The sequence below is a fragment of the Gallinula chloropus genome (genome assembly GCF_964237585.1).
Source record: "Gallinula chloropus genome assembly, chromosome: 19".
In the NCBI taxonomy this organism is placed as follows: domain Eukaryota; kingdom Metazoa; phylum Chordata; class Aves; order Gruiformes; family Rallidae; genus Gallinula; species Gallinula chloropus.
In genome coordinates, this window is record NC_140104.1 from 9,654,445 (window position 1) to 9,782,078 (window position 127,634).

The 127,634-nt window shown below is 42.1% G+C and overlaps 4 protein-coding genes across 4 annotated transcripts; 1 reads left to right on the forward strand and 3 right to left on the reverse strand.

The window, feature by feature from the left end:
* Window positions 1-3,249: 3,249 nt before the first annotated feature.
* On the reverse strand, window positions 3,250-71,991 carry PITPNM3 (PITPNM family member 3; the record flags this gene model as incomplete). Its single annotated transcript, XM_084272888.1, has 21 exons — window positions 3,250-3,667; window positions 4,063-4,191; window positions 4,585-4,768; window positions 5,622-5,771; window positions 6,223-6,371; window positions 7,217-7,333; window positions 7,994-8,110; window positions 11,041-11,189; window positions 11,934-12,128; window positions 12,589-12,759; window positions 18,730-18,899; window positions 21,182-21,363; window positions 26,211-26,330; window positions 28,407-28,596; window positions 28,917-28,961; window positions 32,470-32,705; window positions 34,854-34,930; window positions 39,971-40,018; window positions 52,104-52,211; window positions 56,346-56,441; window positions 71,745-71,991. 21 exons carry the CDS (start codon window positions 71,989-71,991, stop codon window positions 3,359-3,361), a joined length of 3,189 nt encoding a protein of 1,062 aa, XP_084129014.1. The 3' UTR covers window positions 3,250-3,358.
* A 15,967-nt stretch (window positions 71,992-87,958) lies between these two features.
* Window positions 87,959-104,598, reverse strand: KIAA0753. Its single transcript, XM_084273085.1, has 15 exons — window positions 104,481-104,598; window positions 102,691-103,288; window positions 101,655-101,761; window positions 101,303-101,365; window positions 100,278-100,484; window positions 98,820-99,030; window positions 97,315-97,544; window positions 96,024-96,193; window positions 95,203-95,289; window positions 94,943-95,030; window positions 93,434-93,607; window positions 92,299-92,380; window positions 90,285-90,405; window positions 89,905-90,126; window positions 87,959-88,175 (listed from the first exon to the last, which is right to left on the reverse strand). The coding sequence occupies exons 1-15, from the start codon at window positions 104,568-104,570 to the stop codon at window positions 88,058-88,060; spliced, it is 2,568 nt and encodes an 855-aa protein (XP_084129211.1). The 5' UTR covers window positions 104,571-104,598; the 3' UTR covers window positions 87,959-88,057.
* A 758-nt stretch (window positions 104,599-105,356) lies between these two features.
* Window positions 105,357-107,740, forward strand: TXNDC17 (thioredoxin domain containing 17). Its single transcript, XM_084272832.1, has 4 exons — window positions 105,357-105,554; window positions 106,425-106,506; window positions 106,763-106,838; window positions 107,444-107,740. Exons 1-4 carry the CDS (start codon window positions 105,413-105,415, stop codon window positions 107,510-107,512), a joined length of 369 nt encoding a protein of 122 aa, XP_084128958.1. The 5' UTR covers window positions 105,357-105,412; the 3' UTR covers window positions 107,513-107,740.
* A 1,496-nt stretch (window positions 107,741-109,236) lies between these two features.
* On the reverse strand, window positions 109,237-115,419 carry MED31 (mediator complex subunit 31). The gene is made up of 4 exons (XM_084273018.1): window positions 115,363-115,419; window positions 111,255-111,332; window positions 110,550-110,646; window positions 109,237-109,826 (listed from the first exon to the last, which is right to left on the reverse strand). The coding sequence occupies exons 1-4, from the start codon at window positions 115,370-115,372 to the stop codon at window positions 109,631-109,633; spliced, it is 381 nt and encodes a 126-aa protein (XP_084129144.1). The 5' UTR covers window positions 115,373-115,419; the 3' UTR covers window positions 109,237-109,630.
* Between the last annotated feature and the right edge of the window lie 12,215 nt (window positions 115,420-127,634).

The following is a 127,634-nucleotide window of genomic DNA, read 5'->3' on the forward strand; positions in this document are numbered from 1 at the left end:
TGCCCACGACCACTGCCTGAGGTTTCCTGTGGACAAAGTGTGGAACTACAATTCTGAGCAGCAGGAAATGTTTTGAGAGAGAAGATGATTGAATAATTATGCTATAAAACTAGTGTCTCTTCCTGCAAAGCTCAGGGATCACCTCAAGCAGAGCTGGGGGTGGAAAAAAAAGCCCAAACAACAAGCTGGTGGTTCAACATGAGGTGCCCAGCCACTGCCACAGAACATCCATTCTGCCAGCCTAGTTATGAAACAGCTAAAGTCATATTCAGCTTGTTTATACTCTCAGCTCCAACAGAAGCTGTTTTACCACTTCATTGGCAACTGGCTAGTGCTTTCAAAACAAATGCATCTGGCATCTGATGTTTCAGATCTGCTCCTAATTAACAGGAAGCCCCAACTTCCAAGATAATGTCTGTATCACTGTTTGCCAAAGGGCTCAGCTGGAGGCATGTGATCAGGAGATAAACTGTTCTATCCCTGAGCAAGAAGTAGTGATTGAATTATGCAAAGGCCACATGAGCTCTCTCATATTGTAGGAAATTAGGGTAGGGAAAATAGCTTTAGCTTGATTTCAATACCATGTATAGAAATGTTAGAATGGGTAGTACCCTAAATCACACACACACACACACACACACACACACACATGCATTTGTTTTACTACTGTTAGCTCATAATAGTCTTTAAGAGAAGCCAGCACAGTGACTACTGTAAAGGTGACCTAGTTATTAATAGAAATACACAAAATCAGAGTTCTCATGACGTGGTACCCTGCAAAATGACATTGTGCCTGCAAGAGGAAAAGACAGACCTTAAAACAACCTAGGAGATTTCTCTAACCCTGTGCTCTGATGCTGGTTCCTTTAATACACTTACAGAATTACACACAGATCCCTCTTGGAAGTTGCCTTTCCACTATAGACTTTCCACTATAGCAACTTAAAATGTAAACCAGATTTTTTTGGAGTCTCTTGGATGGCAGAGGTAGATGACTACAGCTTTGACCTGTGTAGCAGGAACAGTGATTTACTGTCAGGAGACACACTACACATCACCACCCCGTGCTTAAAACCAGCTTTGCAATCAATGTTGCTTTTAGTTCCCCTCAACAGATTTAAAACTTGCCTAGTGAGTTCCTACCTCACAAGCCTTGGACTCCCACACGTATTTAGCAAGCAGGAGCATGTTACCAGTGAACTGACTGGGGGCAGATGGGAGTCTGGTGTCCCTGTGTCATCCAGGTGCAAAGGAGAGGAGTAGAAATCACAGAAGCATAGAGTGGTTTGGGTTGAAAGGGATCTTTAAAGGTCATCAGGTCCAATCACCCTGAAAGGTATGAAGTTACTGGGAAAGCATTTGTAAACCTGGAGACTGTTTCAGTGTAGTTTATAGATTCATTTATCTTTTGTAGCTGGCTGACTGTGTAACAGAGCATAAAAACCCAACCTCCTGTAACAGTTACTGGCTGCCAGTTAGTGTGAGTTACCAACTTTTTAACATTTTTCCTAATTCTTCATCAAAGATCATCCCTTCCCTTAAAGGAAGCATTATAAAAAAAACAAATTACTGATGTGCCAGAGATCTTTCAGGAAGCTTGAGACAGGTAACTAACAATCCTGACAAGCAATGCCTAAAAAAATAAAAGAAACTCAAATCTCCATTTATAAGCTACTTTGCTGCCTTTTATAGCAAAAAAAGCCACATTACTATTCCCTTCAAGATGCACACTGAAACTTTTGGGTCAGCAGGGACTGTAGAATTCAGTTTACTTCTGCACTGTCTTTATAGTTTTTCATTGCATTTCTAGTTTGCTTTACATGCCAACCTTTCAAACTATTAACCAACAGACTTGTTGAGAGACTGTTTTCAGGTCTAAGCTGCAGACCAGGACAAACTTAAAAGTACTGAGGGTGAAGGCACAACACCCTCTCCACCTCAACTTCCTGAAATGAAAACCAAACCAACCTGTAAAAGAACCCTCATACTGATACCAAGCTTTCCCAGTGTCAATAGACTGGGTTTAATTTTTGAAGTAAAGGGGGTTTTATGTGCACCTGTAACTTCATTGCAGGTTTTCAATGTGGTTCAGTTCAGTCATGAAAGTTCTATTGGTGAATTTAGTGTAAATATCTGCAGGAAGAATCTGCAGAGTGCTACAATGTTAAACTAACTACAACACTGCAGAAATAGGACCACTTGGGGAAAATTTCACACCTTCACTTTTAGTAAGTTCATTGAGAGATCAGAGATCAATTTCAATCAGTGGGAAAACCTCTATTTGACACCTGCAACAGCCATTTTTTGAAGCTCAAGTGTTGCAACTCTGAATGCTATAGATTGCCTTAACATCACAGCTGCTATAAAGTACAAGAAGGTCAAAACCCTCCCCAGAGGAATTCCATTGCACTAGAGGAGGAAAAAAAAAAGTAAAGATTCTAATTAGAATAATGGAAAAAGTGATTGCTCTGAAATTTGCAGATCCCTTAGTAAAAGGGCTCCCATTTAGCTTACCATCTTAGGATCTGTATCTTGGACTGAGATGGTCAGAGTCATCTCCTTACTCAGATTATTCCACACATTTTGCACAGTCACCAAGTTCCACAAAACAACATGATCTTTGTACACTTGCACATTACTTTGTATACAGTAACACTAACTGCTTCAAACTGTGGCAGACACATTTATTTCTAACATGAAGTTTTAATGATTTGGTTCATAAGTGGAGTTCTCCCCTTTACTTGATGTCCAGCACCTCACACAAACACAAGTGCCCATGTTGGGGTCTGCTGACCAATACTGTGTTAAGCTGAAACGAAACCTTGGGCTTAAGGCACCCAAAAAGCATCATGCTGTGCAAATCCTGACCACCCTCTAACGGAGTGCCCACCTCTGCTTCCCCTGCTGTCACTTTATCTAAAGCCACGAGGAACAGGTACAACTCTATCATGTTTAAAGTGTAAACCCTGTGGGACCTACTGTTTATACTGGTTTGGGTGCAGCTAGTTAGCTGCTTACCACAAGCCTTCTGAGTGAAATCGTCCTCTTACAGCTCACTCTCTTATTGCACATTTTATTGTATCTGTTGTAAAAAACAACCAAATAGTTTCCTGTAGCTCTGCTGTTATAAGCACTTGCAATAGGATGAGATCCATTTAACATTTCCCAATAAACACGTCAAGAGGAACAGACCAGAAATTCCCCAGTTGGTGCAAGAAGGCAGATTCCAGAACAGGGAAGACTCCAAAATACAGGTTCCCTTCTACATCTCTTTAAGTTTGAAGCTGCCTAAACGATATCTCTGAGGCATGCCTACAAGTTTAAGGGGGTGCACCCAAGATCTATTCTCCCAAACTTCCTAGGGGACAGATTCAAATTTGTGAACTCCACCTCGAACCCAAGCAATGGAGGGCAAATGCCTGTCGTGATCTTTGTCTGACTCGGGCTGGCTCTGGGCACGCTCTGGCTTGGGGTTTGAAGAAGGTGGCTCAGGCTGCTGCACAGACATAGTCCTGCGGAGGTGGTTTCTCTTGCGCAAGAACTCGGGCTGGGAGTGGAGCCCAAAGCTGCCTTTCCTCAGGATCATCCGAGAGTTGTTCTTTTTGGGTCGTGAGTGGAGACTGAACTCCAGCGAGGCCAAGTGAGCTGCATAACCTTCACTGAGGAACTGAAAGAGGAAGGAAGGAAAGGGAGTGGCAAATTACTGCTGCCTCAACCTATGAGGCATCATTCCTCTCTGAGGAATCAAGTTCCTATCTTTTGCATCCCACGTTGGGTACCTACAGAGTACAAATACTCCTCAGACTTTTCTTCCCAGCAAACTGTTCCATCTTGTCACTCAGCAACGTGATCCATGCACTTGCAGATACAACCTATGACTGCTTGATTCTCTTTATTAGTCACCCCACCAGAAAATGCCTCATCTGAAATCAAAACTGCCCTTCTCTCTCTGAAACAGTCTCCACTCAATCTTTTTTGTGTGTGTGTTTGAGTATGCATCCACATGCATGCATTTCCTTGTTTCCCCTAGGATTTCGTGACTGAGTAGGAAGACTGACTTACCTGACACTGTGCCTGGTATTTCTTTGTTGATCGTCCAACTATGTAGATCTGGGATGGCGACAGAGCCAGGACATTGTACACAGAAATATCCTTCATGGAACCGTAGGCAGCACAGATTTTGATGTGGCACTGAAACAAATGACTTCCAAAGTGAATGTTCTGTAGAACACCATGCTACAAGATGGGCACTTGTTTTGCAGTGAAGCAGCAGATGAGTTCATTGTTAGCCACCTCATCCCATCAACCACAGAAAGCTACATTTGCCTGCATGCATGCCAGTAAGAACTACAGATATGCACACAGGAAAGAACAGGTAGTTCATTCATTTATCTGACATACAGGGAGACCCATTCAGATGTTTTATCAGCCTTCCTTGCTCTTTAAAAAGTGAGAAAACAGGAATGGCAAAAAGACTTTGTGATGAAAGGTGAGATTTATTGTACGAAGGAAGGGAGATCTCTAACTTCACTCTATGAGATACTCTGGAAATAGGTTTTAAGGTTATAAACATGTTTCTAGTACCTCTTGCATGAGATTCCGGAGAAAAATGGTCTTTTGTCGCAGTGGGTCATGAACAAGTCCATCTGAGAAGAAGATCATGCCTTGTGGGAAGTTGTGTTGAGACAGCCATGAAACCACACGCTGCTTTTGCATATCTGGACGGCCAGTGATGTAAATAATCAGATACCCCAGGTCCTGCCAATGTCTGGAAGGAACAGCAGGTAAATTATGTAGGTGAAGAAAGAGAAACAATATCCACAGGGCAGGTCAGTGTTTCTTTGCTCAGCATAGACCAGTTAGAAGTCGTATGTTATCCTTCACCAAGTGACAAGCCTGACTCACTCCCCACTTCTATTGAGAAATTAAGTAGTAATGTCTACATCTTGAGGGAGACTGAGGGAAGCAAGAGATATTGTTATACAGTATGTTATATAAAATATGAGAGCTATTTAGAAATGTGTTTACACCTTGCTACACATCTTGCCATTTCAGCTGTAAAGGAGTGAAAACCCTCAACACCTGACATCCCTCCATTCCCATGCAAGTTCCAAAATGAGAGCTATTATTTCCCCATCCAGCACAACATTAACAGACTTGCAAGAATGGATTAAAAGACCTTTTCATTTTTTTCCTAAAAAAAGCATCTCTTGATTCATGACACTTGGTATTTTCTGAAGTAGGTCTTTATTTGATGTCACTGAAACACATTCTTTGCTAATCACAGTAGCCCATGGAATTGTTATTATTTCACTGCAGACACTGTAAGGCCACATTCCCTAAAAGCAACTTTTAATCATTAAACTATTTTTAAACAACAAATTTCCAAGTAAACCATGGCATTCTAAGATTCCTCTGCAGATCAGGCAGACCTGATGTCCAAGCAAATATTAGGAATCCATCAGCAAAGAATTCTGACTTTTAAAGATTTGGTGTTAATTCAGTAAAAAAAACCACCACAACCAGCCCCAAACAAAACCCTGGTCTGCCCTCTTCCTTCCTATTGTGTTTCAACAGGAAAGTTGGAGATTTAAGAAGTAATGTGTGCAAACCTCACTTACCTGACAACATCAACAGCTCCAGCTCGGACTTTGGGGTCACTTCCCATAATTGAAACACTTGCTGCAAATGAACCATCAATGCTGAACACAACACATTCCATTCCTCGGGGAAGTACAGTCAGGTAACTGGCAGCACTGCTCTGGTCTCCTCTGGAGGGTCAAAGCAAGAAGTAAATTTAAAAAGCAAAGCGTTGGGATGTATTTTCTGTGTGTTCTAGTTAAGACCTGAAGTCAGATCTGTGTGGATCTACAGCTTCAAAAATTGCTGTCAAACAGGGCTTCTGATTTCAGTCCTATGTGGGGCAATTAAAAGTTACACTTTGAGCTTTACAAAGAGAAAGGTGGAAGCTGATTTCTATTAAAGAAGTCACATGTGTACAAATAACTAAAATGAGAAATGCCTGTTGGCCTGGGCACCTCCAAACTGGCCAGTGAACACGATCACTGCTTCAAATCTAAGCTGACAACACAGTAATGAGACAAGGAAAGACAACTGGATGACCAAAATCTCCCACTGCATCCACTTCAATCGTACACATCTCAGTGTATTCCTGATCACAACAACCCATCACGGCTGTAGCTCCAGCTTAGGGGCTATTACCTGACCACCATTTTGATGGGATACACACCAACTCTCAGTCTCTTCTGTTTGGGTATGCTGTAGGATATCCGGCCACTGCTGTTGGATATCTCAGTGTCAAAGTACACCCACCTACCCGAAGATGGCTCAGTCATTATGAAGATATCAACCTGCAGAACCAACAAAACAGGCTAGTGTGACAGAAGGCAACACACTTCCTACTTGCAAGGCCTGCCAAGTAGATCACACATTAATATCTCCAACTATGGCTTGTACTAAAAGCTTATAAGGAAGTTTGAAAGAACTTCAAAATTCAGGAAAAACTTCCCAGAGAGTCCTCTCAACTGGAAAATGCTTCCTGACACACAAGAGTTCATTGCATTCGTCATCTAACACACTCAGCTTAGTACTGCAGGTGTCAAATGAGAGTGTAGAGCTCAGAGAATTGGCAGCGACCCTAAATTAGAGGGAAGGAAAAAAAAAGGGAAAGAAATAAATTTCTGCTTGCTTGTGCATATTACAGTTTTGCATTCTAAAGATACAAAATGGAAAAGTACACCTGGTTATTAGCAAAATGAAATGTTTCTAAAAATCATAACCTTGCTTATAAATGTAAAACCTAACCACTTCAAATTATCAATTTTTTTTTTCAAAAGGTTTCATCAATATGGTTTCCTTCAACTGAAACATTTCATCAACATTAACACAGGGTGTATGAATCACTTCCACACGACGTAGCACGTGTTAGCTATAAGCACATCAGGACATCTGAGGCAGATACCTGCCAAGCTTTCCTTCTGTACTCAATTTTTCTTGAGCTTTGGCACACGTGGTTTATGTTTAGGGTGGTGAGGCACTGGAACAGGTTGCCCAGAGAGGTGATGGATGCCCCTGGATCTCTGGCAGCGTTCAAGGCCAGGTTAGATGTGGCTTCGGGCTACGTGAGCTACTGCAGGGTGTCCCTGCCCATGGCAGGGGGTTGGAACTAGACAGGTTTTGAGTCATTGGACTTTACCTTTTCCCCTGTTAAAGCCACCATGTCCAGTGGTCCGTACATAAAGCGCCCAACCAGTACTTGAGGACCATCTTCTGCTGCAATGACATCATTAGCTCGGTGATTAGCAGTCACATTCTGAAATAAGAGCAGAAGGTGGGAAGGGTAGTGTTTGCTTTTGAAGTGAGGCTACTGCCTCACTTATGTTATTAAGAACAATGACACTGAAACAGTCTTGGACAGTGTGTCTGACAGACATCACACAAGCACCTTAGGGCACCTAGAAAAACAGACTTCATATTTCACCTGGAGCTATGTTTCCAGTAATGGTGGGTTCCTGAACAGACTTTCTAGTGAGAACACTCAAGATGATCCAGTAAGAGAGAACATTTAAGGGAATGCCAATTATCTTTCACTTCAACTGGTGCCATATCCACAAGATTATGTGTAAGGCACATGCATCTTAACTGTAATTTCTAACTAAAATAGCATCTGAAGAATGAAGAATTTTTTGAGTTCTGAATTCATATAGCAGATAAGAAAGCAGAAGAATGACCTTTCTGCTTAACTGAAACTTAAGGCCCCTCTGTTACCCAAAGAAAGAAATATTTTCTCCCAACATGTAACCACAAACCAAGAAAAAAGAAATGTCCCTACTCACTAAAATGTTTGCCTTTGGACTACATTAGCAGTTGTCAGTTCAATTATGTAAACTGATGCTTTGAGAGATCAAACTTCATCTAAACAGCTGCCAAACCCAAGGTCTGTGGCTGCCACATGGCCCAGATTCACACTTACTCTCAGTTTGACGTGTGTCCTTTTGCGCAGCCATTTTTCTCGTGGATTGGAGGGACTCAGTGTTGCTGGATCCAGGTTGTCATTTTCCTTGAAATTGACATTTTCATACCTCATCAACTGAAATTATAGTAATATTTTAATAAACAGTGCTTGGCCTGGGAAGTCCCTGGTACTTGGCAAGGAAAGGGAAAAGTACATTGATGCCCCAGCTGAATGACACTGCAGAGCCAAAAGGACAAGGAAAGCAGAAAGGGGTACAGGCCACCTGCTCACATTGATTGTGTATCTAAATAAACAGCTTCCACTCTGTTCAACAACAGTTCCCCTCAAGTACTTACCTTTTTGCATTCAGAACAGAGCTTGCACACTGTACCAGAGAAAATGGTGAAAACATTAGGATGGCATCAAGTGACAGTCGTACTGTCTGCTCATGGTCTGTAAAGTCAGTAAAGCAGCTTAAGACTACAAAAGTATTTGTTAATGTCCTTTATGGGGCAGAGATCAAATTCCTGACTGCATCTGTATTGATTTGCTTCACATATACCCAGGCAGAATGGTTCTTACCACCTTTTGCATATTACCACTGCAGTAGGGGACAGGCTCAGGATTTGGCAAGTGGCTAGTACTATCTGGAGGTAAAAGGACTGTATTTTTGAACTTGCAGAACCCTACCATGTCAGGGCAGCTGTATGTTCTTACAATGTAAGGATCACATGCTTCCTGAGAAACTTGCAGGTCCAACTCAGGTTTCAGGACACAACCCAGAGATTTCAGAATCTGTGTGTTATGTCCTGTCACAACTGAAACCATGAATCCTGTCATACTTAAATCTGGTGGTTGCACCCTGGGATCATGGATGGTGTGAGGCTACTTCATTTTGAATGAAAAATAGCTTAGTTTGTCTCTTTCACAAAGCAGCAGAAGGTCAGTTAAGTTAAACAGTTGTTTTTTCTGTACTGATGTTTTCCACCCTGGGTGCCCTATCTGGTAGAGCAGCCAAGAATAATTCTGAGAGATATCTTAGATGAAGTCCCTTGAGTAAAGTCCTGCTGCATTCAGCCTTAACTAATTGGCTTGCACCAAATCACAGTAATGCTGAGAGGTCAGTGTGTTTTTTAACAAAGTGGCACAAATTCTATTCACTGGGGGTGATACACAGGAGACAGATGCACCCTTGTGGCTTTAATGGGCCACTAGGCTTAACCTTAACTCCCAGCTGAGGCAGGATGTTCAGATTATGCTGGAACTAACCAGTCCTTTACACATATTGTGCTACAGGCACACTCCCAATGCTTGCAGGGCTTACTGAATTCTGAACACTGTAATGCACATGCAAGTCTAGGTAAAATGTAACAATGCAACTTGGTATCAATGCACAGAGATAACAAGCAGCAGAAAGAAGGAATGATTACTACCAGACAACTGGGCTCAGGGAGGCATTTGAAAGGAAGGATGGGAGAATGTTCAGATGGATTCAAGGCAAAAAACGTCCTGAGAGAGAAGACGAGATGACAAGAGCTATAAGAGAGCTGCAAAGGAGAGGACAAACACCTATGTACAGTTATCTAGTGCCCTTGAAGACTGAAAATAGGGATTTGCATCCTGTCACTTCCAGTGGAAACCTCTTCTTTACTTCAGGATGTGCATCAATTAAGATTCCTGTTCTGGAGGCTGTTCTCATTCATGGAAAACCTCTTCAGAAACTTTTGCTTTGCCTGGAGTAGGGTGATGCTGGTTATAAACAAAGATTTTTTTAAGTTAGCTTTTAAAATTCTGCATTGCTTAATGATACACTAAGGGATGCTCTGAGAGGACAGCAAGAAACTGAAGGACTCTTACAATTTTATCAATGAAAACCAGCAATCAAAAACTCTGCAAGTGGTCTGGTTACCAGCCAGCCTGTCTGCCACACACTCCACTCACAGCCTGCCATATAAAGGTGGGCTCACTGCACAGTATGACTCAGCAGCAGTTCTGGAGCAGAGGGAACTTGGTCACTGAGCTTCCAATCCCACCAGCTACCAGCTGAGCCTCCAGAGAACTATGATCTTTGACACCAGCACCAGGAGGTGGAGGGAGTTAACACCCAGAGGCCAGCTAAAAGGAGTTGTGAGAGAGACAGGCACACTGCCATCTGCCAAACTGATTTAATGAAACAAAGAAGTTAAAAAGAAGTCACTGTAAAGTTTTTTTTGTATTATCCTCTCTAAATTTGCCTGGCACCAGCTGTTTCATCCTTCACTGGATGCAAAAAAACACAGATTCTTGGGTTAATCCAAATTAAACTGCTGGTGACTGGCTTTTGGGTGAGGGTCGCTTTGGGTTCTTGGAGGGTCTCTTATCCTGCAGGTTTTACTTTAACACCACTTAATTATTTCTTTTCTTTTTGTTTTTACCTCAGGTGAGATTTCTCAGCCTCTCCACCTTCTCTAGAGGTCAGAGTACTGCATTATCCCATAGTCACTGTGAGCTGATGCCTAATTACTGACATAGTAGGAACAACACACCCATCATATGATTCAGAAGTAAATTCTGAGGAGACTGTGCACTCAATCCCTTGCAACAGTGTAGTTACAGGAGGCACCTGATTTTTTTATGGGAGCAGCACTTTAAAAATGCTGGTTTATTATCAAATGTATACTAATAACTTGGTATTTAGCAGGGAAATACATAATTAAGGCTAGTCAGAACCTACTCCTTCAAAAACAGGAGAAAATGAACGTATAATACAGGCTTGTGCTGATCTGGGACACAGGATGGGTGAGTTATGGTATGCATGACAGTGCATTGTTCCCAGTCACACAGCAGTAGAAACACCAGCCAGCAGTACTGATGGTGGGCTCATTGTCCCCTTCACCCCTCCAGCAAATCCCTGTCTGTCATTCCTACATCCAGTTTCATGTGCTGCAACCACAGTTTGCCATCTAACTGAACCCAGGATTAAAAAGTGATAACCCTTGGAAGATGCAATTCACAATCACAAAGGCATCTGCTGCAGAGAGGGTGTGGGGGGGTGGGAAACCAAAAGGAAACAGAAGATCAATGACCTGTCTTAAAATGAAGGCCACAACGTCTGTTGACTCCCAGTAGCTGGCATGGAAGAGGTGCGGCAGGGCCACAGTTGGAAAGGCTGTCAACACATCTGGGCAGTACAAGGCATAATCTATTCGTTTTGTTCCCCACCACTTTGTAGTAACTACAAAAAAACCCCAAACAAAATAGTATCACATTTCCAGAAGGTATCTTCTTAATACATCTCTTGCTGTCTTTATGTTTTAAGTTAGATATCTGAGTCTTTCGGTTTTTTAATCTTGACATTTGGTCTGTTAGTGGTACTGGTCAAACACAAAAGGACTGTTTTCACTGTCTGCATCATCACTTAAATGTCTGCAATCTAACAGTTCTACTGGGTCCAAGTTCAAGGGTGCAGAAATCACCTCAGCATGATTCCCTCAGCTTCCTGGTCCCTGGAAAATACACAGTGAAGGACTAGTACCTTTATGATTATGTTAGAGCAAGAATTGCAAATGCTTCCCAAATAGTGAATGGAATATTGATCTATGACTACAGTCCATAACAGGACAATATAATGATTTATAGCACTTTTAATTAAGGGTAATAAATCTTATCTATCTATATTTCTTCCTGCCTGAAACATGCTTCTAAACCCCTGTTGGTATGAAACCTTTTATGACTATTATTTATGAGCAGCACCTTAATATGAAACTGTTACTTCACTTCTATTACTTTATCTACTTAATTACAAACAGAAGAGGGGGCTAAATTGTGTAATTAGAATTGCATCAGCATAGGCTGTTCTCACTCTCCCCGAATTTCCAAGCAGGTAATTCTTTTCATAATAAACTTTTCCACAGAAAGGATGTGGAGGGGGGAGGGTTGTTGCTGTATCAGACAGTACATGGCACCAGGCTTCACTCACTGTTGGTGAGGTATGCTGATGGCAAGCTTTCTGTTGACCCTGAGTTTTCACTGTTTGTGCTGGCCAAGCTCAACTTTCTTGTTTTTCCTTGTGGTTGATCAGATGCATTTGGAGATCCAGGACTCTCCTGAGAGAAAGGTATGTTCAAAGAACTGTTCTCAAGGAACAGAGCACTGTGGTTGTGGATAGCATCACCTGCAGGTGACAGAAATGAGAACAATAATTTTTTTAAAAATGCAATGAACAACATGGCTTTGAAAAAAAGGCTGTGTGGTTATTTTGATTTTAATACAGAACTAAAGAGTGTTTCCCCAAATAATATCAGATTTAATGGAGCCCTGGGACTGGCTGCCCAGAGAGGCTGTGGAGTCTCCTTCTCTGGAGACATTCAAACCCGCCTGGATGTGTTCCTGTGGGATTTAGTCCAGATGATCCTGCTCTGACAGGGGGGTTGGACTAGATGATCTCTCAAGGTCCCTTCCAACTGCTACTGTTCTGTAATTCTGTGCTAGTATCAGAAAGCTTGTATGTAAGAATCCCAGGTGATTTGTTTTATCATGCAGCATGCTGGGATTTCAAAACCTCTGGAGCTGCACAGGGAGAGACTACTTAAAAGAACAACAATTCAGGAGAGCTACAGAAGCAGGCACTGTACCTAACTGGTGAGACCTTCCATCCCCAAGTGGGTATCTCTGGTACCGAGGGACACTGAATGGAGGCAGGAGGTGGAACCTTTTCTCCAGCAGTGGCTCAAGTCTGCAGGCAGAGGGGTCAGCAGAGTGAAAGAAACTGTACACTTGACTGCAGGCTGGGCGCACCTGGCACACTTGGGTGAGAAAGAGACAGAAAAAGAGACTTCAGCATCGCTGCTTTACAGTTTTCAAGGTGTCTATGCAGAAACATGGCTTGCATGAGCTGCAAACTCCAGGCCACAAGGAATTTAACTGCATTGTTTACTATTTTATATGTAAAGAACTCTTCAGTGCAAAGGAGTTGACAGAGGCATCACAATCTGAGATGCAGGCATGTAGCAGACACAAAGACCAGTCAAAGTAACAGACAGATGTAAGGAAGGGAAAAGAAGCTTAAAAATCATGTAAACACATTATTGGGAATTATAACTGTGATGCTCAACACTTCAAATATTTATCAGTAAAATGGTTTGATAGGCCCATTATGTCCAGAGGACTTAAACTGAGGTGACAGAAAGCACTGCACAGTTTCTGAAGGCACCTTATGGAAGCTAATGTGTAGAAATGAGGTTGATCACACTGCAACAGGAAAACAATGTTGATGATTCTTGTTGAAGGTGTGCAGCTCCTGAGGTTTTTAGACTGCAACTGTAAATGCAAATCTGAGAATCACTCAACTAGTAAGGCATTCCTTTGACTAAACCCACAGCACCAAAGCCTAACAGGAGATCACACGAGCCTGCTCAGGTCTGGAAAGCAGTTGGTGTAGTCACTTCTCACCACACTTCAGTTACTCTGAATCTTGACAGAGTGAGCAAAGTCTGGTCTGTATAGTACTGCATTACATCTTGCTACACCTAGTATATTAACTATAAGGAGTGACTAAATTTTTGTAAAGTATGTTTGAGAATATTATGTCTACTCCCCATGAGCTCCATGCAAGCAATACATGTTTTTCAAACCTGCTGTGATATACAATAAACACTAAATATTCTTTTAATAGAATCACTATTTCTTTTGGTGATAACCAAAACCCAGTAACATGTATGATGTTTTTCCTTAGAAGACATGTTTGGTACAGCATTGTCCCCATGCACAAGCCAAACACACCCTTAACTGGAAGGATATTAGTTTCCATGTAAGGTGTCACTGGAGTCTAATCTTAAGTGACATCTTTCACCAAAGCACCAATCATGGAATTTAAATAAACCAAAAAAACCAACAAACAAAAAAACACCACACACAAACACCCCCCCAAAACAACACAAACAAACAAAGAACAAATGCCCATAAAAAACACAACCATGCAACCACAAAATCACCCCCAAAACACCACCAAAACACTACCACACTACTTGGGTTCTCATTTTTCAGAGCAGCAGTCAAAGTATTTGTACCTATGCAAAACTACAATGAGTGAACTTGACACTGTACACCTTCCTCTGCTGCACTCACTGTCACTAAGAGCCACATCAGGAAGCACTACATTCTTGATGGTTTTACTCAGTGCTTTCCATGTCGCTGAAAGGATGCCAAAAATTCATGTTCTGGTGCTTGCTGCTATAGTTGGATGTGCAGATAAATCCTGATATGTTGATGTCACCAAGTTCTAAGCTTAAAAGATTGATGCTGAGTTGCAATAGCAGCATTGCTATAAACAGCTCAGAGTAATAATTTGTTTTGTTCTGTGGTATATGAATGTTTGTTCTATAAAGGCCACAGCACAGGTACACAATGTTTTCTCTCAAACTAGTAAGACAACCTTTTACTGTTGATAGTAAAAAAGTTCTCAAGATTCTTTCACACTCATGGGGATCAGTTTACTGCACGTGTTCTGTGCTGAACTGTCTAGAAGACCTTTAGCTTTATGTCATGAAGATGTCAATACTCAGAGCCTCTCAAGAAATACTCTGGGACAAATCTTCCAATAAGAATATACCTATGTATGATCCAGTTCTGCCAAACCCTGAACTTTTTCTTCTCTGGACATGCAGTGTGCACTGCACTTTGCACTCACTGTCTCACGCTGAGGATGGTGCAACATCTCGTAATTCTGCAGGACTTTTATCACACAAAGTAAAGAATAGGGGTGTCCTCAGGGGCATTAAGAGAAGCTTTGTGAGGGGATTGGGTTTTTTCTCCTCAAGCTCTCTTTGTAAAACATTTTAGGGTTATCAGTGGCAATTACCAGGTTTCCAGCTGCAGGATAACCAAAACCTACTTCTGATGTCTGTAGTTCGTGGATTTTCCTAGAAAGGATGGCTCTGTGAGTCAATCAGCACACCTAGTAGCAGATGAAAAGAAAGTGGGAGGTAATAAGATGGCTTGTTGAGGACAGTATTGAATCTCTTCCCTTACCCACTGTCAAATAAATAGGAGCTTCATGCCCCTTTTGTCCCTGTCCCACCATTAAGCCAGACACATGCAGAAGCTATGGCCTGTCAGATTCTTCTGTGAAGTACCTTTCCACAGTTCTCAGGTACCACTATCAAGCACCTTTTTTTCTTAACATACTCTCCAATTACAATATAAAACTTGCCCAGTTTACTGTGCTATGAAAACTCAGCCAAATCTTCTATGAATTCCAGTTAATTGCATCACAAGAGAAGAAGGGAAATACCAGCAAGGCTGCAAAGATCCAAACCTACTTTTGATTATTTTCTTCAAGCTCTATTTCGTTCTTAGTATTTCCCAGGAAAAAAAATTGGAACAGGTCACCTGTGTGAGAGCATTTAAGAACAGCAGAGATTAATTCTTTGCAAGCAAAGTAAAATTCTCTTGCAGAGCCCAACTAGTGTGAAATACATTCTGTAAGGTAAAGGATTGCACTGCATTACAATTAAAACTATTTTGGCAAGTCTATCACTTTGATGTAAGTATTTAAGGATCAAGTGCTTACAAAGTAGAGGACTAAACCAGGTATTATTCCACGAAACTAGAGCTTCCTTCCCTAGTTGGTAGTATATTGGTTTACTCTTTCTTGTTGTGCTTTTTATTAACAGTCAGAGCCAAACATAGTGGAAGTGCTTAATGTAATTACATCAGTTGCCTAATTGAAACTTCTAATACGTATTATATACAGAAAAGGTTCCTGTACAACTGTCTTCTGTATCTGCACAGAAAGAAGACCAAGAGAGCCAGGAACACAAACCAAATGGTTATGAAACTTTCCAACAATGGGAAAGCATGTTTTCTGAGTTATCAGCTGTGTTCATACTCCTCTTCCAACCTGGCAAAGGAATGTAACCTATCATGTTCCAAAGGATTTTACTTCCCACTACTGTGGTATGTAGCAGTATTAGTTGCCAACCTGATCATTAAGAACAAGTGCAAAACACTCAACCATTACAACCATCCTAAGGCTGAACAGTGCCACTCTGTGGATGGAACTAAATGCTCATGATATATTCAGAATTCTAAAACAACACTGGCATTTTCATAGGGTAGCAAGGATCTTCCAAGGATAATCAGCACACAGAGTGGAACAATCTGACAGAGACATGAATTATCAGTACTTTAGAAAACAAAAAGTGAGTCCAGACAGTGGGAGGACCACCAAAGTGTGTGCTACAGGGTCACAAGAACTAAGGGAGCGACAGAACATTTGACAGAAGAGAATTGGAAGGTAATTGACAAGGAAACAAAAAATTGGAAGGAAGTTTTGGTTTTAGCCACCCTCTGTTAGCATAAAGACAAGCAAATACTCAGAAAGTACAACATGATAGAATGCATCTGTTCTGCAGACAAAACAGACAAGCCTCTGGATATAATTTTCTTCCCTTTTATTTTAAAACCTGACACTAAAAACCCAAAGAAATAAATCATCCTAAATTTTCTCTCTCAGATTTCCAGGTAGCCTTCTACCTTTCAGTTCAGGAAAAAAGGTCACTTGACTCTTCTCATATAACTTCCAACTGTCCACATGTTAGGTTTGGGGTTTTTTTTTTTCTTCTTTTCTTGCCTTGCAGCCTTGTCCAGCAACACAGATGAGTTTCAAGCTCAAAACAGCATTATGGCCTCATATAAAATAGTCAAAATACGGTAGGTCACTTTGTTGACCTAACACCTTAAACTCCAGTAGTCCAATTTTTACCTTGTTCATGCTTTGGCTGGATTTCAGACAGGGAAAGTTATGATTAATTTGCAGAGCCTGCCCTGTTTCAGTGATCCTACTTCACAATATAAGGTTTCAGGAATCACAGAATCACAAGGTTGGAAAAGACATTGAAGGTCATTGAGTCCAACCATTCCCATCCTAAGCTAAACCAGATCCCTAAGTACCTCATCTTTTAAACACATCCAGGGAAGGTGACTCAACCACCTTTCTGGGCAGCCTCTTCCAGGAAGGCAGGTCTCACCTCTGTGAATCCAGCATTACACTTCTAAAGTGCATGTTTATGTGTCCAACAATGACTTTTAAATCTAATTGTCACACTTTTTAACACATAAATGCTTTCAGGTGCAGCACTGTGTAGCAGGGGAGACTTCCAGATCGCACAGAGAACCACACACAAAAATGGTATCACTTCAGAGCAATCCCTCTTGCAAAAAGCCACAATTCCATTAAATTTTCATGTTTCAATATATGTTCAACATTCCCTTGAAGTGAAATGCAAATTTCATCTGTGCTCATTGGGTCTGAGTGATGGGAAGGCTCACCACACACACACTCAACTGCTAACAGCCACCACTGACTATACAAAAAGGTGTGTCTATGTCTGTCCCTGGGGTACTCTTGTGCCAAACACTGCCAGTATTTTCTACTTACTGTGCAGTAACTGTCATCTGCCAAACAATATTTGTCCTTGAAGACTCTAAAAAGATACCTAATGAAACAGATGCACACTCTATTTCATAGGTCATTCCACAGTAAATGTGTCCATTGTGATGCATTAAATGGAAACCATAACATCTTTCTAGCTCAAAGAATTTGAATCCATACACACAAATTAATACTGACAGATTTTTTCCATGTGAAGTACTACCAAAATACCTTTCAACTCCCCAAACTCCCAAGCAAAAGCCCTACCATCTTCAGAGGGAAGTGTTGCTAATCTTGTAAAGAAATCCCTAAAACAGAAAGCCAAACTGCAGTGCAGTTTTCAAAGCCAGTCATCAACTATGTCATTTTTGTTCATTTCTCTGACAGCTTTTATAGAAGCAAAAAGCCTTTGTGGGAAAATATAGATGAATTCCCATTCACTTTAGTTGAGCTTTGCTTTGTGGGGTTTTTTTGCTTGAACAAAAATGAATACTGCAAATATGAGGAATGAAATGCAAAATGGAAGTTTAATTATGCTCTCTTGTAAGTCCATGAATCTTGCTAATAAAATCCTACCAGATTTCTAAAGGCTCTGAAAGACATTGGCTTGGTAAGGTTTTAATTATGGCAGGTTAAATTATTTTGTTCATATTACATTCCATTTTATTCCTGCAGTTAAATATGACTTTGAAAACTAAATCAAATGGCATTACTCAAAAGTCTGTAAGTTGAGAAGAAAAAAATTTGGAGTCCTGAATTGTCTCTTCTCACTATTGCAACTGATTTTTCTCCCCCACCTGTTTCCTATCAAGATGCTGTACTATCCAAACTTTATAAAATGCAGAGGGCAAAACATACACTGAATTTTGAAAAATAAAGAAAACTCTTTGACCAAAAAACTGGAAAAAAAAAATCAAGATGTATTTAAACCAAACAAAAGTCTTGTATGTGTCTGAACACTAGGGTCTGTTACCAGGGTGGAAAAACAGCTCACAACCAACATATGTGGGGCCAAATTCACCTGTGAAGCCAGATGTGAACAAGATGCAATGCTGAACCAAGCACAGATGTTCTTTTTTGTTTCTTTTGCAAGGACTGATCTTTGGTGAGGTTTGAGTTTCAGATGGTAGGACGTGGAATATATGATTAACAGGAGAACAAAAGACACACTACTGCATATGAGGAGTGACACCCCTGAACAACACTTCAGTACCTACCTAGACCAACACTCCCATATTTTCCAGGAAGAAACTTACCTCACTCCCCAGTCTTTAACCAGGCTCCTTTATCTACCTCCTTTTATATGTCTCTCTTTTTCATTCTAACCCCAGAAAGAGCTTACCATCCAAGCTGGGCAGGACAGTACTCCTCATGGCCAGCACCAAACCAAGTGGAGATCCGAAGAGGAAGAAATCAGACACCTCAAATTCAAATCTGCCCAGGTTTACTTCTGAGACACTGGAACTCACAGGAGGAAAGTCTGCACCATCTTTCAACACACTCGAGTGGATGCTGAGGAAAAAAAGCACATTAATTCAGCAATAATGTAGAGGAAAGTGACTTTTCAACTGTTTATTACAGGTTAGAATTACTGATGCAAAAAGACATTTTTTAATTTTTTAAGTGCTTTGAACAGACTCAGTTACTTTGTATGACACATGTATGAGTTAAATACAGTTCATCTTGCCCTTACTGACAGAGAAAAGACCTGCCACTCATTTAGTTCTTTTGGAGATGGAACATCAAGACTGAGAAGCAGAACAGTAGCATTATACACCTGCTGTCCAGTCAGGAGGCAGAGCAGAACATGCCTCCAGATGTGTAGAGCCTGACAGAGATGCTGACTTAAACCAGAGCTGTAACCAAAGCCCTCATGAGTTATCTGCATACTACACACTATCTGCATGGACCAGAAATCAGAAATCCTGAATCACAGAATGCTTTGGGTTGGAAGGAAACTCATAGATCATGTAGTTCCAAATCCTCTGCTATGCACACTGGTCCCAGATCAGGCAAAGACCACAGGCCTCTCAATCTGAGAGCCAAGTGACATTCTCAGTTTATAACTTTGTTATTAACTGAAACTCCAGGGCCCAAGCTTAAGGCCCCTTTAGGGTAGAAATGAAACAAACCAAAAATTAAACCCATCACTGGCACATTTCACAAATGGGAGTGGCCTCTAAGCCAGGAGCACTGGGACAAAAGGCACAGGCAGACACACTGAACCACAGTCACAGTGCATAGGACAAGGACATTTCTGTGTGAAAGAGCAATCTTTGTAACCTCATTAACCACACTGACACACTGCCTCTGAATTGCAGTAAATGAGCTCATGGGGAAAAAAGTCTTAATGATCTTATACAAGTGTCTCAGACAGAAAAGCAACGGCTTGGAATCTCACTGCATGCACTGGGTGGATCAGAAGATAACATGGTTTCATTTGATTTGTGGGGTTTTTCCTCCCTCTTTACCTTACCAAGGGCTTTTTTCTGCTGTTTTTGGCCTGTGCTTGTCCAACTATTTCTCAATAACTCAGCAACAGCCTGCAGCTTGAGGAGTCCAAAATGTGAATGAAAGAGAACACTTTTCTTACTGCTTAAGTAAAGCTGCATGTAAAGCTTTCTGTTTAAAAACATAGATACACAGACAATGAAAAAAGGCTTGGGAAAAAACATTATCTTTTAATTATCCTATTGTCTCCCAAGTCTGAAGTGGATGTGTTTGAAAAAAGGATAGATGAGATACTTAGGGATCTGGTATAGCACAGGACAGGAACAGTTGGACTCAATGATCTTAAAGGTCTTTTCCAACCTTGTGATTCTGTGACTGACAAAAAAATCTTCATGTTTTCAGACACAGACAAGCAAAACCCAACCATTCTGCATCAGAGAGAAGACAGTTTACAAAATATTGATATCCAGAAAACCCAATGGTTTGAACATAAAAGCAGAACAGTCAACAAAAGCAAAGCAAATTACATTCAGTCAAAGCAATAAAATAAAATTACCTTAAACTGTTAAGAAAATTGCCAGAGAGTTTAAGTAAAACACAGTAGTAAATCTACACTATATTCAACTGTACCAGAACTGAAACTTCAACACAGAGTAAGACTTTTCCCTCTCTATCATTCCCAATAAAATAAAGAAAATAAGATGATGGATAGGAGACAAAAAGCACAAGGAATTAAGACAGGTAAATAACAAAATAGCTTGAAACAGGCAGAAACAATGAGACAAAGGGAATACTTATCTTCTCATGAAATCTGTGTTTTAAAGGTTTCTTAGCATCCAGGAAAGCCTAATAAGTAAACTTTCCTCCCCCAGCCTCCTCATTTAAGCCAAATGTTCATGTAAGTCTGTTGGGTTATTTTTTTTAAAGATGATTGGAGTATCTCATACACCAATGGGAACACAAAAAGAAATTGTCTCACTTCTTACAGAAAAATGGAAAGCTCTTAAGTGAAGTCAGATGGATTAATTAGATAAACATAATGGAAATTTAAAATTATAAAGCATTCATCCACCTTGCTTTGTGTGGGCTGGAAGTACTTGCATTTAATTTTGCATGTTCAAGACTTGCAACTCAATACAGACAGAATAGAAAACTTTCCACATGTGAGTAAGTTCATACCATACCCACTATTTCTATGGTTTGCTTTGAGGGGTACATGGGGACTTTAAGCAACCCTCCAGAAACACACCACAACCAATAAAACGATCCTGCTGCTCTGGTGCTGACAGGCTCCAGTCAATGGCAAGCCTATTTCCTTTACTTAGTCATCAAGCACAAGTTACCTAGACAGGAAAGCATGATGCTGGGCTATAGTATCACAGTCATAGGTGGATGAGTCACTCTGTTTCCTAGGCAACGGCTGCCTTGGCTTCTCATCCTCCATGATTGCAGAGATGTCAATATTGCTTTTGCTCAGGCGTTTGCTGCCACCCAGGCTCGAGTCCTCTGCTAAGAGGGGATTATCCTTCAGAGAATGAACAGAGCAAAAGGAAGGTTTAGACAGTGACCAAAACACGACAGAGCTTATATCAAATGGCTGCATTTACACATTTGACCTCACTTTAGCCAAGAAAGGGTGGAAGAGGTAAGAGTCTCTCTGCAGCAGAAGATAAGGAAAGAGATGAAGAGTAAATTTTCCTCTAACAAATATAGCCTAAAGCTGAAAGGAGAATCAGATTTGGGTTTTTTTGGGGGGGTTTTTTTGGTTGGTTGTTTTTTTTGCAGGGGTGGGAAGGAGAGGAGGAGGACTAACACCAGAGATTTATCCCTCATCACTTCATCATTCTTAGAGGACCATAAGTATCATAAGATAATCAGAAGGGGTCTTACCTGAGTGCACAAAATGCCCATTACAACATTAATGGTCTTGCTCATCATGTTCCATGGAGGCAGGACCTGATATTTTAAGAATGTGAACTTCTGCAGGATGCAAGAGGAGACCAGTGGTACCATATCTTTAAGGTACCCCTTAAAATAGGAAATAGATTTATTTATTGTTCATTTCCTCCATCAATTCTGCACCTTGCACCAGCATCCTCCCTGACCTATCCCTATTACCCCCAGACTTTCATTCCTGCATCCATTTCAGTAGGCAATGCAAAGGCTGCTTTTTAAAACAAATGCCACTGGACTGAACACCCCTGTTCATGCATTACATCTGGGTGCATGAGGTATGCAAGATCTGGTTCTTTCTAACAACTGTAATCCAATTCTGTGTAAATCTTTTTCTATTCACATCAACAAAATAAGACAGTGTGAAAATGCCTGACATCTATTTTTTACAAAACTTCAAGGATACAAACATCAACAAAGCACACTAGGGAAACAGATACAGTTAAACCTCTTCTAACTGCATAATTACTGGTTTTCATCCATATTCTACTAACTCATCCAGTGCAGTACTAGAATTCATGGGATGAGATGACACAATTAGCATCAGCATCTTAATAACTTGCAGAAATTTAATTTAGGACCAGCATGTTCAGAGACAATTATTCCTGTAATGGTACAATGAAAAACTTGAAATGCATACAGGAACCTCTTTCTGCATTTCATAATAATGTTGCAATATTCACATCATGCCAACCTTCATTATTAAAGCTGGGTAAGATTTAGGACCGTGCTTGGCATAATGATAATGTACCTACAGTGTTAAAATGAAGCCTCACTTCTTGTAGCTGTAGTATTATTGACTGCAGAGAACTATTTCACAAGGCCAGTTAGGAGGTGAGAGCTCCTGCTGTGTGTTAGCAGCAGCAGCTGACTGTTCCCACCATTCTGTGTGCTAAAGTGATGCAAAGCCAAAATAAAGTCTCCACCTAAAATACATGCTTCCACTGAGGTCAAGCCACAACCAACTCCTGGCCCTACTACTTCTATTTTTATGTAACCAGCAACTTTTCTTCCCCACTTGATTTGCCCTGCAGTTATCAACCTTACACTGAAGCTCTGTTATAACATCAGTCTTTTTTAGCAACTCTATCTGTTCTCCAGAACACCAGGGACCATTCACAGCCAAAATTCCTACAAAGTGTGTCCAACAGTTTCTTAGAGTAACTTTTTATAGGTGAATTCTCAAGAACAAAAGTGAACATTACTTTATCTGCTAGTGTTATGTCTCACAGTTACCTCAAACTGATTCAGTGAAGGCATTTATTTACCTCTTAACCTTCATGATGAATCCTGATCTCAAGTTTGTTCCCAAGCAACAGTACCACGACAATGCAATATATTTATGATTTTAAATTCTAACTTGCATGCTACAAATACCCTGCAATCTTAGCCTACAATTCAAATTTTATGTTTTTACTATGAATAGTTTCATTAGAGTGCATCAGAATATTCATGGTGGCACACCAGAAGATGAATCCACATGCACTGAACTGAAAGGGAATTTTTAGAGATTGAAACAAAGCCCATGAAAATACACTGACAAATCCATTTATTTAATGGCCTGTAGATCAAGCTCTTCAACATTGTATAATCAGTGGCCTTTGAAGGTTCACACTTGCATCAAAACCCTAAGGCCTTTTTAAAACTCTTTTAATTAAAACCATGTGAGAGAGATGTCCACATCTTGGCCCCTATTTCTTTTCTTAAAATAATTCCTGTCAATGGATTGAGAAAAAGGGGGACACTTCAAGGTGCCAGACAAAGAAAGCAGATGCAGGGAACTCAATATTACTAAATATTTTTGTTTAGGTCTCTTGACTTCCTAGTGGTCTCTGGATGGAGGCTGAATGCTGGAAGGGCAGAGAGTTGACAGTAACCTAACACCAAACACTTCCCTTTTATTAACACAGTATTTGAAAACTAAGTCATGTCACCACAGAACTAGCTAAGACTTTTTAGTATTGGAAGCTAATACCTTCATCCCTGAACGCTGTCTGTTAAACTCCAGGACAACAACCACCACTTAAAGCAAGTTAACAGGACACAGAATTATAGAATCATAGAACAGTTTGGGCTGGAAGGGACCTTAAAGATCTTCCTACTAGCTAATCTAAATCTACTCTCTTTTTCCTTTTAAAGCCATTACCCCTCATCCTATCACTCTTGTAAACAATGCCTCCCCAGCTTTCTCATAGGAGTACCAGAAGGCTGCTCCAAGGTCTACCCAGAGCCTTCTCTTCTCCAGGCTGAACAACTGGCCCTACTCTCTCAGCCTGTCCTCATAGCAGAGGTGCTCCAGCATTGCCCCCTCTGGACTCACTCCAACAGATTCATGCCCTTCTTGTGTGGGGGTCCCCAGAACTGCATGCAGTAGTCCAGGTGTGGTCTTGTGAGAGTGGAGTAGAGGGGCAGGATCCCCTCTCTTGACAAAAAAACCAAAAACAGGCCAGATTTTAAGCTCTTTATTTTGACCATTTAGGTTCACCTTCACAACAGAGTCTCTGTTGTATACTGCAAAAGGGACTGAGCCAACTCAGTGTTTCTCTCTCACAACTGACTGTGGTAACAGGGAATAGAAGAACACAGGAAAGTTGAAATTGTAAGAGCAAGGAAGTCAAAAGAACCTGTATTCCTTAAAGCCTGATCCCCACACTCAGATTTATCACCAGCTCTTGTACTATCAACCCCACTATAGGACTGGGATCCAGAAGGACCATTTCTTCATTTACTTTGTTTGCAATGCACTGTCCTCAAAGGCTGGTTGCTGAGAATCCATAAACTTCTTTTAATGGTGAGTAATTCTCCTTCCCAGAAACATTTAGATGTCTCTCTGCTCGAGAGTATTCCCCCCCATAGCTCTCAACTGAAGAAAGAAGGTATGTATCACTGAGCCTATTTTTGAGGAGAGCGCTAAATAAAACAGTTAAGAGATGAAATAATTTGGCCAGGGTCACAAAAGCATCAAATAATGGAGCATGGGCACCTCAAAGACTGTCAGCTTAATACACTACACACACTGTCCATGTCCACTTGATTTTCAAGTATGTAAGATGAGTTGAACTTTAATTTTCCTTCTGTGCTGAGCACAGTAATAAAGCTTATGTGCCAGCATTACTGTAAAAAAATCACAGAATGACCCAAATGTAAGACCTGGCACTTGGCTTTGCAGAACCTCACACCATTGGCCTTGGCCTGTCAATCCAGCCTGTCCAGATCTCTCTGGAGGGCCTTCCTATCCTCAAGGAGACCAACACTCCCACCTAACTTACTGTTGTCTGCAAACTTACTGAGGCTGCACTTGATCCCCTCGTCCAGGTCATTAATAAAGATATTAAAGAAAAGTGGTCCCAGCACAGAGCCCTAAAGAACACCAGACTGGCTGCCAACTGGACTTAACTCCATTCACCACCACTCCCTGAGTGTGGCCATCCAGCCAGTTTTTTTACCCAGCAAAGAGTACATCTGTCCAAGCCAAGAGTAGCCAGTCTCTCTAGGAGAATGCTGTGGGAAACTGTGTCAAAAGCTTTTCTCAAATCCAGACAGACAACATCCACAGCTTTTCCCTCATCCACTAAGCAGGTCATCTTGTCATAGAAGGAGATCAGGTTGGTGAAGCAGGACCTGCCTTTCATGAACCCATGCTGACTGGGCCTGATCAGTTTTCCTGCACGTGCCTCATAATGACACTTGGGATGATTTGCTCCATAATCTTTACAGGCTCTGAAGTCAGACTGACAGCTCCCTGTGTCCTCTTTCCAGCCCTTCTTGTGGATGGGCATCACATTTGCTAATCTCCAGTCAACTGGACCTCCCCAGTCAGCCAGGATTGCTCATAAATGATGAATTTATACTACCAGAAAAAAAATCTTTCCTAGATCACATTTAGAATTAATCCTCCCTTCTCACCAAATGTAGCACTCACATAGACACTCATGCACCGCGGTCCATTCAGATACTCAGGTGACTGGCATTCCCTAAGGTTATTCTTTCACCAGTAACTAAAATGTATTCCTGAACCCATCAACACTAGACTCTGCTCAGGCAGTAGCCTAAGAAATTCCAGACCACATGCAAAGAAATTAAGAAAAAATTATAAAAGGATAGACTATTTTGGCAAAATCAGTAGCCTAACAGAGATTACTGAGAGGACACATCTGCACCTACAGTTAGGGGTGCATTAAAGGGCACCTGATAAGCCTACTTCAAAGACTCACAGAAAAAGCATTCACTAGTGATTTCTGTATATTCTAAAACTGAAGCTGCAGGCTTAATTTTCAGACAGTGGTTTTTCCATAAAGGAGCAAAATCCCATGCTAACATGGCAATTTACCAAATCCTGAAATTTGTTCATGTTTAGATGGAACTGATTTCCTTCAGGGAATGAATCTACTTTCAGCTGTGTAGAGTTTTTCTCTTCACCTGGATGCTGTTGATGCTTCCTCTCCTGCTACTGTTCCGACTCTCATCGGCTGTATTAGAATTATAGCAGATGGCATCAAAGCCCAAAATTCCTCCAATGCAGTCACCAATGAGACACACCTGGGGAAAAAATTTTTGGAAGATGTAGCAAGTGTTTTAGAAGAAACAATATGCATTACAGGACCGCTGAGGAGTTGCTCTCTCACTTTACACTTTTGTTTCTGGCTTTTTTTACACCTTGGTTCCTACTGCAGCGGAAAATGTGTAGTTACTTTCTCCCATTTCCTTTTATCTCCAGAAATAGAGTCATAGAATCACACCCTGTGCCAAGAATATCTGTCCTGGGGACTATTTTGATCATCTGGGATGTCTGCTAAATGGGCTGGATACTTCCAGCTGCTTGAGATTCCAGCTCAAATAGTCCCTACCACTGGACAACTTCTTTCAACAAAGATTTCAGGCCACTTCACATTTCCTTCAAAATCATACAGTGAATAGGATCTCAACAAATGAAAAACAGATTGGTATGCCTCTGTCAGGACAAGGAAGTGGACCTATTAAATGAGATCCTCAGCAGAGAGACTCACTCTTGCTTCATACTTAATATAAACACACAGATTTGAAGTTACCTTCAAGGACCTGGGAATTAAAAAACAGAGTACTAAATTTGGGAATTCAATAGTTGGGTGTAATGTTATGGCACACTGGAATCTACCTCACAAGCCAATTCCACTGAATACCTCCCCACCCACAGGAGATGATTCTTTCTCCCTGACCCCTGCCTGTGTCTGAGGATGAATAATAGCTGTATTACCTTTCTCCTGGATAACAGGAAAGATACATACAGGGTGGTGGTCAGATTACAAGGTGTATATTTTAGAAGTACAGGACTTATTCAGAGGTAGAGCTGAGATTTCTATCTATGGATTGAAGGAAAGCTGCTGTGTAGGTAGCTCAGAGAACTCACTTCCATTCCAACAATGCTGGCAATCATTGATAGTGAAAATTCTGTGAAGCATACAGAGGTTGTGCAGACTTTTCCACATGAAACATCAATATATTTGGGTTGTAAAACACACCATGGAGTCATCTTCGTAGATTTGTCAAAGAAAAAAACCCCATAACACTCAATTTTCTATTGAGGTAATTATTCTCTCAATTATTTCTGAAACTGGTATAATTCTTCTTTATATACTCTAACTTTCATAACGTTCTGCCACTGCAGCTGGGCTGGTTTTATACTTCAAGCAGGATGAGCTTACTATGGATATTAAAACTGGCTTCATATCAAATTTTAGTATAAATATACTGATACACCACAGCATAATCTTATTGCTGATATAGAAAATAATTTGTGTAATAAGACACATGCTTTCCTTCAAAGATTGCACTGTAATCTATATTAAATGTAATATTTTTTTCATTTTATTTCACAAAATAATTTCAGTAGCTCACACAGTGTAACAGTATCATATTTGTACTACATGAAGCAGGAAAGTACTGGGTTTTGTAGCCTAATATGGAGAAGCAGGAACAGTAACTGATACATGTCAGCCAGAAGAATTCTGGAAGTGGCTTCACCAGGGGGTAGGTCACACCAGAAAAATTACATGACTTCCCTAGAATTATACAGAAAATCTGTAACACTACAGGCCACTGAGTATCTGTCTTCTAAGTTTCTTTATTGTCAGTTGTTTTATTACTACTGTGATGGAGGCAAAAAAGAAATAGTAATAGTTAAAGGTTGGATCCCTTATGCTCTTGGACATGTCCCAACTTTTCCTATCAGCTATAGCATGTGTGTGAGGAACTCAGCAACACAGATTATCATTTGTCTTGTGCTGGTGTGGTTGTTCACTGCTTAGCATACTCCACTTACAACACAACTCTTACACATTACCAGAGCTCACAGGTACACTCCTTAAGAGCTCAGGGGACAAAGTGCTTCTAAGAGAAGGCACAGTATCTTCTAGCAACTAGGTCCATGTTAGATACTGCACAGGATTCCAGAAGTGTCTTTTGTGTGCTGGACACTGAGGAGGCACTGCATACAGGTAATCCCACTGCTAACATTCACCCATCATATTTGCAGTATGGTCCCACACTCATAACTCAAAAACCTCAACCCAATGCCTTAAAAAGAAACAGTCTTGTTCTAAAGGAGTTTTACTTGAGTGTAAGAGAAAACAGTCCTACCTGTCCATTAAATCCAGCCCCATCTGTAGATTTGAGAAATTCATTGTAAACTTGATTGGCTCTACTGATCACCATGGCAACTGCATCCTGGTACTGAGGGGATGAAACGGCCAGCAAGGGCAAGGCAGCCAGTGGGATGTGGTCTTCACTGCTGCTGAGACAGCTCTCATCGTAGCTGTAGGGATTTAGGCTGGAGGACGACACAGTATCATGAGGAAAAATGCAAGAGGCAGCACACAGCATCAGAGAAGGAACAGTTACTTCACAGAAACGGGTTGGGCTATTGCAGTTCACATAGAGAAAATGCAGGAAGGCTCATTTTCTCACATAATTCAACTGCTAAAAAAAATAATCAAGGACTTACTGCTTTATGTGACCAAGATCATGCTAGAAGTTATTTCTGTAGTTAAACATACTTGTTGCAATTTTTCCACACACAAGTAGACATAATTTAGAACAGCAAAGAGATTATTCCATTTCAGATTTTTTTTCCCCCCGTATACAACTTACTACATCAAAGAACAGGATCCAATCATCACAATGGAATATTGTTTCCTAGACCACAAGTGTAACAGATGTGTTGTTCAAAAGCATATAAACCCATTTTCCCCAGTGTCCCATCCTTTCAAAAACAGCAACGAAGTTGCACACATTCTGAAATCATACATTAAGTGTTTGCATGGTAACATTTGGCAAAATAAAAAAAAAAGAGAGGTGATTTAACTGAAAATGTGAGACTAAATTTGATAGGATGGCAGCTTTATTTTAGCTTGCATGTGTATTCTGCAAGTTTCTCAGCAAATCTGCCAATCACATCTTGACTGATTTTTATTGATGAGCGGGGAAAAGAATTTAGAGAGCGCCAAAGATGCAAAGCATAATAATGTGTGCCAGATTCTCCTACAGCAAGTTGACAGTCCTCTGGAGATTAAAATCAGAATTATTTTGGGTAATTCAATTCACACAAAGTTCATCCAAAGCTGCAGGCAAGCACTCGAACACTGTTGTACTCCCTTTCTTTAGGATCTTGGTGGGCTATCAAATATTAAAAAGCAAACTGCCTGAAATTGAATTAATCTATGCCTCTGCTAAAGCCTGCATCCTTGATTCTAATGCCAGGATTATGAAAGAGCAGAAGACTTGCAACTCTCAAGCGTGGAAGCTGGTCTGTGTTCATGTCCTGAACCTCACAGGACATTTCCACACTTGGCTTCTGCTGAAGCACTACAAGGATTCGGTATTTTTCACCCAAAGTAGTGTAACAGTTTCTGTGTCCTGGAGCTCAGCTGCTCTGCCAAGCTGTGTCAATTTACCAATTAACACAGCTTCATTTTGCCCGCTGATTAGATCATCCCAATGCACAGCAGACATACAGTTGTGAATACTAACTCTCAAAAACGAAATATGAGCTTTAAAAACCTACATAAAAAGACTTCATTTGTTATAACAATTGGCAGGTAACACCCCAGAAAGAGAATTGTGAATGTTTGAAATGGAAAAAACACAGACTTGCCTAAGTTTTCATAATAAAATTAAAATATAAGCAATATTCACAAAAGAACTGCAGAAAACAGTCAAAGGAAAAAAAGTTGTTTGCAAATTTTTTTAAAGGCTAAAGGAGTATAGATCAAATTGAAATTGAGCAATATTGTCTAGACAATTAATCACAGTTCACTGCTTTAGAAAGGAGAGTCTGGGGGATTTAATTCCAATTTATTGTAAAGGTTGCAGACACAGAAACCTCCAGTGTTACTGCAGACACAACACAAAAGGAAGAAGGATCCAGCCCACTGAAAGAGGGTACAGAAGCAATGAAGCTGTTTATCATAGGGGGGCATGGGAAGTACCGTGCTGAAGCTGAGACAAACTGAAAACATATCAGCGCTGGAGCTGTGAGGAGAACAAGTCCTGTTACCTTGATGCAATGACAGGACACTGCAGGAGGTCCTTCCAAAGCACCAGCTTGGAAATACTTGCACAAAGGCTGGAGATGGAAATCATGAGGATGCAGATGAAATCACTAAGTGTAAGAGCCTGACAGATAAAGTCACCAGTGTTAGAACTGAACTAACACCTCCCTGATTAAAGGCAGCACATGATTAGGCTGTAAGACCAAAGTGGTGTTGTCTGGTGGATAAAAGTAGACCTGGTTCCCATGGAAAAAGTGATTGTGGCACAGTGGCATCTGTCAGCTGGGAAAACTGACACTGCACCATGGATATGGGGGATGAAAGGTGACACAAATGGGGGGATGACGACATGGAGGAACAAGGGATTGAACACTTATTCCAAATGAAAACAACATCTGGCTAGAGGCAGAGCAAGACAAAACACTGGATCTCCTCAGAACTTCTGCAGGTCAGCAGTCCCTGACCATAGGAGAGGTGAGAAGAGAAAGCAGAGGGGGAAATCAACCACATTGTAACACTTGCTTGGGTAACTATCACACATTTTTTGGAACTTTGTTTTGGATGTCTGCACTCCACGCCAACAGTCCTGGGGACTTACTGTAGCTGCTTCTGAATGCCAGACTATGCACTGACTTCCTTGGCTTTCAGGGTAAAAGAAAAACAAGGAATAAAAAATACTCAAATCTTAATGACTACACTTCCCCATATACTTTTTAGTTACATGATAAAAGTACTTGATTAGAAAAACGCAACACCAAGAGCTTACATTGCAAGACCCAATGGATCAGCACTCCAAAATTTATCAAATTTGGATCTTCCAAATGAGAACTTCCACCTCATTTGATTATTCAGATGCTTACTTTCCTACTTAAGCATTTGCTTCCTAAATGTAACTTTTGTTTTGGCACTTCTTCCCTTCTCCTCCACACCCTCACCCTCCCACCCCCCAGCAAGTTTCCAATTACTATTCACTACTTTGGCTAATAATATAATTTAGGGGCTCTAGTCTCTAGTAAAAGATCTCTTTCCTTCAAGCCACTATTTGCAAGGTGGGAGGAAAGCTGCATAGGTGCATTCAGATGAAAAGTCCCAGTGGAATCCCAGGCACTCAGCACACAGACCCAGCACAATTCAAAACCTGTGCCAAGGGAAACAGGGTTGTGCTACCTTGGCACGCACTGTGCTCACGCGTTCAGAAAACGGAGGATACATTCAAACCACACAAGAAATCTTGTGCTGCTGCCTAGTCAGTCATCTGGCTCACCCTTGAAGAAACATTATACACACTTCCTCCCCCACAGTTTGCTAAATGGCATGTTTGCCACAAGTTTGTTCCACAACTGCATCCTGGAATTCTAGCTGTGAAAGCTGCTGGCATGAAGCTGCAGAAATGTGAGAGCAGGGAATCAGCTCTCATTTGTCAGCCCCAAAAGGGTACATCACAAGCAGCTCCATGCAACAAAATACCACAGCAATATCAATATTCTGTTAGTGCTGGGAATGATTCTATAGGACAGTCAAACACCCAGATTGGCTGTTTTCAGTCTGCCTGCAACAAGACAGAATCAAAAAAACAGAGAAAGAAAGCAAGGGCTCTGTTCATCTGGGCTGCCAATACACCCTTCCAGCTCTTCTTCCAGACAGTTGAGACCTTCAGGCACAGCATTATGGGATACTTAGGAGATACTACTGATCCCTGTCTTAATCAATCACTCAAATGGACAAGGATACTCTCCCGTTCTTTCATCCTTCACCTTCTCTTCTACTGTCAGTCCTCTTGCTTCACAGGACAGCAACTTGGACATCCACACACTTTCCTGGCTGTTTCAATGTATTCTACCTTGAGGCAAACAGGCTAGTCAAGAAGTTTACTAATTTTACCAATGACAACATGTTTGAGGCATTCTTGCCTAGAGCTTTTAATTAATGAAGATCTGATCCAGCAGGCTGTAGTCCACCAAGGGTTTTGTGGTTGGTTTGTTTTTAAACAAATGCATCCACTTAGAAAAGGATGAAAGATTCCTTTCAGGTCTTGCAGTAAGCAAAACATTAAGAAAGATTTGCAACATTTCATCATCAAAAAGGCAGGTTACAGAAAGCCATTCAAAAATCACACTGCCAGGACAAGCATTAGAAAATGCAAATCAACTTACTTGGAAACAAGAGAGAAAGCTGCTGAACAGATCGCTGGGCAGGGAACGAGTCTGATTAAGATGTGGCCCAAAGCAGTGGGGAAATGGGCTTGGGTCACTTTCTCAACCACAGAACTAAAGGTGTTGATGTCTGCCAGCTTGCTGCTGTGGTCCCCAGCTCCAGTGTCTAAGATGTTCCCACCATGTAGGATCAAAATTAGCACATGAGTTTTGCAGTTCTGGTGTTGAACTACTTCCTGTGAGAAAACCAGGGAATAAAAAGGGAGGAAGCTTTTACAGACAGCGTTGGTACACTTGGTGTTAATATTCACAGGTAGTTAGCAGTGATTTTTTTTTCTCCCACCACCAATATGATCCATTTGTGGTGTTTGTCTTCACTGGGAAGTTTGTGGGTGCACTCTGTGTGTATGCATTGTGTGTGTGTCCATCCTATGCTGCATTTAATTCAAGTAAGTTTGAACCAGGTACAGCACACAGTGCTCTGCCAGCAAAAGCTTGCAGAACACACGTGGGTTTCAGATCATTGAAGACTGTTGTGTGTACATTAAAAGCTATTTTAAATATATTGAGACTGGAGAAAAATTCCAACACCCACAGACAGCCTAAGGGAACATCTCTCTAGGTACTGTGAATGAGGCTGCTGCATTTACTGGAAAGGTTCCAATTCAAATCACTACAGGTTCTAAAAGGACAAATTTTTCTGCCAATGAAAACATCCAGAAAAGCAGATGATACAGATATTTCAGCCTTTTGAGGTTGGCAACTTATTAAAATGAAAAATGGGGCTGCCTGAGAGAGTAAAAAATGTATGAATGCTGATATCCATAAACCTCACGAATACATCGCTGAATGTGTGAATACATGCACACACAGACAAGAATTAGTGTGCTCCACAGAATGTTATCTACTTGAGTCTGGAAAAACATTTTGAATATCTCACAACTCCACTTTTTTTTCTTTTACCCCTCAAGAGTTATGTGCACTCACAGAACCCAGGGATACACTAACAGATTAGAAGATTCTTTGTTTTTAAACCTTGACTTCTATTTTCTTCTCCCATTTGGATCACATGATTCCTGGAAACTTCTAGTTCCTCACCAAATATGAGCACACAACAAAAGTAACAGTAACATTTCTTGTGTTTGTCCAAGGAATGTTAATTTCTAGATTGGGTGATTTACTGAGAATTTGGCAACGTTCTGGACACTTCATTCTTAAATTCTGGAACGAAAGCCACACACTTTAACAGTAAAAGCAAAATGAGAATTGCTCTGAGTGTAACAAGAATAACATTAATCAGAAAAGCTGACAAGTAAGCAAACACACTCACATTTAAGGCTGTAGTTTAGTGAGGGGCAAGAAACATTGTTGATATGGATAAGACAAAGAAATTAGTAACTTTAGCACCTGTATAATGGCAGCAGAGAAATGGTTGAAAGAGAGAACTGTAAGCTGTTCCATAAAGCCACTACCTCTGATAGTTTTATTATCCAGTATGCACATGCATTCTGAAGGTATTTTGCTGACCTGTCTTGTAGCACTTAAGTACTGGAGCTTCAAAGGAATTTTAGGGTTCCACTTTTCATTGGCCTTATTTAGAATTTCCCTCTCCATACATCCCTATTCCAGCTACTAAGAAGAAAAATTTAATCCCCTTTAAAAGCTACCAACAGCTCCTTCCACAGCCAATGCCAACTTGTAAGTAACTGTCACCGCTGACAGTCTGGTGCAACTGAGAACTTCAGAACAGGGGAAACACATTGAAGCACATGAAGACTGATAAAGCCACTTACAAAATATCTCTCAGCTGGATTTAACTGGTATCCTTCACAGGAAGATTCTAAGGGAATTAAATTATCTTTCAGCAGTAGTTCAAGCATGATTAAGACAAGGGGGTCAAGGGCTAATCAAATGGACATCTGAAGTAAATGAAGGACTGCCATCATTTTCAGGAGGCTGCAGGATTAGAATTCCTCAGGAATAGCAAAGTAGGTATTTCCATTGCCTATCCTATGTGTGGACAGAGGATGACAAACAGTTAACTGGAAGGAACACAGCTTATTTAGATTCTTTGCTGCTTCTAAAAAAAAAAACAACCCCAAACAATTCTGTTACTCACAATTTCATGACTGCTGCTGAATTTGCTTCACAAAACCTACATTTCCACTGAAGTACTAAGCAGACAATTTCTCCTCAGAGAACTGGGTCATATTTCCACCTAAGTTAATTATGCAATGTCTAAAAAGCTTGTGATTTTCAGTGATTGCATGTGCACCTGCTGAACAAAGGAAAGACACAAAGCCACCAAACAGGTTTATAATGAGAGTATTTCCACATGTCTGCTCCACAGAAATCAGCAGAGTTTGTTTTGGGAACAATCTCACCTCACTGTCCTCATGTATTTCAATACTGCCTTGGGCTTGGAACCTTTGTTTTCTTAAAGAGGCTCTATATGATTCACCTGGAAAAAAGAAAGAGACATCATTGAACATAGAAATATTTGTTTGTCTCATTACAGACATCTATGGAGGTAAGGCATGCTTCTGGTTTCAACAGAAAAAGATCCTTTCACAGGAAATCCTGTGGACAAACAGAACAATAGAAAAGGTTTCTCACAGGCCTGAATATTAGAGGCTCTATTCTCAACAGCAATGTTTAAAAAGGGTTTGGGTCCCTATACAGAGGTGTGTAGCACTGGCACAGCTTACAGCTGCTGTTGGTCACCTGTGGCTTTCTGGAGAAGCAGTAGAAGAGGTCACCTGAGGCTCTGCATCTTCTTTGCTCGTCCCATACAGACATCTTAGATAGTCTGATATGTCTTAAATGGTTCTAAACACCCATATAAAGGCAAGTGAGCTAAACCTTTAAAGTTCTCTAAGGACTGTCAGGATCCAGCTCTTTCACAAACCCCTGTGACCACCCAGAAAACACCCAGAAGTAACTGTAGTGCAGAAAGAGTGATCAAACAATGGAACAGACTTTGTAGAGAGGTGGACAATACTCCAAGCCTGTCAGTATTTAAAGACATTTGGAAAATGCCCTTAATAACATGCTTTAACTTTTGGGCAGTCCTGAAGTGGTTGGGCAGTTGTAGGTTACACCTTTCCATTCTGCTCTTTTCTATAAAATGTCTCCCCTGGCTGTGAAAAGGCTTGGTGAGAAAATATCTCTTCTTGAGGAGATCCAGCACTATTTTTAAATATTTTTTTTTTTTTTTGCACACCATGTTTCACAGAATCAGAATCACCCAGGCTGGAAAAGACCTTCAAAATCATCATGTCCAACTGTCAGCCCTACACCACCATAACCACTAAACCATCTCCCCAAGTGCTTCATCTAATGCTCCCCAAGAGAGCGACTCCACCACCTCCCTGGACAGCCTGTTCCAATATTTCACCACTCTTGTGTTGAAGAAATTTTTCCTAATATCCAAACTGAACCTCCCCAGTGCAGAACCATTACAGAATCTTTCTGGTCTCTTTGTAATGAGGCCCTTTTGCCACAGCTGCATGTGTTGGTTACCTAGGAAACAGCTGTAGGATGGAGTTGATCAGCTCTGTTGTCGGTTGCATTGTCATGTTTATACACAGAGCTGATCTCTCCCTTGCAAATTAAAGAGATGTTCCATGCTCCTCTCTTGAAACACTTAGGAGAGATCTACAGCATAGGAGGTGAGCAAAGATTTGCAAATAGCACACTAAAGTCCACTCACACTTTAGCTTACAGAGTTCTGCAATCAGATCTGGTACACTGATTTCTCAGGTAAAGAAAGAGGAGGCAAGATGAAAAACATCAAGCTTCTGATACCTGCTGTCTCTAACATTAGTTTTGTGTCATGAAAAAGGATTATTTGGGGCCAAGGGGCACTGCCTTATAGTAAACCACAATGTTTATCTTCAAGAGAATACTGAAACAGGAAACCCAGGACTTATCACATGCTCAGAAACCTCTTCAGTTATCTATACAGTGCAGTGTGCTGGACAAAATACTTCCTCAGATTACTTGTGTGCTGTTCTTTGAAAAATCTTGTTCTAAAGATATGCCTTTAGAAAGCAGAGGGTGTGGTTTGCTTCTTCCCTAATGCATCAAGTGCCAGGTTGCAGGATAGTTCCTTGCTTCACACATGCAAGGATGTCATCCACTAACTGAACTAGGATTCTAGGTGCTGTTTTAATCACAAGTTCTATTTTATTGTTAAAGTAGCCCTCTGTCATAGAACTGGGATTCTTCCAAAGCTGCTCTCACTTAGGCTGAGAAGAAGAAAGAAAAAAGCCTATCAACTTGCAGTATTAGCAGCTACAGGAATGATGACGCACAGTTCAGTCCATGGAAGCAGACAAGCTATTTTCTTTCAGACATACCAATGTGCACAGTTCAGCTGTCTTTGGAACACTGCTACGCTGCCAGAAGTTCAGGCTGCAGTAATGTTAAACCACACACTGACTTACTTTGAAAATCTGTACCTAGAAATACAGTTTTGACATAGAAACAATAAGGAGATCTAAAAGAAGGAGGGGAAAAAAAAAAGAAAACAGAAAAAAGAAGGCAAAGGGGAGCCAGGTGTTTTCTTTTCTTGATGTGCCACAGGAATTTCAGGAGGTGTATCTGCAGCATTGTGCAGCACAAAGAGACAAAACCTGCCTGAATCCGAAGCAGTCCCACAGTGGGAGAGGCAGTGGGCTGTGTGTTAATGCGTGGGGCACATGTAAGGGGATCAACATAGGCATTGCAAGAGATTTGCTGATCACTTACTTTGGAAGATAAACAGATTTTGCGACTGCACATGTTCAGCTTTATTGTTTAGGTTAAATACCAAAGACTTCAGTAACTGGGGGACCTGCCCTGTCATGATAATATGAAGGCTAAGATTCTTCACCAGCTAAAAACTCTGTAGGAGCCAGAAACTGAGAGCATGACCTACTAGAGAGAATGACAGATATTTAATTAGGCTCTGAAAAAACCCATGATTTCAGGGAAATTACGTGGTTTACTTTTTACTGTAAGGGCTTTAATGAGATAAAATAACAACATGTTTTTTCTGGACTGAACCTCTCTGATGACATTATCAACACTTTACAGATTTTTCCAGCTGTCTTGATTCAGACCATCATTATACCAATTTATGCTAATTGCATCTTTATGTAAATTAAAGTAACAAAAAAAGGTACTGAAATCCTGTACAGAGTCAGAGACCAATGGGTTGCAATAGCTTACAGCTAGCCATGCGGTCAGGAAAGTTCAGGGTGGGATAAGACTAAAAACCTTCCATTCAGTGGTTTTGTCTTGGTTTTTAATTAACCTGCAGACAGAATCAGCTAGGCTTCTGCAATCTGGCAAAGGAGAAACAACACAGGAATGAGAACATGCTGAAGTATCATTCCTCAAGGTCAGCTCCTCTGAGGGCACCTAAACCCATCAGTAGTAGGTAGGAGGTAGTAGTGGCTAGTTCCAACTGCTGGCCTAATGTTCAAGTTTACAGAGGCATCCACCATATCTCCAAGCACACAGAGCTTTCAAAAACCCATCCTTTGTTTGAATGCTTTCCTGGGAAACTTGAGAACCTCAATCTAGTCACAGCTGCTGGACCACGTATCAGCTAATTGAGAACTACCTTAAGTAGCTAAATGGCTCTTAGCAGAATGCATACCAGAACAAGTGGCAGAGAAGGAGGTGAGTAAAACCAGAACCTGTGACTCACCTATTGCTGATCAGATGCTGAACTTACACAGCTCACAGCCCTAAATTAAATGCAACCACATTACAGAAATGACACTGCTTTGCAGTCTAGCAGTCAATATTCAGAACAGAGGCTACCATCTAAGCCAACTGATTTCATGACTAGGGAAATGATTTACCAAGTATTTCTGGACACAGAAACATCCACTGCTACCACAGATACCAATGAGGCATTGTTTCAGACTTGAATTCCCACTGGAACTGATATATATAATGTATATTGCACACGTTCATCTGGGACTTGCAAGACACCAGGCTGTGTGCCTACAGCTTTGCCTGAAATAACTCACTGCCCAGTCTCTGTACATGGAGTGTATCAGATCTCAAGATCAGCTGTCAGCATGAGGAGAGCCAAGTGAAAGAAAAAGCTCAGACAGTGATCCAACACCCCAAATCCACCTTGAAAAGCACAATTTCAATCTGTGACACAAAAAATAAGTAGCCTGAATACAGGGGAAAAGAATTCACACAATCATTCCCAAACTTCTGAGAACATGAGGTACAGTTCAAAACTGTACTAAGAATGAAGCCAGGTTCTCTTTCTTTTCCAGACTAATTTCAAACATCCCTAATGCTTTGCCATGTTAATTAGAGCAAATGTACAAAGCATAAGGTGGTGATAGTCTCCAAAGAAAACTGTTATTTCCATTATTGCAATCCCATGTGAAGTTATGCCATTTCTTGCCATCTGCTGTGCTATTACTAGCCATTTATAAAGACAAATCCAGCACGAGAAATATGTTCCCATGAAGGCTGTAACATATGCTTTCTATTAATAAATGATAAAGAATATTGTAATACACTGTAGATGCAGTTTCACAAACTGCACTATTTAGAAGAAAATAATGGCACACATCACTGAGCCCAATCCTGTTCTGGAAGCCCCAACATGAGATAGTACCTGTGTTAACTTCCACACTGTTTCTTCGCTGAATGAGGATTACACACACGCTACCAGATCTTGTACATGACTACTAGGGAGCACTGGAACAGAAGCAACACACAGGATTTAGCCAAGGATCTAGACCCAAGTGAACCTCAGCTCCAGTTCTCAGATGAGGCCAGATGAGCTGGACAAGCACGATTTCCAAAGGGGAAGGGGCTAGCACAGAGTGACAGCACGTGCTTATTAACATAGTTGCAGGAAGACAAACAGACATTTCAGTGTAAACTCAATGAGGATAACCAACAATTGCTCCCAGAGAGGACTGTGATGAGAAAACACACCTATTAGCAGCTTTCATTTCTGTAAGCAAATTTTCTCTCTTTAGCAAGCAATGCAAAACCACAGAAAGATCAACACCACAGTGACATGTCAATACACCCCTCAAACTGGAGTACCAGTAGCAAAGGAACCCTAGCAATGCCAGGCATGGCACTACTTTACATTCCTATAGCACTCAGAAACCTTAACAGCAACACCACTTGCACCTCTTCAAGCAGAGGGAAGCCTGGAACAAAAAGCACTGAAGGCTTCTGCATCCCAAACTGAGCCACACTATACTGCTCTGCATGAGCTCTCATGTACAGTAGCAGCTTCACCCTCCAATGCTCCACCTCTGCCAGTAATGTGTTAATGTTACAGGTACTAAACCACATTAAAAACAAACACATCTTAAACAAAACTCAAATGAATCCTGGTCTTTCCACACCCATCTCCTTTCTCTACATAATGTAACATCAGATCTGTGCTGGTTATCATTCCTACTATTATCTCTAGTGGTTAACAGCCTCAGTACTAAGACAAATGAGAATGCAAACTCACGTTGTTTGTCCTGTAGAAAGCCAGATGAGCAAAATGCAGAGTCTTCAACTGAAAAAGAAAAAACCCACAATGTGAAAAAGGATTTCTTTACATGAACATCTAGCTCTTTACTTTCTGTATTGAATTGCAGAAAAATATTTTGCAATTGATCACTATATGCTGATTTTTTTTTTTGGAAAAAAGGAACCCACGGACTTCAGTGGGAATAGCTCAGCATGACACACTTGGGAACTACTCTCATCTCTTCATCAAAAACAGTCTAGAAACCAGATTTCACTCCACTTCAAGAAAGGTATCATACCTGTAGCACTAGCCACTGAATCTCTAAATAACAAAGAATTAGCATAAACTATCTAGCAACACAAAATGGATTATTATTCCAAATATTGAATTAGCAGCGTTTTTAAGAATGCCTCTGTCCTTTCATTCCCTCCCACAGCCCATGCCTCCAAGGAAAGCTGCAAGTATAAAGGTGTTTTCTCAGGTCTAAATACAAAATGCTAAAATACAGAGACAAAAGGGCATGGGAAGAGAAGGGTCTTTCATTTAGTTTGTGCACATAGAGGCACCCTACAATACTCAGGACATTTCTACCACAGAGGGTAAACACTTTTGTCATCATTCCACCACCACAGATGCAAAAGGCCAACAGTAGCAGCCCACAGCCACCATCAGAGCTGGGATGGGACACAGGAGCCTCAAACCCTCCTCAAGATGCTTCTTCAGAGGCATAGGCAAAATTTGTTCCTTTCCCTGGAGCCTATCTACCATTTGAGCATATTCCAACAAGCAGTAGGAGATGGTGCTCTGCTGCTGAGACACAGTCTGAACAGACAGCAGAGGCAACGTTATAGTCAATGTATTTGAAAACAAAACCCAGACTGGTCAAGTGACAAGGAGAAGTGAAGCTGGTGGCCCTCCATGACCTATGAATTAAACAGTGCACGTGGTGCAATTGCCTGGGGACTGACATTCTTGTGTCCAGTGAAAGTTTCTGCTCGGTGCCTTAAGACTACAGAACTTGTATGCACTGTTCCTCATCTCGTGAATTCAAAATGCTGTGACACTATACCCCACTAGGGTTAATATATAATTAACAATAATTATTTTTAACTTCTCTGATGGAGGTAGCAGTATAGAAGAAGAGCTCTGCCACAATTCTCTTTCCCTTCAGAGGACCCAGCTATCAAATTTGACAACTTGGGTTTTAAAGGGAGTAGAAAGAAAAAAGTGACAGGTTCTTTAATATACAGCAAAGAACTCCACTCTTCTCCCTTCTTTGGGCTGAAAGTGCAAGCAAAGGGACCACCTTGGTACCTGACCTTCAAAGGACTGAAAATAATATGCATATCAGATGTATGTGTTGACTATTCTAGCTTCTATCCCTTTCCACTGCTCACTCCAGTAAGGCAAATTTTCTATTTGTTATTTTTCACATTATTAGGCAGTGGCAGACACTATTGCAATAATTTTAATAGCAGTGTAAACTCTACAGTCAGCTATGTACAAACACTCTTTAATTTATTATGTGACTCTAGGAGGACATGATGAAGAGGAGGAGATCACTTGCTAACAGAAATGCTAATTCACATTCACAGCCAAGTTGGCATTTCTGCAACTTTTTCTTTTCAGTCTCTTGACCTAATCATTAAATCTACTTTTTTTTAACATTAGAAATGCAAAATTCAACAAAACAATTAAGACCCACATATAATTAGGCTGAAAAGAAAGTTGTTGATTCTGTCAGGTTTTATACACAGGAAAGAATCAAGAGAGAAGGAAATATATGTATTTCATGTTACTATACAAGAAAATTGGACAAATATACAAGGAAATAAAACAAGAGGAAAAAAATTATATGCTCCAATCTTGCCTGAATAAACTGACCTTTTAACAGCTGGCTTCTTGCCATATTTCACAGTTACTCAGGGATGATTGCTAGCACCTTGGTGATTTTCCTTGCCAAAGATGTATGTAACCATTGCACAGGGAGCTGCAGACTCTGCCCTACTCCTAACCAAGCACCATTTGTACATATTAAAACTGCATAACCACTGTTATTTTCTGAAGCTGAGATGAATTTTATTTTGTGAGAAACAACAATCTGTTTCCAAACTACAAAGTCTTTCTCCTACAGAAACATCAGTCTGGACAGTAATACAGGTAAACTCTGCTCTTACAGTCATGATTTGTACCTACTAAGCAACAACCCGGTTGAATGTTTGATGAAGACCATCTCCTGAAGTGGATGAATTACTTCTCTGTCATGTTAATGGTTCTCCATAATACATGGCTGGTTAGATTCTTAATCTGATAGAAAGATAAAACAATTTGTGTGTTCCACAGCTAAATTAAGAACTGTTTATTCCTTATTAAGTATAAAAGTTTTAATTACTTTCTCATTCTCTATCTTCTCCACAACAGAGTGTGATTAGGGTAAATTTTTGTAGCAGCAGTCAGTGTATCACACCCTTCTGCCTGGTGTTGTCTTACCCTGTGCTGCATCACATTAGTCTAACCAGAGATTAAAGAGGTCTGGGACAAGGACAACAAGATTTTCATAAGTCTTTAATGCTCCTGAATGCCCAATAGAATTTATGGGCACTCAGTGCACTTTGAAAATCTAGCCCTGCGAACAGTCCACTCAAAATCAAACAAAACCAAACTTTCTCAGAAGGAGAAAGAATCACTGTCATCCAGTTAAGTCTTTATAGCAGCCTTCTGCACACAGAAAACCAGGAAAGATTAATTCCAAGTAGCACAATAAAAAGTATCATGAATCCCAGGGCTTTAGTATCGCAAAGGCAACACCAAACACAACGGTGCCCAATTTCAGAAGTAGTCAGTGTCTGACCACCCCTTCCATGTAGTAAGCCTCTACTAAAAGCTACTAGGATAGATTCTGCTATCCATTTTACTGCTGTGAGTCCAGTTTTTCCAGCATGGTAACTCTTTACAGCAGTCTTTGCAAGGAATCAAAAGATACTTCCATGAAAAGGTGCTGCAATTGGAGATGACTGCTGAACATTTTCTGGAAGCCTCAATATGCAGTATTAATGTTTGTTTCAAATTAGTGTGATATACTGTAGTGTAACTAGAAAACTAGATTTAGGCAGTCATGCAAGCAGCAGGGAGTTGGACTATGATCCTTATGGGTCCCTTCCAACTCAAGATATTTGATGATTCTATGAATAAGGTTACACTGCATATGTATAAAACTTAATCTTAACCAAAATCATTATTGTCATCTTCCAGCCCTATTCAGTGCCTTGTGGACATGATGAAAGGAGAACAGGAGGAACAGGAGATAGCATTTGAGAGAATCAAAAGGAAATTATCCCATCACCCATTAGAAACGTACTACTTCACATATCAAAAAGGAGCTTTTTTCCCTTACATTAGACAGAAAAAGATGAGATCCAAAAGCTATGGTATCAGAGAGTAAAAAAAGAAATTAAAAAAAATCATCACTAAGGGATGTATTTACTGTACTTAAGATCTCAGGAATGACTCAGGGGAGTTACAAGAATAGCTGGAGTGGTGGGGAATCGTAACACACACCATGAATTCAACAGAATTTTGTGGTCTATCATTCATAAGTCACAGCCTTTGGAAAGCAATTCTTTCTAAGTTCTGAAGTAAGAAACAGGAAATTTGTCCTTTAAGAAACCCAAAACACAGTAGGAATTGCACAGCTCAGTCCTAGGTGATGCAGAAAGGGCAGGAATTTCAGGTTTCCGCCCACAGACCTAACACGACTTGGCCAACAGTAGCACCTCCCAGCTCCAAACCAGTATCTTGAATTGGGCTGAATACAAAGAGTAAATTTCATCTAAACCAACAATTCAAATGAGTCTGAGAAAGAAAGTGATATGACTGCAAGCACTATTTTTTAGATAGACAATGAATGCAGTAAAAGGTTAAAAGACCCGAGTAACCTCTTCTTGAGTGTGATGGGACCAAGAAAGGCTCATATCACTCACCTGATATGAACATTTCCAGTTCTGAAAGCTGATCATATCCATCTATTTTGCTGGTTACCAGTAAAGCAATCCATCAGTCTCTACATGTGGTATATGAAGCACAGGAAAAAGTGAATTTCACAGGCATTTTATAGTCAGTTATGTTTTAAGCAACTAAAAACTAAATTACATTTCATCAATTGCCTACCTGAGAATTCATCCTCATTTGAAGCATTTTAATTTAATTAGCTGGATTTGCAGAGTAAAATAGTAGCATATGGCTGACAAAATTGACTAATGGATCTTAAAATTTAATTAGGGTGTATTAAATCAATAGTCATCCTTTGTGGCAAGCCGTATTATGTAAATTACATTGTCAATTGCTTGCTTGTCTATATTCTACAAAAAAACAGGGATGCCAGCATTTTTAAAAAAAATATTAATATTGCAGAAACAAGGTTGCAAGCCCAGGACAGACAGCAGATTTTAGAACATCTTTGTGGCTTCAGGCACAAGAAGCATATTGACAATTCCAATCCTACCAATTTAAGAATACTGTGATTGGGGAACTAAAGATAAGCCTTAAGCCTCTTGAACAAGTTAAGTTTCAAAACAAAGAAAGAGTCAACATTCATTGGTTTTGCCTGTTTCACTTTTTTTGTGTGCATTGGTGGCTTTTTAATGTTTACATTTTGGAAAATGCAAATGTATTAAAAACCAAAACTATCCACAGAATTGTGACTTTTTTTTCCACAGGACGACTTCAAGAGAGACAAAGTCACCACAAAACTGCCAACAGACATGTATTTACAGAACCCTTTTAAAAGAAGCCCTAGTTTGAGCTGCTGCCACAAATCTGATAGAACTGGATTTAAAACATTTCACAGAACAGTTAAGTGATGGTATTGGGTTTATGCAGCAAGGTCTTGGTAGCTGTGGACTACAGGGGTGGCTTCTGTAAGAAGACATAATGAGCTGCCCCAACATTCACTAGACCCACCACTGCCCAAAGCTGAGCCCACAGGCAATGCTGGTAGTGCCTCTGTGATACCATATTTAAGAAGGGGTAAAAAGCTCTGTAACAGCTGTGTGAGGAACAAACAGCAAACACAAGAGAAATAGCAGATACCGAGGTCAGTGAAAAAAGAGCTGGAGGTGCTTCATGCTCCAGCACAGAGATTCCTCTGCAGCCCATGGAGGTCCATGGTAGAGCAGCTGGATGTGCCTTGAAGGAAGCTGCAACCTGTGGAGCAGCTTCACAAAACTGGTCGCCACAAGAAGTAACAGCCATTCTAATTTTCATCAACTTTTCAGTTAGACTACTTTTAAAAGCAACACAGCATTCACTACGTTCTTGCTAGTGTAAAAAATAGTATTTTGTGAGGTATGCCAAGCACTGACTCTACAGGTAGAAAGCAAGGGTCTAATTATTAGTAGAGTAGCCACTAGTCATGATCCATTTTCCTTTTACTCCAATTAATTACAAATTTTGTCTGTCAGTATGAGAAGTGTTTCATCAATACGGAGCGTTCTGTTTTGCCTTCTGTGCAATAACATACACCACAGTCACTTTACTGGTACTCCATGAAGTAACCAACCACACAATTTGGTTCTTTAACAGAATAGCTAGTGGCTGTCTCTAGAATTGAAGTCTGTGTAATGATACTGTTATAACCTGAGCCTTAGATACACCAGTTCTCAAACATAAGCATCTTTCCCCTGCTTCAACCACAGCCACATCTATCAAATCACATTTACCTCCATAATCAACATGTGAACTTAGGTGCCCTAGACCCTGAAGTCCATCTGCTCCTTGCTGGAACATTGAGTTTACAGCTAGTCAGTGTCAAAAAGCACCAATTATTTGGGGCTGGATCAGGAGTATGGGGCTACAGTGTCAGAGCTGGCAATGAGAATGCTTCTCCACTGAATTTAGAGGTCAGAGAACGACCTCGGATGGTTACAACTGTTGGCACTCATGCAGCTAAAATTTTAGCTGCTGTTCTAGATGCTCAGACCTGGCTAGCCCCTGCCCCCCTTAAAGAAACATTCAAGTCATTTTCATCCAAACCTGCAGCAAATGTGCATAAGCAAGGAGAGACTTCCACGTATCTCCAATACATTCTTTATGAACCAGAAGAGCAGCAAACTTGAGTGCTTTCCAAATGAGCTCTTAATCATCACCGGTTGCTTAAAACATTGCAGGTCAACATACATCATGTCATACAACATGGTCTTTTGATAAACAAAGCCAGACAGATTTATTTTTGCTTTTTGTACTGAGATCCAGGTTCCCTTATTTGTCTTGAGTAATTAATTTCATGGTCATACTCAAATGTAACTTTGAGATGGTTCCGAACAAAAGTCACCTACTGCCATTTTAATGAGCTTACAAACTTTCTCCTCAAGTGTATTTGCCCTCAGATATTAAGTCAGATATTTTTGGCTTCTGATAAAAAGCCAGAAATTGTATGAGCCCCACAAGCTGTGCAAGAATAGACAGTCAAAAGAATCAAACTGCACAATGGTTTTTCAAATGTTAACACATCCTATCACATCTTATAAAGATGGTATTTCTTTTCCTGAGAAGAAATAACGATCAGACAAGACCAAGCTACTAACCTATTATCTCACAGCTACACCACAAATTCACAGTACTGCAAATATCCTGCTATTGTGATTTTAATGCATAATCTAAATAGACCATTTTGACCTTCCTATTCACACATCCATTTATCTTTCTGGAGATCATGTTCACATCCCTCTAAATTTCTATTGGAAGTTTTCATAGTAAAAAGCTATTCACAGACAAGATGCACAAGCATTTTCCATTCACTGCCAGACAAACTTTCCTTCAGAAACTCTTACCCACACTAAAGACAAGAGCTCTCTTTCTATCCATGTAAAGGTCTGTAAGGAAGCTTGTTACATATACAATGCATTCCAATCATATTACTGAGCAATTAAAAACAGTATGAAGGGGCAAATAGACAAAGGAGATCCGTAAAGATTGCTTTAGGTTCCCAAGTCTGGTATCTACTAAGTTCTCAAAACTTGGCTTTGCAAACTTAGTTCTGGGATATTCTGCAACTCTAATGAAATACAGCCTGTCCTGACCTTCTAGGTCCCTTCAGTGAAAGGGCTGAAAGAAGATCTAAGTCAGCTGGCCAACTGAACGAACTGTTTTCACAGCAAAACTGCTACCAGCTGCCAAGGAACAACACAGGAAATCCCCTGCTCTTACTGTTCCTAAGGTTTTTATTTTATAAAAAGCACAGCACTAAACAACAGAGAATGAAAAATTAAGCCCCTGGGCAAGAGGAAAAGCATCCAATGTCCCTCAAAAGGCAAGCCAGTCTTTCTTTTGTTCAAAAGGGAATTGGTTGTGCTAAAAAAAACACCGCTGGCATAAAAAACTGATGGAAGAAATAATAGAAAGGACTGGAGAGTAACAGCAAAACAAGACAGCACTAGGAGTTTGGGTATCTTCAGAACAGTCTCCAGATACATTTTTTTTTTCTGGAAAGCAGTGGTTTAATTTTGTATGTTCCTGCTCTTCTGCTTGCTTTTATTGCAGCAGAGACACAATCAGCAGTTAGAGGCTATAAGAGAGCTCAGAAAATCAAAACTCCCTACTAATTAACTGCAACATGATGTGGTGATGACCACACCAAGAGACAGTATAACCTACACATTAAAACCATTCAAAGGCTTCAACAAAACACTTTTTTTTTTTGTTTCTCTTGATAAAATGTGGAAAAAACCAAACAGTATAAAGGAGATCCTTAAGATACTGCTCCTTTTCAACACGGATGCCCTTACCATCCTGCCTGCATCAGTCACTCCTGGTTGGAGTATTTCACTGCACCAACAAGTAGCAGCGAGAGTGCAGCCTGCAGTGGAAGGCACATTACTGTGGTCATGAAAAGGATGAGTACCTTCATCCATCAGCCCCACTGCTTGTGTGAGCAGCATTCAAGCACCTTAGCCACTATGAAACTTTTCCACAACCGTACCGAGGTCACTACAGGTGGAATTCTGTTCCTCTCCTCGTTGCACAACAGTTGCAGTACATACAGCAGGCATACAGAAGACCTTTCTCCTTTCCAGACACCTTCTATATCATCTTTCCATGACAGAACACAGTACAAGAAAAGCAAAGTCCACCTTTCCATAGAAGAAACCTCCTCAGCATTTCTGGCAAGATGGCCAGGAATGAGAGGTGGTTGGCTCACTGAGGACAGTAAGGAAACCAGACAGCCACAGCCAGATACAGAAACTCAACACAAGAAAAAACATACAGCTTGCATGGCTTATCAAACCTGATGACAAAAAAAGAGGCCTGAAGTTGCAGTGTAGCTTGCACAAATTTATGCACAGCAGCTCTGTGGCAATGACCCTGAAAATGCCAGTTGCTCTGCTCACCAGTTAGAGGTGCGTAAAATTCCAGCTATTGCATTTCTTTCCCAAGATTTCACGCCATGACACACTGACATAGTTTTAAGCTTACATGCTCATTACTAGCTTGGAGCAAAGCTAGCATTTTTGCTGTAACAAGTATTCGCCTGGTTTGCCCATTAAAATGTAACTTCACTTCCCACTATACAGAAACTGAAGTCATGAAATACAAAGCATATATTGAATTCAAGGTATGAAAACAATTTTTGCAAATAGAGCAAAGACTTCTTTCACCTCATCTTTCCTGAGCTGGGAACAAACCAACAACTTCAACCATACTAACATTAACAATATATACTTTAAAGGATGTGATTTTGAGATGGCTGGGGGCAATGCCAAGCACTGAAATCCAAAGGCTGAATTTACTCCTAGCAGTTGTCTTAAATTACACCAAGAGTGAAAGTACCTTAACTACATGACTATGATGTGAGCAAATGTTTTTCTTCTTCAACAAGGAAGCATCTGCATCAAGATAATTTATGCAATGCTACGAGTTTTTAATTCAGCTTGATTGCTGTTTGTGTTGTTTTCTATAATGAAAACAATGTATTTAAAAGCAGTTGCCAGTTTTTCTCCAAAGATTTATTTTTACCTCTAATGAGAAAGGTTGTACTGGTCAAGTGCTCTCAGTTGTACTTACTGAGAATAAATGATTAAATTAAATTCTACACTTGCCATTTATAAAGTTCCTGAGGAACTTGTGTGTCTCACATTGGAACTCATGCATTACTTAAATAAGTAGCATCCAATGAGAGTTCAGGTCTGCCCAGAGCATACTGCATCTTATCATACATCCCCATTTGTTTACAGAGCCCACAATAGTTTTCAAGAGAGACCTTAGCTTTATATGAACTTTATTTTTTTTTACTATAGACAATTGGGCTAAGGATGAAATACCATTCCACTGTTGCACAGAAGACAACAATCTTCCTTTAAACACCCTCCCTTCCTTCCCTCTTTGCCTTTATTATTTCTACCTGATAATTGCTAATCACACACTTTTCTAAAATGACTGAATCAGTGACTCGACTCAGTCTTGCTGAGCTGTAAGAAAACCACTGCGCAATTATCTGCATTAATAACACTGTGATATGACCTATAATTAAAAAAACAAATAAATATCAACAAGTAGCTAACTAGTAGGACTAAATCTGAGAGCATGACATGCTGGGAAGCAGCCCTGAGGAGAAGGACCTGTGAGTACTCGTGGATGAAAAGCTGGACATGAGCCACCAATGTGTATCTGCAGCCCAGAAGACCAACCACATCCTGGGCTGCAGCAAAAGAAGTGTGGCCAGCAGCTTGAGAGAGGGGATTCTGCCCCTCTGCTCTGCTCTGGTGAGACCTCATCTGGAGTATTGTGTCCAGCTTTGCAGCCCTTAACACAAGAACAAGGACCTGTTGGAGCACGTCCAGAGGAGGCCACAGAAAATGATCAAAGGCCTGGAGCACAGGCTGAGACAGGCTGAGAGAGTTGGCGTGGTTCAGCCTGGAGAAGAGAAGGCTCCGGCCAGGGACCTTAATAGAGGCCTTCCTGAAATGTGCCTGTAAGAAAGCTGGAGAAGGACTGTTCACGAGGCCATGGAGCGATAGCAATACGCTCGGAAAGGGGAGATTTAGGTTGGATATTAGCAAAAAGTTCTTCACTCTGGGGGGAAAGGTGGATCACTGGAACGCATTGGTCAGAGAGGTAGTGGAGGCCCCATCCCTGGACACATTCAAGGTCAGGCTTGATAGGGCTCTGAGCAACCCAATCTATTGAAGATGTCCCTGCTTACTGCTGGGGAGTTGGACTAGATGACTGTTAAAGGGCCCTTCTAACCCAACATATCTGTGATTCTATGATAAGGTGGCAGAGGGAAGAAGGAAATTGCACGTAATTGCCTTACCCATTTAGCAATCTGATTTAGCAGGGGCGCAGCAGGAAAAATTTCTAGCTGGCAGCATGCATTACAGCAGAACCCTAAACTCTTTTGCATTACTGAGGCACTGAGATCTAGCATAACAAGACATGGTACATGTAATACTGGCTCAGACTTGTGCTGGCCGAGTTCTTAATGACTTCAGTCCTTGCCTGACAGCTCTATTCACGAACAGTCAGAATCAGCACAATGAACCGTGACCTGCAAGCTACAGTATGCTTGCAGAGTACATCAGAATGTAGATGTATCTTACACATAGGTTGATTCATCAAACGCTTTGAGTTAGCTACACTGGCTCTAAAGCCTGTTGTAAGAGCTATGTGGGACCAGAAATTAAGTAGATGAGAGTAGATGAGGGCTTTTTCTTTTACAAAACATTACAGAGAGTTAGATTAAATGAAAACAGAAACCCTTTGTATGAAGGAGGATAGATTATTACTCGGAGGACTGCTTCATTTGTTCCTGCACAGATCTTCCATGCAACCCTGGGTCTCATTCTCTTTGCTGCATAATGCAAACAATAATCCTTTTATGAGCCTTGTTTCTTAATAACAAGAACCTTTAAAAACAGTCTCCTACACGTCTTTCCTTATTGCCCAACATAAAAGGCACTACAGAAAAAACAAAACAAAACCAACCTCATATTATGGGTGCTGAAATTAAAACAAGCATTCTAAATCATTCCCAGCCCTGGAAGAAAGAGAATTACCTGCAAGAATGCAAGGATAACTGGTTCACAGCAAGGCATTTAGAAGACTAATTCCTATTTGATGCAACACTATATTAATTTTTCTTGCTACTTTGAGCTGAGAAAATGGCATGTTTACAACATGTATAGTATCTCTTACATGCCACTGAATCTCTGACTCCAGATGTTATCAAGCAACATAAGTGAGGCCTTGGTATCATTAAGAACAAATACAGAACAGAGAACTTTTCTCTAGTTATCTATTCAGCAATTGTAAACACTGCATATTGTGTCTACCTGTCACTTAAATGCTATCAAAATAAATAAAGAAGTTTGTGACTCAGATATTACTTTTATATACCTGTATACTAAAATACACCTGTTTGCAGCTGTCTTCAGAATTGACTACATGTAGCAAATCCATAAGGAAAAGCCTCCTGAAAAGGCTCTTAAAATGGACAATTCTGTTAAATTCTTTAAAAGCTAATTAAGAAGCATTATTATACCTGAGCTTAATACCATGAATGGATAAGGAGGTTATGTCCTCCTCTCTCCCTAAATTCAATGGGGTAATTTAAATTAAAAAAACAAACTAGGCACTTTAGAAGCCAAACAATTAAAGGCCAACTTCTTAGACCTCATAGGTCCCAGATTCTTACTGATCTATCAGTGCATATTTCCCATTCATTTCAGTGGCACACAGTTACCTAAATGATTACCTAAACTGGCCCCAAATACTCCTGAAAATATGTGTCCCTTTGAAAATTCCAGGTAAGAATTTGCTGATTTTGAGGACTAGAATAACCCAGTGACAATGACTGGAAATATGCAAAACATAAGTTGTAGTCTTGTATTCTATCACATAGTCATTGAGCTGAGTCCAATGGTGACTTCTGACTGATCAATACATTTAGATCACCTTGCCTGCCATAGAGAAGTTTCCTCCTAAAAGAGATTATTGCAATTCATGTCCCAGCACTAAAATCTGGGATGCTGTAAATATTATTGTTGACTATTTGCATAATATGTCACAACTAACTGCTTCAGTAGTCAGATCATTCTTGGTAACTTTAAATTCACATGTAAGCCAAGCTAGGCATTACCTTGGTTTTCTTCCAGCTTCCCAATTGTTTCTATCTGCTCAACAAGGTCGTTTGAGTTCCACTGGCTCATGCCTATGAGAATGGCACTTTTTCCTTCCACCATCTCTTCTGCAGGAGGAAAAAAAGATAATACATAGCAGTGACAAACAAGAGGAAAAAAGACAGGGTGCAAATTGGTAACAGAGAAATAAACACTCATTATGGTCTCTAATGGAAATATATAACAGGTAAGCACGTGCAGGGCTCTTCAGGAAAGCTTCCTGGTAACTGATACTCCCTACAGCATACCTACATGCTGCATAGATTGTGTGCAGGAAAATCAGGGAAAAGAGAGGACTGCCTGAATTTTTGCTCTTACTTTGAGCAGTCACTTAAAAACAAAGTTTATAACAAAACCCTTTGAGTGTTTAATAGCAAGTAACAGAGTCATAATTCTTACCCCTTCTTCTTGGAATTTTTTTTTTTTAACTTTTACTTCAGAACAATAGAAAGGAAGAGCAGAGGGAAAAATGGGCACATAGACCAGCTTAAGGCTTTTCAAGCTGTTTTTTTCCCCTTTTGTCAAAGCCACCTGTTCTACACAAAGCTTTAAATTTTCATCCAGGGATACAGAGACATAATGGAATAGCACCAAGCTTACAGCACAGAGAATTGTTTCTTTTATCTCCCATTCAGGGAGGGGGTGGTAGGAAAAGCTGAAAGCACAAAGCACAAACCACAGATACTCTCTCTTTCCCCAAAAAACAAACAGGCCTAGAAACTGTAGGAAAACATTTTCCTTCAATTTAACAGCTGTTTGGCAAGAAGGGTGCATTAGTCCTTTCTGAATAAATTTACTAAATGCATTTCAGCCTGGCTGTATACAGAGCAGAATGGTCTTTGTACAAAAAGACAACAACAACAAAAAAATCACATCTCTCTCCTTGTTAAGGCAAATTCAGAGAACAGGTCAAATTCTGTCCCCCTTTTTTTGCCTTTTGTAGAGAGAAGGGCTCTATTATGGGCGAAAACACAGAAGAATTTGGTCAGAACACTTCTGGCCAAAATGATCCACATTTTCAAACAAAATAAAACACAAACACAAATTTGTTGGCAACCAGGCCTTGCAGTAGGCCTCAAAGTGAGTGTGAAAAGTATGTACTTTTATATTCCATCTTGGTGCTGGAGAGGAGGAAAGTGCATAAAGGCTTTTAAAGCACCTCAGTCATCAGAATATCTTGTCTACTCCTAAGACCTACCTTTTAGAAACACTCATTAAAGGTCGTTTGTCAAATTCATCAGAGAATCTGGATTGGGCGAAGTCCGATGCTCAATAAATACTTGAGGGTGGGTATCAGGAGGATGGGGTCAGTCTTTTTTCAGTCATGCCCAGGGACAGGACAACAGGCAGTGGGCACAAACTGGAATAGATGAAGTTCTATGTAACCATGAGGAGGAACTTCTTTACTGTCAGGGTGGCAGAGCACTGGGACAGTATGCCCAGAGAGGTTCTGGAGTCTCCATCTCTGGAGGTATTCAAAATGCACCTGGATGCTGTCCTCTGCAACGTGCTCTAGGAGATCGTGGAGAATTGGCCTAGATGATCTCCAGAGGTCCCTTCCAACCCCTTGCATTCTCTGAAATATTGATGAAGACTTTGTTCTGCCATAATTTTTTTCCCCCCTATCCATAAGCAACTCATCAAAATGGGTAGAAATTCTGGATATGCTGGATCTGCTAGATTCATGTTTGGTGTTCTAGTATTCGACTGATGGCAACATAATTCCATCAGAAAGACTAAAAGGTTTTTCAGTTGGTGAAGCTGTAAATTCTCATCTCCTGCTTATTTACCCAATCTGAAGTGGTGTTTTACTCTTCCCTTCTCCCACATCAAGTGGTTTTAAAATCCATCTGAGAATGATGGGGATTTTCAGTGAAGTTTTATGCTTACTACTTCCTGCTGTTCCCATCTGCCAACTGGGAGTAAGTAACAAGAAGTGTTTTCGGCCATTTGAGCCTCACACTGGCTCTTCAGTGCAGTTGCACAAATACAAATGGAAAAGTGTTCAAATTAGCAGCAATGCAGAACCAAGATAGCCCTCAGGACCTCTTTAAGGCCCAGCAGTGGTGAGCAGCTGCTAGGTGAGACATGTCATTCACAGATAAAACAAAGTGATAACGGTTTTCTTATGTAGCTTTTTTTAAATCCTTCATTCTTGAAGTTCAGTGTTGGCATTGCAAGACAAGTCATCATCACACCCCCAGTGATAACACAGAGTGCTTTACTGACTGGAGGAGACAATAACGCTGCTGAGCGCTGCACCAGCCACACTCAGTCTGCCCTGGAGGCACCCAGGAGCACCCCCTCCCCGACTAGCCCCTCTGATGGGGGAGTGATGTCAGGTAGTGAAAAGTCAGCCCAGGCTGACTCAGCTGCCCTGTGCTGGCTGCTTAGGGAGGTGAGCCCTGGCCTGGCCAGAGCCAGGACACTCATACTGCCTCCTGAAGGGAACTCTGAGCCCAAATGGGTCAAGTCCAAGTCACACAAAGACAATCACACTTCTCTGTCACAGGGCATGATACAACATGATCAGCTTTGCCATGTCTTCTCCATGTTATTTATTATAACTTTGTGAGGTGGTATGAGGAAAGCATTTGCTGAATGAGAACTTGTACCAGAGCTCAGGCACTGTATGGAACCTTTCTGTCAGTCCAGAGAGCACAGATAAAAGTAAGCATGTACATGGAAGCTTAGATACATTGGCTGTGTTTTAACTTTCAAAAGTATGTGCTCTGCCAGCAGCTCCAGCCAGAGAGCAGTTTTTTAGCACAAAATCAAGATACCAAGAATTAATCATGGCAATAGGATCACAATAAGAAGAAAAACCTTACATTTGTCTTCATACTAGTGGTTGGACTAAAGGTTATAAAAAAGAATTGGAATTGTTCATTAGGAGCATGAATCCAACCTAGTTTGGAGCGCATGGACTCATTGTCACACAGCAACTGTTAAAATAAATGCTTATGCCTGTTCAGGAAGCAGTACCCTGACCAAGGGAAGGGAGAGGCATGCATTTTGTACAAAACAGTATTCCCTGCTTCAGCACCACCAGATGGAACTAAAACTAACTGAAAAGCTTACCAACAATGCTCCAACACATACCCCTCAAAACACAGCAGTTTCTGTTCTCCAACTTCAACAGAAAATAGCAGCTTCCACAATCAGCTGCTTTAGATACGAATCCAGACTCAGAGTGCCTTTGGCCAGTTTCCTACTCTCATTTTGCTCTTAGATCTCCTGTTGCTAAAGCCAAATTATGCTTCTCTCATGACTACATCTGGCTATTTACATCGCCGTGGATCTGGAGTGGTAAACGTGCCATGCTTTAGTGGCCAGACTAGCAAAGACTGTCTCACTGCAATGCCAGTACATGCTGCTGAGATCTCTACTCATCAACAACTTTTGCTTCATGCTCTCAAGTGTCAGCTATCCAGGAGTACCAACTAAAAGGGAGATTAGAGCAGTTTATTGCCATTTATTCACATATTGGAAGATGCACATTTGAATACATGACTCTTCCCTCAGCTTTGCTCCTCAACCTAATTTTCTAGCTTTGACATAGGCAATATAGATTCTACTTCAAAATCTAAGTAAAATGGCAGACAATCCATCAAAAAGAAAGGGGAAAAAAAAGGGGGGGGGGAGGGTGAGGGTGAGGGAGTGGGGTGTCTACCAGCCCGAAAGCAGTGATAGTGATACCAAAATAACTTGTGGAATGACAGACCCAGCTGTAAACTACAGGAATGAGAACAGCTCCTACAGATCTGAGAATCTCAGTTCCTACTTGGTATCTTTGCCAGAGTGGAAAATCTAGGCCATTAGTTTTAAAAGTTGGCCCCCAGTAACACAGACACTCATGGCCTTCCTTAGGAACTGTAAAGAAGTGCATTCCAACTGCAACATCATGTACTACCTGACCAGTAAACAAACCGGGCCCTAGAGACACTGTGAAGCTCCCAGCTGTTAGTCATGTGGCTTCTAATGCCAGATAGAGTTCATGTCAGCTCCTTCACCCACCCCCTTCTATAAATTTAGGCCCATTAAGAAAATGTAGAAAGAATATCTGATTTTTTTTTAATTTTCTTTTCCCCAGATCTCAATCTGATGAAAACAATGTTGTCAGTTCAACCTCAAAGGAGCTAAGTGACTTGCTGCAAAACTGGGGAAAGAATGGGGAGGGGAAGACAAAAGCATGTACTGACCTCGTGCATCAAAGAACTCATCATCAGAGCTCTCCACAGAGTCTTTGAGGACATTCTGCATGTGCCACTGAGCACCACTGAATCGGCGTGGGCCAGCTGGAAAGAGAGAAATACTCATATTAACCAAAGGGAATGCTCACCTCTGCTCCAGGCTTAAAGGGAAAACAAAAAGTACATTCATAAACAGTTTGTGTAGGTGTCTCAGGAGGATCATTTTGGCCAGTGCACACACTTTAATCCCAACAGACAATCATCCAGAGTTCTCAAAATGGCACAAAACTTACACCTATCACTTCCACCTAACAGAGTGATTAAAACAAGCTCTTGTTAAAGATAACCCTCCATCACTTTCAGCTAATGCAGTGACTTGAAATGGTAAATTCTTTCCTGTTGAAGTCACCTGGCTCTTCAATCCCAAAACTTGAACTGTACATGGTTTCCAATACATGAAGTAGCATTTCCCCAGGACATGGCAGTAGCTCCCATTTACATTCAGTTTCACTTCTAAAAGAAATGCCATCCCATTGGGGTCACAGATCTACAAACTACTAAATTCTTGCTCAGGGAGCTGTTTTCAGCAGACAGCTTTGGCTGGAGCCTGGAGCTTCCGTTCAACGTCTGACATTTGAAGACAAGGAGGCAGGATCACATTAGAACAGGCACAGTAACAGATAGCCAGGACAACCTAGATGGTCCAAATGGATTATCACACTCAAACTAACTTGTGATTAGTAGACCAGATGTGCTGAACTCCATCAGTTCTTACATCTACAGCAACCCAACACTAGAAAGCAGTAGTTAAATATATTGCTTTGTAGTAACACTAGAGTCTCCTCCAAATCAGAAGGGAACCACGGATCAAATCCACTATAACCACAATGACACCACAGCTATTGTTGAAAGGACCCTCATTACCAACCAAAATAGTGTCCCTGGTTTCATTTGTTTCTCCAAATGATGATATCAGGCCTGAAACCCAATGTCCTGAGGCCCTATGCACAAAAGCATTCTCCTTCTCCCAGTAGCAAAAGAGCAACTCCAGAAGGGAAGGCATCCTTCTACATTATTCTAGGGGAACCAGGTCACAGCCTTTTGCTCTATTTTTACTCCAACTATAGCTGAAATAAATAGAAATATAAATTAAAGATGGGAGGAGGAGAAAGATTTTAGCTGGCAAGAGAAGTAAAAATAATAATCAGTTAATAGCATTTTAATATCTTTAAAAGAAAAAACCCACAAACCACACCAAACCCTAAACCACATCACATTCAAAATAATTGGTTATTAAGGAGTCAGTGTTCATTACAAGAATACAGTGTGTATTGGGAACACATCCAGTGATAACTGGCAACTACCAGAGAATCCCAACAGATCATTACATTTACTGTTACAGATTTCTGGAACCACTTACTGATGAGGGAACAGCAAACTGAATGAGTCCTTACCTTGCTGCCCTTCCATTCAAATATATGTATCCTAAAACTTAGTCATCAAAATCGTGGCAGAAAGAACACTATTCTGAACTTCTAATAAAGAAAAGTCTGCATTTGGTCAATATTTGGAAGAGCAGGAATTAAAAATTTCAAAACACAAGAATGAAAAGCGTAAAAAAATAAAAATAAAGAAATGGAAAGAAAAAGACAGTGACAGATGGGAAGAGGGGAATTTAGAAACTCAGTCTTTGGAAAAAAGCCCATACAGTACAAAAGAGCAGAAGGAGAGAATAGTCTGCCTCACCTATGGAGATGCTAACTCTGAAAAACAAAATATGATACTTTCAATCTCAGTAGAAAAATTTTCAATCAACTATTTTTCTGCCTTATGTAGAATACTAGATTTCCTGATCACAGACCTTAACCTCCATGAGTAGCCAGAAGCAAGTAAGTAAACTACAAAGTTTCTGAAGAACCTACAAATGAGAGGCAGGTTCACAGAGCATGAGAAGATAAGCCAGAATGTCAAGAAGGCAAAGCACTGCCTCAAACACCTCAAGACGTCAGAATTTCCCTCTGCAAGAGAAGAGCTCTGCACTCAGCAACCCTGGTCGATGGAGTGTCCGTAACTAAAGATGATTTCTGTGCTATGAACGTTTATTAAAAACCATGGGCACATCTAAACTCAGACAGATAGAATTCATTAGTAACACACAGTTAATGCCTTTTGGGGTCCTGTATGTGCAGACACTCTCATACTAAACACATTTTTCACAATAAGAAAATACCATTCTGATTTTCCAGACCATACTGATGACAGTTCTTCCAAGGCTGAAGTCTGATTTTCTTACACTGTAAGCATTCAGTGAGTACACAAGGGCTACATTTAAGGAAGCAAACAAACAAAATATACCCTCTTATGGCAGCAAAGAATTTGTTCCAAAGAGACATTTAGGGGTCCAACTTTTAGAAGTTAATCGCTCTGCACTTTTTTAAAGCCCCTAGTCAGGCACTGTAAGTGCAGGTATCCAAAACAAGCAAACACTGGGAAAAAGAACAAAACAAACAGACAGACCACAAAACAAAACCAAACAAAAAACCCACCACCCAAAAACTAACTAGAAGATAAGATGCATTTGGCATTTTGGATAATTATTTTCAACTGCTGTCACCTCACCTCTATGTTTCCAAGACGATCTTCCCAGTCTATTATACTGAAGACTAATATATTTTGAAGTTCTACAGACTACTGTTAATTAAAGGTATCGTGGCTGATACCTATTACTGCAAAAGCTTGTCATCCCAGTAAAGCACAGAACACTCTTCCTCCTCAATGATGCGCAACCTGCCCAGGCCAGCCCACTAATAGTAATTACAGAATACAGTTGATTGCATTTAAATCCCCATAGGGTGCATAAACTGCTACTGAAGTATCATTAGAGGAAAAATGCTAAACAAAGCTCAGAAGTACATTTCTTCTAACTGAAGCAGCAGTACTAATAAGACCACATTTCATATTTTCACCTTTTTTTCTTTTTTTATGTCTGTATTTATTTCTGTTTTAGAAAACATCTGTAAGAAAACACAATGTTTTTAAAGACTTTGATTTAAGTCATTACACCAATAGGGAACAGTTGTTTCCAGATTTTACTTCACACACTAATGTCAATATTTAAATTGTTCCATTAAAACTACCACTGCAAAAGCCTCAGGCAATACACCATCAGGGACTAAGATCACACTTGGTGATCTTAGTATATTTTTTCTGACAAGGGTCCATTTGAAAAACTCTCCAATTCTGCATTCACCTGATACGGTAAGTATGATTCATTGAAGACTCATTTCTCATGATGATTATCATTCATTAGCTATGATTCATAGATAGAGTGACTATTTAAATACTTTGTAACAGCTACTACTTCTCCTCAAGTCCCAAGTCCCTTAAAAATACAGATACATTTGTACTCATTTTAAGAAAAAGAGTAAAAGAAGATTCTCACCAAGAGCTGTCTCCAGGCCAAAATAAGTAACAGTAAAGCCAAGGAAGAGAATTGTACACACAGAGCTGTTTGCAAGCGTGCAGGTAAGAAGCCTTGTAACATGAAAGAAGCATCCTAGAGAGACAGTTCCTAACTGTGTGCCTCAAGCTCACACTGCTTCACTGCATAAATGGCATAAAAGCACATGGAACCTGACTGGAAAGGGACAAATTCCTTAAGAGCAATGGTAGTGGAGGAAGCACATCCAAGAGAAGATGTGCTGGTGGGGAAAAGAGGCACTGGAGTTCAATAAAGTGAGACCAAGTAGAGACCTGTGTATGAAAACCTCTGCGTGCTTTAGGCAGGTCAGACAACATCACCCAGCAGCAACTTGGCAGGCAAATCAGACTAACAATGCAGAACTCTGCCCAAGGAAACTGACAGTGTTCCTCAAACACCCTTCATTCAAGAAGCTCCGTTAAATCTTTCCTCATCACCTTTGGTGTCCAGCTGGTCAGACCTTCAGCTGATATGCTAGCAACCCATAGAAATCAGCATGTCTGGGTTAATTCATCCATTTGAATATGGAAAAGGTGTCATGCAAAGCTTAAAAAAACCCTCTTCATTCCCAGAAAAAAACATATAGCTGCATGCAACAGCAAAACTTTTGCCCCTGCAGGTTTTTACACTGCATTTTACTTTGGCTTTAAGTGCTTGCTACCTACAAAGAAAGCTCCAAGAGTTCTAAAACAGATTAGATTATTCTAAAATTCTAACAAGTTTTATAGAATGTTTGTAACTACAACCACTTTCTGTCCTTTCCCTCCAAGAGTCCTTATAAGAGAACCAGCATTTACTTCAGGTATCTTACTGACAGCATTTTAAAGCTAATATTTTGGTATTCAGTGACATAAGCCCTGCCCTTAGGTCCATTTTCCACCCAGAAGTGCCTAAGAGTTATTCTATTAAACATCCAGTCTTATGTCTCAAAACAAACTACTAATTTAGCTAACAATGCTGGTGTATAATAAGCACTGAACATTATTTAAAATCTTCTAGAATTTTAAAGAGCACAAACATCAGTTTGAAAAAGATACAGTCTACTGCTTGTGCTTTTCCCTTTAGTAGAATTGCATCCATGTTCTAGGAAAGGCAGTAGAAAACACTGAATCAGGACCAAACTGTTTTCAAGATTGTACAAAGACTCAATTAAAAGCTCTACTGCTGCTGTTAACAAACCCCAATGTAGATCACAGATACCTTATGGCCAACACAACCATATGCCTTTCTAAGGAAGGGAAAAGACAATCACAGGTTTCAGTTGTGCTACAGTGGTGGGATTAGTCTTCTCAATAAAAATTCTGATAGGATTCTCATCTTTAATCAGTAAGCTAAATACATATGTAGACTTACACCTTGCAAACGTAGTGGGAAACAACTGAAACTCTTCTCTGCTCCATTGCTGCCTTTTTTCAGTCTTTTATTATCCACATAAGACCAGAGCAAATACCTGCAGCATTAAATGAGGCAAACAGCACCAAATCTGCCTTTTGGCATAACTTCACTGGAGTCAACAGTTTTCTCACCAGGGATTGATCTGTACAGCTGGAGTCAGTATATAAAATGAGTTTAAGTCTTTGCCTCTAAGTTCAGAACCATAATGAAGCCACCATCCTCTAACAGCCCCCTGTAAATGACTAGCCATTCGCTAAGGTGTTTAAATAACGATTCAGAAATCTGCTGACAGCATCACCTGACAGGAAAATCCCTGGGGCAAACTCAGATTAAAAGAAATATATGTCCCGTTACTCATCAATTTACGATGCAAGAAGACAAGTTTGCTTTCTTGCTTATTTCCCAAAGCAGCAAGAATCTTGGGCTCTCTAAAACCAGAGCAAAAACCTGCAAGGTAAAAGCAAGACTTTTCTTTCTGGGGAGAAGAATTAAACATCCATAATTGTGTTACAGATGTAAGGAAGCCTGTATGTCAAAGGGGTCACTGGACTTCTATGCAAAACGGCATGTCATCCAGCAGCAACAAACAGGGTAGTTGGATGGGTAACATCTACAGTAACAAGTTTATTCATATGTAAAGAAAAGTTTCATATATGACCCTAAGAGTTCTTGGTAGCTGGGGATGGTGGTGGTAGAAGGCAGGGAAGAAAAGCAGACACCCTTTTTGAAGGGAGTTAAAGGAATCAAGAAAGACACTGCAAGCGCCCATAAAGGAGCAAATCAGTTTCAAAACCAACAGCATGACAACAAATTGAAAGAAGGATGCCAGCTCAAAGCTGAAGCGAATTGAAGCATCAATGTTTCATTGAATCTATTTCAATTTTTCATTTTTACCTCTTCTTTGAATATCTTACAAATAAAAATACACTAGGACCCTGTCCAGTTCCTGGTGGTATCTGCCAGGTTTCAGAGAGCTGACACGCAGGTCTGTTAAGACACAGAACTTGTCTGGCTATCTTTTCAAACCCAGTATGCTACACATGGAGACAGAGCAAAAAGGATGCCAGTAGCTCTAAGCAGGCTGCTAATTGCACAGCTAGTGCAATGTCTGCAAAGTCACAGGCACTATGATCAATACTGCATCTCCACATTAAATGCTTAAATACCAGAGAGAACAACTGGATTCATGTATTCTGCTCACTGCATGGGAAGCTTCACCAGCAGATCCTACTGACAGCCACAGATGTACTCCTCAGTACGAGACCAAATGCTTCTGTGGAGTCACTTTTAGGTTCTTCTGACTGACCTGCAAAGAACCAAAATGTCTTTTCTCCCCCTGGGCAGACCACAGCTGTGTGCAAGCCTACTGCACCTCTGGCAAACCAGAAGAGGAAGTGTAAGGGGGAAGGAAGGGGTATACAGGGTACTGAAGTGACACTGTTACACAACAGATCGCTGCAGCACAGAGCCACCAACCTGAGAGAGAAACACAAGAGGAAAAGGACAAGTCTATAGGTGGCTCGAATACAGATGAAGGAGAGGGAAAAGTTTGTGGTTGGTCATGCTCTCTGCCCTGTGTTCAGCAGGGCAAATCCCCTGCAGCAGGTTCTCTTAACAGCAGGGCTGATCCACAGCTGATCACCACCCAGTCAGACTGTGGCTCAAGCCTGGAAGTTTGTTTCTCCAAATTGAAACAAAGGTGATACAGCCACATGGCACCAGGCCAGTGAAACCCCTCCACACAAGCTCCCATCTCTCAAAAACATTCTGGAGGGTTAACTTTGGCACCAGACAGCTTCATAACAGATCAGGCATTCCCTGCCTGCAGAACAGAAACATACAGCTAACATAAGCACGGTGTCCTGTGCTCCAGCCAGTTTGATGAATGTGATGGTGCTTCTCTTCCATGATCAACACAGATGCTATACTGCAGGATGACAACACACAAATCCATGATGCCTGTGGTTGGATGGCAAACACAGCACTTCAAAAAGTGGTCATCTCTCCCTGCAGTTCTCAGCAACAAGATAAGGAGAAGACTTGATCTCATCTCCACTCTGTCATCTAGTATTCCTGGTCCCTTTCCAGGAAGAGACAGTACTGTCTAGTGTAAAAAAAAAAAAAGTGGTTGCACTAACACTTCAAATTCAAAAGACCATGAGCATCTCCTTAACCAACACTATACTAGTGTTACTTCATCTGGATTAACGACCTCCTGATTAATAATGTAAAGTTGAAGAGACTTCTGTCTGAAGGAGAGTCTAAAATGCCTTGCAGGTATTAGCTTTATTTCAGCCACTAAAATTTGTAGGGAAGGAAGGAAGGATGGGAGAAGGCTATATAAACATAAAATTGTAAAGACTTCACAAGTACTTTAAAGCAAACAGCAGCTCCCTGGAGAAGAAGTGCCACTAGCCTGGCTGGAAATCAGTAAAAGTGCTGGCCTCACAAAGAAAGTTCATGCTTCGAGTGATCTAGGAGTTTGATGCAGAAGAGAAGGCAAGGAAAAGTGTCACAAATCTCCAGGCACAAATTCCAGCTATGAGAAAAGCCCTTGGAAGCATCAATTTTATTATATTGCAATAGGAATGCTTCTGTATTTGGAAGCAGCTTAAGCGTAGCCACAGTCAGCAGCACAAGCCTGCATAAGCTCACTGCAGCAGTTCTTCACATGTACTTTTATTTGCTGCTTGGACTGCATTGCATTGCCCTCATACATTAGTCTTATTGAGTCTGCTTCCTTCTGTGCCAACAGATTAGCATTAGCCACCTTTAAAGGAGTCTATTAACATTTCTTGATTGCATTAAACCCTGGCACTGCCTGGACTCACTGATTTGATTTACAGTGTCAACTGCTGCATGTTTTATTTCATTATTTCGTTTCCCAGAATGAAAAGACCAGCCCTACATCAAAATACAAGCTAACTCCTTGGTAATGACACTTGGATGCTTCTCTGTCAGTGAGCTTTATCAGATGTGTTGACTGATTCTTAGCAGTCAGGTTTCAGCAGTTTCTGCAAGCAGCAGAGCAACTTGAGTTTCGTTTCAGTTGTTCTGTATGGAAATTTCTGATAGAAAGGGAAACTGTGTAGAAATGCAATGCCTTTAGCAGAAATCCACTGCACCAATGCCTTTAACAGAAATCCACTGCACCCATTTGCCAGGCACCATCATTGAACCAGAACATGTAGTAGTTCCCATAGGCTGTTGAGGCAGCATGACAGACTGACAGTAGGATACAAGAGGAACTTTTACAAGTGGTAGAAAGATGGTTCACAGATGTGCACAAGTGCTTTTCTTCTAGGAGAAGCAAAGTTCCTTATATAAACTGTTTTCTTCTGAATACTGCTAAAAGGTGAGTTTAGACAGCTGCAGAGGGAGCTGGCTGTGGTCTTGCCCTCAGCACACAGCCCCAGTAACATGGGGGAGAAGAAAGAAAAAGAGCATCTTGCAGCACTGTGCAAAGAAGCTGAATTCTCTATTTAGGCTAGCACTAATTGTAATTAACATTAGCTATAACCAAGATTAAAATCAGCACCTTTCTTCTGTAAAAAGAAAAGCCTTGCTGCATCTGTGATCTGGTGACATGAGGTGAGGTGATGTGATGCATGAGTAAAAGCATTCTCTTGGTTTCCCCTGCACTAAACCATTTTACATTTTAATTTTTCTGTGGCTGACAATCAAATATCTGCATGAAGAAAACTCCTGCAGGACCTACAGAAAACAATTTTTCACATCATGGATACAGTAGGTCTGGGTTTGAGACTCACCATACTTGAGCATACAGCCCAACCTCATGCTAGCTCTCATTATATAAATTGCTAATTAAAAGCATTCTGAACCCTGTTGAGAAAGAATCAGTTAAAGTATAATTTTTATATTTAAAATATGCTCATTAGCCGATTTACCCATGTTAGACACTGATGTCCTTAGCACTAAGATGTATAAGTCTGAAACCTATAACCTGTACACCAGTAGCTTCCATAGGAGCAAGAGCAGCAGATTTGTTGCATCCTCTTGTGACAGGCAGCAAAATAGTTAAGTGACCCCATGCTTGAATAAGCACCTAAACTCATCTCTGAAAAATGCTCAGCTGCTCTGACCCACATGTACCCAAAACCAAAACCAAAAATCTAAAAATCCTCATCTCAGGAACATCCAGGATCCTACTTCACTAAGAACTGCTACACAAAGTTCCACATCCTATAATGTGACACTTGTAGTTCTGTTTGAGGGCAGGTCAGCCATACCTCTGTAGATGTCATCCAAATTTAGATGGGAAGCAAATTTCATCCTTGGTGTTTAGTGACTGTACATAGTTGCAGACTGCAGAAGAAACAGTTCCCACACATTCCCACATATAGCAGCAGCTTCTAAAGCTATCCTTCCAAAGAAGAAAAAACCCACTATCATCATGCAATCTCTGATGTGTTCCACAAATAGACCTAAGGAGCAGAACAGCCACAAGAAAGGCCAAATCCCCCTTCACCCACAAGCACCAGCAGAGCTCATTTTCTCATAGCTTCATGAGCAAATTATACAGCTGAAAGCAAAAGTAGTTGAACAGTGTATCTAAGAGAAGAATCAGGTCTAGTTTCTCCTGGTCAGGAGGCACAACCCCAAATTCTTTCCAAAGGTGTGGTGTTGTTGTTGTTTATGGGGTTGGGGTTTTTGTTTGGTTGTATGCTTTGCTGTTTCAGGATTTAAGGACTGTGACAAACTGGCAGCAATACAACCATTAAGCAGTGCATAAGTGCACTTCATTCCATGCAATCTGACCATGTTTCTAAAAAAAGGGGAAAAAAAAGCCCCACAACTAAACCACAAGAATTAAAGTGACCTTAATGTCTGTAGCTAACATTCTCAGAAGTACAGAAACAGAAGCACAAAAAGATACAAGTGAAGCTCTGAAAAGTGCTTTAAGAAGCAAAGATCTCTCTGAAAACAGAACAGCTAATGTTTTCAATTCATTGCTTTAATTTAACCACTTTCCTGTATCATTTTAAAAGGCCTGGTGTCCAAAACCCGCTCACCCTGTAAGTCCCAAATGTGCTAAGACAGAATGGCTCACCACTGTAACTCAGTAATTCCAGACACTCTGCTACTAGTACCAAAAATGCTGTTTCAATATTACTTGTTTATGCAAAGATCATATTTAAAGCATTCACCAAGTCAGGAGAAAGAAAAGGCATCTTGCTGTTCCATTCCAGCAACAGGCACCGCCTCCGACCCTGAGCAAAGCAACCCTGTGCATGGCAGGGCCCAGCTCTCCAGAGGAAACAGGCCTGGAAATGAAATGCTTGCAGAGCACAGGAATACCTTCTGCAAAATGGAAGGAACGTTTTTCTGTGGAAATGATGTCCTCTAGTGGACAGCACTCTGCCAAAATACAGGGGTTTGCCACTGGACCTCGTGAGTTGAAAAGTCTTGTTACAAATGCACTGAGAATGAACCTAGCCCTGCTCTGAAACCACGTTCCTGGTACCTTTCTCCACTGGTTCTGCCCCCTCCTCAGCTTGAATTAGCTTGTACAAACACTGACTGCAGCTGAAAAAGAAAACCGTGGCTTGAGTCATCACTGTTTACAGCAGAACTTCACCAGCAGGATCAGCACAAACACTCTAGGAATGAAATAGCAATGATTTTATATCTGGAGCTTATTTGTGAGAGGACAGAGTAGCAGAAGTAGGCACAGCCAAGAAGCATCAGTTTAAGAATCACTCCAGCATTCCCTCTTCTCCTTAACAATGCACAAATCTATGGTTACCTTGTCAGGCAAACAGGAGAGATGGAAAGAAAGCAGGCTGACCTGAATGCCAGTTGCACTGGCAGTATCACTAACACCATGCTAGTCCAGCAGAGAGAGCATCCAGGCCCAGGTGTCTTGCAGACGACCTTCCATGAAGAGGCATTCAACCAGCCTGGGATAAGAACTGGCTTTCCTTGGGTGTGATTACAGCAGTGGGCTTTCCTGTAAAACTCATCCAGTAGGTTCCCATCACTATCACATTACTACAGCTTTCAAACTATGAAGCAGGCCCAGCAGATTGCTGCATCTTTTGCTTGGTAATAAGCACGTGCCAGAGACAGGTGACCATAAAAAAAGAAGCTAAAAGCACTCCTGACAACTACAACCACATCAACTTATTTAGCAAAGACAACAGAGCGCACAATGTTCTCATAGCTACTGAAAACTCAGTCTTCTACATAGCAAAGTATAGAAGACTAACTTAATCTCAATTAAAAAATAATCAAAACTAGACTCTGTTGCAGATTAGAGTATTTTCACTTGTCAAATCTTGTTTTAGAGCTGTGACCACTTTGAATTCAGAGGTTTTCCTAATAAAATTTAAAAAGCACAAGTCATTTTTCCACTTGGAAAAGGATGATGGGTGGAAGGAATGACCTTTGCTGTTGCCATTGACTGCTGTTGCATAATAATACTTCTTTCTGTTCTGCTGGTTTCAGATGCTTCCTGCCTACCCATTAAGTGATTTAACTGAGCTACCCACACAGTGTTACCTAGTGACTACACAGTTAAGACTTACTGGAGGCCAAAATTACCCACTGTTATTTTCTAGTTATGTTATTTCTTCACTGCCAAACATAAAACTGAAGATGTACTTTAAAAAGATACGAATTTAACTACTGGAGGCAAGACAGATGGAGATGCTGAATCCTCCCTCCAGTTATCACAGGGTGAAAACTAAGGTAGACTCAGAGTAAGCCAGAGCACACACAAAGCCAGAGGAAGATGGGGAGCCAGAATGGAGGAAGGGGAACCCCAAAGGAGAGATGGGGAAGAAAACAAGAAGAGTGGCATACCAAGGGAGATGGGAAGGAAAATAAGGATCCAGAGAGAGGAGACAAATAAAGGAGTGGAAGGCCAGTGTGGGCAGGAGGCGTCCATCAAGCCTAAGTGGTAGCTGCTATAGGGGATGCCGTCCCACATCCTGTCCACTAGGGAGAGTGGACACCTCACCCTGCAGTTGAGCCAGTGAAGACTGTAAAACAGGCAGAAAACAAACTTCCTAAAAGCTTGAAATGACAAAGAGTTTTTCAACTGTTTGGTTCCCAGAACCAGACTGCAGAAGCTGGGGAAGCGTATGAACTGGCATGGGAAAGAGGTGGAAATACACAAGATTCCTCTTACTGTTGGCAACAAGACACCAGATCATTAAGCCATAGCTTCCATTCATGAACCTGTGGTACTCTAAGTACAGGCTGAGTCCTGCCCTGATGAAATCTGTGTATGCTTGCAGTCTTGTGAATCGCAGACTTGGAAGGATTGCTGGCACTTTGGAAAGGGACCAGAAGAGGAAGAATTGAAAGGGACCAGGAGAAGGAGCTTTGAGGACAGGCTCTAGGAGAAAGTTCCTGGTTTAGGAGGCAGCAAGATGAAAGGCAAGATGTCAGGAGTATGTAAGAGTGAGAAAAGGAAAAGAAAGGTAATCCTGAAAGGGCAAAAAAACAAGCAGGGTCTTAAAGTCACCAAGCTTATCAGAGAGGCTGAAGCCCAGGGAAGAGATATGACAGTTCTCCCTCTGAGAACATGCCTGGGCTGACAGAGGCAGCATACAGAGACAGGACTTCTAGGAAGTGGGAAAAGGGTTGACAGGTAAAAAGGAAAAAAAGTAGAGGTTAAGGGAAGTATTGAGGAAAGAACAAACTGTTCAGCTATGGAAAGAAAGCAGCTTGGGACAGGAAGCAGAGAGAAGCAGCAGCATGACAGTCAGCAAGATTGAGCAGACACTGGGAAAGGCTAGGAAAAAGGTCAGGAACTCCCTTTATTCTTATTACGGCTCCATCAGTCCCTAAATAAAAAGCTAAAGGTGAGCAAAGAGCACAGCTGACAAAGCCAGAGACATAGATCAAGGCAGAAGAACATCCACACAAAATGCATGTTCCCTTGTCAAGAAATCAAGTTAATGGAAGGAACGGTCCAGACACCGCTGTACTCACAAGTACCCAATATCACCAAATCCTTTCTCCCATTCCTCACTCAATGTCTTGTAGCAATTCAGCAATGACAAGTCCCTGGTTACCTACTCATACATACTTTTACTGGCAGTTCTGCAGCAGATGGTAAGGACAGGCGTATATTTGCTTATCGAGTACAGGAAACTAAGCCATACAGGCCTTTAAGCCCCTATTTTAAGGTACCAGTGACATTTAGAGTCTTGCACCTTATGGGATTACTGGTGAGATGGCAGAAGAGAGGAGATTTAACACGGCTGTTTAGGCTCCAAATCGTAGATCAAGCTTTCCTGTAACCGTGGTACAACTCTTGGAGCAGCTTCTTGATGTTTCTGATGCCAGCTTCCCCACAGCAGAAATTAACTTCACCCTCCCTCTCAGCAGTATCAACACCTCCTCCAAACTCACTCCCCAAAACCAGAGAAGATAGGAATATTCTCTAACCTTTTCCTGCAACGACTGTAGGTGGACTGCCTGCATCACATCTGAAAGACTCTACTTTCACAGTGAAGAGATTTTGGCTTTCCAAGAAGGATCTGGCATTTTTGAGTCACTGCTGCCTGTTAAAAAATGAAGTAGGAGATGAAGAGCAGATACCACACCACCCCCACAGGGACATGTCAGGTAGCAATCTGCAGTTGCTGCTGTGTGGTTTTGCAACCTACAGTCTTGCAAGTGTCCAGGCATTTCTGCAAAGGGATCTAAGCACTTAAGATCTGGAATCCACTAGGTAGAATCTGGCTACATGAGTTGGGTTGACCACCTCCAGGAGTCCTTTATAAGCACACATCATTCAACAGCGATCAAGCAGCAGGTTTCATGGCTACTAGAACAACGGTCTTTCTTTGTATTTGTGATGAGGCTACAGCACTGGCAGGGGCTGCAAGACAGGGAACATACAAGCAAATCATCCACAACATTTCTGTATTTGTGCCTATTTCAGTTTGTGATGATAAACTCAGTAAGCTCCATTTATAAATGCAGTACATTTCCCCTGCTCCTAACACAGATGCGTTTTGCCAGGAGCTCCTCCATGAATGGTCAACTCTTGCTTTTCTTTACAATAAGGAGTAGTGACATCCTAAAGCTGGCATCAAAAGTCGTTATTTGGTGTACCAGAGTGGAATGACACCCAGAAGTGCCACCCTTTGAAATTCTTGTAAGAACTTGTGTTTGAACAAGCAAGCTCTGCATGCAGGCTGTGTTACTCGAGTACCACTGAAAGTGCTCCCTCCTTTTCCTGTCCAAGCTATAAGGACTGCAAACCAATATGAAAGAAAGAAAAACAACGAGGCATTTTTCCCACTTGATTATTTCTCCACCTGCCAAAGACATTAAATAACCTACTTAGTACAATACTGTATTTGCACCTCGTGAAACTATTGATGCTCACCCTCAAGTGCTGTGCTTCAGGGCTGCCACCAACCCATGTGTATGTGGGGGGAATAATACCTAACCCCCCCCCACACACACACACAAAACCCAACACCAAACCCAAGCACTGCTAGGTGAGAACTTTGGGTTTAGCCTGAACCTTAACACGGTGCTGTAAAGCTGTGCCAACAACTGGCACCAAACACCAGGCCGGCTTCACACAGAGACCAGCACTCAGCTACAGCACTGTTAGGCCTTCGCCTACAAAAGGCAACGGGCTCGGTGTGCAGCCTGGAAGAAAACCGCTTCTGCAACAGCAGGAGGTTTCTCATCTGCTCTGCTACCTCGCACTGGTCACTCACGCGTGCTGAGGACCTGCCACCTGCTGCGGGGCTGCCGCTGCCAGCGGGCACCGCGGCGCTGCTGCTGAGTATCCCCAAGCCCTCTGGCCGCAGTCCCAGTCAATCGGTCTCCGGACCGCTCAGACTCCGGAGGAAGGGTGAGTTCCCCCACGGGAAACTGCCAGGCGCGGGAGAGGCTGTATCCGCCTTTTCCTTTCGGCAAGTCCTACCCAACGGGAACACCCTCGGGATTTTCAGAGGAGCCCCTGGCAGCTGCGTCCCGGTCTCGTTCTTCCCGAGCCGGCGGCAGCCGGCATCGGCTCCACAAGGCGGCAGCCACAGAGCTCCGACAGCTGGGAGAAGCCCCTGCACCGGAGGGCAGAGCCGGGAGGAGGCCACGCAGCTGCGAGCGGGACGGACGCCCGCGGTTCCCCCGCAGCCGCGCACGGGACTCCCGCGACCGCAAGGCACCGGCCGACGCGGGCACCGAAGCAGAGCGGCGCCCCGCGGAACAAACGAGGAGGGCAAGCACACCCGTATCTCGCCCATGCAAGTTTGCAGTTACCGTTGCGGCGGGCCGGCGGCGGGGTCCGCCCGCTGCGGCGGGTACGTAGCCGAGACTGCCCGCCAGGCCGCCGTGGGCGGGGAGCGCTGAAGCCTCCCCTCCCGCCGTCCCGCGCTCCCTCACGGTTGCTCCCTCCCCGCAGGGCCCCGCGCTCCCCTCACGGCTGCTCCCTCCCTCCCGCCGCCCCGCGCTCCCCTCACAGCTGCTCCCTCCCTCCGGCTGCCCCCCGCTCCCCTCACGGCTGCCCCACAGCGCCGCGCGGGCTCCGCGCTCACCTGGCCGCGGAGCTTTCGCCATTTCAGGGCTGCCCACTCGCAGCCAAGCCGTCGCCGGCCGCGTCAGGTGCTCGCCCGTGGGGCCCTCCCGGCGCGCCGGCACCCCACTCTCCGCCACCCCATCTGCTCCCGGCGGAGGCCCCGCGCCGCCCACTCGCCTGCGGCGCTGGAAGACGCGGCCGGGAGACGCTGCCGCGCCGCTCAGTCCCGCCGCGCAGCCCGCCCGCCGCGGCGCAGCCGCCGTCATTAAAGGCGCAGCGAGGGGCTCCGCGGCAAGCGGGGGCCGGGCCAGTGCGGGGATGCGGCCTGGAGAGAGGGGCTTGCGAGGTCTCAGCGGTCCCCTCCGGGGCGGGGAGGGGCGCGGCGGCGGGTCTCCCCGAGCCCGTCCGAGGGCAGGCGCGGGCCCGTCGCTACCGCGCAGCCCGTTCCCGCAAGTGCTGCTGTGGATTTCGACAGCAAAAGCCCGCGGGCTGCGGCCAAGCCCTTTGTCAGAGCGGCGGCTGAACTGCAACGTGCTGCCTGAGCGAGCGGTAGGCGAGCAGCTCGCGGTCGGCCCGCAGCGTTGGACTGGGCAGCTTTGAAGGCCAGACTTCATTCCTAACCTTCTTGAAGAACCTCACGTTCCCCTTACGCCATCAAGGATAAAAACGAGTAGCTACAAGCCAGCGTCTCCAGATCTCCCAGAGATCTTCCAAAGTGTGGCAGCCCATCTTGAGGGAGCAAGGGGAGGAGGCAGCAGGGAGCCTAGGAGCGCTGAGGCTTCATTTGCTGCATGTCAGACCACCACCAAGCACAGGAAGCAGAAGTTTTGCCCAAGGCAGCATACAATTAAAGAGCCACGGAAACACAACTGTCCTAAAGCAACTCTCAGGCTCTGTGCCAATACTGGCTCGGTAGGTATAATAATAAATGACAGTTCATTCAAGGAGGCCCAGCAAATGCCCCTGAGAACAGAGTTGAGTTAAGTGGTTTTGTTTGAGGCTGAAATGTAGCACCAACACCCAATAATTCCCACACCCCCAGCCAGCTGCAAGTAAACTAACTCTAGTTGACCTTCTGCCAGCCATGGGTGACAATGCTACACGCTGGGAAGTTTGGCCTTGAGCCACATTGCCTCTGCTGTTGCACCTCAAGTCCCAGTTAAGAGATCTGACTACATGATTGCTTTCCCAACAATGCTATGGTGTCACTAAACGACCAAATGAAGCAATCCTAGAGAAAGGCTGTGGGTATTTTCATGGATGTGGTAGTACTGGATCAAGGGAAATTGTCTGAAAGGCAAAGATACATTTGGACAAGAGTTGGGAGTTCCGTACTTTGTGCTCCTGCCTGATGTGAAAGTTGGAGTACTTTGCAAACAGCTTGTCTTGCACAGATGTGACCTGCCACCATCACTTCTAGGAAGAAAGAAGAAGTCAGTAATCAATGGGGTAAACCCACCTATTTTAATTGGATGCTAGCTCAGTGTGAGTTGGGGTAGGAAACAGCAAAATACAGACGATAGGACTGAAACAGTTTTAGCAGGCAGTTGAAAACACATGGTTATCCACAGTGATCAAGTGTATGACAAACCCACATGCAGGTTTTTTTATACAGACTATCATGACAACCCCATGCAAGGAAGTGATGGTCAAACAGCAGTTGTCCCTGCTATTCACCAAGGGCAAGGGTGCATTAAGCTTTAATTTCTGTTGTGCCAGTGCAGTATCTCTGAAATCCATATAGCTGGCATAGACAAAGGCATAATTTAATCTCTTATTTCCAAAGCTGATGCTGTCACCTACACAGAAGGCCAACACCAGACTTACGCCTCACATCAGCATTATTTCAAGAAACCTACCTATACTGAAGGCACATGCTAGCAAGCGTCTGTCAGTGATGCACACCCAGGAAAATAATTGTTACATAGCAGACACTGATAAGTTTGCCTTTTGAAAAATCATTCTTCCCATATTTGCAATTGGTCTGGGTATACAAAAAAATAAGCAATAAGAACTTGTTCTTAGGCTGAATTCATCCAATCTTAACTGCTGGTAAGCAGTTTCATAAAGGTAACTGAAGTGAACCACAGTCACTTTTGAGAAGCATGAGGCTAACAGTCTCCATGTCAGCTACCAAGTGGAAACCACACCAAAACAATTTCTTACAATCACCTGATCAGAACTTTGAATGAGAAATTTTTCTAGGACATGGAAGAACTTTGTTTCCAAGTAGGAAACAACTAGGCAGACTCCCACGGGACATTTACCTGTCTTAGCATCTCTGTCCTTCATTAACTACACTCAATTTAATAGCCAGACCAAGATTAAAATGAAAGTTAATTCTTTTCCTCGCTCCACAAATCTTCATTAGAAGAAAAAGTGAGAGAACCTGCCTAGAATAGCTCTTCTATATAGATATGTGAAGCTGATCACAGACACAAAACAATGCAGTCATGTGCATAAAATCACTGTACAATGCATCTAAGATTGTTTTATCAATAAGATTTTTGCATAATATTATATTCTGAGTAAATACAAATACTACACTAAGTCAATTCAGTCTCTTTTAAGCAGAAAACACAAAATGCAACCATTTAGGCATTAACGTCTGTATGAGATCGAAGTTCTGCAGAGTGTTTTCAAAACACCATATCCTATGCTTGAGAAAGATTTGGCAAATTTTACTGGTAGAATAACTTCCACTGGTGGGCATTTCCAGAGGTCTGCCTGCCATGCTCAGAGGCTTTTCATTAAACAGCTCCTTGCAGCTTACATCACAAAGAGCTAATTTACACCTTGCAGTGATGGCAACCTACAAGACACATCCCAAATTAGTATACTAACATAATATGGTAGTAGGTGAAGGCTAGAACTTGGGTCAGGAGACACTACCAGCAAATCAGTTTGATAGACTGTGTTTCCCTGTCAGCTCAGCTATCTCTTCCCTATGATCCCATGCCCAGAGAAAGTAGATCCTGAATAACATACAAGACCAATATTTGCTTTTAATCAAAGTTCTGCTAGTGCCTCTTTGAAAACAGACTTTAGAATCAGATTCTGATCCAGCCACTGAAAGAAGATTGGAATAGCATTTGATGTTAGTTTAACAGGAGTGAACACTCACTGGCACCACCATCACCACGTGTCACTTGCATTGTTCAACAATTGTTTTATGGAAATCATACCAGCAAACTGTCCTGGAAGAACATGCTTCACAACACAGCTTTTTCATTTTCCCTACCCCAGGTTCTATCATCTAGGAGTCACTGCAGATGTGCTGCCTCCCCCTTCCCACTTACCATCTTACCCCTACACCCCTCAGCCCCCCTCCCCCAAGGAGATAGAAAGAAATTAGACCTTTGCAGAATAGCTTTGGATCTAAGAAAACATGAGCTTTGCTGCTGTTCATACAGCCCCACCAAGGTTATTCCAGCATGTTTTCATCTTTAACAGCTCTTTAGCACTGGGCTAAAAGGCTTCCCATTGGCATGGCTGCCTGGGCAGGCAAACTGCAGATTTGAAGGCAGTGCAAGCCACAATGCCTCCCCTCACCCCCTTCCCAAGGGGAAACGATTAATTCATGTTGTCCTGAATACTGAAAGCAGAGAAATGCCAGCCCTTGACAACATAAACCTCCAGAATTTTTTCTTTCTCCTGAAGACTTGCAAGAGCTTCAGAGATTACAACTCAATCCTTTTGGTACATAAAGGCATGCAGTCTTTTTTTTCATGTGTTACAGGGGACGTGTAGAACTTAAACATGACTCACAGCAAGAAAATAATGTAAGTAAAATGCACTAAGCCAGGCAATGGCCTGAGCTGAAATGCCTTTAGAGGTACTTACATATGTAAGTGCCTGCTGAGAAAAGAATCTTAATTCCAAACACATTTAATTCCAAATACATTCTGTTTTATTGGTGGTCCGTGTTCTTTTCCTTAAAATGGAGCAGAGTATCTCCTCTTGAGACAAAGCCTCTGCCAAAGGATGCTCTCCATCATTACTAGGTTTTGTTTCCATGCTAATTCATGCAGAAGGAAATCAACATGATAAGCAATGCTGTGTCTTAGAGCATACAGGATGGGAGCTCAGAAAAGAACTGACATGACTGCCTCCCTGAAAACATCTGCCCACCTAATGATCCAAGCCTACTCAAATTGGGCAGGAAAAATTGCTCTGGTTGTACAGTTAGAGTCCAAGGCAGCAAAGCTGAAGGCTGATTGGTTAATATCTTGGAACTGAATTCAAGCCTGGCTTCTAGAGAGTTGTGCCTGCTGACACTCAGTTCAATCTGGTTTGTGCAGCCTTTGGAGCCGAAACAGGAGACTGCTGAGGAAGTAAGAGAAATGGGACATCTGTCTTCTAGAGTCAACACTGTTTGTCCAAAATCAGAAGATAATTGCTTATTTCAGGAAGGAGTGATGCTGCATGCAGTTCTATCAGCAGTTGTGGGATTTCAGTGATACAGCAGCATGCAACTCAAAGAAAGCGCCTGATGAGGAGGGTATAGTGAAGGTCAGGAGAATGCTTTAAACTCAGTTCCTATATCATCCTTGAAGTCACCATAGAATTTAAGAGGCAGCCCTAAGGAGCAGACACCACATTATGCCAGAGAAAACAGCAGGCGGTAGAGCAGCTCACAGCCAAGTGTTGTACGTCAGCCACCCACTAGAAATGGGTTACACTATGCTGTTTTACTTGGAAGGGCTGAGAAATTCTCTGGCAGCAGATGCACCTGCTTTGGGGCTGCTCGTGCCAGTGAAACAGCCAAAGAAGCTGTCCAGGATCCAAGAATGAGCCTTGAGATGGCAACTCTTGGCAACGTAACTTCAAATAGTTTATAGCACTGTTTATATGTCACCCACAGCCAAAACAGAAGAGAGACCAGATATGTCAGAGCCCAGCACTTTAGAGCAGAGCAGCATCCTGCCAAAACACCAAAGGTAGCAGAAGATTGCAATGGATGGACAGCCGACCCCAGCAAAGACTATGGTAGTCCCAGTAACAGGGAGCTGTCTAGCAGGAAGGCACGTGGCTTGGTGAGGAGGCTGTGATGCTGCCAGGTTGCTGCTGGCTCTAGTTAATCCCAGGTAACAGAAAGGCCTCACTCTTACTAAGGTTGTACCGACTGACACCAAGATTACTCAGCTTTGCAGCCAAAGCTGGATGCACGGCAGTAGAAGTCTGCAACAGACACAAGGCAGCCAGATGCCTGGACCTGGCAGTAAACATTTTCATAACACTATCACAGGTCTTGCAGGGAAGCAGAGTCTAACTAATGGCCAAGACAGTGGTCAATAGCTGCAGAAGCAAGACCTGAGTGAGGCTCAGACCCAAACCAGTCAGCACCCTCATCTATTACTTCGTTATTGGCTCTGTACTGAAAGATGCTCTTTCCTCCTGCCTCAAGTCTTCTCAACTGCCAGAGCCTACCCAATTAAAGGTGTGTCAGGGCAGGAGCAGGCTTGTACTGATCAGTAATTCCAGAGCTGAGGCATTCTTAAATGCAGGCAAAGAAAAATGGTATTTGCTGTTGTAACTCCAGTGTTCCTTAGTACTGGTAGCTACATGAGGAGGAAGGCAAAAGGTATAAAACCAGATGGAAACAAAGTTGCTAAGAATTAAAATCACAGGATTTAAGCAGGATACCATAAGTAATTAATTTATATTTAGCATTTGTTACCACCCTGCAGAATCACTGTTTTCTCTGCACTGTTTAACAACTCTTTAATAAAAGGGAGAGATTTGCTGAGCACAAGGCAAACAGATCCCAGTTCCAGATGGCAGACAGCAATACAGCCCCCAAAAACTTCTTGGGTACAAATCAGAGCACATGGAAGATGTGCTCCAGACCCAACGGGAAAGCTCCCACATCCCAGGAGGCCCATACAGTCATGACTTTTCATGCCTAGTAGTGCTGTGGAAGGATTTACTTAGAAGAAGGAATCCTCCCTGTCCACTCTAAATAGCACACCAAGGACAGTGATCTTAGCAATTTTCAGAACACCAGTTCCACAGATTAAAAAACCCTAAGTCTTCAGAAATTTATGAAGCAAAACTTAAGAGTAATAGCATCAAATTACAGCAGCTGTAGATTTTTACGCTGTTACTTTAGGGCAATTTTGGGTGAATTTTTTGTCAAGTTTTGACATAGGGAAGAAGCTGGAAAAGGAGGGCAACATCTTCGTTTTCAAAATGTTAGAATACAGGTCGCATTGTCAAGCTTTCCACTCTCAAAAATCAGGACAGGACAGTGACAAAACTCCACACTGAGAGGGAAAGAAGGAAGAAACAAAGCAAACCTAAAGGTAATTTTTTTATATATAGGTTGCTGCAAAGACGTAGAAAAAGCTCAGGTTGATCAGCATCTATCAACTGAAAACAAAAGTTAAAACCTGCCATGCCCACATACTGGGTTGCTCGTACTACAACCTTTCTGGTTCAATGTTCTTTAAGTATGGAACTGCTCAGATTATGTCCTCTCTTGCTTCCTCGGTTTAACCCCCTGGTTAAGGAGTAACCCAGATTCTCCAATTTGCAACATTACTGACGTTATCTCTCCTCTATTGAACCTCTTCTGATTTTTTAATTAAAAAAGAAAACAGGGGAAGACAGTGATAAAATTGTGGGGTCTCTCCATTTCAGTGGGTAAGCACGGGGCATCTGTTCTTTCCATGTGGAAAAGCCTATCAGTTTCCCAGTGTTATTTTTCATACAGGCAGCCTGTTTTTTCTAAAACATTGTTATAGTGCCTTGATGCGTTGCTAGGAAGCCTTCTTCCCAGTGCCTGATTGCTGGTCCATAGCAGAGCAGAATGTTAGGAAATATCAGCAGGAGGAAGGACTGTGATAAATGCAAGATGTGTTGATGAATCTCAGCTTGATCCTAAAGCCATCCTTTTTTTTTTTTTTTTACTAAACAAGGGACTAGGTATTTGAAAAAGAAAACCTGAGTACATTCAGGAGCACAAAAATCAAATGCTAAAGGAGTAATCAGGCAGCTCAGCTCTCTGGGTGCTTTAGACACTAGGCTATTTTTAGTCATCTGTTTCCTAACTGAAATGCCGAGGGAAGAGGAAGAGACCATGATAGCAGATTTTTAGAAGCATCTTTCTGTTCTGCAGTGCAGCAGCTGTTTGCACAGACATACCCAAACCTCAATCTTCCCTAGCTTTCTCAGGCACAATCTCAGCTAGGGCAAGCCACTCATCTTGCTCCTGAGAGCGACGCTGCAAAGTCCCCGAGCTCTGCCATGGATCCACAGATGATGGTGCTGGGTCAGGCCTGGGGATGGCTGGTGCCCCACAGACAAATCCACGTGAGCTACATTCACACTTCAGCTGTACTGTGAGCAACGTAAGGCAGAGGGGCACAAGGCATTAGGGAAAGAAGGGTAGCTGAAGTTGTTATTACCCTGTTCAGCAGGATGGAGACTTTCAGGCCATCCTGCCATGCTACCCACGTCACTTTGACTGAAGTTAGACCCTGCCCTTGATAATTACATGACTGTCACAGCTATAAAAATGAGTGGCATAGCTAGGCTGGCATTAAATTGTCACTGTCAGATATCAATAACCATATAGCTGTGGTATCAAACAGCTTATAGGAAGCTGCAAAGCATCTGCAGGAAGAAAGGGAGTTCCTTGTGTTGTTAGCCCCTGTGAGTTCTCTGCTACTATAGGTATATAGTAATCAATACCCAAGGAAGACTGTCAGCTATAAACAGCCTTTATAGCATGAAAATAGCATAGACATTTCTTTATAGCATATTTAGAGAGCTAACAGTTTGGAAAATCCCATCATAGATGAACTGGAAATGCACAATGTTCCTAAAAACACCTTTTTTTTCCCCACAGGACTTGTACCTCGGTTCCTGCCGGTTCACCAGTTACAACCAGCTCGTAAAAACATTAATAGGTAATTATTATTTTTTTTCCCCTGGCTATTGAGAAGGTACAGACATTCTCAGTTCACTCAGTGCTGGTTCCTCCTCCAAATTCAGCTTCAAAATTCAGTTACCTTGGCAAAAAGATTTAGGGTGGTTGTGGGGAAAGCCCTTCCAACCGATATTTTTCTATCCATCAACCCACAAAGACCGACTCCACAGACTTCTGTGCATATGCTGTGTGACTCCATGGACATAACATCATTTCCCTGAGCCCCACTTCCTCCTGCCTGTAGAGAGGCAGGTGATGCATTTCCTTGCCTGCAAGATAATTCTAGATTTATTAATCTTTCCGTTAATGGTTTCTCTTGAAGTAAACAAGACTTACCTACTCTAACTCCCAAACTGCTGGCTTCTTCCTCAGAAAGCATCTGATCTTCCCCTTACATTTTGAGGAAACAGCCTCCTAAGGTATTGATAGCTTCCTGTCAATAGGCAGTTATCACTGGCCTGCTGATAGGCAGAGTGCAGCTGTGTAACAGACATTGACTATTTCAACACTCACTTTGTCTCAGAAAGGTAAGGCTCTGGGCAGCCTTAATCGTACACAGTCGGTTTTCTGTTTCGGGCAGATTTTGGGACACTTGAAGAGCCAGTGTAAAGAACTGTCTATATGGAATAGCTCAGCTTGATCTCCCTTGAGCATCTCAGTTTAGGTCCATTTGAACAATGCTATTTATGTTTCATTAATAATGTGAACTTTTTGTTCTGTGCCAGCTCAAAAAGGGACAGAAATTGCCAGAGTGAGTTTAAAAAAAGGAAGAGGAAGAAGAGACAGCATGTGCATTTTAAGAGGTTTATTAATAACTGACATCGATGGTGCCACCTCCTGCTGATATAATCATTGTTAAGCATGTGCTCCTGAGGTGGTTAGAAATCCACACTGGAAGTCTTGATAACAGAAGCAACCACTCTTTTATTTGTTCCCCTTTTAAAGATGTTTAATGTTTGCTATGTCCTTCTTGCTCACCCAGACTGGTTGTAGAAGGAGGAAAGGGAGGCCAGAGGGATGGGGAGGCAGCAGCTTTACCTTTAGTTTAATTTGAGCTACTTAGTTTCATATTCAGAACAGGCTTTTTTCCCATTTGAAAAACAACAATTATAGAGTGTAACCTTTCATTCAAATTCCAGACACATTTACAAACCTCACAAATGAACGAAAATTCCAGTGAAAACACCTTGACAGTGAACTAACTTTCATTCAGCTGCCTGAGCTGAGGTAGCCTGCAGAATTTACAATATGAAGACTGGGTTCTTTGCAGGCTGCCCCAAACTGGAGACCAAGTCCTGACAATTGCTGAACACTAAACTCAAGCTGAAATTGCAGGAGCCTGTCCCGATGAGGAATTTACTGGGACAACTGAAGACCAACTCCCCAGACATGAACCTACAGAACATGGCTATTCTCATGTTTGACTTACAGAGGGAAGGGAATAGCCAAACATAAGAAAATAAATCAGTACAATAAATAAATGACATTCAGATTCCCAAGAGAGGTTAAAAGTCTGCATAAATTTGGGATTGCTTAATTTCTCTCAGGCAGATGCAAGTAAGATGTTTCAAGCTTTTGTTCTGCTCATTAGACGGCTGAGCAAAACTTCCCTCAAGACAAAGGGAGTGGAAGCAGAAAAAGAATTGCAATTTAATAAAAAAAAAAAAAAACAACCAGCATTTTCTGCTCATCACTTCATCAACACTGATTGTTCTCTTCCTCTGCATTTGGTTTGATTAAGATAACTTCACTGACTACCAGTTGCTGAGAGATAAATGCATTACAAAGTTACAGCCATCTAAATTCTTACTAAGTGATAACTGATTAGCATTGCTTTCATTTCAGTGAGGGAGTAGACTTCAAAGGCATCTTGAATAGCTTGAGGTAAATCTTTTATATCAGTATTAATCAAAATCTAATGAACAACAACATGAAAAAGAACTCAGCCTAACAGTATTAGGATATTTTGCTAGATACAACTAGTTTTCCTTTCAGTCATGAGCAGGCAGGACAGACTAATGAGACTGGTTTTCCTTGTCAAGCTCACTGCAATTTCCAACCCATTCCCTTTTTCATTGCACTTCATCTATTTTAAAATAATCTGCCCACACAGAGAAATACTACGTGGTATGTCAGGTGTAAACAGCCAAGACAACATGTGCCTCATGAACTGAGCAGAAAACAAGACACGGGCCCACTCTCAGTACCCTGACAGGGTTCACTGTACAGATGAGGCCAGGCTGGCACTGCCAAGGTGTTGATGGCCTCTCGCAGTAATCTTCAGCTGGGCCAGAAATCCAGTCTTTTCATGTGTTAGCCCACAGCCCTGCTAAGGCCAAAGCTGCCACCATGGCACCAGAGTGCAGGGGATGGGGCAGTCATCTTCCTTCCCAGCCACGCCACCTGGAAAGGCCAGCCACAAGAGAGCAGTGCTCTGGCACCACTGATTTCCAGTTCAAATACAGCCCCTGGAGAGACTTTGTACTAATCCCACACAGGCGCCAACTGAAGGACTTTCACAACTAGAGGGATAATGAAGGGCTGTTGATTGGTAGAATGAGGAATCTATTGACAGCTGTTTAACTCGTACAATAATCTAAGCCAGGTCCTTTCCTTGCCTCCAAGCCTATTAAATCTTACTGTTCCCTAACCTCTGACACGTGTAAACAGGAAACCAAAACCCCTCCAAAAAGAGGCAACAACAAAGGAATTCTAATCAGTTAACGTGGGACAGAATGAGTCTTTCTGCAGAAGATCTTCATAGCACACCCATCCTTCCTCCCATTCCCAGCTCCTGTCTAAATCTTCCACAAGGAATAAGCCAAATTTACATTACCAGGCTGAGGTAAAACAGGCTAGAGCACCCCTCAGCTTTCAGCCCCACAGGTTTATTCCTCAAGTGCAGAGTGCTGCTACACCCAGACACAACCCTTTCAGATCAGGGCTGCATCCACTCCCAAAAGCAAAGGCTGGCTCAGAGTCAGGTTTATGGTACAGGGTTACAAGAAACAACACTGAAATGCATCCTTAAGGGGACTTGATCAAGACATGAGTGACATTCAGTCCCTACTGATTTTAGTGTGATTCAAAAGAACTAGAAAGTAGCTTAAAAAAATCACCACAGTAAGACAGGTTCTGGATCCACAGGGCAGTCAGGTACCAAGCAGAGGGAGCAGGATGTGTGCTTAATGCATAAAGAAAGGCTGTAATTCTCAATACATACCAATTAACATTAAAAATAAAAAGGTATTATCCAAGTCCTGAGAAAACATTCCTCCCTATATTAAACAGCTAAATGTGCATGACTGAGTGCCACACAGACATAATTAATTCTCTCTTTATTCCTATCCCTTCCTCCCCCAGTTCTCACACTAATCCAATGGTCTGGTGTACCATGCATTCCCCATAGGAATCACAGATTCACAGAATTGTAGGGGTTGAAGGGACCTCCAGAGCTCATCAACTCCAACCCCCTGCCAAAGCAGTGTCCATAGGACAGGTCACACAGGTTGGCATCCAGGCAGGCCTTGTGTATCTCCAGAGAAGGAGACTTCACACCCCCCTGGGCAGCCTGTCCCAGGGCTCCCACCCTCACAGTGAAGAAGTTCTTCCCCATATTGGTGCAGAACTTCCTATGCTCCGACTTGAGGCCATCGCTCCTTGTCCTGTCCCCATAGACACTGAGAAGAGGCTGCCCATTTCCCCGCGTCCCACACTTCAGATATTTATAAATATTAGTAAGATCCTCCTCTTAGTCTTCATTTCTAAGGCTGAACAGCCCCAGTTCATTCAAACTTTCCTTGTAGGGGAGGTAAGTCTACCCATGTCAACCTCCAGAGAGCTGGCCTGCTCCAGAAACCTGAGCTCAGAGCAGGGATGAGTCTCACTCCTCCAGCTGGCACTCCATCAGCTCTCCCAGCCCCAGAAGGTAACACACAAAGAATCCCAGGAACACCTTCTGCAGAGCGATGTGGGGACAGTAAGCACAGCCCCTCATGGTCCCAACCTGCAGCATGTCCACCCTGGTTCCCTTCCTGTACAGGCCAGACCAGTGGCTGCAGCAGTGGCCAGGCTAACCCACGCAGAACCACAGGGTCTTGCCTTCTTGTGGTGGTCACAAGAACTGGCCAAGTTGCCCCCCCTTGAGCCACCAGCCCCAGCAACCTTTCAGGTATTGCCTTCAGCACAAAGCTCAGTTTGTCAGGGTGAGCCTGTTTGTGCACCACTGGCATAGCTAGACTGAAAACAGGGCACAAGGAAAGCACTGACCACAACTTGGTGCTGTGGGACCATGTTCTGTGGCTTTTTAAAACTGGAATCTAGCTAGATTTACGTGCATGTGTGTTGTACAGAGAATCTGGTTGAAGGAAAAGTCATGTATGACATGAATTAGCTCTGAATTTAGCCATTTTTATACCAGTGTCTGTATAATTGCTTTAAAAGTTCTGCTTGTCCAAAAGCATCTTGGAAAATCAGTGATCTGCTTAAAAGAACATTGTAAACAAAAAAGTAAATATATTAAAAAAATTAGTCACTGCTCACCAGTAGTGGCTGAGTTTATTCCATCAGGGAATAAGATTAGGTTCAGAGTAGATGTTAGGAAAAAAAAAATTCACTGAAAGAGTTGTCAGGGCCTGGAACAGGTTGCCCAGGGAGGGGGTTGAGTCACCATCCCTGGATGCGTTTAAAAAAAGAGTAGATTGGGTTCTTAGGGATCTGGTTTCGCTTAGGATGGGAACGGTTGGACTTGATGATCTTAAAGGTCTTTTCCAACCTTGTGATTCTGTGAAGAGAGACATCTTCCTACTGCAGAAAGAATAAAGAAAACAACCAATAAAGAAAACACCACTGAAGAAAGACGTCTCCACACAATGAGTGGAAGAACTGAACTTTGAACAGTGGGTTACATTGTCTTCTGTGCACAATAATACCTGCAGGTTAAAATGAAATACTGTTTTGCATTCATTCCAGCTGTTCTCAGTGAGGTATGTGCAGAAAATTAGCCTCCAGGAGTAACCCAGAGAGAAAGACAGACAAAAGAGAAGAAAGGAGTCTGATTATACTCTTACATTGACATTAATGGAAGTGGAATTAGCTCCAGCATTAGTAGAAAAAAGTAGATCTCCAAAGCACTGGTAGAGCAAACACTGTTGCCATAACTACCTCACTCCCAAATGCATGCCAATTTAATTTCTACAGTTAAATATTTACAGAGTAGATTGCATGTTTTCAGAAGTTGCAGGAGCTGATCATAGAATGCAAACACGCAGTCCTGTCTTCAGGGTCCTCACAGAGCATTTCCAGAGTCACCCCTCGCCCCCTGCTTCATCACTCCCTACACACCTGATATCCAACAGGAAGGACAGAGGACGAGCCAGGAGCAGAGGGTACCTATGGCATGGACTGGGAAGTGACTGCAGCAGCAGGGCAGTCCCACAGCACCCAAGCAAGGCAGGATGGTGACAGTCACAGGTCCCACTGACAGCCCAGGCATCACCAGACCACACAAGGTCACGAGTTGGAGCCAAAGTCAAGTGAGTCTGGATGAGCAGGGGGGGATGTAGCTGTACCTGTGGCACAGCTTTGGCCAGGACCAGGGACCAGCCTGACTACAAGGAGGGCTCTTGGCTGTGGGCAGAGGCTGCGGGGCAGGCTGGCTGTGGCAATTCATTCCTGCTGGTGCACCATGATATGGCACTACCCTTGCACTGAACTATACTTCTACCAGCCATCACCTAAATCACTCCAAACCACTCTGTAAACTTGAATTCTACTTCAGCTATGTGGAACTGGCAATTTATATTTGTTGGAGTCTTCCACTAGTGTATGGAACCACCAAGATCTTTCATCCCTCTCTCAGCTCAGACTTTAAAGAAACTTGTAGGTAAAGTATCAGGCCTGCAAATATCTTGCAATGAAATCTAGTCCAGATCCATGGACATGGCTCCTCTGCAATATCAGACACTGTATTTTGGATATCCAGCCTGGCCCTGAAGACTTTAGCTACTAGGAGAAAAAAATCTTTACTGTGAGGGTGATGAGGCAGGGTGCAAGGCCAGGTTGGATGGGGCTCTGGGCACCCTGGGCTGGTGGGGGATGTCCCTGCCCATGGCAGAGGAGATGGAACCAGATGGGCTTTAAGGTCCTTCCAACCCAAACCATTCCATGATTCTGTGATTCTTTCAGCAAGAAGGAACAGCACAGACTCTAAGAAAAAGTACTCTTCGTTCTTTATACCATTAAAATACTTCTCAAATCTGAAACTGCTTCTGGTACTCCCCCATGAGTTTGCTTTAAAGGAGAATGGACTCAGATGCATCAAAGTGCTTTAAATAAATATGGCTCATCAGCTGCAGAGTTGCACATTTTGGCCCCATACATAGTCCAGTCAACAACTGTGACAAAAATTATGCACATATATAACAATTACCCAGCTTGATGCTGATTTGTCCCTTAGGAACAATGGCATTCAGAGTCACTTTAATATAAGCCCTACAGCTACACAATTTTTCAGGGTAGAGACTCCATAACTGTCCAGGCTGCATGTGTAAATAACACATTACAATAGCATTTAGTTAAGTTCCTTAGGAAGGACTGAAGAGTGTGAAATCAGGGATCCTACCTAAAGCTGTCACACTCTACACATTTCTGCTCCAGGAAGGCACTCAAATATCACAACTTTTCCCATCCAGAAGAAAAGTTCACTGTGGCATCATCAGTCAAAAGATACCACTCATGGCACCATGGGATTTAAGTGAGAAAGTATGTTTACCTTGATATATGACCAAATTTCTTCAAGGCGTGTGGAAGTCTGACTCTTGTTGCCAGGTACTCCTTTGCATGCTGGGTGCTGACTACTCCAGACAGGTTCAGATGGAAGTTGTCTTAAATTAAAACTATTTTCAGTCCTAATAAATAAGTGGGTTTTATTAAACAAACAAAATCTTGAAGCTACTTTCACAGGTGTATGTACCCATACCTAGAGACAGGACGGCTTTAATCTTCTGGACCTAAAACCAGACTTACCTCTATAATCTTATTAATAAAAAAGATAGCATCTTAAATTACAGAAATCACACACCAGGAAAGTCACAGATCAGCAGTAACATTTACATCATTACATTTGGTGTAAATTTCAAGACAAAAAAGTAAGCCAGGTTTCAATAAGAACAAACTTATTTTAAAAGGGTATGTTCTAATTTTAGGAAACAAAAATAATCTTAGAAGATTAAAAAGGATTCTGTTTTAGGATGAACACTAGTGGAGAAAAGAAATTAGTCAAAGGAAACTGTCATATCAGTTTTTGGGTTACCTCAAGGGTTGAATTTACATTTCCCTAGAATACTACTATAAATAATTATTACTCATTGCTTGCTCCAGACATAATCCAAACTAGTACATTGATTACTTGAAATGAACAAGCTAGTTCAATATTGCAGAAATTCCAATATTTAATTTGTTTTTCTTGATTTCAACAGTATTCTCATGAACACAGAATATGGGGTTGTATCACTAAATGCTGGTAATATTTTCATCTAGTTTAAAGAAAAACAAAAGGAAGAAAATCGCCATCATGTGCCTCTATTGAAAGCTCTAATTTGTCTGGGGATAATGTACAAGTGATATTCAGAAACCAACAGAAGAGGTCCTACTTTTGAAAGTTAACTGCAAGACTCCCAGCAGGCTGTTGGTTTATATGTGAAAGCAGTGCTAAGTGTTTACATCTAGTTAGTGCTGTGCCATGAGAATCCTTCCTTTGGATAGCCACATCCCCAAAAGAACTAATCCTAGTATATCTGCTAAGTATGGTGGTCAAACAACATCTTTCTTACATGAAACTGAAAGCTCTAAACAGCAAAACAGCTTTTACTCTAGACTATTCAGTCTTGGCTTTAGAAATGTCAATAATGCTTCATCCTTCTGACACAACTATGAGATACATTCACTGCGTTTTACTGAGAGGAATAAACTAAAACCCAGGGCTCCCTTACGAGGCAGGTAAGTTGGATTCTCTCCACTTTCAAGCAGAAAATTGAGGGACAGTCCTCCTCCCAGTATTGTATTCTAGTGAGATCACATAAAAATGAACAAAGTAATACAGAAATACTGATCCAGTTGTACACCTATCAAAATATATAAACTTTCCCTGTAACATTTTATTTCATTCTGTTGAAACACTGGCTTTAAAAAGAAAAAAGTCCCAATAAATGTAGTACAGTAAGGTCTGAAAACGAAAACATTATAATGGTTTTATAGAAGCCTGAGGTGAATCCTCGATGGCCTTAATTCATTTGGTGAACAATCTCACAGACTTTTAAGAATATGTGAAAAATTAGATCATCTCATAAGAGTGTTAGAGGCTGACGTTGCATTTGATAATGGGGCAGATCTGAAAGCATTTACTGTGCTGGCTGCAGAAACTCCGACACGAAGACAGCTTCTGCATAATCCTCACACACATCCTGCAGCTCTGCCGCCACGTCGCACAGGGCTTCTTCTGTTAACTGCTCGGCAAGACTGAGGGAGGGAAATAAAGGAAAAGGTTGGGAAAGTCAGTTTTCGAATTCCAGTCACTCACTCCATCGATATCACTGCTCTGGTTTTAAAAGGCAAATACATTTTTTCATTCCTTCTGCTGCTTTGCCCAAGAAAAGATCTGATATGTGTTCTGATACATGTTGTATAAGGTATCAAAACGCCTTTCCTCGGCCCAGTTCATAGCAAAAGGACACAGTTCAGGCTTAAAAGTTCTGAGGGATCTCAGATCCTGCTCTGGGAATAAGAGCTACTGTACTAGAGTGCTCATGCAAAGGACACCCAAGGAGATGCCACTGCACCAGGCCTTACAGAGAGCAATGAAGCTTAAGGAAGAGCAAGATGAGGAGTTAAATTTTCAGTGATCTCTGGGCTGCAGCAGATGTTATACAAGGGAAAGCTATTGTAATGCAAGAGCACAGTCGCCTGCTGGCCTCTTAGAGACCCCTCCAGGTCGCCTCAGCCCCTCTGACCCCAGAGGCCGGGGCCCGCGCTACCCGCGCCGCTACCCTTCCGTGCAGCGCCCCCTGGCGGTGTGAGAGAGGTAGGGGGCCCTGCTGGCAGCCGCGCGCGCGCGCGGTTGGCTGTCCCGCCACGGGGAGCCCCCGGCCGGTCCCAGAACGGGTCCGGTCCCGCCCAGCCTCGCTCCGGCCCCAGGGAAGGCGCGCAGCCCAGCGGGCAGTGACCGCGCACTGCAGCACCGCGGCCTCGCCTCAGCGATAGGCTTTGCCTGCTGACCCCCAGCTGGGCAGGCCGCCGGCAGGGCCGGGCCTGCTCCTGAAGCGCTTGGCAGTGGCCAAACGCGACTCAAATGAGACTAACACCGATTTCAGGGCTGCTGCATTAAAAATGTGAATGTAAAAAGCCTAAAAACGTCCCATCTGCCACTACAGGCAATAACAGCAAACCACTCCATCTACAAGTTCGATTTTGTAACTCTTTTTAGTAATTCTAGACCCCAGGGTTTTCTTCATTCCTCTCCTTCCACAGTTACAAGTCTTCTGATTTCTACTCTACATGGAACTAACAGCCCCTCTGTGCCAACTGATGTTGTGATAGTATTTCTTCAGGTTTTTTTAGTCTGGAGAAGAGGAGGCTGAGGGGAGACCTCCCCACCTACACTGACCTGACAGGAGGGTGCAGAGAGGTGGACGATGGTCTCTTCAGCCAGGGGACAGAAGATGGGACAAGGGAAAATGGCCTCACGCTGTGCCAGGGCAGGGTCAGAACAGATGGGAGGGAAAAGTTCTTCCCTGAAAGAGTTGTTGTGGCTGGAACAGGCTGCCCAGGGAGGTGGTTGAGTCACCTTCCCTGGATGTGTTTAAAAAAAGGGTGGATGAGGTACTGAGGGATCTGGTTTAGCTTAGGATGGGAATGGTTGGACTTGATCTTAAAGGTCTTTTCCAACCTTGTGATTCTGACTAGCAAGGTTCCAGTTCAGCCTGTAGTTCCATGCTTTTTCTAGGCTGGGACTTTAATAGGTGATTTCTGAAACATATCATACATACTGAAAAGGATTTCTAGGCAATTGTAGGCAATACCTCAGGAAAAATGCAAGGAAATGATAACCAGTGATATAATTTAGTTGCTATGCCTGGCACTAAGCAACAGTACACACACCCCATACCCCCCACCTTTTCTGAACAAGGACAGAAAAACTTGCTAATCAGCAGATACATTCACTTGAAAACCACAAAAACAGTTCATATACCTCTCAGCAATCTGCCATGGATTGAAACTGCCTACTGCCTCGTGGGAAATAAGCTTTAAGTGATGGTTGTATCTGGTGTTATAATCCAAGATGCTATGGAGCATATGCTTTGGCACAGAAAGAGAGACATAGCAGTCTTTCTGTGGAGAATTCAGAGTGAAGGGCTGCTGAATGTCATTTCCAGTCTGCAATTTCTCCTCAGGTTCATTTTCATCAACATCACTGGAAATATAAAATACTCATTAAGACAACTAGATTTTCATTATCTTTCTCAAGAATCAGAAAATACTAGCCATAATTTTCTGTAATGAAAACCCTATAATGAAGACATACAGCTCATATACACCACAGTTTAGTATAGGGCCAAATATTCTACTTACTTGCCATTAATAGGTTTTTCAAATAAAATGTCTGTTTCTGGTTCTGTGATTCCATTTAATCTGGTTATCTGAATTGGATGAGGAGATGTAGGTTGTTTAGCTACTGATGCATTTTGTTTTTCTAGAAAGAAAAAGATAACATTTAAAACTATTTCTGTGGAATAGAAAAAGTGCATTTACTACAGGTAAATCCTCACAAAGACTTCTACTTCTTTTAAGGCAAATTCCTTCAGATAAATAAAGCATCGAAGGTGAAAAACCACTAAAATGTAAATTCAATAAGGGTTTTCCAAGAGCTGAGTGTATTAAAGCTGTGCATTTTAGAAATCCTGCCTTTAGTATAAGTAGTTTGTTGTGTCAGCAGATGCTTCTAGAGAAGAGATTAAAAACACCACTCTAAAACTAGTGTAGTCTGTTAAGCTTGGCAGTAAATCCAAGACATGGGGAAAGAAAAATACCCAACACAATTTCAGCTAAGGCTTCACCAGTCTTATTGTGAGATTTTCCAACTGGTCTGAAGCTACAGTTCCATTAAACTCAGTATGAGATCAGGTTAAAAAATAAATCAGTGTAGCTTCATGGTTGTACTCAATCAACTAATAGAATAAAGAACAGAGCAGGAGGGTGGGAAAACCAGCAAGCATAAGTCATGCTTATTAGAATGCCACTGTGGCACACGATATTAGAGTATGTGCACTTAGGTATGGGAAACATCAACCTACTGTATGGCATGCTGCCTTTCAAGAGTGAGCAATCTCTTACTATTATTAATTAGATTCCTCTTGATTAAAAAATGTGATCTGATGTGAAAAGTTGTATCTTTCATCTGAAGGACATTACATTCTTTCATTTATGTTCTTTGCAGGAAAAACAAGTAGGAAAAATGTGATTAATGTGGACTAGAAGCATCACAACTCTTTTTCAAGGGTAATTTTTTGATCAAGCACATTGGATAAGGAATTCTGTCCAGAAAACCCCAGATTTTTCTGATGCTATAAAAATTAAACTTGCATACATGTATATATGCTGTGAGATCTAAAAAAATATCACCATCACTTGAAAGCAATAAGGAAAGAGAAAAAACTTCTAAGCTTAAGTAATTTGATATTATCTTCTGGGTACCACCAGAATAAACGTTAAACCACAATGGATTCACTGCTACATTAATATTTACTCTTTAATTCTAAGCCATTTAAACTGAAAGTTTATTAAAACAAAGGAAAGAAAATGAGAGAAGCAAACTAGAAGATAAGTATCTGCTTGTTCCTGCCTAAGCAAATCAACAGCAGGAACAAAATGAAGGTGTTTTGCTGTACCTTACCTCTGCCTGTTGTAATTCCTCAGCATGAAAATGATTACTGCTAAGTAATTAATGGTGTTTTACGGGAATCAAGCCAAATGTGAACACACTAAACAGTCTTTTCAAGATTAAGATTTATCAGTGCCTTTCTCAAAACTTAAGGCAGCAAGTCATGAAAAGCTAAACAAGAAAACAAGTGAAGTGGCTTTAGGATATCTCAGGCTTGGAATGTAAATTAGCTGTTTTCTGGAGTCAATTCAAGTACCTTACATGTGAATTGGAACGTATGTACTTGCAGAGTATTACCTTCACTGCACAAAAGTCACTACTCAGATTTTGGTAGAAAACATCTAAGCTAAGGAATGACAAATACCCAGTAGAAGGGCAACATTCAAACTTAACAATTGATGATTGCAAGTGTGTGTTTAAAGATTCCTATCCTTCAGCTAAATTGCACTAGAAGTGCTTTCCATCCAAATGCAGCCCCAATAAAGACAAGTAGAAAATGACAGCCTGTCCTCAGAAGAGATACTTCCTCTTTAAAACACTGATTTTAGATCTATATTTTAGAAACAGTTCTCTGAAAGCAACACCTATAGTAAGAAATGTGTCTGGATGGTGCTATTTGATCACTCATAATCTAACAGTTTGTGATTTCAAAACATTTGCATTTAAAGATACAGGAAAAACAAGTTGTATTGAAAAGACCCTTACCCACTGAGTCTTGCTGGGCCCAGAACTCCACATCACTGTACACGATCTGGGTGAACCTCCTGCGTATAGCCTCCTGATAGCTCTGGTTTTGAACATACAGAATTAGTCCACATACACTTAGTAGTTCAACTGCACTAGTTATCACCCAATAGGAAAGCAGGTCATGATCCTCGTTGATCAAAGAAGACTTATTCCACCCAGTTAACATAGCACAAAAAGGGGCAGGGGGGTGAAATCACAAATAATCATCTTCAAAATGCCATATTGAAGATTCAGTTAGTTGCCAGTACCATGACAAGTCCTCACATTTCAGGTCAGCAGTTAGCCAAACAACTAACTGATGGGCCCTCCACTGTTCTGGCCTTTCCAACAATGAATTCAAATGTGTGTTTGAAGTGCCTCATATAGATAAGGACACCTCACAATGTTCAGGCTTCCAACTTATGAATAGTTCTCTAGAAGTAAATGGCACTAAACTCAGTAGTTTAAGTTACAATATATTCACTGAACAGGAAGGTTGAAGTAGGACTTGAACCAAAACTGTGGAAAAGCTGATCAAAGAAAAAATGTAATGAAAGCAACATATGAGAAAGTTCAAGTCAAGTAAATGACACCCTCATTAATATTTACATAGAAAGATGGATAAACAAGGGCACAGATAACCATGGTCTTTGTGTCGCCCTGTAAAATATGTTGGGCTGACAGAGCGTATTTCCCCAATATGCTCATGCTCCTAGAATACTAGGATCCTACAGCACAAAAACCTACCCCAACCCAAAACCCCAGCAAACTCTAAATTCATTAATATTCAAGCTCTCTAAATCTGTGAGACACTATAATTGCCATAGCAATTCTCCCATTTACATATGATGATCCAAAGCACAAATTCTTGAGGTGGGAAACAAACTCAGGTCCCCCAACTCTTAAGCAAGCAATAAAAAAAACACATTCTTCTTACATTCTTGCATTACATTTTTCTGGAAGTGCAAACTGCTTCCAAGACTTTAATTCAATATACTGATTCCAGTCAGGCTTTGCTTCACTTAAGAATTTAGATGCTTACAGATACTACATTTTATGGACAGCAAACAAGAAAATGGCACTAATGAGACCAACAAAGAGAGAAAAAACTTACTTCAATTTCTTCCATTCTTTGCAACATTGACTCCAGACTATGAGTGTCAGTGATAGGCAGAGTCTCAGTCTGGAGTCTCTTACACTGCTTCATACTCCACAGTTCCTGAGCAGTATCTTCCAAAAGATCATCCAATAGCTTTTCACTCAGAATATCTGCATTTGCTGCAACCTGCTATTAAAACAAAAAACAATCCAAAACAAAAAAACCCAAAGTCACACAACCAATGCAAGAAAGGAAGGAAAAAACCCCCACAAAACCACAAAGAGCAGAGGAGGGGGAGGGAGAGGAGAGGGGAGAGTGAAGAATGCTTACAAATCAAACATTTCTTACAGCAGCTCATGGAAATAATGTAATTATCCTTTCAACTTTTCCCTTCAATGAAAATCCAAGTAAATTCCTGTTTGGCTTCCACCCACATAATAAGAAAAATCCATAAAAACAACTCAGCATGTTTGTACCAATATAATCTATGAATATGGAAAAAACCTGCTGCACAACTGTGTTCCCAGACTGAAGATGAAACTGTCACAGGCTCAGAGATCACCCAGAAATTCAAGAAAGTGAACTCATCTTACAAAGCACTACACACACATTAACTTCTCATACAGGAACAGTCTCACAGCAGCTTCAGGTGGTAATAAATAAATCTATAGGATCCAGGCCACAATGACAGGTTCCAGTTGTGTCCAGTTTTCCCAGTTAGCCATGGTACAGTATTGCTATTCATTTACTGTATTGTTTTATACAAAAATATTTCCTTCCTCAAATAACTTTATGCATTCAAGGTCATATCAAGCAAAAAAGTCTGCAAAAGACATGACACTACAAAGAGCTTTCTCTTTGTTTTACATTGTACAACAATTACCATGTTTTAAAGATGTGGCTTATGTTAGTTGAAATTTCTAAGTTCAGAAAATCAGTAATACTTTCCCAGATGCTTTCTGCTTTATGGCAAAGATAAAAATTCATCTTAAACATCAAACAACTTTACTCTGTGGACTACAGATCGAGTATACCTTCTCAGCTACAACAAGTTAAAATATGGTTTATAAATTAAGAATCCTTCAAATGACAGTTTGTTTCCAAGGAGAGATTGATCTTCTCAATGAAACATCAATCCTCTCATGAATAGAATGCTTTCTGTATTATTAGTCGTTAATATTACTAGTCAAATATATTTATTCATTATATATGGTGTTTTCAGAATTATTAAAATTATCAAGTCTGGTAATGTTTAGTATTGGACTGTTACAACCACTGATAAATAACTTGAAAATGCATCTACTTGACAAGAAGCTGACAAAAAAAATTTAATGCAGCTTTGCCAAACTTCACTAGAAAAATTCAAGACCTACAGACTGAAATGGAAATAACACTCTCAAAATGTCCAAACCTGAGCTGACTACATAAATATTATACACATTAAGTTGAAAAGAAACTGTGTGTTGCCCTGTTAGAAATGTTTTACAGCTCTTAAAGCATCCTTCAAAGGCTTGACTGTACTACCTGTGTCCTATTTAATAGAGGCTCTAAGCGCTCCGGTACCATCTTCTCAACTCTGCTTGCACACTGGGTTGGGGAAGCACTTTGTGACCTACATGAAAAAGAACAAATGACAATGCCATTCTGGAACTTGGTAGGACAACAGTAATTTAAAAAAGAAACCCCAAAACACATAAATGTACTTTCTGAGGGACTGGTGGGTGCAGGGAGAAGACCATATCGGATCTGACACCATTTATTAGCTCTTCAGAGCAAGTCATGACCTTAACCTTTGTATTTTTTTCATTTCTCCTCTGTTAAGGTCTGTTGGAGCCTTTACTCTCGCAGTTTCTGCTTCAAGCCATGCCAGTCTTCAAAATAAAACAAAATACACATTCTAACAACTGAAGAATGAAATCATGTGATTCTGAGTATTCATTTAGAAAACCTGTAAAGATAAAATTAATCCTGACTTTAAGACCACATAAGCCTGGAAATTCTGTTGAGAACCAGGGATCATAAATTATGTTTCTGCTGCTGGCAAACAGGCAACTTTATGGCCATCCACAAAGACTGCTGGAAGAGACAAGCTCCTTATCTTACCATCCACACTGCCTAGTACAGAACCAGCAGCTGGAGCAGCAGTTGGATCTCCTGTTTCAACTGCCATAAACAGCAGTTCCAAATAAGACTAAATTTGCAGAGCCCTGGTCTACCAGATGCTGAATACAGCTTAAAATAAATCTGTGCTCTATGGCTAGGACAAAGATATCTGTTCTGTGCTTCTGGAGCAGGGAGACAGTATTTGCCTTCTCAGTGCAGTGCTGTGAATACCCATGGCTGCATGTGTGTGTTTTGTCAATGCCCTGCCTACCACAACTCAGCCCAGGACTCCCAGACTGCTTGGATCTGACCCTGGAAAAAAGCCTCAAGCAATGGCTCCAGGCTGTATGAATGAGGCCAGGTTGAGCTGAGTGGGAAAAGAACACAACTGTCCAGCAGCCAGCTGTGGCACACACTGACAGCCAGGCCAAATCCATCCTATCCACTAGCACAGACACAGCAGCATTTCCCCATGAAAGCAGGGATGAGACTCTGAACGTACCGCTGAGGTGAAGCAGGGGGGGGCACAGGCTTTGGAGGTGCAGGGGGCATTCTGCTCTCCCTAGGAAGCCGTTTGTTCTCCTTCAGCTGGAAAGCTATAGTTGGGTCCTGAAACCGGGCGCGCTTTCCTTGAGGCTGTGTCTGTCTTGATTTCAAAGATTTTGGCATTCCCTTAAAATTAACACAATCACATTAAACACATCTATTCCAGTTGTTGAATTTCTGAAGAAGCATTTTGCACTCAGCTTCAGAATTTGTCTCGAAGTCCTGCCTACTGGCTTTGTTGAACATCGACATATGTGGAGGTTTTACAGCTGATTCAAAAGTGAGGATGACTGTGCCTGAACAAAACATATGCTTCATTTCAAAACCAGCATTTTTGCAAACAGTTTCAATTTTTCAGTTTCTCATGAGGAAAAACTTCTTTTGATATTTTCAGAATTAGACTCCACGGTAGCTCTTAATAAATCCAAAGAGTTACAGCCCTGAAGCTGTAATACTGCCGTACTTGTCTTTGCTACAAGGACACTCAGTCTTGTCCCCTCAGTATGGATTACTGAAATGCTCAACCTTCCTGTTCACAATCTTCATAGGTAAGAGAGAGATGGGAAGCAGTACAAGTTACATATTCATGCATCTATTTTACTCTATCAGATCTGATTTTTCAAGATTAAGGTGATACTCTGAGGAGGGAGGAAAACGAAGAAACATTTAATAAAAAAGCCCAACTATTTGCAAAATTTAACACTTTGAAATAATCTTTAAAGAACTAATTTCTTTGCATTACAGAAGCCTCCTGCTGATTGCAAACTTAATAGGACTTAATAGGAACCAGAATTTGTATTATGAAGATTTACAATTTCTGTAATCAATTAAGTAAATCTGCCTAACTTAGATCCTCCTACTAACATTACCATGACATTACTGCTGAGAGCATTTTTCATGACAGAGGACAACCAGTAAAAGTATTTCAGCTTTAATGTCAAATTGAAAAATGACCACACTGAGTTCAAACAGGAAACTCACTTCCGTATTTTTCTTGCTAATTCTGTTATTCACTGGTTCTAGTTGCACAATGTATTTCCAAGGAATGCTATTTTCAAACAACAGTTGATAAAAGTCATAGAAATAATGAAATAATGTAGGCAGATGCCATAGTTTATCCTCCTGTGCCTCCTAGCTCAGAATAAGAAAACTTGTGAGGAAATGAAGAGCTTCACAGTGTCTTACATTATATAACCAATCCCAGAGACATGTAGAAGGAAGCATAAATTCTTTTATCACTTCCATACCTGTGATTTTGCAGGTAATAACACACCTTTCTTCTTCAAAGAGAAGCTTTCAAGGATGTGATCTTTTCTTACAGCTCTTGCTCTCACACCTGCATCTATACTTTCTTGTAAAGTGGTATTTCCCTCTGGAGTAGGTGGGTCATTTTCTTCTTGGAATTTATTGTGCAATATGTGAGTACAACTGTTTGCCTTCTGAACTGCTGAAGTATTTGCAATATGACAATTTTGATCTGGATTAAAAATAATAAATAAACTTTCAATTCTAAGTTGAAAAGGGCAAGAATCATCTTTATTTCTACATGTGATACTTCTGTTATGCTAGGTATACCTAATAATGAACTTTGAAGCACTGCCAGAGTTTAAAATAAGAAAAAATGCATAAAAACCCCCCAAACTCCCTTGTGTTTTCTGACAAGTATGAAACGAACTCTTTCTTAGACCGCTTCAATGAGCAGGAGATTTTTTGGGCTTGTGCACATATAGATATTTATATGTATATAGATATTTGAAAATACACATCTATATCAAATTCACAGAAAAGCCTTTTAGTAGTTATTACCATATGAAGTCTAGGCAGTGATAACAAACATTCTTTTTCAGGCAGTAAGACACATGGAAACCATTAAATATTTGCCAATATATTGTCTTGCTGGACTGCCAAAGATCAACTCATGTCAAAGAATTCTTGCCACCCTCACCTATGGGTAGAAAGCAATGCTTACTATTATAGTAAAACCCAGTATGAGGTATGAGAAAGACACCCCAAAAAAGAAAAAACAATTAACACAGTTAATAATAACAATAATAATAATATCATAAGCTATAATTGCTTTCACAATGCATCAAAATAATTCAGGTGGTAAATTTATCTCACAACACCCTGAGAAAAAATAAAGCCCCTTTCCTTTCATATATGAAGTGAAAGAACAATAGAGTTCCTAAAGGTTGCATGGTGAACTAGTGAAAAAATTCAGCTTAACTATCAGTTAACAGGTCTCTAGGTACTGAAACTGTGATTACTATGCTGAAGACATTAACTTAATCGAACTGGCAAGAATCAAAGATAGCCACCCCAATCAAAGCACAGAAACTACACAAACCAAGGCAGTTCTGAGCCAAGGCTTCACTGTACCTTTGCACTGTAACAGTTAAACAAGGATGGGTTTGTTGGAGATGGCTAACAGCAACTCTGTATCCTAAAATAACACAGTACTATCTAGGTGCATATTTGGAAATATTCTGCATGCCATTTGGGTGTCCACTGGGGAGAGACGATCCAGGCGTATCCCAGTGTGAAAAAAAAGGACAAAAATAGGAAGAACATGGTGGTAACAATGGCAAAATAGCTGTAAAGAGCACATAGACCTGCTGTCATCTCAGGGGAACAGCTGAAAAAAAAGCCTCTGTGAATCTGATAACCACACATGGGCTGTGGGACACTTCTGACACTTCTCACTGCAGTGAGCTAATGGGTAAAAAAGCATTTAGTAATTCAAAATACAAACCAGTCAGCAGACTCCTGGCAGAACGAGGTTTTCTAGGTTCTTGTCCATGCTGACCCTTTAAAATGTGATGTTTGCTTTCTCCTTTTGGAGATGTAAACTGCTTTTTGGTTGAAAGTGTCTCAGTGTTCCTTGGAGACTTGTCCTGGGATGCTGGAATATGTTTCTTCATTTTTGGGGGTGTTTGTTTCTTTTTCAGCAGTGAATCCAGATCCTACACCAAATATTTAGAATATTAATTACTCTCTCAGTAAACCTAATGTAATAATACAAAGCAAAGTCAAGACATTTTAAGTAGCTGGAATTTCTTTGGTGTGGTTTTGTTCTTTGTGGTAGTGATGATGCCTAGCAGCTTGTTCATGCAGAAGCTTCTTCATATTATTAACTTACATTTTACAGAAAATGCTCTCATTTTTGTATTTTAAAATTTACTCCAACAAACTATCTGCTCACAGCATATTTAAAAAGAAATGGACACAAAGGCTAAAAAAAAAGAGAGACCACATGACTATGGTATCAATTATGGACCATTCTATCTCCTTTCCTGTTCCCAAGCAGTGGGCATTGTTACTGTTCTCATAAGCAGTTCAGAACAATAAAAATAAAACCACAGCTCTTACAGTTAGGAAAATATTTCAATGAAATAAAAGAAAATCTCATGGCTATTGTATCAGTTGGTTTCATTACAATTAATGAAATATTGGTTAAAGAATAGTTCAGGTTACATGGGTTCTTTAAAAAAATAATCTTGTAGGTAGGAACTGCAACAGGAAAGGTGAACCAGAAATTTCCTACTATAGCAAGAACACGTTTTAAGACATCAGATATCACTCACAAAAGCTATTTGAAGGCCATAGAGCTTAAGTAGAAGCATAGAATCATTACTTACTAAACCAACTAAACCTCATCCAACCTTTCATTAAACACTCCAAGGGATGGTGACTCCACCACCTCCCTGGGCAACCTGTTTGTAACCCCTGTAGGTACAACTTGACTTTCTGTCTGGATAATTCTGCACCTACCATCACATGTGAGGCTCAGATGCTCATCACTACTCCTGATGGCTAAAGCACACATCACAAAACAATAAACCTGTAACTTAGAGCAATGTGTAAAATGCAATTCTTTCAGACCTGAAAATGGCAATCAAATCAGAAACTGGAGCTTTGTTACCACTCCCAGTCCTCATTCTACCAGGAGAGCAAATAAGGACAGGAACAGAATCAATAAGAACAGCAACAGGTAGTTTCCCTGTTTACAATGCAACTCTATTTTAGATAACCATTATTTAGGAATTTTAGAAGCATATTTATACAGTAGAAAATATGGTCTTTAAAAAACAACAACAAAACCCCCAAACAACAGAAAGGTAGTGTGCCATTCCATGAACACACACGCATGGCACACTCGTACCTCGCTATGTCTTTCCTGCCTTAGCAAAACCAAAATGGTTTTTCTTACCTCAACTTGCAGCAAAATGTCTATGAGAATGTCAGACATGGAAGAATCCAACTCTAGTTTGGCAGAACAGAGAGACAGTTGTCGAATGAGACTGCCCAGTTCCTTGTAGTGGGTAGGAATCTGCTGCTCTGTACACTGATTGGCAAACGCGTGCAAGGCTCGTACCGCTCCTCTGTGGGCTGCTGCCAACCTGGAGACTGCAAGAGACTAGAAAGAAAAGGAACAGAAGTGCTTTGATAGCTCTAGTTGCTGTGAATACTGATACTATTCAAAGAACTGTTGCCAAAATTTCATGGAGGAACACTCCATGTTAGGGGGCCCATTTGAGAGACAAAGCAAAACAGGCTTTTAAGAAATCTACTACAGGTACTACAACAGCAGATTGAGTATCATGCTAGCTTCAGGTAAAATGGCCTGGTTGTAACATAGCCTGATGTTTCCACTACATATAACAAGAGAGTACTGCATTCATGGGCTTGGCCCTTTTGTGCAGCAATTGCACAAACACAGAACATTCTCCATCCTCCAGTTTTTGTTACAGAAGAAAATACAAGTGGTGGTAAAGCTCAAGAGCACAATGGGACAGTGCTGGCTAGACAGTAGGCATGATCTCAGTACCATCTTTCTGAAAGATGCTGGGCAGAGAAGAAAATCAGGAAGGAGGCTGATAAGACTGAGTGACATCAACAGGAAATTTAAAAAATAATCAAGAGTAGGGCACAGTTTATTCAGTAAAGAAGGTGGAATGAGGAACAAATTAGAAGCCACGTAAAAGCAGAAGATCAACAGTCTTTCTCTCCAGTTTACTGTAGACTGGTAAGAACTGTGGAGAAGATGGAAGCAGCAAAGGCAGCATCAGACCAAGTGAGACATACTTCTGCAAGAATGAGATGAAAGGTGTGAGATACAAAGAACATCTCCCTTCTGGAGAGGGTTCAGGTGTACCCTAGACAATTAAACGCAATTAGCTAGAAAAATTCCTGTCAATAAATTTGCTCACAGCCTGAAGGATAATTATATCTTACCTTTTTAGTATGTTTAATTTTATGAGGACTCAGTTTCTCTAAATCATCCTGAATTTCCTTTACCTGTTTATCAAGGAGAGGGAGAGGGGAAAGTCAGTCAGAATTAGCTCCACATTTATAAATAAACAATTAATCTTCACTGCAGTGGGTGAAAGTCCAAATTTTTCAATGGTGATCCTCAAATCTCAGTCCAGTCATGAGAGAAATTAGTCACACCATTCAGATCTAAACTAGAATGTTTTGGAAGTTCAGAGATAACCTGATTGAATTTCTTTTGTTTCAGTTCATTTCTGACAAATTCATCACAATAAACTATCTCCTATATATTCCAACTTAAAATTTTGGTTCCTACCTGGTGCTGGAGTACATAGAGCATCTGAGCTGACCGTGCAGCTTGTTTCTGTCTCCTAATGCAAAGTTGTTGCTCTTTATCAGGATCTAAAATTTCTCTCTCTCTCCCTAAAAATCATGAAATGTAAAGTTTTATGTTTTAATTTAACTTGTGAAAATCCCAATTAAACCACGATAACAAACATAAGTTAGCAATAAGACCCTTTCATCCAGAACCTATACACAATGTATCACATATTTTGCAGGGCTCCCTTGAGCAGTAATGCAAGCAAATTATTTTAACTCTACATCTTCTGTCTATTTAGAATTTGACTAAACAATAAGCCTACAGAAAGCAAAATTTTTTCACCCACATTATTAAATAGACCACCACTAATTTACTGTCATTGCAGGTTGGCTTGCAGGTTGGCTTGGAGCTCACCACAAACACTCAGAGATATTAAACCATGCTATTGCTCAGCTTGGAGAAGAGAAGGCTGCGGGGGGACCTCATTGCAGCCTTCCAGTCCCTGAAGGGAGCAGAGAAACAGAAGGGGAATCAGCTTTTTAAAGGGTAGACAATGGCAGGACAAGGGGAAATGGATTAAAAGTAAAGGAAGGAAGGTTTAAATTAGATATTAGAGGGAAGTTCTTTCCAGAGAGAGTGGTGAGGGCCTGGAACTGGCTGCCCAGAGAGGGGGTGGGTGCCCCATCCCTGGGTGTGTTCAAGGCCAGGTTGGAAGGGGCCCTGAGCAACCTTGTGTAGCTCCAGGCCTGGAGGTTGGTGTCCCTGCCTGTGGCAGAGGGGTTGGAGCTCTCTGATCCTTGGGATCCCTTCTAAGCCATGCCATTCTATGATTCTATGATTGCTTAAGCTGGCTAGCCATTCCTGCTTTTATCTACTTTGAGAAAAGCAGAGGGTTCTCAAAACAAACCCAGAACTAAATACAGATTCTAATCCAAGGAAAAAAAAAACAAAACAAACCAAAAACAGAGAGAGAAACAAATCAACAAACTACCATACATTTCTATAACACATTTTTTACTCAGTCTTACACCTTTATTAGTCAGATCTTCTATTTTCTGGACATAGCTCCTCAATTCCTTCTGCAGCCGCCGCACTTCCTGCAGATTCTTATTTCCTTTTTGGTTTCCGTTTGTCGTGGGGTTCAGTCCTCTGCTGTGGGTGGGTGGGGAGCTCGAAACAGCTGGAGGCTGCTTTCCCTCACTAGGTGTGTAGAGATACACTTTAGCACCAGCAGTGGCAGTCTCCGCTTTGGAAGGCTGATATTTTAAGCAAGTTTGAGACTTCAGCCTTTTTTTATTTTCTGGACTTTCAACTATTTCACTCTTCAGCTGCTGTGACTTCTGGGCCCACAATGGCTTATTGGCAGCATCTCCAAACACTTGCAGTTTCACTTGCTCTTCCAGATGTCTTCGTTTGATGTCCCTTTTGGCTAGCTGAACAGCCAACTTCAGTCTCTCTTCAGATACCACCGAAAACATGCCAGAGCTTCTCATGCTGGGGTCCTCACTGCCAGCTGGGTTTCTCTGATCATTGGGTGCCTTCAGTTTTTCTATTACAATTGGACGGGGGTTAGAGAATCTGAGAGCCAAGTTCTCTGGAACTGCAGGAGCATTTCTATTAAACTGGAGCTGTTTTGAGGCATTAAAGAAAAAAAGGTTAATGTTACACAGGACACTTTACACAGGTGAAGCACCTCTAGTGCATAACTGTAAAGAAAAATGCAGCTTTTTTCATGTTAGAAACATTTATGTCCTGATGATACTTCTTCAGTGCATGCAAGGCATTCTGTCCACTCAGAAAAAATGCCAGTATTCACAACTGTTGTGAATTAAGCATTTAGATGATCCTGTAAATAACATTAGGGACTTATCTGCAACTCAGGGTGGGCACACACATTGGAAAATCAGCTCCAAAGTGACTGGGCAATGGAAAATGAATGCCATTATTAAAAAGAATAAATTAAGAGTTCTGACTGAAATTTATGAGTCATAGCAATTAAGAGAAGCTAAAAAATGGTACCAGAATAAAGTTTCCCAAAGAAAACAGTGAGGTTAAGCTAGTGTATTGGACTCAGATAGAGTTAAATTTCTTCATAGCAGCTTATATGGAGTTATGTTTTGGATTTCTGCTGAAAACAGTGTTGATAGCACACAAATGATTTATTTATTGCTGAGCAGATCTTATACAGGCTCAGGGCCTTTCCTGCTCCTTATGCTGCCCTGCCAGTGAATAGGCCAGGGGTGGACAAGAAGTTGGGCAGGGAGACAGCCAGCACAGCTGACCCCAGGGATGTCCCATCCCATGATGGCATGCTCAGCAATACAAGCTGGGAGGAAGGAGGAGGAAGCGGGCATCAGGAACTGTGGCATTTGTCTTTCCAAATCACCATTATAGTGAAGCTGCAGAAATGCCTGAACCTCTGCCTGTGGATAGTATGTAATGAATGTATTTCTTATTTTGCTCTGCTTGTGCCCATGGCTTTCACTTTACTTATTAATCTGACTGTATCTCCACCCATGAGCTTTCACACTTCTACCCTTTTGATTCTCTTCCCCACCCTGCTGGGGAAGAGCAAGCAGACAGCTGTATGCTTAGCTGCCTGCTGGGATTAAACCACAACAAACAGGTGAATGACATTTATGGATGTAGCTGCTGATCTATACCCTTACAAAAGGACAGTGTCAAGATGATGCATGACAGCATCATGAAAGCAAGTACGAAGATCTGACAGTCACTGATCAGGAAGTGGGCCATAATCATCTGATCCTAATGACCACAACAGAAAACTAATTCAGCATCTCTGCAGAAGTCGGGTAATACCTGTGTTTGGAAAGGCTTTGCTTCATTCCTGTACAGCTGGGTAGCAAATGCAAAACCAGCATCAGGCACACTTGGCTTCCTTGGTCTCATCACACCAGCCTGACGTTGGAAAGGCAGTTCTTTGTCCTTCGCTTTCAATTACAGCTACAAACAGAAGAATCAGGTGTTATTTCTGCCTCTCAGAAGCATTCACAGGGCTGAAGTGAGTAACAGAGAACACCTGAGGAGGCAAACGTGCCAAGTTTACCCATGCAGGTGGCCTACAAGGTGCAGAATACAATCCCAACCTAAGGCAAGACTCTCAGTTTCTGTACAGCCTCACCGAGAGCCGAGGAGCATGTTCCAGGCCACGAGGCTCACACCATGGGCTGCAAGACCACAGAACCCTTGTGCTGCCGAGAAAGGAAACGGTACACGGCAACTGTAAGAAGACAACGAGCCGGATATCCTAAGGCGGCGCTCAAATCAGCGCAAAATCCCGCTGGCATCACAGCAAAACATCCAGGGCGCGCTCAGCTAAGTCTTCCTGGAGAAGGATGTAAAAGAAAAGCAGCGTGCGGAGACCGACGGGACCTTGTCCCCGCCGCCCGAGAGTTAAAGAGGAGCGGGAGGCAGGGCGCAGCGCCTAACGCTGCCCATCGCCGCCCCGTCCCCTGCCCCAGCCCCGCGGGCCTCGCACACCGCCCAGCCCACGCTGCCACCTCCCTCCGGCTTCACGTCCCGGCACGGCCGCTGCCGCCGCCCTCACGGCGTCCCGGGCGGGCGGGGGAGAAGCGCCGCCGCTGAGGCCGGGCGAGCCGGGCCCGGAGCGGGACCTACCGGGACGCGGTTCAAAACAGCTCCGGGCGACCGCCGCCGCGCAGGCTGCCGGGAAGCGGCGGGGCAGCCCGGAACTACGGTGGCCGGCGCAGAACCCGCCGCTGCTCGCCGCCATGGGCTGGGAGGAGAAGCAGGTCCGCGGGTATCCCGAGTTCGTGCAGACGGCGCAGCGCTACCACGGCCGGCCCATCTTCGCGCTCTTCTGCGGCGACAAGGACGCCGAGGGCAAGAGCTGGTGCCCGGACTGCGTGACGGGTGAGAGCCGCGGGGCGGGGGAGGCGCCGGAGCGCCTGTCTGGCTGGGGGCGCGGGGTCTGTGCCCGCTGCCTCTCGGCCCGGCTGCCCTGCCCGCGGCTACGCGCTGTGTCCCGCTTGCCCGGAGAGGCCCCGGGTGCCCCCCAGGTACCCCCTGAGGCGGGCCGCTGGCAGAGCCTGGTTGGGAGCGGCCTCCCAGCACCCGCCTCCGCACCCAGCGGGATCGCGAACGGACCGGGGGAGGTTCAGGCGTCGCGCTGCAGCTTCCAAGCTCCAGAAGCTGACTGGGAGCCTTGGCTGTGCCCGGGGGCTGCCTGAAGCCTTCCTGACGAGCTTTCTGTGCTGCTCGAGGCTTTGCAAGCCCCATTCCACTGAACGCTTTGTAGCGTAACGTGGCGTTCAGCCCAGGCTGGTACAAAGGTGCAGAAAACCATTAGATGTGAGTCTCATGATCGGTTCATAGACCTCAGCTTTGTACTTCAGGAGGCAGAAGTGTCTGTGTCAGTGTCTCCAGTCAGTGCCTGGCAGGAGACAATGGAGGCAGCTCCTCAGAAATCTCTGGCACTTTCTGGATCCCCTACCTGTGTTAAGAGCATCTATGTCACTTGCTTACTGCTGTTCTGATGGGCTTTCAGAACACAGGAGACAGTGGTGGGTTTCCTCACTTGTTAAAGCAGAAACTGGCCTTTACCCAAAGACCAGCCCCCAGCCTGTGAATTTATAAAGTTTGTGGATAACCAGACAAGGAAATACAGATTTCAACCTGAAGCAGAAAAAAAATCAGCAGCCTTGCTGGTCAAAGTAGAGCTCTGTGATTCTGCAGCACAGTGAAAGTACTAACTACTAATAGATTTTAAAAAATATTCTCTAGCTGAACCAGTTGTGAGGAATGAACTTCAGAACATGCCTGATGAGTCTGTATTCATCTACTGCCTAGTAGGAGACAGAGCCTAGTAAGTAACTTTTTATTCCAGCAACTGATACTGCTTTGCTGTTGGAGGTTAATTAACCTGGTGGAACAACAGTCCTTTTCTGCAAGGAATGGGGCTTTTTTGAGTTTCTTGACTATCCCTAATGTGAACTATCTGCATGCTTGTTCTGAGAAGTGGGCTGGGGGGGTGAGAGACAAAGACCTTTGAATCATCCTTTAACAGGCTGACTTGAAACCACACCTCTACAAGCTGTGCTTAACCCCTTCTTCCCAAACAGCTGGAAGGATCCCAACAATGAATTCAGGAAGAATCTGAAACTAACAGGAGTGCCTACACTACTTAAATATGGAACAGTAAGTAACTTATTTTATGTTCTGGCTCTACAGGCATTCAGAGGGGAAACTGGAAGGAGCTTATGGCTGTAAATTAATCAGTCATGCATGTTTAAAAAGAGCAGACAGTTGGGAACAGCTCCCACTCATACATGCTTCCTGGTTCAAACAGCTTCTCAAGAAAACTCTGCTTTCCCTGTAATGTTGTCTATAATAAACATATAGTAAAGAAAATATGTACACTTAGCATGTAGTGGTTATGGGGTAGAGAACATTCTTAGCAACTTACCATTAGTTCCCTGACTTGCAGCTACTCAAATTTAACAAAAAACTCCAAATACTGAATTAATGGGAGTGAAACAAGGTTACGTGCAGCATGCTGTTGATTCAGACTACAGCTCAAGTTCTACCTTGTGCATATTACTTCAAGTAGCAGTTACTTTCTTAGAAACACCAATTCCAAGGCCAGAAAACCCTCAGGCATTTTTTGAATCAGCTTCCTTGCTTCACCTCACTGTCCCCAGAAAAACAGTTGCTGGAGCACAACTAATGTTAGTACATACAAATGGCTCAAGTCTAGAATAGGTTTTTGAATGGCTGCTAAAACATCTCAACTTTTCTTTCAGCCTCAGAAGCTGGTTGAAGAAGAATGTTTTAAAGCAGAGCTTGTACGTATGTTGTTTACTGAAGACTAAATCATCCAGTTGTCAATAATTTACAGAGATGTTCCTCTGAAGTAATTTGCTGTATCTTTTCAAGGAATCCTTAACTTTAAAAAAACCCAACAACTTTCATTGTTGATTATGTCAGGTTAGTCCAGACAAATGTCACTAAATTCTATATACAAACCTTCAACTAAAATCTTACAACAAAAAAGCTGTATGATCTTTTTTTCATGTTCAAATAAACTTGAGTTTGCAAACAGTGTCTTTTCAAAGGAACTGAGCTCATAAACCCAAGAGAGCAGCCTACATTTACTGAAGAGTTAAGACTTAAGTGTGAAGTTATACCTGAAGAGTAAAAAAGGGGGGTGAGGAGCAGGAGAGACAGAAGAACCTCCTCATTCTTCCTAACTCTGACTTTACGTGGCTACTGAAGCTGTTAAGATAAGTTTAAAATACCAGAGGTGTTTAATGGCTGATCTGTTCAGTCTAGGTATGGTAAGCTGAAGCCTGACAGTCCTGGTGTCACTGATCATATGTTAAGGGTTAATGGTTGCAATACCTGCTCCTACAACACTACAAAATATAACATGAATGCAGCACAAAAACAATCTAAAACATGTCAATTAAATTCCTGGCACCTGCCATGATTTGTGTTCTTAAGGTAAAAACTATACAGGAATAAATGGCAAATGCTTTTCCACTACTGCATCTGTTTACACCTTTCTTTGCAACACTTTTCACTATGGATACTGTAGAGAAGCCTAAGAGCAGCCACTATTTCACTGGCAGAAAACCCAGATTAAGGTAAAATGACTTTAATGGAATAGGTACAGCTACAGCCTCTTTCCTTCTGTTGAGCATCTGCAAAGTTTATTATTACTCATCTCCACTGCTGCAGTCCTTGTCACACTCTGATTTCTAACTCAAACATGCTGTAAGGAAAACTGTCAGACCACCAGCAACAATTATCAGGTAAACAGCAATTACATACAATATCTCAGTTTCAAGGCAAAAGCCCACAATTAGATTTTGTGCAATATCATCACTTCAACTTTACTCATCCTGAAGTTGTAACAAGTAGTACTTGAGGGAGTTCTTAGCCAGGCTTTGAGACACATCATGTGTCTCCTGAACTATGCCTCCAAGGAACAGGCTTCTGAGCTACACTTTGTGTTAATCACTCAAGTGTCCATGCCCTCAAAAATATGCTTGGTTTTCAAAATCAAGAGGGATGGATACCTGCAGTATGTAATCCTCTTACAAAATTATTCATACTACAAATAGGTATTTATCAGTTTTGGATCTTTAAAAAAGATGAAAGAAAAGTGTGAGGTGTTGCACTTGGGCTGGAGGAATCCCAGACATATTGACAGCCTGGGAAAAGAGCTCCTGGGGAGCAGCCCTGCTGGGTGTGATGGGGGATGAGAAACTCCCCATGAGCCAGCAGTGGCTCTTGCAGCTGGGAAGGGCGATGGGATCCTGGGCTCCATCAGCAGAGGGGTGGCAGCAGGGACAGGGAGGGGATTGTCCCTCTCTGCTCTGCCCTCCTGAGGCCCCAGCTGGAGTCCTGTGGCCAGAGCTGGGACCCCAGTACAAGAAAGGTGGGGAACTGTTGGAGAGGGGTCAGAAGAGGCCACAAAGATGCTCAGAGGGCTGGAGCAGCTCCCCTACGGAGAGAGGCTGAGGGAGCTGGGCTGGTTCAGCCTGGAGAAGAGAAGGCTGTGGGGGGACCTCATTGCAGCCTTCCAGTCCCTGAAGGGAGCAGAGAAACAGGAGGGGAATCAGCTTGTTCAAAGGGCAGAGACTGGCAGGACAAGGGGGATGGAGTGAAGCTGAAGGAAGGAAGGTTGAAATTGGGGGAAGTTCTTTCCAGAGAGAGTGGTGAGGGGCTGGAACAGGCTGCCCAGAGAGGGGTGGGTGCCCCGTCCCTGGGGGTGTTCAAGGCCAGGTTGGATGGGGCCCTGGGCAACCTTGTGTAGCTCCAGGCCTGGAGGTTGGTGTCCCTGCCTGTGGCAGGGGGGTTGGAGCTCTGTGATCCTGGGGTCCCTTCCAACCCAGACCAGTCTGTGATTCTACAAAAGGGTTTATTCCTCTCCTGTAAATACCTCACCTGACACAAAGTACAGTTTATCATCACTCTTGTGAGCATTATTTTACAGAGGTGTTGTTTTGTTGTTGCTGCTGCTCTGCAAGTGCTTGCTGGAGGCGCATTCTCTTCCGTGAGTAGTGCTGCCAGTGAAGAATCTGTTGCTCATCAATGAATTTAGCACACTGAGCATTTACCAGCTCTTTGCGGAAATGTTCATACTGCAGCAGCTCCAACATATGCAGACACTGGGGATACCTGGATTAAAAACAAACACACTTTCAATACAAAGTTTTTACCAGGTACACCAAGACTGGAGTCTCCAATAATTCTGTAGTTGATTAGTTTTATCATGTATGCGCCCTACTCAAGTATCAAACCATTTAAGACTGTACATATTCAATATGCTGCATCTCAGTTAAATTCAGTATTAGGCTAGGAAACAAGGAGTCAGAACAGTTGATAAATGGATATACCTGCTTAAGAGTAGCTTTTCTAATGGCTAGATTTTACTAAAACAAATACATAACAACTACAGTATGTTTCCATAGCTCATTTAAAGAATATAACAACTCTTCTCCCAAAATTTGAAGGATTTTATACCCCCACGGAAATAAAAAGTCACCTTTTGTTTCATGTAAGCATCAACAATGCAAAATCACTTTTAAAATGTGCTTACTGAGCCTAACTGAAGTAGTTTTGTATCATAATGTTCAGTATTTTTACTTTAAACAGCTGGTAAAGCACAGATACTGGCTGCAGATGGGGGATTTCATGCACGGCCCATGAAAGAAGTTTTACAATTTTGTCTATTCTTGCTACATTTGTACTGTATGAAATGGAAAATTTTATGTTGTGCATCAACACAGTGGGGAGAACAAAAGTAAGAAATCAAATACTGACATGCTGGTGTACAGTACAGAACAGAAGGTAAACAGCAAATCATTAAAATGCAGAAACTTCCAGAATTCTAACACTTACTTCAGGTATTTCGCATATTCAGGTTCTTTCCAATACAGTAAATATTTAAGATAATTTACAAAAGCTTTGTCTTTGAAGTATCCTCTCTGTGCAAGAACTGAAATGACAAATAAGGAATTGGTAGTTACAGATTCATGAAAAAAACATCAGCCAAACTTGAAGATGATGTATTCAGAAAACTATACAAAGAGGCACTTCAGTAAAAAATTATCATTACAATCAAATATTGGTAATTCAAAGTGGAAACAAAACCACCCAAAACAATCCATAGGGAAAAATGTTCTACATCTTATCTCCCTTACAGTATGGATCTCTCATACAACAGCAAGGAAGAGAAATGCTTTTTCAAACAGGAAATTTTGACTGTAGCATCAAAATCGGCAGGGAATTCAAGAGAATTCAGTATAGCACCTGAAACACTTATTAGCAAAATTCTGTTTTCAGATAAAAGAATACTGTTAAATAGACATTACTTTTTAACAACATACTTGAACTTATTTTTTCTCCACCTGATGCATTTTTTTTTTGTTTCAATAAACAAATAAAACATTCTGCATTTTAAAAAGCCCACTTATTAGTAACCCAGATACATTATTTACAGACTGACACATGACTCCTCTTGCTATTCAGCATTACCAGTAATAATAAACACCATTAAACTGTATTAATTCCTCAGGATCCTTCTATTTACTGCTAAATACTCACAGTTGAGGTAATTTGGATTTGCCAGACACTGAACAAACTCTAACTCCAGCTGGAACCGAAGGCGATTTCCTGTATCATCTAATACAAAAGAAAGACAGTAAGGATGGGTCACACACAGGGAATGTGAAAGGAATGTTCTCAGAGACATGTTTAGACAGGAGAAAAAGCAGTAACTCCCCATAATAAATCTGGATTCATTTAGCAAAGCCTTCATTACATGAATCAGCGTTGGGTTTTTTACAGCCAAGCACAAAGAATGGAGTGATGCCCACTGAGACTCTGTCTGGAGAGAAGGAATAAGGAAGAATGGCAAACCCTGGAATATTTGTACAGGGAAAATTAAGCTAAGAATAGGGAACTGCTAACAGCCAACTGAAGTGTTCCTTGTATGGATTTTCAAAAGGACTAAAAGCCAGCCTTCCCCTGAAAGGTATCTTGATATATGAGAATATTGCCATGTTGCCATAGGACAATGTACACCGATGCCAGTGGTGTACTGTTGGGGCTGAGAGGTGAACCAGTGCTGTTTGATGCCTAGCTGATGTGAGGAGACTGCACACATGAGCAGCTTGTAGATGGGATAAAACTGGGAGGTGAGGCTGAAACACAGGAGGGTTGTGCAGTCAGTCAGAGGGACCTCAGCAGGCTACAGAATGGCCAACAGGAACCTCATCAAGTGAAATACAAAGATCCTGCACCTGGGGAGGCACAACCCCATGCAACAGTCTGGGCTGGGGGCTCAACCTTCTGAAAAGCAGCTTTACAGGGAAGGAGCTGGGGTCCTGACAAGCTGGGTGGGTCTTGCAATAAGCCACAGCAGCAAAGCAGCTCAAAAGCATCCTGGGCTGCATCAGGAAAAGCTTGGCCAGCAGGTCAAGGGATCCTTCCCCTCTACTCTGCACTGTCAGGACCTCATCTGATGTGCTGTATCCAACTATGGGCTTCCCCAGGACCAGTAAGACATGGACATACAGGAAGGAACATGTCCAGCAAAGGAATACAAAGATAATTAAGGGGCTGGACCTTCTGACATACAAAGACAGGATGAGGGAGATGGGACTGTTCAGCTTTGAGAAAAAAAGGCTTTGGAATCATCAATATGTACATGAGGGAATGAAGACAGAATCAAACTCTTCTCAGTCATACCCAGACAAAAGGTAATGGGCACAGAGTGAAACGTAGGTGATTCCTTTTAGTTTGGGGAGGGGACTTAGTTTGCTTGGGGTTTTTTTTGAGGGGCTGCTTCACCCATTTTTTTTTTTTACTGTGAAGGTGATTGATGATAGGAACACGCTGCCCACAGGGGCTGTGCAATCTCCCATCCTTGGAGATACTAAAGACCTGGCTAGACAAGGTCCTGAGCAATCCAATCTAGCTGATCCTACTATAAAAAGGGGATTGGACTAGATGATCTCCAAAGGTTCCTCTGAATACAAAGTATTCTGAAATTCTGCCAACCAGTCCCATCTTGAAAGGTGAAATGTGGAAGAACAGCCTACTTACTTGTACTTGCTATCAAACCAAAGCTAGGCACTGGCAGTTTTTGCCTGTTTAGCTACAGTCATAAGAAATTCACTTAATTTCTGCCCGTGACTATATGGGCTGGAGGCAAAGAACATACCAAAAAAACAAAAGCATAAGAACAGAGAATCAAGTGACTTTCTTATTTTTAGTAAAATGCAGTATTTTCAGTTTAATCTTTTCAGTGTCACTGTACTATAGAAAAACATCTCTCTGCTGTTGGTATAAAAAATTATATTTAATTCAGGTTGTTTATTACATTTTTCCCTCACCTGGTTTTTAACATATCACCTGTATTTGTATTTGTTTGGAGAACTCAATGAAATCTTTAATAGGAGATTTTGACTGGAAAAAAAAAAACCATGTAAATAACAATTCTACATTTAAAATCATTTTTTCAAAACTACTAAACAGTCACTTGGCATTCAGTTTGAAATAGCCTGCACTGCCTTTACTTCTTTTAATTTCTGTAGCATAAACGAAAACTAAATAATATACTTGAAGTAGGAATAATTATTTCTGTAATAATTTGTCTCTGTTTCATCAAGCATAGAACAGCTTTTCTCCCTAGCAGCTGGTATAATACTGGAGTTTGTGTTTAGTACAAGACTAGTATTATTGCACACTAACATTTCAGTTGCTGTCAAGCAATCAAGGGCTGTTGTTCTCACACTGCCCTGCCCACAAGAAGCTGGGAGCAGACATGGCCAGCACAGCTGACCCAAACTGGCCAAAGGGCTATTTCACACCACATCTCATGTTCTGTATGTGACTGGGGGTTGGCTGGGAAGCAGAGCTGCTCAAAACCTGGCTGAGCATCAGCTCTGGGTTGTGAGCAACATGCGTTCATAATTTGTGTATTCTTTCCTCACTGTTATTCTTGTCCTTTTCTGTTCTTTTCTCAGTCCATTAATATTCTCTTTCCCTTTTCCCTTCTCCCCCATCCAAACTGGGGGTTAAGTGAACGGCTGTGTGGTTGTTCTAGCTCCTGGCTGGTTTAAAGCACAACATACTTAGAATGCTTGTAATACAAGAATTAGATGATAGCAATTTGATTAATTCTATCTGCTGTTATATTTTAATGACAAGTCTCTAATTCCTTCATGACTGCATCTCTGAGCCTTGAGACACTGAGGTACTATAGAGGAACAGCTAGATCCTGGGAAAACAAGATCATAGAATCATAGAATCCCAGGGGTTGGAAGGAACCTGGAGAGCTCATGGGGTCCAACCCCCCTGCCAAAGCAGCTCCCCAGCTCATATTGCACAGGGCAGCGTCCAGACGGGGCTGGAATATCTCCAGAGATGGAGACTCCACAACCTCCTGGGCAGCCTGTCCCAGGGCTCCGGCACCCTCACTGGGGAAAAGTTCTTCCTATGCTCTAACTTGCAGCCATTGCCCCTTGTCCTGTCCCCACAGAGCACTGAAAAGGGGCTGCCCATTTCCCCCTGCATCCCATCCTTCAGATATTTATCAACATTAAGAAGGTCCTCCCTTAGTCTTCTTCTCTCCAGGCTGAACAGCCCCAGCTCACTCAGCCTTTCCTCAGAGGGGAGATGCTCCAGGCCCTTCATCATCTCCGAAGCCTCCTCTGGACTCTCTCCAGGAGATCCCTGTCTTTTTTCTCCCAGGGAGCCCAGCACGGGACACAACTCTGCAGGTGGGGCCTGACCAGGGCAGAGCAGAGGGGGAGGATCCCCTCCTTCGACCTGCTGGCCACACTCCTCTTGATGCCCCCAGGATCCCATTGTCTCTCTCAGCCCCCAGGGCACACTGCTGGCTCGTGGCCAACCCCAACAGATAACAGAAAAGCAGCACAACGCAAGCAGAGCACAGGGGTAACAACGAGTCAACCGTCGCCAACACCACCAAGCCAAGGCAGGCAGCTGTCACTGCCAGGGACCCCTCACCCACACCACCGGAGCCACTTCCAGTCCCAGCTGCGGCCATCGGCAGAGTTTAACCCCGGGAGATGCCCGCTTCTGGAAAGGCTGCATCTCAACACACCGTCCTCCCTCTGGAAAGCCATCGGGGCAGAGCAGCCAGCCCAGGGCTCGTCAGGGCTGCGGAAGCCAATGCTTCCTGCGGGAAGAACGACGCAGGGCGGGCGGGGGTTGCTGGGAGGCCCTGTGCTCCGGCTCCTGCAACACTGACAAGCGCCAAAAGCGAGGTCGGGGAGTCACCCGCGGCAAAAGCCGTTTAAGAGCTCTGGGGAGGGGGAATTCAGCTCTGCAGCCCCGGGTGCACCTTCCGCTGCCCTCTCGCCACCTTCCCTCCACGGCCTGTGCAGGACGCGGGCCGCAGGTACTTCCAGACAAGCCACGGACAGCGGCAACGCAGCCGGGGTGTCGGACCCGGCGTGTTGGACCCGGGCCGCCCACGACCGCACCAGGAGGGCCCGCGGAGCAGCGGCAGCTCCCTCGCCTGAGGCAGCGGGCTCAGAACCCGACCACCACCTGCCGCCCGCCGGGGCCGGGCCGCTCCTCTCTCCGGGCCGCAGCCGCTTGGCCGGCCGGCCCGCCCCTCGGTCCCGCCGGACCCAGCGCTCAGAGCGCCCGGCAGGCAGCGGCAGCCGCCACCCCTCACCTGCCTCCATGGCGGCCAGCCCGGCTCCACCACTCGGTCAGGCGCAAGATGGCGACGGGGAGGACGGAAACCCGTGGGAAGGCGGCACCGAGGCACGCCGGGAAGGCGGCGGCGGTTGCCCGGCAACGCGAGGCGGCGGGCGGCGCCGGGGGAGCGGCGGCTCTGGGCAGCCCCGCCAGCCGTGGAGGGCTGCGGGGAGCGGGCTGGGGGGCTCCGGGGAGCGGGTTCCAGAGCCCCGCACTCGGCCGGCGGAGAGCAGGGCAGAGCCGCAGCGGCGGAGCCGGGGCTGCCCTTCCCTCCTGTGCAGGTTTCCCAGGGTAAGGGGAGGTCTTGCGGCAATTTGCCTTCATTCCCGAGCGCCCGACGGCAGGATCCCGCGCCCCGCGGTAGTTTCGAGGTGCCGGTGCAGCGGCCCCCGGACAAGTGGTGCTCGTTTCAAGTTATCAGTTTCCAGGAAACGAGTTCCAATCAGTTGCGTGTGGGAAATGGACCCTGCTCGCTTTCCCCTTAGCAGTGTTACAGACACAGACACAGGAGTTTGGAGTGAGTATGTCAGGGGTCATCCATCTCTTGCTGCAGGGACGGGAATACACCCAGGGTTACAGGGTGTATAATACCTGCAGCTGGAAAAAATATTGAGAGCTTTGAATATCAGCCTGATCATAGAATCACAGAATCCCAGGGGTTGGAAGGGAGCTGGAGAGCTCCTGGGGTCCAACCCCCCTGCCAGAGCAGCTCCCCAGCTCATATTGCACAGGGCGGCGTCCAGACGGGGCTGGAATATCTCCAGAGATGGAGACTCCACAACCCCCTGGGCAGCCTGTCCCAGGGCTCTGGCACCCTCACTGGGGAAAAGTTCTTCCTATGCTCTAACTTGCAGCCATTGCCCCTTGTCCTGTCCCCACAGAGCACTGAAAAGGGGCTGCCCATTTCCCCCTGCATCCCATCCTTCAGATATTTATCAACATTAAGAAGGTCCCCCCTTAGTCTCCTTTTCTCAAGGCTGAACAGCCCCAGCTCCCTCAGCCTTTCCTCAGAGGGGAGATGCTCCAGGCCCTTCTTCATCTCCGTAGCCTCCTCTGGACTCTCTCCAGGACATCCCTGTCTTTTTTATACCAGGGAGCCCAGCCTGATACTGAAAGCCTGATACTAAAGCCCAGCCTGAATACAGTACTGGAACAATTCCTCCCTTTTCAAGTTGCTCTGCTGTCCTGTGCTCTGCTGAAGCTCACTCCAGACCTTAAAGTGGCAGAATTATAATTGCAACTAGGCTTGTTTCCTAACAAAACAAACAAACAAGCAAACAAACAAAAAAAATCCTTCCAAAAGTAATATAGCTGGAAAGGTTAGCACTGTTCTTGGGTTTTTTAAATCCAGATCTTACAAACTGTGTGACCTATCCTCTGGTAGATACAGAGGGCATGTTGAGAGTGAATTTCTGAGAATTCTGTACTGTCCTAAAGCAGTAGCAGCAGCATTTCTGGAGGAGATCATTAGGTTAAACCTAACTAGTCTTCCACACACAATGGACTTGGTATAAAATGGGTGCAGAATTAATTTCCTCATGTGGAATCACAGAATCATAGAATTGCCTGGGTTGGAAGAGACCCTTGAGATCAGCCTAACCCTGCCCAGCCCACCTCTAGATCATGTCCTCAAGCACAACATCTACACCTTTTAAATCCCTCCAGGGATGGTGACTCCACCACCTCCCTGGGCAGCCTGTTCCAGTGCCTGACAGCACTTCCTGGTATCTGACCTAAATCTCCCCTGGTGCAATTTTAAGTCATTTCCTCTCCTATCAAGAATCAGTTTGGATGGGCACATAGCAAAGTTGGCAGATGGAAAAGCCTTAAGAACTACACGTTTTAGTAAGCAATGAGGTGCTTATAGAAAGCAAGTGGTCTCTGCTTAAAAATCAAACAAATTATTACTTGACATTTTGATCTCTTTATGTGAAGAGGTTAGCTGTACAAAGATTTTAAGCTGTTTAATAAAAGTGATTTTAGAAATCACTTTGTTAGAGCTAAGGCACACCAACAGAAATGAAAATAAGCCAAGTAAATCCATGAACAGCCTATCTTAGGAGGTTTGGTTTTATGCAGCTTCTCTCTGTGGAGGTTTTATAAAGCCTAAAAATCTATCTGAGGTTGTGTTAGACACCACCACCACTCCCCCCCAGCATCAGTGGGACTGTAGGAGGGGTCTTCTCTAGGCAGAGTCTTTGACTGGAGAGCAGTCTGCCTTAAATCCAGAATTAATACCTCAAGGCTAGAATTTTTCATTCTACTCACCTGGCACTGTTGACACAGCCCATTTTTTGCCATGGATCTTTGCACTTTTGTTTCTGTCATTGCTGCCATTAGAGGGTCATCAATCCTCCAGGCTTCTCAGGAAAACCTGGTGTTCCAGATTTGAACTGATCATGCCCTAACATCACAGATTTAATGATGTATAATGTGAGTAAACAACCTTTGAAGAAAATTAATGTTGATCTGTCATCTAAGGGAGCTTTTACCATACAGGCAATTCAGTTCCAATCCCATTAGAAGGTTGCTTTGGGGTCAGTGTTCTAGTCATAGTTTTTTCCCCCAGATAGCTAAAAGCTTGAGCTGGGAAGGTAAAAAAGGATGATCATGTGTCTGTATTTACAGAACATTCATTTTAACTTTGGCCTGGACAGGCCATGATCAATCACTTCCAGAGGAGAAGGAACTGGAGAGACTCAGCCCTAAACTACTCAACTGTTTTACGTGGATTTGGTTTTGTTCTTTTCCTTTCTGCGTATTGAGCAGAGATATGAGCTTGGACTTTGTTTTGTTGTTCATAGTAACTTCACAACGAGCCAAATAGGTTTCAGCCAACCTCTGTGCTTAATCCTTCATTCATTAAAAAAAAATGCTATCAGAGTGAAGCCAGTAAATAAACAAATACTCCAGGAGTGCAGAGCAGAACTGCAGTTGCATCAGCACCCTAGAGAGGAGCCCAGCTTCTGAGGCTGTAAATTTGTTCCAGAATTTGCAGTTCTGCCTGGTCCTACATAAGTACATTTCCAGAACTTGGCTAAAAGCCCCAATGGTTTTGCACTGTCAAACAATCTTAATTCACTGCTACAACATTTTTATTATTAGGCACTTTTTAACAGTACACTGTAAACAGACTTACCTGAAACCCCACTGATTTTACTTTACTTTTTAAGTGATTTGCTACTTTCATTTGTTGGACTATTTTCAGCCTCTTACTTAGCAGTTTTCTTTAGTGCTATCTTTTCCCAGTATGATTTATTTTTTTTCCTCCTGGGAATTGAGTTACAAAAAACATCTAAAAAGGATTTGTGTATAGTTTGCCTTAATAAAATAGGGTTGCTTCTTTTAGACAAGGTTTTAGTGGTTGTGGAGTACTACAATTACTATATCAAAACGTAACAAGTCACTCCCCAGTAAACACAGACTTTGGGCTAAAAGCAGAGATCAAACAGATCTCATGTGTCTCCACTGCTATTCTAGAAAGCGATTTCTCTCCCAAGACTGACTTTAGAGGAAAGGATCCCAAAAAAGGACTGGTCACAGGAATAAATTACCACGTAGGTTTGCCAGAGTTAGGTCAAACATCTCAATTCTTGGCCATCAAAAGCAGGAACAAAATTGAAAGTCAGGCTCATAGTATAATAACTAAGAATATTCTCTAGGAAACATTGGATTTTTTCCCCTGCTTTTAAATATCACCTGAATACAATTTCCAGGGCATAAATTTTAACATGTATGACTGTGAGCCGGGGAGTTTCTGTATTTTTGTGAAACCAGGACAACATTGCTGCCTCAGTTTCCCCCTTTTTATGGACTGGACAGCCATTGCTGCTGTTGTCAGTCTAATACCTGTTTCTGTAACCTTTTTTTTTTCTTTCCTGAGACATTTTGACAGTCATGAATTCCAGAGGATGGCCAGGAGCTGGAGTCAAGGATCCTTACAGGTCCCTTCCAACTCAGTATAATTTATGATTCTATATTAGAAGCTACAGACTAGGTTCTGGCATTTTTAGTCCTGTTGATTAGTACTGCACTGGCAATGATGCCTTTTACAGTTTATGACGACAGGTACAATACAACATCCTTAGAACTGCCATGGAGACACACAGCCATTGCACAGAACCACTCCTAGCAGCTGGAGGCACCCAGCTTCCATTAGGCTCAGGAGGAAATCAAGTCTTGCCTGAAGTCCTATCACATCTTGAAGGTGGTGACTGAAGAAGTGAGACCCTGCCAAGGGTTTATCTATGGCACCACAGTATAGTGCACTTGCAAAAGAAGATCCAGCAAAGCTTCATGATAGAAAACTGATCAAGTGCAACAGCAATCTTATTCCCAATGCTTGGAACCAACACATCCTCTTTTCCTCATATATTTCTCCATCTGTTTTAGAATAGAGTGCAAACTTGTATTGACATGGATAATGACATCTTAACGGATTTTACCCATAGAATGCAAGACAGGATTCTGCAGACTGGAGAGTATCCTGCTTCAAATATGGTTAAATAACAGAGAACAGAGTATGCATTATGTTTATTTATAACAAGCCAGTACAAAGTCTGCAATTTTTTTACTCCAATGTTATAATTGTAATTCAATAGAAACAAGATCATAGTTATCAGTGACTGAAACAATTGTCAGAACATATTTAATTAAAGGCTTAACTGTTCGCTGAGTTCTATTTTTTGAGGTCAAGAAACTGGCAGGTAATGTGCATTTCAAAAGCCAGTCTATGACAGTCATGGTAGAACAATCTTAATCCAAAGACTTTTAAGCACGATTCAATGGAGCTGTAAATTTGATGAAATGCTGTGAAAAGACTTAAAAGACTATGTCTCACTGCAGACTTTGGAATGTGTATTACGTGCCTGTGGTATTCCTCCAGCTTCAGACAACCGTTAGAAAGCAAAGATAAACTCAGGATTAAATGTCAAGTGTCAGAGAGTATTTTATCTTTTTCTTTAATAAGATGGTTAAAAATACATTGGACTTTTATTCTTAGGCCATCTGGAAAGCAGATGAAAGATGAATTTGAAGGAAGCCATTTGCCAGGAGCAGTATGCATTGAACCTGAGAAGAATGGTCTGCAAGGAACATCATAAAGTTGGTTCATTGGTTGCCATTTTAAGCCCTGTTTAAAGTTATCTATTTTATATTAGTTTCAAATATGAATAACTTATTTTCCATTCTGGTAATCAATGAATAATGTTAATGAAATCATTTGGGCTAAATAGAAAAACCAAACCATTCATTTCTAGCTTTTGTATCACCTTCTCAACTGCCTTAGGAGAAGCAGGGAGGAAAAAAAGATCACATACTCCTCTTCTTGCACAGGAACATCGAACTACACTAGAAATAGCACTGCAGTTACTATTATAGATAAGAAAAGAGAGCTGGAAAGGCATGGTCTGCAGTAATGAAAACATGATTAGTGAGATTCCTTCCTGCTGGCAAGTCAAACTCTAAATATTCTGTTCACTCACCCACAACCTCACCCACTTACGATGAAAATAACTTTAATTCTTGGTCATTGCAAAGGTGGTGCCCAAATAGTTACACTTTCACGGATGCCTAAATCAATATTTGGCAAGAATATAAACCCTCTCTGTAGCTGCACGCTAGCCAACCTGTCCTGCTTACAGTCAAGATTATACAGCATTCAGGCAAACAAAAGTGCCAGATTCCTTTGGGAGCAAACCTAAATATACCTCTTGCAGGCAAGGCCCATAACCTTTGCATGCCAGGCCTGCAGTTTGAATTATGTCTAACACATAAACTTAAGTAACATGAAGTAACTTGGAGCTTAGGAATAATTGCACAACAGCATCAAGCACACCTTGACATGCTCCTTGCATTCCATTCAACCTTACCTTTTTCTGTATTGCAGAGTTAAAACTTCAATTAAAGCATTTTGAGATTAATTACCATAAAACCACCATTTCTCTGAGGTTGTTTCTTGAAACTCTCTCTTCCTCATACCGTACAATTAACAATATCTCTGTTCATTAGCTGTTTTTCCTACCTTAGTGAAAACAGCCTATTGTTTTTTCAATCTATTCCTTTCCCTAGGCCACTTTATGTGTTAATAAATAACCACTGCCAAACAAAAACCACCCAACAAACAGAAAACCACAAGGTTTTTAAATGTACAATTTTATATAGAACACTAAAACTAAGAAAAATGTGCAAGTATATCTCTTGCTATAATTTCTGAGGTGCCTGATCTTGCTGTGTTCTGCCCACCCCCACCTACCATCCCCACCCCTCTTTTTCAGAGGAAATTCTTTTTTTCCCAACTGCAGGATAAGTATTCTTAGTAACGTGCCCCACTCCCACCCACCAAATCGTGGGTTTCTGATTTTTGACTGTATTGCAAAGACAAAATAATGATGTAAAATAGATACTTGCTCCAGAAATAATCATTCCTTAGTTGAAAGATTTTGATAACCTTGTTTCTGGTGGAAAATCTGATCTTCAACTGGCTTGCTAAAATATTTGCTAAGACCCAACCCGTGTTAGTGTTCAGAAAGTATAGTTCACAAATGAAACTATAGCAAACTAGTTTTATTATCTGTAACATTCAGTTCCTTCAAGAACATGGTTTGTCTGTAAAAATAAGGTTTTGTGCACACTGTCATGATGCTGACATTCTGACCTGAAACAGTTTATGAAAACTTATTGAAGAGCTGTGTGTCAAATAAGGCTAGTGAGTAATTTCACGTGGGTAAATAAAAGTACTGAAGTAAATATGGGAAGGAGAACACCTTTTTTCTTATAGAAGAAGCAGTCTGTTTCTTATGACCAGAATCTGCAGTCCACATTTACACCCTAATGAATGGGCAACTATTGACTTAACGCTCCAGAAAAACCTAAATGGGCAAAAAATAGTTTCACTATAGTCAGCTCTATTTTTAAAGAGCTATGAAAAATTATTAAGCATGTCCTACTCACCCCAGAGCAGCATGGTGTGCCTACCATTTTTACTCTGTGTCTCTGAATGGTGAAGGCTGTCCTTCCCTCTATTACAGATCAGATATAGAATTTCCTTAGAATTTCCCTGTGGAAGAAGCAGGTTCTCCTTCACTGTGAGAAGCCACAGGTGTTAAATAGCCATGGGAAAGCACAGGGTAAATAAATATGTTATTTTCAGCATATCAACTTCACAGTTACTACACTGGAATGCTAAACCACAGATGAAGTAACCAAGCATTTGAGAGAAATCTACTACAAAAAGATAAAAGAGCTGTCTGTAGATAAATGAGAGTTTAGTTTTTTAGGCTTATATTCATGTGCAAGTACAAGAAATGGCATAGGGATTGAAGAAGGGGGAAAGAGGGAGTGACAGATGTAAGAGAAGAAATGCCATATTCTATCAGTGGGGACTCAGTGTTGCTTCGCCCTGCAAATTGCTGCGCAAAATCACAAGCCGAGCCCTTAAAATTACAAGTCTGCTTTTAAAACTAAGTCATTCAAAACTGAAAGAGTGAGTTCCTATTACTTCTGGGGTTTGAGGCCTTAGAGTTGATATTCAGTGACTTTCCTCCCATGCTGTTACAGCTGTAGGCTTACTTACTGCTTCCAAAAAGAGTCAGGGTTCCTACAGGACTCAAAGGGGAAGAACTTAAAGAATCAGAGCAAATTTCATACAATTTATTGATCTCCCAGACATTAGCAGCATAGCTTATTCATTGTTTAGGCAAATCATTTAATCTTTGTCTTCATGCATGAATTAGCAGGATGTATTTCTGACTAGTTGACAAACATGATCTACAACATTTCAGACTGGAACAGGGAAGTTAAGCAACTTGCTTAAAGTTCAAGTAGAATTAAAAAGAAAACCCTTAATAAACCAGTTTTGGGCTTCCTGCTTTGCACTCACACTATCTCCTTTCAATAATGATATTTTCACAAGTCTTTTCACACAGTTTTCCAGACTAATTTATACACTTAAGCAACCTAGCCTCACAGGAAACACTGATAACAACTTCCTCCCACTTTACATCTGTACTTGTGTAATACATACACAGAATTGGATAAGCAGCCCTAGTACATGCAGAACTTGCTGGCACTAGAAAAGCAATTGGCCAGTAGCCCAAACACAGTGATTGTCAACGGGATGGAATCAGTGCAACCCTACTGAAGAGCTCCTAGATAGGAGGATTTCAGTAGACCTCCATGTGAAAAATAAAGGGGATGGTTGCCCATTAAAACAAAACCATTATGGGCACAAACAAAAAGAAACTCTCACAAACTCCCAGCAGAATTCAGTAAAGGGTCATCTCATGCTGTTCTTTATTAATGAAAAGGCAGTGGTGTAAAATGCTGAGTACAGAAAATCTTTAAGCACTCTTTAGGTAACCACTATCTAGATGTAAGCCTTCAAAAAATGGTCATCGACCTTCTAGGAACTTTCATTTTTCTCCCTTGAGTGTTCTGTTGGTAGCAGAAGCTGGATTTTAATGGCTGTCCACATGAATGTGCATTGAAAACACCTCCTGCCAGTTTTGCAGGTGAAAAAAATCTTGGCAGAGTATCAAGCAGGACCCTTACAGCTCCAACTGGGGAGCAACAGAGTTATACAGGAAATGTTAGAATCTTACTAAAGAATTAATCTTAGTAATGAGTAAAGCAGTAAAACCATCTCACTCCTCTAAAATACCAATTTTTGACAATTTCCCCCCCTTTTCTATCATGGTTATTTACATGACACAATGTTAGGAGACTAGATTTCCTAATAAACCATTTTTAGGCTTTGGCTAACAAAATTATTATTCATTGTGCTGGTTTTGTCATTAATATTTCACCTGTAGCAATTGGCACTATCAACTTGAGGTGCTGTGCAAATATTTCTGTGGAATTGACAACTGTGGAAGATCAGTAGGTCCAGGGAGATGAAAGCACTCTGCTCAAGGACAGGAACATCTTCAGCCATGTCTTGCAAAGCAGGTGCAGGCTGCAGTACATGGCAGGGGACTCATTATGCCACAGCCTCTTCATGAAGGGGCCAGCAAGGATACATAGAAGTGAAGGTCTGATCTGATGGGGAAGAGCTGCCACTGGGGATGGCTCTTCTGGATGGAGGAAGACTAGCATCCTGCCATTAAACCATGCAGACAAGTGCCCAGTAATGGGCTGCTGGGGTTGTGCTGCAATGTGCAGAAGTGTTGGAGATCTCACCATGACACAGCCAGACTGACCAGTGCGCTGCAGGCACGTTGTGGGTGTATACTCGCCCACGCTGGGAAAAGACTGTGAAAACTCTGTCACTTGATCCATGTGTTCAGGATCCATTACTACCCACTTCTTTCTGTATTTAGCACAGACATTTAGGAAAAACAAGATGTTAAGTATGTAAAAATGTATACAAGAAGTCATTGCAGAAAAGGAAGCAGTGCTTTCCTGTTAAGGAATCATTCCTGGATTTTGGGTAGGTCTGATGCAGTGATTTTCACCAAGTGTCCAATTCCAACACATTGTCAGCTGGCTTTTTTTTTCCTTTTTGCTACAGCCTGGGTATTGCTCTTTCAAGTAGTGACACACCTGAACTGGAAAACAAAGTCTGAATACAACAAAGACCGAGGTCAAGTGAGATCAGACCTTGATGAACCACACACTACTCTGAATGCAGCAGATGACATCAACCAAGGAAGTGACTTGTGTAACAGAGCCCTACTTCAAACTCATGAGTCAGACAGACGTCTACAGCAGGCCAAAGAAGAACATACTCGTACTTAAGAGAAAAGAGGAGGACTTCTGCATCCACACTAAGCTTAAATCTATTTCTGTCTGGGTGCTTTTTTTCAGCTTGGTGACTTCTAGATCATATACCTATAGCTCCACAGAGCTAAATGTTCAACATACAGGCAGGAAATACCTTTGTCCTCTCTTTGCACGTTTTCCCACAGTTTGGTCGCAAAGGAACTCACACACACACAGTGTAACCAAACAGCCAGCACTTTGTGGGAGGAAGTTCACAGAGATACATGAACTAGCAGGAACAACCCCTGTATAACAGCAGCTTGTGTCATGATTCTGCAGGTGTGAGACATTCAACATTTGCAGAAAGACTATTAGGAATTTGGTATTCCAAGAGAAGAAAGGTCAAGGATATTCTATGGAGAGCGATCAGAAAATAGGAAAGCATTAATTTAGCTCCCTGTAGGCAGCACTGCCTGCTGTTCTGCCAGCTGGACAGCTGACAGCCCATTCACCACTAGGAACCACACTCTGCCCACATCTGATAGCACAGGAACTGTGCGCTAGTTCAGTGTGGCTGAGTGACCTGTCCTGACAGTCCACACTGAAGATCCTCCCTCGTCTTCTCTTGGCTTTGGTGCTGCTTGTTTTGAAGTGGGGGACAAAGGCACACCTTTATGCCACTGCCACAAGACCATCACAACTTCTGCACCTACAACAAAAGCCCTTCACTGAGGAGAAAAATAAATGCCATGCAAGGGAAGTATCTATGATGATACCCTGCAGTGGGAGAAGGGAATGTAGCTTAGTTCCAGTAAGAAAACAATTGTGCTTGCATTACCCATTGTAAGTGACATGTATTTATTTAGGGTGCTGGAACAGGACGACATGCATGCTTGATGCTGAAGAAAAGCCTGTTTGTGCCTGTTATACTGGAGAGTTTGTACAACATTAGTTCTTAAAGACTAGTTGCGTTTCTTCGATTCTTATGATCTTTTACTCTGGAATGAATGAGAGTGCTGGTAGAGTATACCCCCTTATTTGGTCCTACCTGAGCATTTTCAAAGGTGGAAACTTGAGTTATCAGTTAGGTGAGGAAAGAGGAGGAACCACTGATCTCTAAGAGCAGCATCCAAATCTCCACATTGCACCGACTCTCTGCAGTGTGTACCCTCCTGGATCTTGCTCAGGCAATGCCATGTCACAGTGGAAGCTAATGTAGGAACAAGTGGTCCACTGTGTCAGACAGGAAACAATCCATGCTGAGAGCAGACAGTTCTACTATTTTTTTTTGCCAGGCTGTAATTCTGCAACTTGCCCATTTAATGTAAATACAAGTCAATCACAGGATGTCATAAAAGTGTCTTAGAAAGAACCATTTACTAATAACAGGACATAGAGGTGACACATTCAATGCACCACAGTTACAAGGAAACCCAGCATTTGTTATCACCTCCTATGTAGGTTCCCCCTGCCCCAGCACTCCTCCCAACAAATCAGTGTGACCCACTGATGAAAATAACATTGTTTTGTACTTGCACAGAAACAGAGGGAAGCTCTTCCCTAGTAGAGATGAGGGCACTTTGTCCCATTCAAGAAACTTTGAGAACATTCCTTTCTGCAATTGGGACAGGGCAGTGCCTGTCCTATGGCTTTTGGCTGAAATCAGTTTTAGAGGATTTTAATCTTCATGAAGTGAGCCAGGCAACCTCAGTGCTACCCATCCATACAAGCTCCACTGTGTGTTACTTGCAATATTGAAGAGTAATCACCATGAAGCACCTGTCAGCGGTGAAACAACCATTTTCTGTCCATCAGAAGGCAGAAAAAGTCCCTTTGTCAAATACATTTACAAGATGTAAATCTGCATTAACTGGTGACTGGCAAAGCACAGAAGGTGCTTTACTGTTCCTGGTTTCAATTTCTTCAGACAAATACTGTGATAAGCTCCAGGTGAAGACAAATGTCTGTGACCAAGCCACTTCTGGCACTAGAATGGCCTCTTAGACTCTGCAAATGGAATAGGGCTTATCTGCATGCTCCAGCATTCCATGGAAGTGGTATGAGACTGCAACACATGCAGCCAGCTGGGCAGATCAGGAGCTATTGGAGGCATGCAGGAACAGCCAGTGGAGAGTTTATAGTGCCCAGCACCTTGAAAGAGCACAGAAGATTAACGGCACCAAAACCACATCATTCTTGGAAGTAGTTTTCTGCTCAGAAAAGCACCTGGTCATTTTGTGGATAAATATTTTCCTCACTTTTAAAGACAAAAATACGAGTGTTTTCCCAGTTCTATAAAGAACACTCATGTTAAAACCAAAACTATTAAATATCCTATGTGCACTACTATGTTAGAGACCAGATCTTCAGACCAAAATTCTCTGGCCAGGATTCTACGATTCTATGACTTCTACCTTGCACCCTTTGTTATGAGGTGGGGAATCACCATGAGTGCAGAATTTGACCCTTAAGTCCTCACAACACCCTTGTGAGGTAGATAAGTACCTTGGCATCTTCAGGGGAATTGAGGCAAAAAGAGGTGAACTG

Excerpts from the sequence above, each read along its gene's own strand:
- MED31 (XM_084273018.1), bottom strand. Across the intron at positions 110,647-111,254 it reads AAATCCAAATTACCTCAACT|TTCTTGCACAGAGAGGATAC; the intron begins GTGAGTATTTAG and ends TTGTCATTTCAG. Across the intron at positions 109,827-110,549 it reads GAATATGCGAAATACCTGAA|GTATCCCCAGTGTCTGCATA; the intron begins GTAAGTGTTAGA and ends TTTTTAATCCAG.
- KIAA0753 (XM_084273085.1), bottom strand. The coding sequence starts at position 104,570 with ATGAGACCAAGGAAGCCAAGTGTGCCTGATGCTGGTTTTGCATTTGCT. Across the intron at positions 95,031-95,202 it reads AAAAAAATACAAAGGTTAAG|GTCACAAAGTGCTTCCCCAA; the intron begins GTCATGACTTGC and ends TTTTTCATGTAG. Across the intron at positions 92,381-93,433 it reads AAAGAATGGAAGAAATTGAA|AGCTATCAGGAGGCTATACG; the intron begins GTAAGTTTTTTC and ends GTTCAAAACCAG.
- TXNDC17 (XM_084272832.1), top strand. The coding sequence starts at position 105,413 with ATGGGCTGGGAGGAGAAGCAGGTCCGCGGGTATCCCGAGTTCGTGCAG. Across the intron at positions 105,555-106,424 it reads GTGCCCGGACTGCGTGACGG|CTGAACCAGTTGTGAGGAAT; the intron begins GTGAGAGCCGCG and ends AATATTCTCTAG. Across the intron at positions 106,507-106,762 it reads CTAGTAGGAGACAGAGCCTA|CTGGAAGGATCCCAACAATG; the intron begins GTAAGTAACTTT and ends CTTCCCAAACAG.